Source organism: Pelophylax lessonae, assembly GCF_965119305.1.
Source record: "Pelophylax lessonae genome assembly, chromosome: 9".
Taxonomy (NCBI): domain Eukaryota; kingdom Metazoa; phylum Chordata; class Amphibia; order Anura; family Ranidae; genus Pelophylax; species Pelophylax lessonae.
In genome coordinates this window covers 144,047,149-144,191,327 of record NC_138776.1, presented here as the reverse complement: position 1 = coordinate 144,191,327, position 144,179 = coordinate 144,047,149, and the positions used below count along the sequence as shown (strand labels likewise).

The 144,179-nt window shown below is 40.6% G+C and overlaps 1 protein-coding gene across 1 annotated transcript; it reads right to left on the bottom strand.

Moving 5' to 3' along the window:
- Positions 1-45,764: 45,764 nt before the first annotated feature.
- SPOCK2 (SPARC (osteonectin), cwcv and kazal like domains proteoglycan 2) lies at positions 45,765-112,249 on the bottom strand (the record flags this gene model as incomplete). Its single annotated transcript, XM_082267720.1, has 10 exons — positions 45,765-47,216; positions 69,262-69,399; positions 75,483-75,545; positions 78,048-78,266; positions 81,829-81,951; positions 88,961-89,090; positions 91,451-91,565; positions 93,397-93,511; positions 101,336-101,381; positions 112,175-112,249. The coding sequence occupies 10 exons, from the start codon at positions 112,247-112,249 to the stop codon at positions 47,071-47,073; spliced, it is 1,170 nt and encodes a 389-aa protein (XP_082123846.1). The 3' UTR covers positions 45,765-47,070.
- Positions 112,250-144,179: the final 31,930 nt, after the last annotated feature.

The following is a 144,179-nucleotide window of genomic DNA, read 5'->3' as shown; positions in this document are numbered from 1 at the left end:
TTTTTATCCACCCTTACAGGATAGATGGTCCACCTGATCAGAGTTTTTTTCTAAATTGCAGTGCCTTGAAAAAGTATTCATACCCCTTGAAATTTTCCACATTTTGTCATGTTACAACCAAAAATGTAAATGTATTTTATGTGATAGACCAACACAAAATGGCACATAATTGTAAAGTGGGTGGGGGGGGGGGATGATAAAGGATTTTAGACCTTTTTCTTTTTACAAATAAATATCTGAAAAGTGTGATGTACATTTGTATTCAGCCCCCTAAGTCAATACTTTGTAGAACCACCTTTCACTGTAATTATAGCTGCAAGTATTTTTGAGTATGTCTCTACCAGCTTTACACATCTAGAGAGTGACATTTTTGACCATTCTTCTTTGCAAAATGCAGCTGTAATTGCAGTGAAAGGTGGTTCTACAAAGTATTGACTCAGGGGGGCTGAATTCAAATGCACACCACACTTTTCAGATATTTATTTGTGAAAAAAAAAAAAAAATTTGAAAGCGTATTTATCATCTTCCTTCCACTTCACAATTACAGTGCCTTGCGAAAGTATTCGGCCCCATTGAACTTTGCAAATTTTTGCCACATTTCAGGCTTCAAATATAAAGATATAAAACTGTAATTTTTTGTGAAGAATCAACAACAAGTGGGACACAATCATGAAGTGGAACGAAATTTATTGGATATTTCAAACTTTGTTAACAAGTTAATACTTTGTAGCTCCACCTTTTGCTGCGATTACAGCTGTAAGTCGCTTGGGGTATGTCTCTATCAGTTTTGCACATCGAGAGACTGAAATTTTTGCCCATTCCTCCTTGCAAAACAGCTCGAGCTCAGTGAGGTTGGATGGAGAGCGTTTGTGAACAGCAGTTTTCAGTTCTTTCCACAGATTCTCGATTGGATTCAGGTCTTTGACTTGGCCATTCTAACACCTGGATATGTTTATTTGTGAAACATTCCATTGTAGATTTTGCTTTATGTTTTGGATCATTGTCTTGTTGGAAGACAAATCTCCGTCCCAGTCTCAGGTCTTTTGCAGACTCCATCAGGTTTTCTTCCAGAATGGTCCTGTATTTGGCTCCATCCATCTTCCCATCAATTTTAACCATCTTCCCTGTCCCTGCTGAAGAAAAGCAGGCCCAAACCATGATGCTGCCACCACCATGTTTGACAGTGGGGATAGTGTGTTCAGGGTAATGAGCTGTGTTGCTTTTACGCCAAACATAACGTTTTGCATTGTTGCCAAAAAGTTTGATTTTGGTTTCATCTGACCAGAGCACCTTCTTCCACATGTTTGGTGTGTCTCCCAGGTGGCTTGTGGCAAACTTTAAACAACACTTTTTTTATGGATATCTTTAAGAAATGGCTTTCTTCTTGCCACTCTTCCATAAAGGCCAGATTTGTGCAGTATACGACTGATTGTTGTGCTATGGACAGAGTCTCCCATCTCAGCTGTAGATCTCTGCAGTTCATCCAGAGTGATCATGGGCCTCTTGGCTGCATTTCTGATCAGTCTTCTCCTTGTATGAGCTGAAAGTTTAGAGGGACGGCCAGGTCTTCGTAGATTTGCAGTGGTCTGATACTCCTTCCATTTCAATATTATCGCTTGCACAGTGCTCCTTGGGATGTTTAAAGCTTGGGAAATCTTTTTGTATCCAAATCCGGCTTTAAACTTCTCCACAACAGTATCTCGGACCTGCCTGGTGTGTTCCTTGTTCTTCATGATGCTCTCTGCGCTTTAAATGGACCTCTGAGACTATCACAGTGCAGGTGCATTTATACGGAGACTTGATTACACACAGGTGGATTCTATTTATCATCATTAATCATTTAGGTCAACATTGGATCATTCAGAGATCCTCACTGAACTTCTGGAGAGAGTTTGCTGCACTGAAAGTAAAGGGGCTGAATCATTTTTCAGTTTTTTATTTGTTAACAAAGTTTGAAATATCCAATAAATTTCGTTCCACTTCATGATTGTGTCCCACTTGTTGTTGATTCTTCACAAAAAATTACAGTTTTATATCTTTATGTTTGAAGCCTGAAATGTGGCAAAAGGTCACAAAGTTCAAGGGGGCCGAATACTTTCGCAAGGCACTGTATGTGCCACTTTGTGTTGGTCTATCACATAAAATCCTAATAAAATACATTTACGTTTTTGGTTGTAACATGACAAAATGTGGAAAATTTCAGGTTGAATAAAAACTTTCGAGGCACTCTATATTATTTCATCACGCTGTCAATTTCCCTTTTTTTTTAAAAGCAGTTTTCAGAACAGTGGGAGAGGTTCTTTGCACAGAGACCATCAATTGCCACTTTAATTTTAGCAAAAGTGTCACTTTAACTACCTTGAAAAAGAGTTCATGGAAAATGTTCTCATAACACAATCACCAGCAATAATGATCAGTTTTATGTACAGAAAACATTAGCCTGCCAAATATTACACAGGTTAGAAGATGGTTGTTGTTCTTAACCTTCCCAACTGTGAAGATCTTTGGCCTCTAGCCTCTCTGAGTCCTTTTTGGTGTCTTTCAAAGCACTAACAGAATAAACCTCAAATTTTTGCAATTCTTATATTTTTATATTTTATATTTTACAGCCCCCCCCTGCCCCCCAATTCAAAATGTTGTGGAACCGGTTATACCTCTTTTTAAATCTTGCTTGGGTAACTTAAGCTGTGAGGAAAAAAAAATTGCACAGCACACAAAGCCTTCTTTTTTAGTAAGGTATTCATGATGTATGTTTACTGTCCTTGGCAGCACGCTGACAATAAGGACCACTTTTTTATAGAATTGGTCACTTGTGGCATCACTGTGTTTATTTAGATAATTCTTGGATGTGTAACATAGAATGATGTCCTAATGTATATGACAATCCTTTTGATAGAATGGTGTTCAGTCCTTGAATATCGGTTGCCTGACCAATTTTTTATTTTTTTTGGGTGTCACTGTTTAGTCTTTTCATGGCAGGCACCAGGCAAACAGCAGTGAGCTTGAGCATTTGAGCTCATATCATGTGTGCAAAGATTTGACATCAGTGCTTCAGGGAGAAAGAAGCTGCAACCAACTGAGTTTTCCTGCTAAATTCCCACATTTCGATGAGCACATTTACCCCTCAGAGTATGCAGTTGAAGCTTGGCAGTGCTTACTGAGTTAGACATTTTTTTAATCAAATCATTTTTATTAGGAAAAAAGTTTTTTTTTTTTTGGTTATAATATACAAAACAAGTACAACAGCAACAAACTGTGGCCTTGGTACAGAAAACCAAAAATAGAACAAAACGTACAAAGAGAAAGAAAAAACATGCATGGTCTCCAGATAATACAATCGAGAGAGCATATTTTATTACGGTATGTGGGAATCATCAAAATATAAGTTGAGTATCATAAAACTGTCACGTGCAAGAGCAGATAACGGGTAGTGTGGTGTGTTTAGAACATTATATATATATATATATATATATATATATATATATATATATATTGCATTGAAAAAGCATTTTCACATTTTGTGATGTTACTACCAAAAACGTGATAGACCAACACAAATTGGCACATAATTGTGGAATGGAAGGAAAATTATAAATGGTTGTTAGAGAGCCTTAGTGAACAAACAGCATCATGAAGACCAAGGAACACACCAAACAGGTCAGGGATACATTTGTGGAGAAGTTTAAAGCAGGGTTACTGTATAATAAAAAAAAAAATACCAAGAACATCTCACGGAGCACTGTTCAATCCATCATCTGGAAATTGAAAGAGTATAGTACAACTGCAAACCTACGAAGACACGGCCGTCCACTTCAACTGACAGGCTGGACAAGAAGAGCATTCATCAGAGAAGCAGCCAAGAGGCCCATGGCAACTCTGGAGGAGCTGCAGAAATCCACAGCTGAGGTTGGAGAATCTGTCCACAGGACAACTATTAGTTGTGCACTCCACAAATCTGGCTTTTATGGAAGAGTTGCAAGACAAAAGCCATTGCTGAAAGAAAGCCATAAGAAGTCCTGTTTGCAGTTTGTGTGAAGCCATGTGGGGGGACACGGCAAACGTAGGGAAGAAGGTGCTCTAGTCAAATGAGACCAAAATTGAACTTTTTGGCCTAAAAGCAAAAAGATAACACTGCACATCACCCTGAACACACCATCCCCACCATGAAACATAGTGGTGGCAGCATCATATTGTGGGGATGCTTTTCATCAACATGGACAGGGAAGCTGGTCAGGGTTGATGGGAAGATAAATGGAGCTAAATACAGGGCAATCTCAGAAGAAAACCTGTTAGAGTCTGCAAAAGACTTGGACAGAGGTTCTCCTTCCAGAAGGAAATTACCCTAAATATACAGCCAGAGCTACAATGGAATGGTTTAGATCATAGCATAATTATGTGTTAGAATGATCCAGTCAAAGTCCAGACCTAAATTCAATTGAGAATCTGTGGCAAGACTTGAAAATTGCTGTTCACAGATGCTCTCCATCCAATCTGACAGGACAGAGCTTGAGCTATTTTGCAAAGAAGAGTGGGCAAAAATTTCACTCTAGATGTGCAAAGCTGGTAGAAACATACCCAAAAAGACTTGCAGCTGTAATTTCAGCAAAAGTTGGTTCTACAAAGTATTGACTTAGTTGGGGTAAAAAAATGCACTCCACACCTTTGAGATATTTATTTGTTAAAAAGTTTGAAAATCGATTATCATTTTCCCTCCACATAACAATTATGTGCCACTTTGTGTTGGTCTATCACATAAAATACTAATAAAATACATTTATGTTTTTGGTTGGAACATGACAAAATGTGGACAATTTCAAGGGGTATGGATATTTTTTCAAGGCACTGTATATACTGTATGCTGTCTATCTATCTATCTTCAGTATATAAAGTAATAACTCTACATTGTGTCTGAAACAGGATGTTCGTCCCTTAAGCATATTTACCAATGTAATGAAACTTGATCAATAGTCGTAATAAAGGATTGTCATAACAAAAAGCTCATGCTTGTGTGATTATTTACAATTAAGTGTGGAAGCGTCAAGCGAAAGGAAAGGCAGAGTCACACTAAACCAGAGGAATTTCCTCTGCTCAAAAGCCTGTCCCTGACAAATTAGAAAGGAGCTAAGCCAGGGGTGCCCAGCCAGTTATCCCAGATTTTAGTGAATATGACAGGGCAACAATTATGTTGCCCAATTGCACAAGACGTTCACAAATTAAAGTCGGCAGGGTCAGGGATATCCATCTCTGTGCAAAACGTTTCTGCGCAACAAACACCAAACTGATAATTGCATGTGTATGTGGGGTAAAAAGCTCATCATCCAACCAACCCAATAAACATATCTTAGGGTCCAAAGGGAGATAAACTCCATACACTTCCTTAATGGTGTCCAAGACCTTAGTCCAGTGCTGAACAAGCTTTGGACAGTTCCACAACATATAAATTAAAGTACCATTGTCAATTTCACATCTTGGACATAGTGGGATATCTCTCCTATGCCATGTGTATAATTTCTGAGGGGTGTGGTAAGATCAATGGACAATATAAAGCTGGGTGAGATCTTGAATCAAAGAGGAATGTCAGTAGAACATTAGTAAGGATGGTGGATCATTCTCAAGGATCAGAACATTCAGGGGTATGTGAGATGATTACAGCCACACACACCTACACAGGTTGAACTGGATGGACTATTGTCTTTATTCAACCTCACCTACTGTGTAACTATGTAATTCCTCATCGGAAATGTGGCCTACCTCAGTTTGCCAATTTGTCCTACATTTCAGTGACATGGACTTAGAGGATTGCTATAATAGGAAACTATATAAGGCTGAGATTTGTCCCCTTTTAGAGGAAAGACAAGGTCTGATTTTGTAGTCTTAGTATACAACCATAAGTACAGCTTGGCCTGTGCCTGAATAGCTCGGAGGAGTTGTAGGTATTAAAAAAAAAAAAAAGGAGGTATTGGGCAGGCCAAACTCCTACCTTAAGGTTTGAATATCCTTGAAGAGCTGGCCGTGATACAACTGTGGTATACAAGTTAGGCCTAGTAAAGACTGTCAGTATTCTGTATCACTCCGAGCCATCAAGTGCTAGAGTTGGGCAACTATAACATATATAAATGGGTTAGTAAATGCCAGCGCTCCAGCATCCTTAGCTTCCTGTCAAAATAAAATAAAAAAGCAAATAAAAAAAAATAAAAAAATTCAAGCATCCCTGTCGGTCCCCCCCGTGTTTGCGCGCAAAGGCGAACACAAGCTTCGGTCTGGGGTCATATGTAAACATATGTAAACAGCGTTAGCAGCATGCATGTGAGGTATCGCTGTGAACGTCGGATCGAGGGCAGTAATTCTTGCAGTAGACTCGCTCTGTAAATCTAAAGTGGTAACCTGTAAAGGCTTTTAAAAATGTACACCAGGAAGGGCCCAGAAGTTTTTCAGAAGTACAGTCTACCTTAAGGAATAGCTTGCCTTAGGACAGTATTACCTCAGGAAGCTTAAGGCCCCTTTCACACGGCTCCGTTCCATCGACGGAGCCGTTCTGCTCAGCGGGGGATCGATCCCCTGATCCTCGCTGTGCAGCAGATGACAGCTCTGTCTCCGCTCTGTGTGCAGAGAGGGAGCTGTCAGATCCCCGTTGTGCCCTATGGGGGAATCGGATGAACGGACCACCTGTCCGTTTTTATCCAATCCGCTGGACAGATGTAAAATAGAGTTTCCATCCGTCCAGATTTGACGGACAGGATCGGATGGCAGTGGGTGTCAGCGGACATGTCTCCGCTGATATCCGCTGCCCCATAGGGATGCATGGGGCATCCAATCAGGTCCGCCTGAAAAACCGACAGGTGGATCTGATCGGACCGTATGTGTGAAAGGGGCCTAAAGAGAACCTTTTACAGCCAAGGGCAATGTGAAGCAGTGGCCTAGCCGTGACTAGCTCAATTTCAGTGTATTCAGCGTTACTCAGCGTTACCCAGCATTTATTCAAGTTGTCTCTGCCTATTGTGCATAGTTTAATTCAGTTGGAGTATCCCACCCATCCCTTCTCCTATCCAAGTTCCTAATAAAACATAAAAAAAAAGAAACTGGACTGGTCCTTGTCTGGGGTAAAGACACTTGGAAACATGTCAGAATGTTCTGCTGTTGCTAATGGTAACCTGTCACCAGCAGCTCCCTTGGGAGTAGTGCTACAGGTAAAAAATGCTACAGATGAAAAAAAGCTGAAAAACCTCATTTTACAGCTACAGCTTTCTACTGAGGTTTTGATAACGTCCAGTGTGCATGAAGCCTTAAAGCCTCGTACACACGAGTCGAAATTCGGTCGGGAATTTTCGTCCGACGACCGATCTGCCGATTTTCAGCTTGTTAGTATGATGCTTCCGACAACCGACTCCGACTTTTCGGCCGAAAAAAGTCTGGTGTGCAGGCTATAAAATTTTTGTCCTCCGTCAAAACACGTCCGAATTTCGTGCAGTCAGTACCGATTTCGACAGGGAAAAATCTTATGAACAAGATTGGGCATGCTCAGAGAAGAAAGAACACAAAGAAAGCAAACCAACACATGACATCACTTCTGAAGTAGAATTTTGTCGTGTGGGAAAATTCGTGTGCAGTCTAGGCACATTCCAACCAACAAAACACCACTCTGGACAAAAGATGGATGACCGGTTGGCGGAAATTCATTGCGTGTGTACTAGGCTTTAATGAAAAGATTCAATGACAAATATACATGTTGCTTGGTCCATAGCTGCACCGGCTTTAGATATACATGTTCAGGGTTTGCTCCCCCAATTTTTTGCTTGTTTATTATGTATTCTGTCTGACCAGACTTCTGAGGTTGAGTATCCCCCCACACACACCTGTACTCTATCAGAGTCCACCATCAAGTAGATATAGGAGGAGTCCTTTGTAGTGCATTAGCACATCCATCCCAGCAAGGAGTGTTGTCTCCAAGGGTTGGAGAGGCTGGATTCACCCCTTTTTTATGGATAGTGTAGGACCCACTGATAATGGGGTACTTTGACGCAGTGGTGGGCTTGAGCACGATATGGCCATATGGTGGGACTAAATCCCCATTTTTATTTATGGATTGTCTCCATATTTAATAGTCATTTCTTTTGCATGGTTGCGCTATTCTTTTTTAATATTTAATGAAAAGATTGTCTGAGAAATCAGATACAAGTATTGTCCATGGGTAGTATAGTGCAGGAAATTAAAAATATGGTAGCTTAATTACAATCTTAAGGACTGCACGCAAACTGTTTGCAGCATATCAGCCACCAAAAACAGGTTTGATAAAGAAAATTATAGAGAAATATCAAGAGCCCAGAGCACTTACTACACTCTGCTTAGTAGATGGGCTTAGCAATGATTAAATTCCATTCAGCTGTAGTCCAAGGTTTTCACCTTACTTTGCATGATAGCGGGAATATCTTTTGATCAATCTTCTGCTCCTGGAAGAAGCCAGTTTCCTGTGGCTTAATGCTGACAGACAGTGTGAGAGCTTTACTCACACACAGTTCATCCAATTCATCTTATTCTTCACTGAGGTGTTCCTGTGGTTTTATTCAAGTTCTAAAACCTCCGCCCAGCTTAGCTAATGCACCTGAATCAAACTTGATTTACGAACCCCCTGTAGCGTTAGTGTCAGGACTGCTGTGTGTTGTGAATGGTATCAGCAGAAATCCTATCAGATAAATCCACTTTCACTTGTATGGCCAAAGCTTGATGAGAGATGCATCTTAATAAGGTACATATTTTCTTCCATTTCACCACATTTTCTGGATTGTCAATACTTGCAAGTAGTGTCAGAAGTTGATTACTGCAATAGATAGTGATTGTTCTTTGTATTTTATATAATGACATAAAGTTGTGTCAGCTGATGCTTACCTTGTGCTGCACATTTTACATTCACAACAAAATCTCTTAAAGGAGAAGTTTGTTGTTAACAACAAAAACACATTCTCACCTCTATGCTGCAGCATCGGTATAATGCTGCAGCTGAACCATGTTGGCTCTAAAACTGAGCGATCACATGACTGCTGATCACTCTGTTCTTCCTACACTCAGAGCAGAGAGTGGTGGCTGTCAGTCACCGCTCTGCACTCTGTCCCTCCAGTGGTCCCTGGAGTGCTAGGATAGGGATGGGGAGGGGGCGGGCGCAGCTGGCTTCAGTTTTCAGCCGGGCACTGAGAGCTGGAGCCAGCTGTCAATTAGGCAGCTAGGTGGTTCCCGACAATATGGCACAGATCCTTCCAGAGCCTGGGGTGGCTTTGCCACATCAATTGATAGCAGACAATAGCCTGTTATAAGCTGACTCTGGGTCACAGGAGAGCAAAAGTAAGTGCTTTGGCCCAAAAAGCTTTTAAAAGCTTGTCTTTACTAAGCTGATCTTGAATACACGTTTATGCATTAAAGACTAGAAAATCTTGAACCCCCTTCCCATATTTTTTAAATTGTTAAATTTCTTATGAAGCAAAGTTTTACCCATATAGGTCCTAAGCTGGCACTGATTATGGGGGTAGGGGACCAGTAATCAAGAGAAGTGCCCTGTCCGCCAGTCCTTTGTAGTGCCCATTTTTTTACATCAACATTACTAATGAGACTCCTATGTTGGATCCTGAGAGGACCCCTTCGCTGGACAGCCAGGGTGACCACAGGGCAACCCAAAGAATGACCTCCCCTCTTTCTCTCTTCCTGAAGCAACAGTAGATGATGGGGGAGAAGGAGTGTGTGGCAGGCTGGAGTAAGGCTTTAAAATAGATGTGAAACCAAGCTGAATGGCATTTAATTTTCTAAAGCACTTTGTATCATAAACAATTGCCTTAAAAATAAAATACTTATTTTCACCTTTTTCATCCTTTGTTGCATCTCAGTGCTTTCGATAATTTGCAGCCGCCTCCTGTCTACATGCACTGCAGCTGTTAGGAAGCTAAATTCTGAAGTCAGATATGAGCAGAGACATAAGAAATACATAAAAGTACATTGCCTTCAGATACTCATACTCATATATTCATAATATAACAGGTTAAAGGTGACATAAAAAGGGGAGAAAAGTATTGTGCCAGGTAATGTGAAGCAAGTGATGTAGCTTGGACAGTCTATGGAGTAAGTCCAAAAAATGTTCATGAAAGAAAAAGATAATCTACGTGGGCTGCAGGTCCAAGAGTAGAAGCAAGTTCTTAGTCACTAGAAACAAAAATAATGCAGTATCTTACAAGCAATTTACTAAAAAAAAAAAAAAAAAGCAATTCATTATCCGCTCACATGCAAATGAGATCAGGAATCGCTGGAGGCTAAGGGAGCATTCACGGTGCTGGTGTCTGTGTAGATGGTGCTCACGCTCTCTGCAAGTCATCCAATGGAGCTGGAGAAGGGCCACACACTCCGGCCTGGAGAACGAAGGAGGCTGATGGCTGTGCCAGGTAGTGGAGCGCAGTGTGACACACAGAGCCGGCTGAAAGGAGTCCCCGAAAGGAAATGATGCAACGCGTTTCAGAGCATGCACAAAAGAAAAGAGCGATTCGATACACCTCCTGGTGTACTGCGCATGCTTTTCAAATTAAGTTGCTTGAAAGATACTGCACTTAGAGACACCTGTCCCTTCTTGTTTTTATAGGTGACAAAAAACAAAGCCAACCATCAATCCAACACAGGATGAAACAGAGGAAAACGAATTTAATCTAAACAAACATTTGAAAAGGAGAGTAGGGTAAATGGACACCAGGGATAGCTGCATGGCATCTCTCAGGGTAGATTTCTTATTGGTGACAACAGTGGACCCTACTTGTATATTGTGTGTTAAAATAACTATTTGTAGTCCCCATAGGAAGCCTGTGTGATAATGTGGCAACATAATTGAACAGTAGAGAAAACAGGGACAGAGAGTTTCCACGTGAACCTTCATGGCAATAGACATGCTTTTTATAAAAGCTGCAGATTTCTAAAGATTGAAAATAACTTCAGAAAATTCATCAACATGTTAAAGCTTATATGAGATTTTGGTGATTGGGTTTACATCTGCTTTAAGAGAAATTGGGGTTATAAAACCAACACATCCACCAACACATCGAGGTTTGTAACTTTTTGCTAAATTTAATAAAAAGAATTTAAACATAAAAACCAGCACATCTTCTTCTTTACCTACTTTGTGTTCAGTGCAAAAATAAACCCTGTGACTCTTTCTCCTGCAAAAAATGAAGTTTTTGCCTTTGGATAAAAGAAGAAGCATATAAAACTGATCCCTTAAATGCCTGGGTTAGCCATGGCTGCGAGCAGGGCTGTTTTTTAGTAATGCAACTCTCAAGGCCATTTTTGCATAAAGCTCTTATTTGACATTGAAACTCTTATACAATATACAAAAAAGTGTAATACAAAAAAAAAAAGGGAGAAAAAAACATGTACACTGTACAAATTCATATATATATTTCAACACAGTTTTGTCTTTTAACACATTATTGTCAGTGGTGTCTTGTAAAAACCTTAACAGTAGGGACTTAAAGCTCCTTTTTTTCAAAGATAGTATTTTCCAAATAACTTAATTTAAAAATTACAAACCTTTAGCATAGGGAACAAAAAAAACACAAACAGCTTATAGTTTTTATGTTGCATTGAGGAATAGAGTCCAGGAATAGAGACCAGTGTTTATTACTCCACAATCCCAGGAGAATGGTAATGGCAAGAAAGGAGACCATTTGTTGCCTGGCCCCAGATGCTTTGATAAGAATCTTTAAAAGGTAAGCTTTAAGGTCATGAACGAATCCAATGCTGCAGGAAGACCAGATGGCAATCGTAATGGCTAGGCTGACGCGTTACCAGGACGAACCCTCTTCCTCCGAGCCCTGGAAACGTGTCAAGCTAGCCATTATGGATGCCATCTGGTCTTCCTGCAGCATTGGATTTGTTCATGTCCTGGAGGCTACCCGTCTATGCAGTATTTTGGCATGCGCTTTTTACTACATTTGTTTGTGAGTATGATGTATGTTACCTGTTATTCTTCAATAAATGTTTTAATAGTATTGCACTAGGTCAGTGTGCCCTTCTCTTGTTTTTGTCATATTTGTGGATACCCATGTTCCTGAGAGGGCAGCAAGACCCCAGGTGCCATCAATAAAGTCTAGGATATAAAAAATAAATAAATAAAGTCTAGGATACACTCCTTTTCCCTGAGCATAGTACCTGAGCGCAGGAGAGTTATGTTGTAGTTTGCTGATTGATATTATTGGAGGAGGGGGAACAACTTAATGGAGCAGCAGCCATGCTGATTGAGGAGGCTGACCGGACACAGGACACATTTGCTCAATCTCCCACTGAACAAGAACAACCTACACTCTGGGAGATATTGAAGGCAGTCAATAAATGTACAGCACCCGTTAATAAGCTTAAAACACATCTGGGGTGCTTATCAGAAGATGTTGCGTTAATTAGGCAAGATCTACAGAAAATTCGAGAACGCACAACTGCTACAGAAAGTCGTATTAGCGATCTAGAGGACAAATTACCATCACTTCTGCGTGACTCTCAGACCATGAAACAATTAGCCGACACAAATTCTATGCAGACATAGATCTGGAAAATCAAATCCGACGGAACAACGTCAGTATAGTGGGCCTCCCTAAGAAAATTGAAGGTCGTGACCCCACTGAATTTATTGTACACTGACTCCTTGACATCTTCGGTAAGGATGCCTACACGCTGCACTTTTCTGTGGAGCGGGCTCATCGCACGCCAACTAGACCCCTACCACCTGGAAACCCCCTAGACCAATCCTGGTTCGCATGCTTAACTACTGTGACAGGGAAAATATCCTGCGCTTGGCACGTGAATGGTGCAACATTTACTATAATGGAGTTAGAATCTCCTTTTACCCAGGTTTTCTCGGCTGAGGTCCAGAGAAGCAGAGCGAAATTCACAGAAGTTCGCAATCGCCTGCAACGCCTCCAGCCAGCCAGGCTCCACATCATATCTGTCAGACAGGCTCACTTCTTTGAGTTGGCAGCAGCGGCCTCCAACTGGATAGACACTCATGAAGCAGATTTGAGATGCAGGCCCACTGCAGGAGAAGTGGACTGACGGCTGATGCTTTTAACTTCCAGCTCTAGTTTCCTAGTGGGCTCGTACTAAAGGGCACCAGTGTCTTCTTTGTTCTGCTGCACCCTTTTCCCCCGCGCAGTGATACAAATGTGAAATAGCTACAAGCTGCTTTCAGAGCAATTGGAACACCTGTTTCAGTGCACATGACAGATACAAATGCGAAATAGCTACAAGCTGCTTTCATAGCAATTGGAACACCTGTTCCGGTGCATTGCACGGAAAATGCATACTATTTTGTATGCAAGTTGTTTGCTGACTGCTATGCTCGTTGCAACCTATGTTGTAATAGTTCACTACAGCTACCTGGAGCTTGCAACCGGGCTTTCCACAACTTTTGCTGGTGCAGTTGCACCTACTTTGTTATTGTTCCAAGACAGCCTTCTCCAGAGGATTGTACGGGTCCTGATCAAGAAGTGTCTGATTTACAGTGCCTACCACCAGACCAAGTTTACTCCACCTGTCTCTGGGCCTACATCTCCGCCTTTGCAAGGTGTCCACTACAGGTCCTAGTTTCTTGCACCATGGACAGATTCCCCATGATGGAAATACCTGTTTTCTCCTGGAATGTCAGAGGTCTACGGGATCCATTGAAAACATTCATGGTTACATCCACCATGAGTAAATATCATCCGGGTGTCTATTGCTTTCAAGAGACCCATCTTACTAAAGACGGTGTATCTTGTATAAAATATGCCTGGGTCAGATGGTCTTACCACTCCACTCACTCCTTTTACTCTTGTGGGGTGAGTGTACTGATACAACGTTCCGTGATGTTTCAAGAGCTAGATGTGTTGTTGGACTCTGAGGGACGATATGTATTTCTGCACTGTCAACTGTATACGTTACAATGTGTTATTGCCATGGTTTTGTTCCCCCTCCCTTTTCTAGGGAGGTTTTCCAACTTCTATTGGCGTACCTGCTAGAGAAACCCGATTTGCCCCTCCTCCTGATAGGAGACTTTAACTGCTACCTCCTCCCTCAGCTGAATAGACACCCATCCCCTAATATAGGAAATGTTGGTAGAGGCATTATACTGTATACATTTCTGCAGGAGGTGGGTTGGATTGATTTTTGGCACACCAAGCACCTGCAGGAGAAAACATTCTCCTGTTTTTCTAAATTGCATATGTCTCTCTCCCACATCGACTTGGGAGTCGGTACCCCTTCTTTTCTCCCTCACATTTCGAATGTCAGATATCTCCCTAGGGAGATATCAGATCACTCCTCACTAGTGCTTTACCTGGCAGTTAGACCTAAGACATCATTGTTCCCAGCCCCATGGAAACTCAATGCTTTTTGGCTTAACCTTTTTCCCTCACACGATAACGTACATTCCTCCATAACTGACTTTTTAAAAGGCCACCAAGACCACGCGGACCCACTACAAAGGTGGGATGCCTTTAAGGCATTTCTACGGGGAGTGCTCATAAGCCAAGTGAATGCAGTTAAGCAACACTCGAGTGGCTTGCGAGATGCCCTTGAAACAACAGGTAAGCCAATTGGAACAATCGTATGTTAACCCTACAGAGGTTACTGGTGGGTGTTGGATATCTGCACAGGATGCACTGAATCAGGTGGTGTCATCCTCGGCAGATGAAAAGCAATTTTTTTCTAAGCAGGCCTTTTACGAGGAGGGAGTACAGACAGGGAGGCTGTTGGCCAGAATTGCTAGGAAGCAGACTCCAAGTGGTTCCATTGGTGCCTTGCAGGCAGGGAATGGCAGACTGCTCTCTACACCAGACTCTATCTTGACTGAACTGGTCTCTTTTTGCTCTACATTATATCAATCGAAACAAACACAACGGATGAAATATGGGCATATCTGGATAGTATCCGCTTACCAGAACTGTCTATTCGAGATAGGAGAATGCTAGATTCCCCCATCACTTTAGATGAATTGCAAAAAGTGGTTGCTGCATTATCTAACTGCAAAGCACTGGGTGATAACAGCCTGCCGATTAAGGTTTACAAAGTATATGGGGAGAGAATATTGCCATATTTGCTGAAAGTGCTCATTGCTGCTAGGAAAGGGGGTACATTGCCATATTCCATGACTAAAGCTATTATAATTCTGTTGCTGAAGGGTAGGCGAGAGGTGGGAGAGAGACTTAGGTCCCTTTATAAATGACCAATGGGAAGAAGCACTACAGGCAGTGCCCCAATGTTCACTGAATGTGAAGCAGAGGCTTATGCAGCTGCACCTACTTCTAAGGGCGCATTTCACCCCAGTGAGACTATACGCCATGGGCATTCTAGACTCCCCCATCTGTGGCAAGTGTTCAAGGGACCATGGGGACCTGTTCCATTTAACCTGGAGATGCCCCAAACTACACCTCTATTGGGTGGCAGTGCTAAAGTATCTCACTTAGTACACCCCTCACATTTTTGTAAATATTTTATTATATCTTTTCATGTGACAACACTGAAGAAATGACACTTTGCTACAATGTAAAGTAGTGAGTGTACAGCTTGTATAACAGTGTAAATTTGCTGTCCCCTCAAAATAACTCAACGCACAGCCAATAATGTTTAAACCTCTGGAAACAAAAGTGAGTACACCCCTTAGTGACAATGTCCAAATTGGGCCCAAAGTGTAAATTTTTTGTGTTGCCACCATTATTTTCCGGCACTGCCTTAACCCTCTTGGGCATGGAGTTCACCAGAGCTTCACAGGTTGCCACTGAAGTACTCTTCCATTTCTCCATGATGACATCACAGAGCTGGTGGATGTTAGCGACCATTGGCTCCTCCACCTTCCATTTGAGGAGGCCCCACAGATGCTCAATAGGGTTTAGGTCTGGAGACATGCTTGGCCAGCCCATCACCTTTACCCCCAGCTTCTTTAGCAAGGCAGCGGTCGTCTCACAGGTGTGTTTGGGGTCGTTATCATGTTGGAATACTGCCCTGCGGCCCAGTCTCCGGAGGGAAGGGATCATGCTCTGCTTCAGTATGTCACAGTACATGTTGGCATTCATGGTTCCCTCAGTGAACTGTAGCTCCCAAGTGCCGCAGCACTCATGCAGCCCCAGACCATGACACTCCCACACCATGCTTGACTGTAGGCAAGACACACTTGTCTTTGTACTCTTCACCTGGTTGCTGCCACACACACTTGACACCATCTAAACCAAATAAGTTTATCTTGGTCTCATAATACCCCAGGACATGGTTCGAGTAATCCATGTCCTTAGCCTGCTTGTCTTCAGCAAACTGTTTGTGGGCTTTCTTGTGCATCATCTTTAGAAGAGGCTTCCTTCTGGGACAACAGCCATGCAGACCAATTTATTGTAGTGTGCGGCGTATAGTCTGAGCACTGACAGGCTGACCCCCCCCCCCCCTTCAACCTCTGCAGCTATGTTGGCAGCACTTATACATCTATTTCCCAAAGACAACCTCTGGATATGATGCTGAGCAATTGCACTCAACTTCTTTGGTCGACCATGGCGAGGCCTGTTCTGATTAGAACCTGTCCTGTTAAACCGCTGTATGGTCTTGGCTGCAGCTCAGTTTCAGGGTCTTCGCAATCTTCTTATAGCCTAGGCCATCTTTATGTAGAGTAACAATTCTTTTTTTTAGATCCGCAGAGTTTTTTTGCCATGAGGTGCCATGTTGAACTTTCAGTGACCAGTAAGAGAGAGTGAGAGCGATAACACAAAATTTAACACACCTGCTCCCCATTCATACCTGAGGCCTTGTAACACTAATTAGTCACATGACACGGGGAGGGAAAATGGCTAATTGGGCCCAATTTGGACATTTTCATATAGGGGTGTACTCACTTTTGTTGCCAGTGGCTTAGACATAAATGCCTGTGTGTTGAGTTATTTTTAGGGGACAGCAAATTTACACTGTTATACAAGCTGTACACTCACTACTTTACATTGTAGCAAAGTGTCATTTCTTCAGTGTTGTCACTTGAAAAGATATAATAAAATATTTACAAAAATGTGAGGGGTGTACTCACTTTTGTGAGATACTGTAAATATCATTAACAAGGTGTTTCAGACCTCCATTCCGCTGGAACCAAAACCCTGCTTCTTAGGCAAATTAGATGACCTACAATTGTTGGCTCCTACTCGAGAGGCGGTGGCTGGAGCCCTATTTCAAGCTCGGAGGGTGACACTTCTGTATTGGAAGTCTACCGAGCCTCCCTCTTACAAGGAATGGTTACAATGTATGGGAGAAACCCTCAGATTAGAAAAATATATCTACCAACACAGGGGTCGCCCTCATAAATGTGATGCCTTATGGGGTCCTTGGTTGGACACTCCTGGCTTGAGACACTGGAATTAACGATGGACAGATTGCTCATAGGTTGAGCCTGATTCCTTTAACCTGTGAACACAAGCATAAACTTCCCACTGGAAACTTAAGGTGGAGGATGTGTCTCGGTATAGTGAGATTAAGGTGGTAATGGTTAGATTATATAACTAATGGTAATGGTTAGATTATATATGCAGATATGGTAGACCACTTGTCTCAACACTGTGTTTTTTCATGGTTACGTTGTGAACTTTCTAAGACTGCCTATCATCTCTGTAGAACTGTCTTGGCATTACTCTATTTGTGTTGTTTCTTTGTAATGTGTTTTATTCTTTCAATAAAACTAATTTTGAAAAAAAAAAAAAAACAACTAGTAAGAATATTACTTTTTTTTTTCTAAATTATTTAGACTGCCAGGATAAGCTACTATTAAACTTCCCTATTAAATTACAAATGAGGAACTTGGAGGATAATTAGAATGGACATTCTATGAAATATAACCCAGCTTCAACAAAACTTCAGTAATAACTCTAAGGTCCTGTTCGCACATACTGCAGTGATCTGCATTTTACTACACTGGAAGAATGCAGGTCATCGCAAGGACACATAAAAGAAAAATTTTTTTCTATGTGTCCTGTTCACACCACAATGCTGGTAGCTGTAGCATTTAATGCAATGAAACGCACCACACGCGACTACAATGCTACATGTATTCCTTTCAACCTAACATAATGCACAATAACACAATGCAAATCTATTGAAAAGAAAAACAAAGCTTCTATTATTCTGTCCCTTACAAGGACACATAGGGGTTTATTGACCTACTACAGTTTCACCCAGCTTTGCTTTTAGAGCTGAGGAAAGATGTACACTCCCTACAGTCTTAAGCCTAAACTACAAGGGTGATTTATTTTTTAGTAGTTCAAAATTTCCATTAATGCTAAAAACCTGTTATGATTAACTGCAGTAGAGTAGTGAATGATCGATTGATTGAATAATGACTTCCTATGGTGTAAGCTGCACAGTGGCATGTAATGCTGATTAATCGCACTTGAATACATGGCATGCACCAATGTACTTTACACCTCAGAGAGCCATTTGTCCCTTTGGTTATCTGATTGCTGCTTTGCTTCAGTTCATTTTAGTCTGTTAAGAGCAACTAGCTACTAAAACCGTCAGTGTAGCTTAGCCCTTCTTTACCTTTCTGGTTGGGGAAACAAGACATGACTGTACTTTCTCCCCTCTACTCCTATTTCAGCCATTGTTTTTACATTTGTTTTCAAGTAGCATGATGTTTTTTTTAAAAAAAACTTTATTAAGGTATACAAGCAAAAACAGAACACAAAAACAGAGTCCAGAACATATGCATCACAGTCAGCAATCAACAAATGCACCAAAAGCATACAGCGATAGCATACCAATTTCCCAGCAAACATCCCCACAATCAGCAGGGAAAATATATAGAGATCCGCCCCATCCCCCCATCCCCGTCAAAAGAACCATGCATAGACAGAACCGGCGGTGACCGCCCATACAACAGTGATCAACAGACCTCATCCCACCCCCGCCAGTATATTATTGAGAACCAGGTCAACCGGGGCAAGACCCAGCACAGCCAGCCAGGGAGCCCACAAGCGTTCAAATTTACCAGCGCTGCCCCTATGTTGATATATGTACTTTTCCAATATGAGTGTGCCCCCCATAGCCGCGAAAATAATTGCCTGAAATAATACTCGACCAATAGCCTGCAGAGCCGGCTCAGGGGCCTGGACTCCACCAAGGATACCCAATAGGCAAACTTTAGGGTCCTCCGGCACCTGAACCCCGAAGGCCCCTGAAAGTGTTGTGAGCACACCCCTCCAATAGACATGAAGCTTGGGGCAGCGCCAGAGGAGATGCAGTAAGTCCCCATGGGATGATGTTTTTTAGCATTGTCCTCTAATCTCAACTTTGGAACACTGGGATAACATTAGAGCCAGGTCATCCACTCAAACTGGACACAGGAGAAATCCTTTGTATGTATCTCTTTAAATGTAAACTAAATCCTGTTTCTCGGTGGTTAACAAATACTTCTATATGTTTCATAACACTTCCTAGTGGAGAGGATTTTACAACAGTATTTTCAAACCAGGGTGCCCAGGATCAGCATCATGAGTTGCAATAATATGGGCAGACTGGCCACCAGCACCATAAAAACCAGTAATGCTCCAGAGGCCGGATGCACTATGTCATTCGTTGCTATGGTGAAGCAGCCCTCCTTCACCATGGCAACACATGACACTGATCCAGGGCAAGCAGCATACAAGGCCATCCCCAGCGTTTGGGAGAGGATGAAAGTCCACTTCCTCCAGACATTCTCCACTTCCCACCCTCTTCCATGCTGCTGGGGCCAAAAGGTAGAGTTCTGACATGAAGAGGAGACCGTGTGATTGGTAAGCTTTGTGATGGAGGGACTCTGATGTGATGATAGGACTATGTTATGATGGTGGGACTCCAATGCGATGGGCAGGATTGTGATGCAATCTTCCTGTACAGCGGAGGCCAGGTCTCTGATGTAATCAGGGCTTCTGATATGAAGGAGATGTTATCAAGACAGTTGTGTGCATTGTCCCAGGTTTAGGTTTCTCATTGATAAGTGGGCGGCACAGTGGTGTAGTGGTTAGCACTTTGACCTAGCAGCAAGAGGGTCGTTGGTTTGAATCCCACCCGCAACACTACCTGCCTGGAGTTTGCATGTTCTCCCTCTGCCTGCGTGGGTTTCCTCCCACACTCCAAAGACATGCTGGTAGGTTAATTGGATCTTGTATAAAAAAAATTGGCCCTACCATGTATGTATGTGAGTTAGGGACCTTAGATTGTACGCTCCTTGAGGGCAGGGACTGATGTGAATGTGCAATGTATATGTAAAGCACTGCGTAAATTGACAGCGCTATATAGGAACCTGAAATAAATAAATAAAAATAAATAAGTAGCATTTAGGTTTTTTACATTTTAGACTGGGGTGCATTGAACTTTTTCTTACTTTTAAAGAGTGTCGTGACTGAAAAAGGTTGGGAACACTGTTTTAGATGCATACATGTGCACCCATACTTTATACAAACTGTATTGAAAAGGGATATGGGTTCCCACCTATACATGTACAAAAACACAGTTTAATTATTTTTTAGCATTGGTCTTTGGATATTATGGGCACAGTCAACTGCAATACACGTAGATAATTTAATATGTAGTTATCTTATTAGATGTCGCTACATAGAATAACCTACCCTTTTAGAATGCTCTCTTCACTCCTGGTGATAACAGTTCTTCTTCAGCAGCTCTCATTATTCTTTATTCTTCCTTTGACCTTATTTGCAATTTCTTCATGTTCCTTTCTTGTTCCAATTTCCTTTCTTGAAGTTTTGCTTCTTGGGAGGTTAGTCATTCATCAAACACTCACTAACAATGTCCCTGTGGTGTTTGTAGAAAGATGCTTGAGGAACTGCAAACACTAGCTGGCCAGGTAAATGAGCCATTCCATCTCTATGCAGCCCAGAAAATGTCAGAGAACTTCTTTGTATGTAAATGCCTATGGCTAAGCCCAGATGAAAATATATTTGTATTGGTTTCCAAATTTAACTGTATTGAAGTACATCACATTGGTTAGTTTTTTCAGCTTAGTGTATAAGTATAGGAAACAGTTCACGAAACAGACATGTCATACAAACAATGTTTGCTGCGCATCCTTTTGAATAAATTATTTGTAAACCTCAGACAAAAAATTTGAACAAAGCATATCCCTCTATAGCAGGGCTCACACATTTCAAGTCCTGAGCTACTAACCTGGCCTTAAGGGTTACTCGCCACCAGTTGCCCCACCCAACTCCTACCCTGCCCCACCCCTAATTCGACCCCTAAACACGCTCTGTTAAATTATCTCATAACATGACACTGTTAAATGTTTTTCCGTGAATGCAGAAGTTACTAAAACAAATATTAATAACAATGTTATCAGTGCCCATCAGTGCAGCCTCATCAGTGTCCATCAATGCAGCCTATCAGTGCAGCATCATCAGTGAAGCTTATCATGGCCGCCTCATCAATGCCCATCAGTGAAACCTCCCCAGTGCCCATCAATACAGCCTCTCCAGTGCCCATCAGTGCAGCCTCATCAGTTAGATGGCTTTCGCATTTTGAGATACCCTAGCCTGGAACAGTTTTTTTACAGTTACAAAAAAAGTTACAAAAAAAAAAATTAAAACAATAAAAAAAAATAGCCAAAAATAGTTGTCATTTTATTGAGTTAATTTTCTGCTCATACTCTACTTTTCTACTCTTTCTACTTTTACTGTACTTTATAATATACTGTTATACTGTAATGTTTTATTGTTACAGTTTTTCATTCTTAACCATAGTTTTCTTTGCAGATACCACCATTCTACTGTACTTTATGCTATTATAATATAATGTTTTATTGTTGCTGTGTTTTTTATTGTTAACCATAGTTTTCTTTGCAGATACCACTATTCTACCATCTTACTGCACTGTATACTATTATATTGTAATGTTTTATTGTTACTGTGTTTTATTGTTAACCATTGTTTGCTTTGCAGGTATGCCCATCAGCTGCAGCACTGATTTGTTGATTCTGACAACAACAACAGCGTTTGCTCTCACCATATATGTAATCAATGATTGCAGCACTGTAGGAGCTGATTTCTCCACCACAGTTAAAAAAAAAAAAGAGCATATATGGCAAAGCATAGGGGATGGGGTGGACACAAAGGGCAGATCTCCCCTATGCTTTGCCATTTATCTTTTAACACTTTTCTTGTCAGAAATCTCTTTATCCACATAGATCGATGCAAATGGAGGAATCTGCTATGTTCTTTTTTTTTTTCGTTCAGCCCCAAAAAAAAGAGCATTGCATGTATCATTAGAAGTGGGTGGATGCTTTCATGTTTCCATGAAAAGATTTTATTTATATTGTAGTCCTCTAGATCACCCAGTCGCCAGCTACCTGGCTGCTAACCATAAAAAGGAAAACAAAAAGGAAAGAGAATCTCCTCATTAAGATGAAGCTAGGAAAGTTTTGCTTTGATCTAGAGGACTACAGTAAAAATAAAATATTTTCATGGAAATGCACCACACATAATCAAATACCATCGCTCATGGTTCCTGGTTTCTGCTCCTGCGGCACCCCTCTGCTGGTCGGATGGGATCTCCACATTTAAGCTGCACATTGGACCACCTGTCACTGGTTTCCTTGCCACATCCTATGATGAGCCTGGTTTATTTTAATGCTAGTAAGTGCATTTATATCCTTTGGCAATAAAAGTCTTTTGTTTTCTGCACTTAGAGGCACCTTCTGTTTTTTTTCTTGGTTAAAGATAAATATCTATTTCACTTATGTTTTTATGCTTTTTTGCATCTCAGCACTGCTGATCTTCATTGGCCTCTTTGCAACCACTTTTTATCTATGTGCACTCTAGCGATGACTGTACGGCATTTGCAAAGCTGTTTTTTTGTTGGAGACAACAGTGGAACAAGCCTGCATTTTAGGGGTTGATCACTTAAAAACATGGACAGAGAGCAATAACCCTGTAATAGAAAGTACCTGCTTAGAGACCTTCATGGCAGGATCGCCAGGTATTCTAAAGAGAGCTGCAGATTTAAAACTAACGGTCATTACTTTTGAAATTACCGGTACATTAAAATGTAAAAACGTATATGTGACTTTAACCACTTGCCCACCAGGCACTTTTACCCCCTTCCTGCCCAGGCTAATTTTCAGCTTTCAGCACTGTCACACTATGAATGACAATCGCACGGTTAAGCAGTACTGTACCCATACTAAATTTCTATCATATTTTTCACACAAAGAGAGCTTTCTTTTGGTGGTATTTAATCACTACTGGGTTTTTTTTTTTTTTTTTTGCTAAACAAATGAAAAAAATACCAAACATTTTATTTTTTACGTTTTTCTTAGTTTCTGTTATAAAATTTAGCAATCAGGTAATGTTTCTCCCTCACTTATGTGTGCCGATGAGGCTGCACTAATGGGCACTGATAGGTAGCACTAATGGGCACTGATGAGGCAGCACAGGTAGGCACTGATGAGGCTGCACTGATAGGCACTGATAGGTGGCACTGATGGGCACTAATAAGCGGCACTTATGATCATTGATAGGCAGCCCTGATGGGCACTGATAGGTGGCACTAATGAGGAGGCACGGATTGGCAGCACGGATACACACTGATTGGCAGCACTGATGGGCACTGATTGGCGGAACTGATTGACAGCACTGATGGGAACTGATTGACAGCACTAATGGACACTGATTGGCATTACTGATGGGCACTGATTGGCATTGATAGGCAGCACTGATGGCCGATGGATGATGATTATCTGTGATCAGCTGTGATTGGACACAGCTGATCACATGGTAAAGAGCCGCTGTGATTAGCTCTTTACCCCCATCTGTGATCAGCTATGTCTGAAGGACACAGCGATCACAGAGCGCACAAGGTGCACGACACAGCAAGCGTAAGGGGGGGCGCAGTTCTAGAAAGAGGTTATATGATGCACTCCCAGAACTGAGCGACTAGACCACAGTGTAGCCATTTGGTGGTAAAGTGGAAGTTTAGTCAAAACCTAAATAGCACTAAACCAGCTCAGACTGGGACCAGACCAGAGTGACCAGAGAACAGGTAAGTATTTGTTTAGAGAGTAGGTTTAGGCCTTTTTCACACCATGGTGCAGAGACGTCAGTTTCTCTGCATGCGTTCTGCAAGGGCACACTGGTTCTCTATGTGCCCTGTGCCCACCACACTGCGTGGATTTTTTCTGCGCAGGAGTCTGCAACGTGTATGCAGTTTTCTGCATGGGAAAAAAACTGATATGACATTAACAATAGTGTGAACAGGGCACATAACTGACGCACATAAAAACTGGTGTCCACGTGCATAAAAACTGAGGTAAACTGATGTGAAACTGATGTCTCTGCAATTGAAATCTGCACGGTTTTCCCAACAGTTTTCATGGTGTGAACAAGCCCTTAGAGTTAGTTAGGTTTTGACTCAACCTCCAGTTTAAAAACTTATTTATTTAAAAGAAGAAGCTCTGCGTATCATTAGAAGGTCTGGACATTTTCACAGCTCTGGAATACAGGATAGAGCAGCATTTGCAAACTGTGTCAGAATTGGGTTTCTTTTAAAAACTTTCATGATGTTATGTGGTGAAGCAGGAAGAAAGCTGTGTCATTTGGTATTGGTTTGATAGAGAATTTCTTTGTGACTTTTCCAGTATTTTCTAGATTACCACATTTCATTCTAAACCTAATATTTCTGTAATATCTACTGCTGCATATATAAACAGTCTTACTATAGCAGTCAGATATTAAGATTTGTTTTCTAATGTGTGCTAGAATAATGGATCCTAATGTAATTGATTGCTATGAGCAGTAAAAACACTTTTCTCTCTTATAGGAACCTACTGCACAGGCTGCATTTGCTAGAAGTGTTAATAAATTTATATTTAGAAGCCACTTTGTAAGAGTGATTAAATCATGTTTCTTCTCCTCTCTAGCTAATATGAACAGGCTTTATTTCACCGTAGCTTCTTAGAGAGATGTCAGTAGTACCCAGCAGGGCTGGCTGCTTTTCCATCTCTGAATGTAATTAAAGAAATGGCTCAGAAAATTACAGTGTATAAATATCTGGCAAAGGCAGCACTGAATTTCATATGACAGCATCTTGTATCTACTAACTTGATTGGTGTAAGGCACCAGAACTTGGGACAATTAGCAGACCAGGTCACGTTAGACTTATAGTAATGTTCTTTTACTTTGTGTTAGATACAGACTCAGGGCAAGGGAGTGAGGTATAGGCAATATATATTTATATCTCAGTACTGTCAACTCTCTCAGTACTAGAGCAATTGTAGTTATAAAAATAATATCATATTATCTATAGGTACTCAGCAAGGCCACATTGTGTGTATGTATACATGGAATAAAAACTTGTGATATGGCCTTGCCCCTATATTATATCTTTAATCCTTTCCCAGCATTCTGAATTTTTTAAGATGGCAAGTGAATCCACTGCGTCCTAATTTAGTGAGATGTGTTATTGCTATGGCCATATTTGTAATGGAGGCACCTGATGGGCAGAACTTTAGGTGGCAGCAGGTTCAAGAAGTCAGCCCCCTGAATGGAACACTTTATGTAATTTTTCTCCTTGCCTTCTACTTGTTGGTATCATAGGCTTGAAGACAACAATGGTGGCACTTCAAAGGTGAAGGGTGCAGCTTGAGACCAACTACATGGCTTGCTGTGGTTCCTATAATTACTCTTTACTTACTATAGCTTGCATCAGTTGTTAATTTCTGTGAACGTGGCCCTAGCAATGAGCATTGGGGAATTGTTTTTAATGTGCTTGTTAATATATATATATATATATATATATATATATATATATATATATATCTATATCTATAGATATATATATATATATATATGCAGTTTCTCACAAAAGTGAGTACACATCCTGACATTTTTGTAAATATTTTATTATATCTTTCACGTGACAACACTGAAGAAATTACATTTTGCTACAATGTAAAGTAGTGAGTGTACAGCTTGTATAACAGTGTAAATTTGCTGTCCCCCTCAAAATAACTCAACATACAGCCATTAATGTCTAAACTGCTGGCAACAAAAGTGAGTACACTTCTAAGTGAAAATGTCCAAACTGGGCCCAAAGTGTCAATATTTTGTGTGGCCACAATTATTTTCCAGCACTGCCTTAACCCTCTTGGGCATGGAGTTAACCAGAGCTTCACAGGTTGCCACTGGAGTCCTTTTCCACTCCTCCATGACGACATCACGGAGCTGGTGGATGTTAGAGACCTTGCATTTGAGGATGCCCCACAGTTGCTCACTAGAGTTTAGGTCTGGAGAAATGCTTGGCCAGTCCATCACCTTTTACCCTCAGCTTCTTTAGCAAGGCAGTGGTTGTCTTGTAGGTGTTTTTGGGGTCATTATCATGTTGTTATCATGTTGGAATACAGCCCTGTGGCCCAGTCTCCAAAGGGAGGGGTTAATGCTATGCTTCAGTATGTCACAGTAAATGTTGGCATTCACGGTTTGTAAATTTGCTGTCCCCTCAAAATAACTCAACACACAGCCATTAATGTCTAAACTGCTGGCAACAAAAGTGAGTACACCCCTAAGTGAAAATGTCCAAATTGGGCCCAATTAGCCATTTTCCCTCCCCGGTGTCATGTGACTCGTTAGTGTTACAAGGTCTCAGATGTGAATGGGGAGCAGATGTGCTAAATTTGGTTATCGCTCTCACTCTCTCAAACTGGTCACTGGAAGTTCAACATTGCACCTCATGGCAAAGAACTCTCTGAGGATCTGAAAAAAAGAATTTTTGCTCTACATAAAGATGGCCTAGGCTATAAGAAGATTGCCAATACCCTGAAACTGAGCTGCAGCATGGTAGCCAAGACCATACAGCAGTTTAACAGGACAGGTTCCATTCAGAACAGGCCTCGCCATGGTCGACCAAAGGAGTTGATTGCACATGCTCAGCATCAGATCCAGAGGTTATCTTTGGGAAATAGACATATGATTGCTGCCAACATAGCTGCAGAGGTTGAAGGGGTGGGGGGTCAGCCTGTCGGTGCTCAGACCTTACGCCACACACTACATCGAATTGGTCTGCATGGCTGTCGTCCCAGAAGGAAGCCTCTTCTTTTTTTTTTTTTTATATTTCTTTATTAATTTTTTCAGGTAAAAAAAGAATATTACAACACTCCAATCACTGGAGAAATTTTCCATACACTTTATAAACATACAATCCTCTAATCCCTTTGTTCCTCCTCCCTCCCTCCCTTATCCCTCCCTACCCCCTATTTCTTCTATCGATCCATCTCCTATTAGATCTTTATATTCCTTTGAGCCCTTAAAATTTAACCATTCATCCCAAATTTCCTCTCCATTCCCCTGTTCCTCCTCTTCCCAGCTTCTTAATTGTTCTAACTTTCTAGTTTTCTCTACTCTAATCAGCCAATCTTTACTGGATGGAGGTTCTTCTTTTTGCCATTTTTTGGGAATTAAACTTTTAGCTGAATTTAATAGATGAGGGAGTAGTGTTTTTTTGTATTGTTTCACTGACATATGCGTTCCGTGGAATAGGCCTTTCCAAGGATCCATGGGGATCTCTATTTTTGTAATTTTATTTATCAGGACTAGGACGTCTCTCCAGAATATTTTGATTTTGGGGCACTCCCACCATATATGGGCCATAGTCCCTATCATCAGGCAGCCCCTCCAGCAAACTCTTGAACTTTCTGCTTGGAATCTACCTACTTTGTCAGGTACCACCTTGTGAGCAATTTGTAGTTCATCTCCTCGGTGTTAGTATCTATCGCTGATCTATGTACTAGTTGCAAACTCATATCCCATAGTGTGTTGTTACTACAAGGACCGAAGTCCCTTTCCCATTTTTCTTTTAATGAAGGTCCTCTCTCTTTTGTTATTGTTAATAGGATTTTATATACATTGGATATATTATTAGCTATTTTATCTGAGAGACAAAGTTGCTCAAAAAGTCGAAGATCACTCATATCTCTCAATGGCTGAGGTAATGTCTGTGTAAAATGCTTCAGCTGAAGGTATCTCCACTCATTTATCTTCCATTCTCCCTTCCTTTGTTTTAACTCTGCCAAGGGTAAAATTTTTCCCTGCTCAATTATATCTCCTAATCGTGCTTCTCCTTCTTCTAACCATTTACCCAGTTCCTTCCCTTCCCCTGGAGCAAAAAATTTTGTGCCCTGTAAGGGGATCATTGGTGAATTGTGCTTCCAATTTTCTTGTTTGTGTACATTGTCCCATATTTTAATAGCATGTCTTGTGATTGTGTGAGTGTTAGTGTCTAAATTTCTGAACCTCGGAGGTATCCATATAGCTTTTGCTAGGTGTGTACCACTCATCTTGTTTTCTATTGTTACCCAATTTCTGTCACTTTTTTTTTTTGTCCATTCTATCACCCTTGTGAGTATTGATGCAAAATAATATTTTTTAAAATCCGCTAGTGCTAGACCTCCTTGTCCCTTTCCTTTACTAAGTGTAGTGTACTTTACCCTTGGCTTTTTGCATTTCCAAACGAAGCGAGATATTAGAGTTTTGAGTGTTTTAAAGAACGCTTGCGGTATTAGAATTGGAATCATCTGGAATTTATATAAAATTTTAGGCAATATTATCATTTTTATCCTGTTTATTCTCCCTATCCAGAAAAAAATTCTTGGAGATACTCTATTCAATTCTATTCTTATTTCATTTAAGAGTTGTATGAAATTAATTCTATAGAGTTTTTCTGGGGTTGGGGTTAATTTAATCCCTAGATATTTAATCTCATCTTTTCTCCAGTTGAACTGGAATGCATTTTTTAGCCTCTCTTCTTCTAGTTTGGGGATATTGATATTTAATATTTCTGATTTTTTTTATTGATTTTTAAATTGGTTAACTCTCCATACTGTTTCATTATTTTTATTATATTTGGTAATGTGGTCCTGGGATTACTTACATAAAGCAGAATATCATCTGCAAAGGCAGAGACCTTGTACTCCTCTTGTTCCATCCTTACTCCCCTAATGTCTGGACTATTCCTAATGGTTGCCAAAAGGGGTTCTAAGGATAGAACAAATAACATCGGTGACAGGGGACATCCTTGTCTTGTTCCATTATACATTTTGAAGGGATCTGACAAAACTCCATTAATCTTTACCTTTGCAGTTGGTTGGTTATACAATGTTTTAATCCAGGCCAACATTCTAGATTTTATTCCCAACTCCTCTAAGGTATTTATCATGAACTCCCAGTCTACTCTGTCAAATGCTTTTTCAGCATCTATTGACAGGAGTACACTGGGTGATCTACTTTTTGTCATTTGGCTAATCAGGAGTAAGGTCTTTATCCCATTATCCCGTCCCTGTCTCCCCGGGATGAATCCTACTTGATCATTATGTATCCATTCCCTCATTAGGTTCTTCATCCTGGTAGCCAATATTTTTGTAAATAATTTAGTATCAACGTTGAGGAGGGAGATGGGTCTAAAACTAGAACATAATAGCGGATCTTTCCCCTCCTTGCGTATTACTGTAATTGAAGCAGATAGTGCATCTTTACTCAGCTCATACTGGGTACCTATTCCGTTTATATATTCTTTAAATCTTGGAATTAGAATTTCCTTATATTTTTTATAATAATTTATAGTTAACCCATCAGGTCCTGGACTTTTACCTGAACTCGTTTCTTTAATAGCTCTCTCTATTTCTTGCTCTGAGATCGGTCTTTCTAAAAATGCTAATTTATCCTCGTCTATTTTTGTCAACCCAGCATCTATAAGATATTTTTTGATTTTCTCTCTCCTATCTGTTTCATTCTCCTGTTTATCCCCTTTTTTTACTGCATAGAGATTGGCATAATAATTTTGAAATTCCTTGGCTATTCCTGTCGTTGTTTGAATTATTTCCCCATTTTTATTCTTTATTTTCTCTATAAAATTTCTCCCTTTCTTCTTTTTTAAGATTCTTGCCAAATTTTTTCCCACCTTGTTGCTTTCAATATATTTTTCTTTTATACATCTTTTCATTTCCTGTCTGATTTCCTGTTCTAACAAATCTTTCAGTTCTTCCCGTTTTACCTCCAGTAGGTTATTTACTGATGTATCTTGGGTATTTTTGTGTTTTTGCTCTAGTTGGTGTAGTTCTGTCATTAACCTAACCTTGTCTTTAATTCTTTCTTTTTTCCTTTGGGCCCCTTTTGAGATGAGTATACCTCTTATATAAGCTTTATGAGCTTCCCATACCATATCTTTCGGTGCTTCATTCGTGTCATTTATTTGAAAGTAGAATTCTAACTCTTTCGCTATTTCTTGTTCCCATTTTTTATCTCTTAACAACTCTTCATTTATCTTCCACGCATCCATCCCAGGCCGCTCTTTCGCTATTTTCATCTTAACCGTAATGGGGGTGTGGTCGGACCAGGTCCTTATCCCAATCTCTGCCTCACTTACCCTTTCAATCCATCTATGTTCGATTAGAATGTAATCTAATCTCGAGTATGTTCCATGTACACTTGAATAGCACGTGAAATCTCTATCTTTTGGGTGGAGAATTCTCCAGATATCTGCCAATTGATTTGTAAACAATTTTTCTTTTATTTTCCCTGTCTGTATTCTATTATTTCGTAGGATTTTTGATGTAGTGTCTATTTTAGGGTCGAGGCATAGATTGAGATCACCTGCCAATATCACTCCCCCTTTTTTAAACTCCATTAATTTTCCCAGAACCCTTCCTAGAAAGTCTACTTGTCTCTCGTTAGGACTATATATATTTACTAGAGTCAGCTCTTCATCTCCAATTTTACCTCTTAAAAAGAGGTATCTTCCCTCTGGGTCTACTAGTCTCGACTCAAGAGTGAATCCAAGGTCCTTGGCGATGCCAATGGCAACTCCCTTGGACTTCCTCCCGGGCGAGTCCGCGTAGTACCAAGTAGGATGGTTCTTAGAGTAAAGCCTAATGTTGGATGCGTGGGATATATGAGTCTCTTGTAGGAATGTTAGGTCTGCTTTCAAATAACTGATTTCATTTAAAATTTTCTTCCTTTTATCTGGTGAATTTAAACCTCGTACATTGTAAGACAATATATTAACTACTACCATTTCTGATTATTAACCTTCATTCTTATAGCTCTTTTCTTTATCGCTCATCAGGACTTTAAAATGGCCAGAGAAATATACGGGTATATACTCCCTTAATTCTAGAACTTCCTCGTAGGAGATAATTGGACCCTATTGATTTCTTTTTCCCTCTTACCCTCCCTCTCCTCCTCCCGCCCCTACCCTCCTTTGTCGGGGCCTGGCTAACCCCCGTCCCTCCGCCAGATTTGTCAATTTTCCTCCCTCCCTTTCCAATCGACTTGTAGCCGAGGTCGAGCTCTGCCAATGGTCGCCTTCCCCGTCTATCTTTCCTATTACTAGGTCCGATAGTACACGCCTGCTGATTTCCATGGAGCCATCTATTTTACATTCTTATTTTACTCCTCCCCTTCTTCCCCGCCCCCACCGACCGTCTCCCCCCATCCGGCCCCCCCACCCCCCAGGTCCCTCAAGTCCCCCCAGAGTTCTTCCTCATCCTCTTGTTACTTGTTATTTCAGCTTATCCCATCCAGTCCTTGCCTCTGTTAGAAACATATACTTTTTCAACACACCTTCTTCTCAATTAATTTTTAAAAGTTTTACACCTAATGTTGATGATAGTATGGCGATACTTCATAGGTGAGCAGTTTTTCAGTTATACATACAGTAAACCAGCAGGCGATATATTTATTTAAGACCATATAGGCAGTCCAGACTTATAGCTTACTTCTGGGGGGGTTGTGTAAAATCTCCCTGCTGCATACCTTCCAATCTTATCCAGCCTTTCCCACCCATTAATATGTACTATGCAGTTAATGCTTCATTCATTATTCATTTTTGATGTCCAAGTACATATATCAATGCAAGTGTCCAAGTTCATATACATTGTCCAGGGTGTATAGCGAGGAGGGTGGTGTGGGGCAAGTATGGAATAGAGGAACAAAAAATAACACAAAAAAAAAAAAGGGGGGGCTTTCGCCCTCTCACCACTCCTTCGTCGGCGTGTACAGACTTTCTCTAGAGCTTCTAGGTGGCAGTCCCGCTCCGCTTCCCTCCAGGTAGACCAGGTTGGCTGCCAGCTCTCAAACAATGCGTCTTGCCTGTCCTCCGTGTCTCCGCTGAAGTCTTCTGTCGGAGTCAGCTTCCCTTTCTGGCAGCCACGCTGCTCACTCGCGCATTAGCACGTCCTGCCCGATCTCCGCCTCTGACCTCCGGCGGGATCCGGCCACACCAGTGGCAGCTCTCTCCTGGTCCGGAGCGGGTCGCTACGGTTCTCCACCGAGCTTCTTCTCATGCCGGCTGCTCGAGGGTGAAGAGGGGGGCGGCGTTCCTAGGGTGGGCCGCTCAATAGGCCATGGAGGCGGGGGAGCCAGGGACTTTCAAGTGCATCTCTCTGGACGGCTCTCCTCACGGCATCAGCCTGCGCATCGATTTGGCGCCATTGACAGGCTCCTCCCTCTCGTCTGCCCCAAGGAAGCCTCTTCTAAAGATGATGCACAAGAAAGCCTGCAAATAGTTTGCTGAGACAAGCAGACTAAGGACATGGATTACTGGAACCATGTCCTGTGGTACAATGAGACCAAGATAAACTTATTTGGTTCAGATGGTGTGGCTGCAACCAGGTGAGGAGTACAAAGACAAGTATGACTTGCTTACAGTCAAGCATGGTGGTGGGAGTGTCATGGTCTGGGGCTGCATGAGTGCTACCGGCACTGGGGAACTACAGTTCATTGTGGGAACCGTGAATGCCAACATGTACTGTGACATACTGAAGCATAGCATGATCCCCTCCCTTTGGAGACTGGGCCACAGGATGGTATTCCAACATGATAAAAACATGATAATGACCCCCAAACACACCTACAAAATGACCACTGCCTTACTAAAGAAGCTGAGGGTAAAAGGTGATGGACTGGCCAAGCATTTCTCCAGACTTAAACTCTATTGAGCATCTGTGGGGCATCCTCAAACGCAAGGTCCCTAACATCCACCAGCTCCGTGATGTCATCATGGAGGAGTGGAAAAGGACTCCAGTGGCAACCTGTGAAGCTCTGGTGCCAAAGAGGGTTAAGGCAGTGCTGGAAAATAATTGTGGCCACACAAAATATTGACACTTTGGGCCCAATTTGGACATTTTCACTAAGGGATGTACTCACTTTTGTTGCCAGAAGTTTAGACATTAATGGCTGTATGTTGAGTTATTTTGAGGGAACAGCAAATTTACACTGTTATACAAGCTGTACACTCACTACTTTACACATTGTAGCAAAGTGTAATTTCTTCGGTGTTGTCACATGAAAAGATATAATAAAATATTGAAAAAAATGTGAGGGGTGTACTCACGTTTGCGAGATGCTGTATATACACATATAAAGAGAGAGCATGAATAAAATATATATATTTTTCCATTTGTTGGCTTTGTTTAGTTCTTCAAGTCAGAGAGGTTTCTCTCAATAATTTTGTCACAGATTTGTGTGCTTTTGTGTTTCTTGGTCTTTTTTTTGTTGTGGTTCATGTTTTTTTGTTTTTCTGTTTGTGTTTAGTAGGAGAAATTGTCTTTCATTTTCTGTATCAGAACAGGAAGAAAGTCTCTGCAAAATTAGTGAAAATCTCAGATTGTCAGTGGAAAAGGTGCTCCTACTGAATGATTTCTACTCACCTCCTGTTCCAGTAACAGCCTTAAAATTTTGGATTTTTCATCACTTTTTGTGTTTATGATTATATTCTTCAAGACAAAAGGGGTAATCGCCGCAGTGGGGATACAAACAACAATACAAATCCGAGAGAGCCTAACGTTTTCTCTTTTCTATCTAAAATGTTAAAAAAAAAAGGTTTTGGGCTCAAAATGCATTTTGTTATGTAGCCATTACTTGTACTATAAATCATAATTTTCACATACCTATGTGGTTTTGATATTGCTGCCTCATAGTTTTCATTTTCTGAAATACTATGCCACCTAGCAATAATTTTGATATAAATCTCCTGTTGAAAAGCAGTAACTATTATAGGACATGTTTACCAGAGGTGGTGCTATGGAGAGGTGAGCTGGACAAACTTCTTTGCTAACCATTTCCCTTATCCAAGCCTTAAATCAGACCTTTACCTCCCCTGCACATTTTTTGGTTTCATTCCCTCTTATATGTCATGCTGGGTTGCCTTTAATGAATATACTCTCCCATCCTGCTAATCCAATGTTGTCCAGCTGTTACCCTCTGCTTGCCGACAAGTCCGGTCCTGTGCTGTCATCTTCCTTTGTGACATAATCGGTAAGCCATTTGTCTCTTATAAGTTCTTACAGCTTGCCCCTGATGATGCAGGCGGTGGGTCCATCCCCCCTCCCCCACTCTATGGATGGCGATCCTTCCTAGGATATCTGATGTAAATACTGCTGCTGTGGCAGTAGTACTCAGTATTCTTGCCTAAGTGACAATGGAGGGCAGGGGGTGGGCCAAAATGTGAATAAGTAATAAAAAAATATCATTAAAAAAATCGACAGCATACATTTTTGAAGAAAAGGTGCTTGAGTGTAAACTTTTGGGGTAAAGGTCCACTTATGAATTTGGGAATATATTTATATTCACGTAATAATTATATTCACATGTAATTATATTCACATGTGTTAATTTACAGTCTCTTATGTGCATTTGGTTAGATACATTTTCTTGAACACGTACATATATGCTTTCTCACGTTCATACATATACACATAATTACCATCATGTGCACTATTGGTACTAGAGACGGATGCCAAATAAGATTGCATTGTTTTGAGAGTCTTCTGATACAACTGTGGTGCCAGAGACTGTTTAAAAAAAAAAAATTATGTTTCTGGTCTGCTATGCCTTATTAGGAGTGCTTTTTTAACATGAAAGATGCAGGGAAATTGGCTTAAAGCCATGCTGTAAATACAACGGCTGTTTACAAGGCACCTACAGCTAAAAGATAGTATCCCTCCATCAGCTGCAAAACCATCCCAACGCACAAAACCATAAGCATTAACCATCAGACAAAACCAACATAAGACAACACAACACCAACACAAGACAAAACCATAAGCATTCATTAACCATGAGACAAAACCAACATAAGACAACACAACACCAATATAAGACAAAACCATAAGCATTAACCATCAGACAAAACCAACATAAGACAAAACCATAAGCATTAACCATCAGACAAAACCAACATAAGACAACACGACACCAATATAAGACAAAACCATAAGCATTTATCATCAGACAAAACCAACATAAGAAGACACAACACCAACATAAGACAAGTGAAGGGAAGAAGGTAAGTGATACATAGAATAGTTCTTCCACCTCCAACTTAGGTTCCAATGAGTACCCTAAGACAATCTGTCTGCCTACAGTATTGTCATGCTTACAAATCTTATTAATATTTTGTTTTCCCCTAAAGTTGAAAACACCTAATAGGATCTAGAATATAGCATACTGTGTTAATGAATTCCTCGACTGAAATGTACAATATGTGTTGAATTATTAAAATTGTATTTATAGTTATTAGGTATATTTTTCTTCCTTTATAGCCCAAATGCTTGACATTTTTTGGTGCAAGGAAAAGCCAAATGAATGCATGTAAAAAAAAACATAGCTAAAGTGAGATGTTGTAACTGAAACATGAATTTTGATAGTAGGGGTCTTTATTTTGCTGCAGTGTATGTGCTGTGACCTAAAGCTGGACTCCAGCCGCTAAGGCCTGTACACACTAAAAGTAAATCGGAAGTAAAATTTAGTGTGATGACCGATCAGGCAATTATCTAATCGTAAGTATAGTGCTTTCAACAGTCGATTCTGACTTTTCAGACAACAAAACCCAAAGGGGCAGGCTATATTTATATTTTATCATAAGTGAACACAACGTCCGATTTTCATTTATTTAGTGCAGTTTTCATCCGAAAAAAATCATAAGAGCAAGACTACACATGCTTGGAAACGAAAAAATACATTACAAAACAATTCGACACATTACATCACTTCCGAAGTTGTATTCTGTCATACGAGAAGTTTTGTAAGTTTCGATATGAGACTAGCATGCAACAAAAAACAGCCAATTATTCATCCGATAATCTGATTGTGTGTACCAGGCTTAACCTTTTGTGTTGCACAATTTCACAGGCTCCACTTCTATACTGAATTAGCTTTCTCTGGTTTCACTGCGCACTGTGAGCTTTTCACAGTGTGTATTAGAAACAAAAGCAGGTTAAATAGAGAACAACGTATTTGCTGGTAGGAGGAGGTCTAGCGTCATCTACCTCAACCCTCAAAATTTCCACCGCCTACTCCCATTTGGCAAATGGAAAAAGCTTGAGAGCGAAAGTGGGGCTGCCTTGGGGGGGGGGGGGCGAGCAGGGTTGAATGGGAGCTGTTTTGTCAGTGATCGGCCAGGGGAAGAGAGAGGAGAGGAAGAGGAGAGCCGGCTTGATCATCACACAGAGCGGGGATCGCCCTCTGTGACAGCTGTGAATCATGCAATGCTCACAATCACACAAAGTCCCATCTCCTGGACCAGCTCCTTTGATAGCACACTGGTCCAATGACATGTAACGTCTATCATAGGAGCCAGTGTGACTGCAAGCGCCGCATGATTCAAATCAAAGCTTTCACAGTGGACAATTCCCACTCTGTGTGATGATGTGGCCAGCTCTCCTCTTCCTCTCCTCTCCCTGATCCCCTGCACTGGTGAGGCTGCATAGATGGGCACTGGTGAGGCTGCATTGATGGGCACTGGTGAGGCTGCGATGATGGGCACTGATGAGGCTGTGCTGATGGCCACTGGTAAAGCTGCATTGATGGGCACTGATGAGGCAGCATTGATGGTCACTGATGAGGCTGCGCTGATGGGCACTGGTGAGGCTGCATTGATGGGCACTGGTCAGGATGCGCTGATGGACACTGGTGAGGCTGCATTGATGGGAACTGGTAAAGCTACATTGATGGGCATCGGTGAGGCTGCATTGATGGGCACTGATGAGCACTGATAGGCTGCATTGATGGGCACTGATAATGTTGTTGTTAATATTTATTTTTGTAACTTAATTCTGCAAAAAACATTTAACAGTGTAATTTCATGAGATTATTTATGAAGGTGTGTTTAGGGGTGGAATTAGGGGCAGGACAGGGTAGGGGTTGGTGGGGCAACTGCTGGCAAGTAACCCTTAAGGCCTGGCTAGTAGCTCAGGACTTGAAATTTTGAGCCCTGATCTAGATTATTCCTTCCCAGGATAATTGTTCCCGGTCTACCCCTTTCAATTATTGGATCTTAGTTATTTTAATCATGGAGGCTCAGCATCACAGACTGACATCTACCCATCAAACCATTTTGAGATTTCCATAACACCTCCCAGGGGCCAGCCCACTACTTGCATCAGGGCTGAGAGCTCTTGAGAGCAGTACCAAGACAACATGCTGTGATTATTTCAGGAAATTATGTACAGCTTGTCCCTCCCACTAGACATGGTCTGTCAGCATTCTATAGAGAAACATACTGTATAGACCCAGTGATGATGTTATTGCTGCTAAAATAAGGTATGTATTAAATACAGAAAGGTTTTACTTTAAAATTTCACTAACATGATGATGTGAAAAGGGAAGAACCAGGGAAGGTAAAATATGAGCATATTAAACGTCAGCTTTAAATATATACACCGATCAGCTACCACATTATGACCACACATCATAACCTGTCAAAGCATGGAGTCCACTAGACCTCTAAAGGTATGCTGTGGTATCCAAGCCATCAGTATGTGTATAATATACTTTTACGCTGCTATGTGTAAGTGATATAAAATATTACCTAAATTAGTGTAGAAATTAGAACAGCTGCAACCATTGGATAGTGATCTCACAGCAACAAATAATATATATAGCAAATAATGGTGGGCTATTTCAACCTGTGAATAAATGTTAAAACAAAAAGTAACATAAACTTGCCACACTGATATATAACATCCACCACTGCTGGTACCAAATGATAATCCATTCCTCTGCACAATATTATAGAGAAATGAAAACGTGTAATAAATGTGAATCACACAATAATGAAAAAATAATCAGTGATGAAAGAGTCCAGGTGATACAGTCCTAAATATCCCTTGCATCACTGATTAATTGCTGCGTGACACATATTGGAGCAAGTTTTCTTCATGGAAGGGATTCTTGCTTTTATTATTTGGGACTACTTTTTGTTTTAACATTTATTCACAGGTTGAATTAGCAAACCATCAGTAGGGGATCCTTAAAGTCCTGTAAGTTGCAAGGTGGGGCCTCCATGGATTGAACTTGTTTTTCGAGCACATCGCACAGATGCTTAATTGTTTTTGTATTCCTCAAACCATTCTTGAATTCAGCAGACCAGGCCACATTTTTCCACTGCTCACATGCCCATTTTAGGCCCTTTTGGCTGTGGAGACGGGTCAGCATGGCCACCCTGACTGGTCTGTGGCTATGCAGCCCCATACGCAACAAACTGTGATACACTGTGTGTTCTGACACCTTTCTATCAGAACCAGCATTAACTTTTTCAGCAATTTAAACTCCAATAACTCTTCTATTGGATCAGACTACTCAGGCCAGCCTTCACTCCCCACGTGTATCAGTGAGCCTTGGTCGCCCATGCCCCTGTCGCTGATTCACCAATTTTCCTTCCTTGGACCACTGCAGACCCGAACATTCCACAAGAGTTGCAGGTTTGAAGATGCCCTGACCCAGTTTCTAGCCATTACAACTTGGCTCTTGTCAAAGTTGCTCAAATCCTTAAGCTTGCCTATTTTGTCTGCTTTCAACATACCAATTTGCTGCCTAAAATATTCCACCGGCATTCATTGTAACCAGGCGGGGTACCCAAGAAGAGGAGGATCGGGGCTGCTCTGTGCAAAACCATTACACAGAGCAGCTAAGTATAACGTTTGCTTTTTTAAAAGCCAAACTTTTAATACCACTTTAAGTGAATAACATTGATTTTCCCCTTACAACGGCATTTGAAAGTCAGTTGGATATACAGTATGTACTGTATATGTACACACATATTATTTTTTTGATTGTTATTCTTAATCATTTAAACCAAACAGATACTCCTATTTCTTCTGCACTTGGATATAAAATGTGGGAGGTATGGACAAGGAAACCAGGTTTCATTTTTGCCATGTTTTCAAACAGGACCCAGTGTTATATCAGCTCAGTGTATTGTAGGGTAAAGTTACATAGCAGTGTACAATGCCTGAGGGATTTAGGATTGGCTCGACTGCATTCAAGCATTCTCTTTGTTACCTAAAATAAAATTCTCCTCAATTATGTACAGTTAATGAATCACCTGTTTCATCATAGTATATAATGCAGTATATGGTTCATTAAACACCATGTAAATATCCTAATTTGTTGTTTGTTGTTGAGCAGTACCTCCGCCCACAAATTATATCTGGCCATTGTGGGTATGGGCTCCAATTATTTAATTTATTCATTGCTTTATCAGCAGAATAACTGTTGTATTTTATACACAGATACTAAAGTTGCATTCTTTTTGTTTTGTAAATGTTCTTGTGCAAAGTTTTTTTTTTTTTTTTTTTATGGTGTGAGCAAATATTTCATAAATATGTGTTGATACTTCTAGTTTTTGCACTCTCTCTCTTGCTTTTTTAATTGGATAACCACCATCTCTCAAATCTAAAGGATGACGGTCTCTTTGTGTTTTCATCCAAACCCCCTTCTGGTAGACTGACTGCTGGTCAGATGATTTAGCAGCTAAAACAAATGTAACTTCTCTTTTTGATGAACAGCTTAGCCTTAGTCTGTTACAGTTAGTGGGAAAAAAAAACCTGAAATACTGGAAGGATCAATAGCTAAAATATCTATGTTACGGGGGCCTTACACAGAGCAAATTTCAGCCAGTTCATAGTGAAATTGACCATGTAGGTGGTCCTGAAGGCACCTTCCCAACATCCTTCCTTTGAAAAGTCAAAGGAGCTTGGTGGAAAATTGTTGACCGAACAGCACCTGATGCAGCCGCTGTTCGAAAATACAATAGTCACAGGGGGCAATTCGTCCTTTTACTGTGTTTACTGTGAATGGGATGGAGGACTGTTAGATTTTTCTTTATTCAGCTTGCAGGTTGAGCAAAAAATAAAAAAAAAATCTGTTTGTATGGCCATTTAAACACTACTGTCATATGGATAGGGACCGTCTGAATCATTTTTGTTTTGTATATAGTTACACTTTTAATGCTCAAAGTTTAAAAAAAAAAATAAAAAAATCAAATAACCAAAACACACTGAGCATTTTTAAAATTATTTTTTAATTCTTTTTTAAAAATATGTTTCAACCTTTTGCGTGTATATTTGTTTCACTTAATCATAAGTAATAGGCAATTATAGACACTGTGAGGGTCACCCAGACTGAGATGAAATATATTGGCGAGCACGAATCATTAAACATTTGAACTTGGCGCCCTATTAGTACATTTACATTCTAACACTGTTTTTTTTTGTTACATCTAAAGTTACCGAGAGATACAATGTCAGCACGTAATAAATATACAAACTGAAGTTCTAGCACTTGCACGTGGTTTGTCATCTAATTTCAAAAGGTATTGCACATGAGAAGACATTATGTTTTTTAAGACTAGCAGTTAGCAGTTTGTGTTTTTATTACCTTTCAAGACTTGATTTATAAGCACAGACTTTAAGAAAAAAAATGAACACCTTCAAGATACACATGTATATTAAAGGCTTATATGGATACATGCATGTGATTGTTCTGCAACCCTTATAGACATACCTTCTATGCCAACAGGTCAGTACATTGAAATATGGAGGATCAAGCACACATGACAACCGTATCGGACATTTGTTTTTGTAAAGCAAATCATTGATTCTTGCTTAATAGAATAGGGATTTATTTAATATTACTATGCCAGAGCAGTGCTGGGCAGAGGCCTTCTTCCAATAGTGTGATAACTGCTAACTGCACATTCCTGCTGTTTGCATGCCACTGACAGGTCCATATTACCTAGCAGAACTATGATGCACCATATTCAATGCAATTTAACTGCATTATTTGACAAATGGAATTCCTGATCTTTAAACGAAAAGGGAATGTTGATAAGCGTAATAACCAATCAGCTTAGTAGTTAAACATGTTTGAGGGCAAATCACCTTTTATATAATAGCCTGGCATGATTTACTGTAAATGTTCTTACTCACTGTCATTAAAGTTGAACTTAAGACAGAAAATTAAGTCCTGCAAGATCACTTCCGGCTGGCCCCTTTTGCAGATATAGCTATATAAAAGATTTAAAATAGATGCCTGTACTGTTTTAAATCCAGTAATACACTTGCTTTGCACATGCTCACTTGCTCACCATTTTTCGGCACTGTGTTGAAAATTTATAGGCCAATCTGCTGACAACCTAAAGATTTTCTCTGGGGCACTGTACTTCAACAAAATGGCCTCAGGCAAGAAGAAACATGAACAATGCTAGAGGCAGTATACAGCACACACTCATTTTGTCAGCATAATTGTTATTTGTGGAATGTATGTTTCTTGCTAAAGAGCATTATTTTGTATGGGTAAAGTTCCACTTTAAAGTGGTTGTAAACCTCAGTTATGAAATCTGAACAAAGCACATATATCTGTAGTGTTTACCTGTCTCTTTCTTATGTGTCATTTCTCTCTGGTGCTTTGTTCCTCTGTTACCAGCATGTGCCACTTCTGAGAAGTTTTCCAGATACATGACATAAATTAGTGACAGGGGAGGGAGCTCAGCACACAGCTTGTCTATTCATAACACAGCTCTGTATCCTTCCTTTGCTTTTGTTTGCTGTTTGGAGGCGGGTGTGTGCCTTTCCTCCAATCAGCTCTCACACTCTGTAACTGCAGCTCTCTGCTCCTCCTCTGTGATACTAACAGATGGAGAAGGAGTGTAGGAAAGAAAAGACTGCAGATAAACAAGTAAAACCTATGTAGGAGGATTTGTTTATTCTCTGTGTATCATCTGAGGCCAGTACTTCACTGGGTATATGAGATGGTTTACAACCATGTTAAGTACAATACAATTGATTAGAAGTTAAAGTGTAGGTTCAGCCAAAACGTTTTTCTTAGTATTTGGATGGAGTAGGGAAAGGCTTAGATGTCAGTTTTTAATGCTATCTGAAAGTGGGGGGTGTCATGGCGCTCTTCTAATATCCCAAGGTGGTACAAGGAATGTGGGTGGATGGGAGGGGGGGGGGTTATGGGGCTGCGTGGGGGGGAACAAAGTTTGGTACTGTAGGGAAGCTATAGTCCGCGGCAGCCGGCTGAAGCGTGGAGAAGCCCTGAGAGATGCAAGAAAGGAGAGAGCGGCGCCAGCTTAGTATAGTACAAGTTTATTTAACACTGTTAAAATTGGTGACTCACTGTCCGAGGTTGGGTGAGACCGGTACACAAAGACTGTTAGGGTCATCCATCTTCCTCTTCCAGGATAGTGGTCATAGGAGAAGGTGGTGAGGTTCCAGAGGTATAGCCGAGCCGCTGTGGGGCTGCTAGTTGTCACTGGCCGCGGCGGAGCATGCACAACAGGGCTCCGGCTGCCGACTTCTGATCCCTGATGACATCACTTCCTGGCAGGAGAAAAATAGGGGTTGCACGCGTTCAGAGCATCCGTGCTCCTTCGTCAGGCGATCATCGCCTGACGAAGGAGCACGGATGCTCTGAACGCGTGCAACCCCTATTTTTCTCCTGCCAGGAAGTGATGTCATCAGGGATCAGAAGTCGGCAGCCGGAGCCCTGTTGTGCATGCTCCGCCGCGGCCAGTGACAACTAGCAGCCCCACAGCGGCTCGGCTATACCTCTGGAACCTCACCACCTTCTCCTATGACCACTATCCTGGAAGAGGAAGATGGATGACCCTAACAGTCTTTGTGTACCGGTCTCACCCAACCTCGGACAGTGAGTCACCAATTTTAACAGTGTTAAATAAACTTGTACTATACTAAGCTGGCGCCGCTCTCTCCTTTCTTTAATGCTATCTGGGCCCCTGTTAGAAAGACTTTCCCTTACTTTCTGTCTTGCTGACAATGTCTTACCAGACCGGAAGTGTAGGGAAATCTCCAGCAGCAACATAAATAGAAATAAAAATGCCTCTTTAGTAGAGATGGGGAAGGCTGGAACCTCCGGGACATTTCTGTCTGTGTCCCTGTCGAGGAGATTCCTTCACTACCTGTCTGGTGAAACCATTGTCAGCAAGCAAGACAGGAATAGAGGGGAAATCTCTCTGACAGAGCTCAGGTAGTAAAAACCCAACAGAATTTATAATCCTTTCTCACTCTACCGAAAACTAGAAATCCATTTTGGCTGGACATACACTTTAAGAACAAATATCCTGCACCCCTGCCCTCTATACAAGCTGTCTTGTGTGATCAGAATGAACCAGATCTTTAACTTAGAGCAAACACATTGTACTGTTTGACCCCTAAGGACAAATAATAATTCTTAGGGATAGCTATGCCAACGTTCAGTTGGCTGGTTCTTGCTTTAGATAACATGTACTATGTCCTAATAAATAGGCATCAATTAATTTTTTGGTTAGTTCCCAGAATATTAGATCTTTTTGTGAGAGCAACCTACAGCATCCTAATTTTGGTGTAGAAAAGATATGCAATTTTTTTTTTTTTTCTGATTAAACATTTAAGAGTATCTATATTGCAGACCGTGCGAAAAGCTGCCCCCAGATTTTAATTTACATAAATATTTAAATTCTTTAAAGGAAAAGAGACATTTCAAGCATTTTGCAACAATGATAATTTAGGAAAATGCATGATGAATAGAGTTCATTCAGCCAGTGGATAAACAGACCAAAACATCATGGACTAACTTGCTCTTAAGGACCCAGTAACACCAGTGAGCACTTTATGATGCCCATAATACACATGTGCTGGTGCTTTATTACAACACACCAGAGTGTTAAAAAAATGTTTTTTTAAAAAGTAAAAAGATACTTTATTTAAAGTGGTTGTAAAAGTTTTTTTTTTTTATCTTAATGCATTCTATGCATTAAGATTAAAAAAAACCTTCTGTGTGCAGCAGCCCCCCTAATACTTACCTGAGCCCATCTCTATCCAGCGATGTTGCACGAGTGCCTCTACCTCCTGATTGGCTGAGACACGGCAGTGGCACTATTGGCTCCCGCTGCTGTCAATCAAAGTCAGTTAGCCAATCAGGAGAGAGAGAGGGGGGGCCAAAACAGGGCTCCGTGTTTGAATGGAGACAGGGAGCTGCAGGTCGGCTCAGGTGCCCCTATTGCAAGCTGCTTGCTGTGGGGTCACACAAGAGGAGGGAGGGCCAGGAGAGCCGAAAAGGGACCTGAGCAGAGAAGGATCCAGGCTGCTCTGTGCAAGACCATTTCACAGAGCATGTAAGTATAACATGTTTATTATTTTTAAAGCAAAACAAGACTTTAGTACCACTTTATCTTTATGCAAAACAGTGTGTTGAGATGCACTGATGCTGTAACATGTTTTTGTGTGTTGAGGTACATAAAAACACAGACATTCTTATTTTTTTTGCACCACAAACCAATGCATTTGTATGATGTGAAAAGGGCACATTAAGAAGAATTATTTTCTCAGTGTCCTTGTGCTGATCCTGCTTTGATTTGTGCAGCTCAATGCACTTAGTCTGAACAAACCATAACACTTTTGAAAAGCTTAGACCAAACCACCATGATAATTTTCCAAGATGTGTGTTTGTAGTGTACTGTATATACAGAGCTATATGCTCTGGTTATTGAGGATTCTTTAGTGGTTAATTTAATGAACCACTGTGCAACAGTGCGAGTCTGTTTGGGGCAAAGTCATTTTATCCACAAGGAATATGGATATGGAAAGCATCAATCCCATACCTTTTCAAAAGTCTTTCTTAGGGAAATATTTTTGGAGACTCCCTGCTAGGCGCTAACATCAATTAGATGACACAGTATAAAGTCACAAGTCTAAACAGATCCTTTTGTTAACATGCCTGAATGGTAATTATAGAAAAGAAGTCCCAAAGAAATCAATTAATTTATACACAGGTTAACAGATCCCCAGGGTTTGCTCCAGTTCAAAGACTATGATAAATAACGCTCTATTCTGATCAGAGTCTTTATACTCTGGCTGTCTTTTCATTGTAGGAATATATATTTAGAGTAAAACGCCATGTAACTGCATCCTTTAAAACAAAGATCATACAGTAGAAGCAACACTCTGTATTAGCTTGGATATAGAAGAGAACGTTGATGCAGTCAATGTAATTTTTTTCCATGTCTCCGAAACCAATGGTGTGATAAGTCTTGAGAGAGACAAGCCATTTTCCAGGCTATGTGTACTTTCGATATACAAATCATTAATGGCCAATGAAAATTGAATGCTGATATTTGTCAAGCAGTCTTTGCAATTTATAGTTTAGGGGGTTGCCATCCTTAAAAGCTCTTTACAGCAGCCCTCCCGCAATAGATATTCTACTCTCAATAATGTATCAGGGGAATGCCTTATAGATAGGTCCATTAGAGGAAACCTATTACAGGCAGGGCAAACAAGTGCATTGCCAGTGTGTAGAAGAAATGCACTTGTTTTACATTACAACCTTAAATGGTAGACCATAATGGCATGAATGTAAATAAGTATTTTCAAAAGAAATAGTAGCTTATATAATACATTCACATAGGAGGGGGTGGTTTATTAAAATGCATTAGATATACATTTTTCGATATAATTTATTAATATGTATTGTCCCAAACACATACAAGTAAATTATAGTACACAGACTAGACAGACCTGTGGCTTGCAACATGTAAACATAACTGACCTGTCCATATCCTGCACAAAGTCATATAACGTACATCTCTTGTTTAAGCTGTTTCTTATTTTAAAAAAATTTCACTTAAGAAGATACAAGTTTCAAATGTCTTTTGTTCTCAAAAACAAATAACACAATACTTCCCAGTTTATATACTTTAAAGGATGTAATTGGGGAAAAAAAAGCATATATTTATTATTTGCCATTTCAACCTAAACTAGAGAATGTCAGACTCTTACAATGTATCTAAATGAAGAACTCAATAACGCTGAGCACATGCTGCACATGGAGGTGTAAAGTGTTGTGTGGGAGCAGAATGTCATCTTATCTAACACTACACCAGCTAGCAGAGCATCAGCCATACAGTAAGGGAATGTTGCAGTCACTCAGCAATACTCAGAGAGGTGGAAAACCAGTTACAGTTTATTTACCAAATTCAGATCAAGATGGCCCATTTGCATGGGGGTAATGCACACCTCGCCATTTGTGAAAGATGTCTTCACTGCGGCAGTATTTAGACAGGATATAATGGCCGGATGATGTGACGAAATAATAATAATAGTTACACAAAAGTACATTTCAGCTGGCACACTGATCATGCACAGTTGTCACACAAAGACTAATATGTTTGATTTCCCTAATCATTATGCAAGGAGGCATGTACTCTAAGCCAGCCCAATATGTTAATGCCAAGGTAAAGGTTTGATATGTTTTTTTACAGCCAAACGTACCATTAATCATCTACATAACTCCACCCGTTCTGGATTGTAATATAAACAATGTTAACATATACACAGCGTGTTTTACTATTAATGTGTATAGATGGTGTTTTATTTTGTGGCTAGAAATAGCTCATCACCAGGAGAGATAAAGTGTGTCCCAGACATGTGTGCTTGATACAGGAATAAAGAATGGAATGGTCCAGTGCTAGAGTATATGCAAACATCCTCATGACTTTAAAGAAAATTAAGAAATGGGTTTCTTTTGTCTGCAGTAGAAAAGCTCCTCTAATATTATGGGGAGGAAATGAGCTGCAATCTCAAAGCAGTCAGTCGACAGGCACACTTGCATGCGCACACACACAATTTCTGTTGAATTATAATGTACATTCAGCTGTGTTTCCTGATCACTGTGGCATCTCTTTACTATTTACTGCAGTCTTCCAAACTTGGCTGCAAGGCCCAGACAGGACTGTGCTGCTGAGGTTCTACCATATGTATCCTCCGTCATCTGCCTCTCCTGTTTCACCTTCTTCTTCTTCAGCCTCTTCCCCAGCATCTTCAGTTTCTTTCTCTTCTTCATCTTCCCAACCAACACCACTGCCAAAATCCCCCGAGAATCCAACAGCATCATCTATTAGACAAAGTCAACAAGATTATGTTTTTTTAAAAAAAGTATTAGATGTGTAGGTTACAGATTATGGAAGCAACAGTAGTAGGCTTTTAACTCACAAGGAAACATTGAAAGAGTTAACCAATAATTTGGTTTAAAGTTGCCCTAGTTTACTGAGAATAATCATAACTGCCTTAATATTGGCAAATGATGCAAACTGACTATAAAAAAGGCTTAAGAGCATTTGTTATCGCTTGATATGTTGTGGCCAGTTGTATGAACCTTCTTTGGAGAAATAGGAATAACATTTTCACTAAATATATTCTGCATCTAGTCATTGGTTGAATCGAAGGCGTGATGGTAGCGAGTCCTGACAGCATAAGAGTCAAGTGAAGAAGGACAGAGAGTTTACCAGCCATCATTCTCACCGTGATTTATTAATTAATGTAACACTCAACTTCACTGCCTTACAGTGATTACCTGATCCACAGAGTATCAAGATTGTGAAAACCTCTTGTGACCATTCAGATCCAATGGCATAAATAAAGAGTTAAATCCTCTCACCACAAAATATGGCTTAGTGTAGCGAATAAATGTAAGTGTTAGGTTTAATGAGTTTCTGTAATGTAACAAAAAACTGAAATTGAAATGCCACACCACTGCTAAGAGGCCCAGATACAATTTTATTCCAATAAAAGTCAAGGGGACAATACAAAAAATATCCAATGTGTTTTGAGGTTTGGCAGCTACTAATAAGGTATGTGCTTGCAATCAAACTGAAAAAACATAAAAAGGTCCAGTTCACTTCTAGCCTGTTCATTTTGTTGTCAATCAACCCTAATGAAGGGGATGCTCTTGAAACCCAAAACGTACTGGACACTTTTTGGATTGTCCCCTTGACTATTATTGGAATAACGTTTTATCTGGACCTTTTAGCAAAGGAGTGATACTTCCATTTTAATTTTTGTTACAAAACACTACAAGCCAAGGTGACCGTGTAGATCCTCTGGGGTATAGAAGCTGCCTGCCTGTGAACCAGATCATTTGCATCAACATCAATACTTTACGATAGCAAAACCAGTGAGTTAACACTACAGGTCCAGTGTTCTTTTTCTACTTTCCTCAACTTTTGAGCTTCTGGAGGCATAGGATTTCAGAAATCTGGTTGCTTTGTTTAAATCCTTCCCTTTCTGTACACAACGTCCGTACACACAAGAAGTGGAAATATTTTACTTTTTTTGGGCTTGTAAAGGGAAAACTAGAATGTTCTATTTTGTATAAAAACACAATTCAATATATAGCTATACCAAATAAATGTGGAGCTAAATCTTCTTAAAGAAAAAGTCTCACCAGAAGACAAAAAGGCACGTTAAATACCCCATGGGACCCTGTGCATTCAGTACTTGCCTCTGTTTAGGTTTGTGCAGGGGGTTTCTAAGCGGAAACAGGACATCTGACTGACAGCAGAGAATGAAAAGGGACCTGACAGGTGGTGCACACAGAGCCTACATAACTCCCACCCCCTTCCTCCCAAGATTCCAGAAAAAAACATACAGCTCTACTGTGAAGCCCTCTGCCTCCCAGTCTCTTAATGCAGACTCAACCCAGTCCTGCCCACAGCTTATCAGAATATGGAGAGTGTGGATATGTCAGCCTGTGTTGTTGTGAATGATTGAGCTGGAGAAGACCACTTTTATTCACAAAAACAAAAGCTGACAGCACTAGAGTTTCTTGGACAAGTGTAGTACCTGGCTTGTGCTATTGTCAGCTTGTGTTTCTGTGAAGGAAGGCACTCTTCTCTTGCCGAAATCATTCACAACAACACAAGCTGACAGTTTCCAATCTCTCTGCCCTGTATAGCTGCTGGGTTTGGGCTGAGTCTACACTAAGATGCATCGAGAGAGGGGTTGGGCTAAGTTCTGACTGTACCTTAAGAACAACCATATTTTTGCCTTCAGGGACATGGAGCTAAAGCCAACACCAACGGAAATAAAATAATCATTTAAAATCCAAAGAATAGACTTGAATGGTGACCATTGCTGCACAGTGTCTCTTGAGGGATTTAAAAAGAATGTTTCTTTGCTGGTGATACTTCTTTAAATTAGGTCAGCTGATGGTACATTTTTATGAGAAATATATCACAGACCATTTATATGTAGTGAAAGCCCCTGAATGAACCCTTTTCTCTTCCTCCTTTCAGCAAGTATGCCATTATTAATGCATCTCTCTTTGTAACGTGCAGCAGACCTTGCTAAAAGTGTTCTGTCTAGCATGCTACAAGAATGAATATAACAATGAAATGTCCAAGAGCGATACATATATTGGTGTTCCAAAACAGGACATGATGTGCTCAAGGATTTTCTTTCTGTATATGTGAAGGTTAACTTGTAATGCTGAATTTAGGTACAAAGCAGGAGTAAGTTATAGTGAACAGACATTGTTGCTATCCAATTTGCAGGGCAGATAAAGTCTAAATGCTGCTTGGTTGGTGTGGGAGTTATTTCCCAGAATCTCCAATATCCAGAATGCGCAGTAAACATAGTGATAATAATTTCTACCAATATTATCATACACACAGGCAATGAGATAGATTTTGTAAGGGAATAGAGACTGTTCACTTGGGGGTTTCATTATAAGAATTTGCAAGGTTATTTGTCCAGCAAATTGCATGTACAATTATTCCATGTGAACTGGGCAAAAACAAATGTTGTTTAGGCTATTCTTTCTTCTGAAGAAATGTTCTTTTATTATGGGCAGTAATAAAAAATTGCAATATGGCCACTAGATGGAACAGAGGAGGATAGAAAACATATGTGTTTGTAACAACAGACAAAGTTCTAGAGAACGCTAAAGGGAATTCGCAAATAAATGTAACCATGTTATCCACCCCCCACCCCAAGGGTGTTCCACTTTCTCATGTTCTAAAGTTGGAAGGCATGTCACAGTAAGTTCTTGATCAATGATTTAGAAAGTATTTAAAGTGTATGTAAACCCTAAAAATTTACCTTTTCCATGTTGGCACTATATAAATCCTGAATAACAATAATAATAATATTATGCTATATCTGTTTGATAAGTGCAAAAAATCTAAGGACCATAAGCTGCAGTATATTACATTGTTATGTTTGGGTTTCAATAGGCTTTAAGTCAAAGCATCAGCATGATAAGTAGGCAACTAGCATTTTCAGAACCTATATATTTCTCCTAAAACAGGTATACTGAGCAATAGAAAAGTGCTAAAACTTCCTTCTTGTAATAACTGTAACAGAATATACAATACTTGTAAGGAGATATACAATGAACCACTGTAACGCTCTAGCGTTTGTTTAGAGAGTTGGATTTGCAGCTGCAGAATCTCCACTCAGTAGTCGTGCAGAGATGTGTTGAATCACCATGTCCAACTCTCCAGATTCATCATTGTGGCCAGCCTGCTTCAGCATACAATATACAAACACTCAATAAGATGTTCCTGGAGTGATAGGTTGTATATGATAGTATAGAGGTGATGTGCTGAAAGGACAGGCGTGAGTTGTGATAGCAATGATGAGTACTCAATAGTAATGTTCAGGAGAGTAGTAGATGATGGTAGATAGGTTAGCAATCATGTGCAATAACAGGTGGTAGGGGACAGCAGATGGAGTGTACAAGATTAGTGCAAGGATATAGATGGTAGTAGACTCAAGAGCTAGCAATCTATGTAACAGTGCAGATGATAGAAATAGTAATGCATAGATAGTAACAGTCCTTAGTATGCAGAAGTAGATAGTGTAAGTTTGATAGGAAAGAATCCCCTGTGGGGTACTTATCACTAGTTAGATTAGTAAGCTGAAGGGTCCGGTAATGAGTGAATGATCAGGTAGCGAGATACGGGATCAATAGCGAGGTTCCGGTCAATCCAGGTATGGCAATAGCTGGAGGCTCCGGCAGCGTAAGACAAGGCTGTATACCATGCGGTTTGAACTAACAATTTGTGAGAGAGAAGCCGGCGATTGAAATAGCCGCTCAGAGCGGCGCTTAGTGATGACGTCATGCGGCTTAAAGGTATATGCGTTCCACCTAGCTGAAAAGGTGGGACGCAATATGAAGAAGGAAATGACCTATAAGGGTACCGAAGGTACCAGAATCTTACAACCACATACCAGAGAGCCATTTATATTGCTGTACTTGAATCCGTCCACTTTGTCTATTAAACCTACCCATTTTAATGATATAAAAGCCACAAATGTAATCCTGCAGTACGGTCTTATTGCTTGTGGCTTACAGATGATTATCAGTGAGCCATTTCCCCTATTAAACTCTTACACTGAGGGCAAAAGTGTCTGTTCTGCTTCAGTTGTCCATCCAGTTTGATAGGTGGGGGGATAAGTTGCAATGTGCAATAACCATAAAAAGTTGCATGAAATGATAATGCATTTAGCTATGCAGTAACTGAGGGCCTGATTCATAGTACGGCGAATTGGCTAACGCCGGGATTTGTGCGAACCGGCGAATTTGTACGTCTGAAATTGGTATTCAAAGAACGGCAGGCGGCCAATAACATCTAGTGTGAGATTCATGAAGATGCTACAAGGTCAGAGCGTGACTTAAAAACACGCCAGCTAAAAGCTCGACTAATGTTTTGCCAAATTTTCCCCTGTACCCCCAAAAATCCCAAATCACTGTGGAAGGTGTGGAGAAGAATTTGGAGATGACTAGCTTTTAAAAAATGTCAAAAACTGACTTAGAAAGAGAGATATCTGCAAAAGTGTAGAAGGTAAAAAAGCTCCTCAAGCCCCGAGCTGCGAGCACGCGAATGTGCGCATGCGCAACCCCAACTGGGCCAAAAAAATTCCGCTTTCGCGAATTTGAGCAATCTCTTTTTTGAATACGAACTAAAAATCCGCTGTCTCGCCCATATAAAATGGAAAAAATTGGCGGATTAGAAAAACATGCACACTTCTAACAAGGGATCCCTTAGTAAACTCTCACGTTCCATACACCTTTCCTGCTAACTCTGAAATAATAACAGTGAAATCTACAGTGTTTATATAGAACCTCCACATTATCTAAATTATCCCACAAAATATTACATTGGGGAACGGGTAGTCAGATAGAACAAAAATAGATGTAAAACATATTTCAAATAAAGATTATTAGCATTTCACAAATATAAAGGAAATATCACAATTTTGCCAATATTCTATGTGTTTCAAAAGAATGTTTTTCTAAATATATTGCAAATACAACATTTTCTGCCATATGGGTATGGCCAAGTGTTAGCATTTGAGTACACATTTAACTGAAGGTATATATATATATATCCCCATACTTGGCTAATTAGCAAAGTATGCCCAACAAACAAATATAGCTTTAGCTCACAATATTGCTACATATTGACTTTATGTGGCACTTTTGTATGCATTTGTTAATGTCTTCAGATTAAAAAAGTTTGCTGATACACATGCCTTTTTCAAACATGAGCAAAATTATTGATGTTAACATTTGGAGGTTTGGAGACCTCCAAGTGTTGCCCATACAGAGGGCTCCTTCTGGATTCGAACTTACAAACCTACAGCAGGAAGGCAGACTCCCTAATTATTGTGCTATTTCTCAGTCCTTACTGGCATTAAAGAAGCTCATGTCCTCTTGTGAGCGTTGGGTGTTTTCCTCATGCCATCAAAATGCTCACATGGGAACAGGGGCCATTGAACAGAATAGGATTGGACTTTTTGGCTGTTTTGGGAGTTGATCCTCGAGCTGTACAAATCCCCCCCAAACGCCCCCAAACGGGCTATGTTCACATGTAGGTGTTGTGGTTTGTTTTTGGGGCTTTTTTAGGTTATTTCATATAAAAATGCCTGCCCAAAAAATGCATGTCAAAACGCCTGGGAAAACGCCAGCAAAAACGTCCATAAGAACACCTGATATAATTGCCACGCCAAGACTATGGATGTTCATGAGTGATGAGTCAGATTGTTGGCTTACATATCTGTTCAATCTTCACAATCTCAACTCCCAAATCCAAAAAGGTGTGTTTCAATTGTTTCCCTAAATATATATTTCGCTCTCTCTCGCTCTCTCATGTAATTGTATATATATGTATGTATTCCTGTATCTAAACATTCTAAATAATGACTAGCAAACTTGAAGAGAGGATTTTCTCAATTCACATATATACACACATACATACATACATGTATTTGGGTTGTTTAGGTCTCTCTCCTCATTTCTATTTCCCTTTTTTTGGCAACTGAGCATGCTCCAAAACACACAGGACACACACAGTTAAATTTATGCCTGGGAGTTACCATTACTGGGTGTGTGTTTCCCTTGATTATATATAGATCACTCAGACAGGAGCAAAGATTTGGCCTGGCAAGAGGTCCAATATATTGTGTGTCACATGCTTTATGGTTAACATTTGGGGGCCTTTGTTATTTATGGAGGTGGGATTTGGCTGTGTTGCCTGTTATGTCCAAAGACACATAGCCCACTTGACTCTCTGTAAGTATGTATTGGTGTTAACATAATTGTGTATTGTTCTGTCAATCTGCACATGTATCTGAAGATTATTGGCTCTTTGTCGATGTATATGGTATAAATGTTGTACAAAGGTTGTTTTTGTTAAAAAAATACAATTCTGTGGCTTCAATGGGATACTGTGGAGACTGTGCCAAAAATATGTCATGTGAAATGTTTGAGCTGTGTATCCTCTTTGTAATAAACAGCATGTTTCAAATGTTTTTTCAAAATGTCTTCATGTGTATAAATAAAGTTTTCTGGTGTCCACAAATGTATGTTTTTTATTTTTTTTGTTCGTTATGTTAGATATGCTTAATGGTTGTGAAAGGTGACTATTTCTAATAGGGTTATATCATTGCATGAGATTTCCCCTCACTTCCTGTCTTAGTGTCACCAGAACAGGAAGTGGGGGAATATCACTGTGGGGAAATAGCTTGCAATTGTTGCCTTATAATGTCCATAGTATATATAAAATGAAAGAATTGCTGGCTATATCCCCACCGGGAGATTCCCTCACTTCCTGTCCTGGTGACACCAAGACAGGAAGTGAGGGGAAATCTCATGCAATGATATAACCCTGTTACATGTTCTAGTTATGTAGCAAACTTAAGAATATACAAAGCAAACATCTTTTTTTTCCCATTTTGGCGAAATCATGCATTAATTAAAGAAACATTATTTGTTTGTTCCGTGGCTTGCAGGAAAAATATTTTGCCTTGATTCCACCATCAACACAGACAGGGAAACCCTCCTGCGGAGCCATTGTGTTCTCCCGGTGCTGCCCCTGCCAGGAAAACACAGTGATTATTGCTAGTGGCTACAAGAGCTGCTAGCGATAAGCGTGTGTAAAATCTGACAGACTGGTTGTACGTTGTCCTCAAGTTGATCGATCAATCAACTTGGGTACCTTCAGCCTGGCCATACATAGTTTAAATCTGCATCTCAAATGAATCAATCCCATTTACATATAACACTCCATAAAGGAGAATGGAGGGGCTTATCAGGTCTGCGTGAAAAATGAACAGCCACACCCAATCAGACAGCTCATGTTAAAAGGGACCTGAAAAGCAATCTGCATGGCTTGCTTTTCCAAGCATTGGCTAGTTTAGTGAGCCTGGACTAATAACAGTCACTGTAATGCTAACCATACTGCTGTCCTTTTAACATGGTGACAAAAGTTGATACCTATGCTACATGTGTGTAAAGTTACTTTCACCCTGCTAAATGGACAGCAATAAGGTTGTAAATACAGTGACTGTAATTAACATGCCAAGGGCTATGAACTGTACATGTATTCTAGCTAAATCTAGCAGCTTCAGTAGGAAACATTTATTTTTCATCTCTCTTATCTCCATCTCTGCAGCATGTTTTTTTGGCAGAGGAATTCTATCCCATCAGCAGAGGAAGCACAAGGCTGTGCAGTGATGGACAGTGCATCCTGTGTACCCATTGGCTAAGGAGGCAGCAGGAAGCGGATCAGCCTGCCTCCTGTTACCTCCTCAGCCAATGAGTAGCTGAAAGGCTCTTAAGTCCCTCCCTCATAACATCTCCTGAGTCCCAGCCCTGCCAGCTAGTTTACTGTGCTTACTATGCATTTATCCTTCGGCGCTTCTCCTGCCTTATGTGTCACCTGGCTACTGTCTCCTGCACACTTCAATGCAACAACACAAATACCAACAACCCCCCCCCCCCCTCCCCTCCCTCTCGCTCCTACCTTTCCTACCTCCATCAAGTGTCTCTTCACAACCTTTAATACTACTATGTACATTAGTCTTTTTTATGTTTCTTTTTTCTCTTCTGCTTCTAGCCAAAGCGGACGGCCGACACCCTCTTGTGCTTTTGGTGAAGAAGGGGAGGAGGAGGATGGCCACACTGCAATATGCGTTCAGAGAGAGCGAGCCATTCCAGCAGCTACAAATTGTGGATGGTAAGTTGAAACATTTAAATTGTAGAAATGTCAAATCTCTAATCACATTTCACAGAGCCCCCTTTACATCGGAGTCTCCAGACTTACTACTCTGTAAGAGGGAAGTCTGAAGACTCTGATGTAAGGAGAGTTCTGGGAACCATTATTTGAGGGGGGAAGCTGGGGACTCTGGTGTAAAAGGGAACTCTGTGGTCACCAAAGCTCCCCCATACATCTGAGCTTACAGAGACCCCCTTACACTTCCCTTCCTCAGTCCACCACAGTCAAGGGCACAACAAGTTCCACTGCAGAAGGCTACCTGCTTGGACTTGTACTGCTCTCTGTAGGGGACTGAGGAACTACTGCCTGCTATGCTAAGACTTGTAGTGCCCTCTGTTAGGGACTAAGGATTCCTCAGTCCTCCACATTCTAGGGCACTATAAGTCCCAGCATAGTGGGCTGTCATACCTCAGTCCCTCACAGCTCGGGGCAAAAACAACAGAGTTAAACATCTAAAGGACAACTCCAAACAAAACTACCAATAATGGACAGAGTCCATATGCTATATAATGTCAAAGACCCGCTACCCCTCACCTTCCACCTCGGGTGCTGTCATTGTGTAGGGCAAAGGGCTCCATCTCCACCATGTTTGGCTTTCATGTCAGATATGCAGGACTTGCTCAGCTCCACTCTCTTCCCTGGCAACTGACTCTGGCGTCATTGGGGGGTCTTTCCTCCTCTAGAAAACACCCAGGGGCCCTCTCCTTGTCCCCCAGCCACCCAGGGCCTTCTTCTCCTCCTCCTCCACCAACCATTTTCGGACTATTCCAACTTCCCTGGGGCTACTCACCCCCTTTGCATAGTAGACACCACAAATCTATGACCAGCCTGCAAAATATCAAGTCTGGGCCTGGTTACCTGTATGTTCCTGGTCCAGGGCAGAGCTCTCCTCCCAGAGCAACAACCGATGATAGCAGAGTGAGTTGACCGGGCAGTCACTTCCTACTGGTGCAGGTACACACCTACCGATTCCTCAACATCTTAGGATAACATGATCAGACGGCCAATCCCCAGTCAGAGAAGGAGGGGTAAGTGTCAGCGGACAACAGACACATGGCAGACGCAGTGAAGGGACTGCAGCACACTGCTGCAACTTTTAGATCCGAGGATTGAAAGCAATCTTTTACTTGGGAGATTTCCCTGACTGCGCCCTTCTAAATGTTGTTGCTCCGCCACTGGCCGCAAGGCCCCAGTAGGTGCGAGGCCTTAGGCGAACGCTTAATTTGCATGGTGCCCTCCTGTTTTAAAACATGGTCAATGCATCTCATTGGTGTAAGTGCACTTCTATGTTCTGAATTGTAGGGGCATTGAGTATGGTGCTAGCATGATGAGAGGTTACTGCCTATTTGTGTCCATAAATAATATATAATGTTTTTTTTTATTTTTTATTTTTTTTAGAAACCAGTGATGAGGATCTGGAGGCTCAGCCTTCTCAGGCCCACTGTAAGTAATGTGGATGTGCTGGTGTGTTGTGTATTAGGTCTAACTTGGAGGAATGATTGTTTGTTTTGTTTTCTTTTGTGGTTGATGTAGCTTCAGCAAGAGAGGAGCCTCAGGCAGGGCCAAGTCGCCTGGATCCGGGGCAGGAGGACGAAGGTGCCCAAGAAGAGGCCAATTTTTCGAGCAATGATGAGGACCTGGGCTCTCCTCAAATGGGAAGTAAGTATTCTACATGTGTTTCTGTGTTCAATGTGTCCTGGGAAATATAAGGGCTGTAATATATATATTTTGCCATTGGGGTTATGTAGCAGCTGACATTGAGGATGTTTGTTGTGGAGGACTGGGGAAGAGGGGCCGGTGCTTACCCAGTCCACTGTAACTACTACCATCAATGTTTAGGGACTACTTTCTGTGTGCCTTTATCAAATAGCATTTGTTCAAGGATTGTATTCGTGTCTTTGTGTTTCTAGGAGATACGACACCATCCCCCCATGCAGGGTCTCCCCCATCCTCCCCCACTCCAGGGGTGGAGGCGGATTACTCCACCAATGTTTGTGGCTCCCCTGAACTATTCTGTAAGTACATAAAATTAGATTATCACATGTATTGTGTGTGCTAGGATGATGTGTATCTGGGATAATCTAAGTTGGAGTCAAAGCAAGTGCAGTTTTGCTATATGTGACAGGAAGGTTGGTCATGAAACACTCTTGCTTAACCTTCATGTTTGGAAAGTGGTATTGGGGAGCATTACAGGACATGTTATTATTTTTAAGCTTTCTCAAGCCACCCTCTTCTAAATTGGTGTTAGTTTCTCTACATTGGAAATGGTGTGCTTTGTACTTCTAAATTATTTGGGGCCATGTTAATTTACTCATGTCCTGATTTAGTCAACACTGAAAATGCGTGTTTCTCAACCTTTCAGAAATACTCTTCCCCGGTAATGTACCACATTCCAGTTCACAATTTGTGTTATTTTTGTGCAGCTTCTCCTGAGCCAATACCATCCGGTTCTGGGGTCCCAGAAAACATTGTTGATGGTAAGTTGTGTGCTTTTGCAGTAATGTGTCTACTTAGTAAGTGGAGAAATGCTACCTGTGTATGTCCCCGATCAGGCTTCAAGTTGTTCTAAAGGCAGCAGGTTCTTTATGTGAATGCATTCTATGCATTAGTATTCCAAGTGATAGGTGTGCATATTCCCCCTAAGACTTACCGGGACCATTTTATTACTGTCCAAAATTTTGCACAAATACTTGTCTGGAACAGACTCCCCCTCCTCCTTAGCTGAGGTGACAGCATGCCAATATTGCCTCCTGATGCTGTCACTCCTAATCATTGAGACCATCGGAAGGGAGGGGGGCAAGGCTGGCTTCATCTCATGTGCCTCCATAGCAAGCTGTCTGCTGTGGGGTCAACCAACAGGAGGGAGGTGCCTAGAGGGGTGTACAGGGGCCATGTAAAGAGGAGGATCGTGATTTCTCTCGTCACCAAAAAGCTAGAGAGGGTAAGTCTAACCTGATTAGTTTTCCGCAGCCATCCAAAAATGAGATGTTCCCAACACTTAGAACAGGCAGGGCTGAGGCACAAAAAACATCAGAGAAACACAGCACAAAAGCAGGGAGTACGTATCCTTAACGCTACAAGCTTCACCCAGAAGAATGAAGCTTGCACTGTACAAATCTGCATCACCACCGTATCAATGTCTAAATAAAACTTTCAGGGAAGTGTGGAGGGGGAAGGAGTGGGTGTTAGAGCGTTTTCATGACTGCGTAACCTACAGTTAGCGTGAGTCCATTTGTTGAGAAACTTTTTATTCTCTCTTAACACAGCTGTGATGGAGCAAAGGAGATCTGGAGAGGAGAGGCATCTACTCCTGCCACAAATGGCCCTCAAAATTCCAAAGGGTGAGTCTCTACTATGTGTCAGGTTCAATCTATAGACAGTAAGAGGGAGAGAGAACGCTACACAAATTCCAATGGTGATAGAGATAAATGTGTGCACATGTATCGTGTTGACCAATTGAACACAACACCTTACATTCTTCAAAATGATTGGTTGTGTTGACATGAAGAAAAGCCTTTTACTTAGCTTTGGTGGAACTGCTACTAACATTCCAAGCCATCTTATGTAACCTTTTGAACAATTTGCTGTGAAAGTTTGAGTTCAAGGTTTACAACAGCAATTTAGCATATTTGCTTCAGAGTGATGATAAAAGCCAACCAATAGACTCCTAAGCATATTTTTTGAGGCACATTAATTACAATCCTTGTTTGGATCATTTTGCATAAAACTAATTTTCATGTCTTTTTCTACCCAGGGCACACCCACCTCACCAGCGAGGTAATGCTGGAATATTTACGGTGGTGTGGAGAACGAATAGTGTTCTTGGAGCAGCAGTTTGGGGTGGATCCGGACCCTTCGGAGCCATTTGTGCGGAACTGCACCCCAATGAAATGATGTTTTGTTATTTTATTTGTTATGTTGCACGTTGCAACACAAGTGTTAAAATTTTTACTTTTTTCCATAATATATTTAAAGAATATATTTTTTATGCAAAATTTATTATAGACCTACATGTGGTATTAAAAAAAAATTATCTTTTCTTACCAAAGTATTTTTTTTTTGGTGTACACATCGAATGTCTTTTGTGTTGTATTTGTTTAGTCGAGTGGTGTGGTCTGTAATTGTTAGCATGTTGGCTTTGGTTTATGTTATCCATGAGACTTGTTTTGAAGCTACACTTGAAGGGAGACCTTTTCTTGGGTTATGTGAATATTGAGTTTTGAAAATGTAAATGAAACCATATGTTTGGAGATAGAGAAGCACGTGTGTAGAAATGCCTACATTAACCAGGGCCCTTACTTGGCCACCAACACTCCCAAAAAAACAAAGATCAAACACAAACTAATCATTTTCCAGAAAATTTTATTGCATCACCAAAAAAATCACTATAAGAAATCATATCGTGCCACCCTCAAATTAAACCAAAAAATGGCCCCACAAATTGGCCAATGTATCAATCAGTAACAAATCAGTAACAAAAATATCACAAATAAATAAAACAAAGATCAAATTAAGGTGGTGGTGACTGATGCAGTGTGGTGAACACTGGAAATGTTCCGGACATCAAATGTTCGGCCAATAGTCCAATCTGCTCTGGGCCCAGCCTTAGAGTTTTGGTATAGTGTGCCATTATTATAAGATTTTGTCCATGAGGCTGCTGCTGATGCAGTGTGGTGAACCCTGGAAATGTTCCGGACATCAAATCTTGGGCCAACAGTCCAATCTGCTCTGGGCTCAGCCTCAGAATTTGGGGATAGTGTGCCATTACCATAAGATTTTGTAGCTGCTGCGGCTCTGGCTGTGGCTGCTGCTGTGGCTGCTGCCCCGAGGCTATTTGATGCTGCTGGTGGTGCAAGGGTTGTGAAGATGTGTGGGGAGTTGTGCTTGATTGTTTGATGTTGTGGGCCACGGTGCGGGGGGGTAACGACATGTCGGGCTGGTGACAATAAAGGGGGACGGCCTGGGGAGGAGTGAAGTGAGAAAGGTGTGGAGGGAATATAGTCAGGTGGAAGGGGTATTGTGGAACCAGTGCGCAATGAGGTTGTGCATGAGGATTGCTTATTGAGGGGTGTGGGAGTCCGAACGGAGTGTGAAGTGCTAGGAGTGGCTACAGGAGGAATTGTCCCATCCCCAGCTGCCTGCCAAGTGGCCAACACTGGCATTACCCTCCCACTACCACAACCTGCAGTGGCAGGTGATTGAGATGTTTGGGAGGGCTCTGCCAATGGGGCATCTTCAGCTCCAAACAGGCGTTGGCATGTGGCCAGCACCTGAGTGTCAACACTTTGCCGATCCCGTTGATGCTGGTCTGCTAAACTTACCAAGCTGTCACGCATATCCTGTTGAGCCCGTACCATCATTGCTACACATTCCTGTATGAGTCCTAGCAGCCGTACTACCTCACTAGATTGCTGAGTAGGCCTCCTTAACTAATTTTGGATCTGATACTCGGCAAGCAGCCTCTCGGCCACGTACAGCAGAGATGGACGAGGTGGGGTAGGTGACAATCCCGCTGCATCCAAGGCTGCCTGAAATCAGAAGAAATAGACCAAATCATTATAAAACATCATGACTAAATAGTTCTGATTAGTTTGACAACTTAACACCCCAAGCAGAACGTAGAAAAGTTTGATGTGCTTCTAATAAGTACTTGTTCATTGTAATATTATCCAAGCTAGCAACACTTCTGATAATGGGTACATATTATGTTGGTAGGACTAATATGACAAAGACAAAAAAGTTTCGACATGAAGCTGTTCCCAATTAACCCTGGTGTGGTAGGTTGTTTCTGCTTTTGGTAAATCTGTTACTACACCAATGACTTTCTACATCTACTATTTTGTCTAAAATCTCGCCATCAATCGGCTACAGGACAACCCAACAAAACGATACACATTAATTTGGACCTGGAAAATCAAAGACTGGCCGGACTTTAAAGGTCCTGGATGTTTTTGGCACATTAGTGGCACCCCAAATTATAACATAATTCCCTGATGTTCAAGATCTAACTCTTGTTGTGCTGGTGCATCGTCAGAATGTCATAGCACTAATTTAACACACACAATGTAAGCCACATCTAGCCCAAAAACATTACTACCATTGAAATGTTACATGTGCACCTTGTTCCCTTATATCACATACCACAGCATTGGATGCAGAATCGTCGCCAGCTCCTGATCCAACTCCAGCTGCTACGTCAAGAGGGGCCTGATGTTCTTTGAAAAAAAAAAGTACAAAACAGGTTTAGTACATAACCTTAGGCAGTAATGATTATGGCCAGATTTCCCTCCTAGCCTCAGGAATTAAGCATTGAGGCCAAACATTCAAAAGTGCTTTCCTTGGCTCATAGGACACTTGCTAAACCCCTCCCAAAGGTTAAGAAGGCTTGGTCTGAATACTAATGACGGCACCCATTAATGCTGTCAACGGTGTTTTGCAGGGTAAACATCTAAAAGGCAACACTCTTTCTAAAGAAAAAACATGTGTGTTAACTGGGTTAATAAGATTCCTAAAAAAATATAAATTTGCTATACATACCAACACCTTCCTCCAGGCCTTGCTGCACTGGGTGTGTTCCCTGCTGCGGATCTTCTGTAAAGAGGACATAGCAATATGAGCTATCTTGGAAAGAATAAAATATACATCTACATTGTTTGGCACAGTACGATATGGGACCTACCAGGAGGAGGGTCAGCACTGATGTCAACACCCATGAGTCCGTCTGGGTCGCCAAGCTGCATGGGCTGTGGAGGGGCTGAGATCCGTGCTACAGATGAACAAATTGTAGGTTGGGGAAAACAAAAAAAGGACAATTGGAAGGCCAAGTATCAAATTCTATTCATGTCACACATAGGATAGTAGTTCATCTTTTCAAAACAACTCACACAATTGACATAGAAACATAGAATGTGTCGGCAGATAAGAACCATTTGGCCCATCTAGTCTGCCCAATATATCTGAATCCTATGAATAGTCCCTGGCCCTATCTTATATGAAGGATAGCCTTATGCCTATCCCATGCATGCTTAAACTCCTTCACTGTATTTGCAGCTACCACTTCTGCAGGAAGGTTATTCCATGCATCCACTACTCTCTCAGTAAAGTAATACTTCCTCATATTACTTTTAAACCTTTGCCCCTCTAATTTAAAACTGTGTCCTCTTGTGGTAGTTTTTCTTCTTTTAAATATGCTCTCCTCCTTTACCGAGTTGATTCCCTTTATGTATTTAAAAGTTTCTATCATATCCCCTCTGTCTCTTCTTTCTTCCAAGCTATACATGTTAAGGTCCTTTAACCTTTCCTGGTAAGTTTTTTCCTGCAATCCATGTACTAGTTTAGTAGCTCTTCTCTGAACTCTCTCTAGAGTATCTATATCCTTCTGGAGATATGGCCTCCAGTACTGCGCACAATACTCCAAGTGAGGTCTCACCAGTGTTCTGTACAGCGGCATAAGCACTTCTCTCTTTCTACTGCTTATACCTCTCCCTATACATCCAAGCATTCTGCTGGCATTTCGTGCTGCTCTATTACATTGTCTTCCCACCTTTAAGTCTTCTGAAATAATTACTCCTAAATCCCTTTCCTCAGATACTGAGGCCAGGACTGTGTCAAATATTCTATATTCTGTCCTTGGGTTTTTACGTCCCAGGTGCATTATCTTGCACTTATCCACATTAAATTTCAGTTGCCAGAGTTCTGACCATTCTTCTAGTTTTCCTAAATCCTAGATAATATCCTACCTTGGTGCAAAGCATCCGAATCTACGTCCTCTCTGGAAAAGATGGTATCGGGCCCTATGATCTGCAAAAAAGGTACTTGATAAGTCCAGAGAGAACTTTGTGCACGTGGATCCAGCCGACCTTGTCGGTCATAAAGACCCTCCGCAGCCCATGCAATTAGCTTCTTCCGAACGGACCCACAGATGTCGTTGACCTTCTTCCGCACACTGTCACTATGGCGAGGTGGTTCACCCAGTGCATTTACAGCATCCCGGATTTCATCCCACAATCTGTGCTTCTCTGTTACAGAGTTAGCCGCGGCCCTGGTCCCATGTATCGCCTCATATCTGGCCATATAGGCCTGGACCAGGACACAGCACTGATTGCGGGTGAAACGGGGAAGCCGGGGTAATGTGGACAAGCTGACTCTGGTGGACGGACCCTGTCCAGGACTACTGTCAGAAGAGCCAGCTTGTCCATTTGGTGTGTTAACACCTCCCCGGCTTCCTCCTCTGGGCTGGGGACGGTGGACTCCCTCCTGGATACAGCTGGAGCCTCCCTCACACCAGAGCCAGACGATCTGCCCACCCTGCCCCCCCTGGCCACCCTGCCCCTTCTCCTCAGCCTTCCAGTGGGTGGGGCCATGGGAGCACGAGGTGGGCAGAGAATCTGGCTGTCCAGCAGCACCAAATAGACCCAAACGCCTAAATCTGAAATGACAAAAGAGAAAACAGAAAAAAACATGATTTGCAGATTGCTCTTCATATACAGTATAATTAGTGAACAGTTACAGAACACACTTACCAAAGCTAGCCACTGCTTGTTTTAAAAAAGACGCGTTGTTGGTGGTGGTCAAAGAGCACAAGAGGCTGCAAAGAAATTTAAAAAAACACATAAGAAAACGCATATGGTCAAACATCACACGAGGCCCTGCAAACACTTACCTAATGGCACAAACACGGTGGTGGTGGTGGTGTTGGTGTTGGTGGTGGTCAAAGAGCCCAAGAGGCTGCAAAGAAATTAAAAAAAACACATAAGAAAACGCATATGGTCAAACATCACACGAGGCCCTCCAAACACTTACCTAATGGCACAAACACGGTGGTGGTGGTGGTGGTCAAAGAGCCCAAGAGGCTGCAAAGAAATTTAAAAAAACAAATTAGAAAACGCATATGGTCAAACATCACACGAGGCCCTCCAAACACTTACCTAATGGCACAAACAGACTTGGTGGGGGTGGTGATGTAATCTTTTATAGGCAAAAGGAGGCTGCAAACATTAAACATACATGAGAAATCGCATGACCTACATACGTGCACATAATAAATTACAGTTATCAGGAAAGCAAAAATGGTGTCTTTGGAAGCTGGGAAGGTAAGGGGGCAGGTTTAGATGCCAAATCTAGACTGCACACCTTTAACAAACATGAGAAAACACATGTCAAAACCACATGCACATGGAGCCAACTGCCAATGATTAAAAGACACTTGAGGGGTTCACAAGCTATTGTGGGTTTGAGGGGATTCACCATAGACAACTAAAGCACACCCAAGATAAGTACAAATTATCTCCTTCAGTAAACAATAACAGTGAGCAAGAACACACAAACAAACATATCTCCACATATATATATATATATATATATATATATATATATATATATATATAGAGAGAGAGAGAATTATTTTATTTTTTTGGGAGAGAGAGATACAATTGTCTTACCTCAAGATAATGTACGTTGTGGGTCACAGGGTCTTGCTAGCACATAAGAAACATCCATCTATAACATCCAGCAGCCATATTGGCCATGTGCTCATTTTATAGCTGGCTCACAGGTGTGATAATTAGCGTCCGTTTCTATATATATCTGCGCATGCGCGAATTTGCGCGTTCAAAATGGAGAACGAAATCCCAGATGCTTTAGATGGTGCAATGTTGGCATTTATCGGTGCCCTGTTTGAGGAGGCCCTAGCACAGGAGGCAGCAGAAGGTGGGGAAGCAGGTGCTGGGGAAGCAGCTGCAGCAGCACCTCCAGCAGCACCTCCAGTCCGTGTGCCCTTACCTCGCCAGCCACACATTTTTGCTCCAAGGATCTATTTGGACAAGCTGCGGGATTCTGATGTCAGGAGGAAGTTCCGGCTCGAGCGAGGAACTATTCTACACCTCTACCAGCTCATAGCAGACAAAATTGAAGTGGACACACAGCGCAGCCATGCGGTGCCCGGCATGGCCAGATTGCTGGCCACTTTGTATATTTTAGGGCGTGGCAGCTTCCAAGCCACTTCTGGAAGTATAATGGGCATTAGCCAGCCCACAGTTTCAAGGGTGTTCATGTTGGTCATTAATGCCATAGTGGATCTAGTGCCCAATTTTATCCACTGGCCACAGAATGAAAATGAGTGGAATGAAGTGAAGTTGGGCTTCTACCTGCGGGCACACATGCTGCAAATCCTAGGGGCAATAGATGGCACCCACATAGCCATTAGGCCACCAAGGAGCCACGAAATTGACTATCGGAACCGCAAGCAGTACCACTCCCTGAACGTCCAATTGGTTTGTGACGCCAAACAGTGCATAATGAGTGCCAACACTGGTCACCCAGGGTCGTGCCATGATTCCAGGATGTTACAAACCAGTGCTCTGTACCAGGCATTTGAAAGTGGACAAATGCCCCAAGGGTGGCTTATTGGTAAAGTATTTTGTCTTAACAACATAAACTGTAAGATTACATAGACATAGGAATAAGCTACATCGGTGTACACCCTGATTTAAGCAAAGCCTACCTAAAATGGATGTAAAAGGAGTTGGCAGGCTGTTCGCACACAACCAGATCAGCAGCCTAGCAGCTCACAACAGAAAGATTTCCAAAGTTGTCTTTGAGTCAAATGAAGGTGGTTAACCAATGTGTAAATGGTGTCCTCTAGCCACCCAAAAAAAACCTACAAATGATTCCAATGGTATTGCCATATCCCAAAAGTACTTTGCATAAGTGAGTCAATATTGGTTTCCTCACTCTAGTTGCAGATATATTTCAGAAGTAATGCCTATGCTAATGTAATAGGAAAAAAAATACGGGCCAAACACACCACTTTGTGTGTCCTTTTTCCCATTTGTATTAGTGATTTAGGTAGTTAGACAGAGTTGAGATGTTTCATATGAGTTTTTGCAAACAGACGAGCAGGTTGTTTAGTAAAATGCATAATTGTCTCCCATTTTGAGGAGTCATCTAAAGTCACATGATATGAAGAACTAATGTATATTTTTTTTTTCAGGGGATGCTGGTTACCCGCAGCTGACGTGGCTGATGGCTCCAATCAGGTACCCCCAGGGCCGAGCAGAAATGAATTACAACAGGGCCTTGCGGAGAAGCCGGAGTATCATCGAGTTGACCATAGGTCTTCTCAAATCCCGGTTTCTCTGCCTTGCCCGGCCTGGGGGTGAACTCCTGTACTCTCCTGCAAAGGCTTCCAAGATCATCCTGGCGTGCTGCGTGTTGCACAACATGTGCGTTGCCCGGGTTGAATATTGGGAGCTGACGGAGGAGAGGGAGCCAGAGGTCCGTCAGCCGGCGGCCCCCAGGCAGCGGAGCATCGTTGCAGGTATGGCCACCCGGAATACCCTGGTTGCTAGCCACTTTACATGTAAGTACTGTAACCGGTCGAGATAGGGCATGTGTATTAATTTGCTAGTTAGCAGAGGTGCCACTCACAGGGAGACAGAGGGTAATTCTCATCTGCCAATGACACTTGCCATTGTAGATAAAGTGTAGTCAACATTGGTAAACTTGTGTTACTTGAGCAAGAACATGCACCTCTAACCATAAACATGTTGGTATTGTGAATAGTGGAAAGGGCTGAGAAGAGCTGGCAGGTGTTTAGTTGTGTCTATGCCACCTGTGTAGTTATTGATAACATGAACGGCTGCTTGGTATCTTATGGTGTTCTAATTTTTCAGATCTTGGAATCATGGCATGTACCATGAGAAGCCTGTGGTGATGGGCTGTCTGGCGTCACAGGTGTGTATTCAAATGTTTGCATTAATGATTTCTGGTTTGTGTAAGTTGTCAGAAAATGTGTTATTTCACTCGTGATGTAGAAAATAAATGAAGTTCAGAATGAAGCAAACGGGCATTAAGATGTGATTTTCATAATGAAATGTCTTATCCTTTGTTTTATTTTTCCAGGAGTGGTACTGCTTGCAGTTGTAGCTGGTAGAAACCCACCTTCATGGACTCCACTCGTCTTTTTTTGTGGTCAGTGGATATTTGGTGAGGCACATGGCCAGAACCGGCATCGATGACCAACACGAACACCCTGGAACTTCCAAAGTGGCTTGGAAGCTGAACAGAAACCTGGCCATGCCTGTCCCCTATGAGCTGGTAGAGGTGCAGAATTGATTCTAGACTCTGCATGAAGTTGGTGAAGAGATCAGAATCCCGTAGCCATGGAGCAAAGATCGTGGGCTGGCGCTGTAAAGGCACACGCACTGGAGATTGTCAATATTAGCTTGCTGCATCCCTCCTTATGCTGTAATTCCATAAACAATAAAGACTTTTAAACGGAACATGTGTTTTTTGTTTTGGGTGGGTGCCTACAGACAAAAGGGCCATACACACTCTAAGATTTTGAGAAGACTTTATCCTTCAGATTGACCTTTTCTATGTAGTGTAAGGGCCTGCCTGATTGCATACAAATTGAAAGTGTTGAGGTTTGACCTCATATTATATGGTTTGGTTAAGTCTACAGGAAAAAGTCTTGAGAAATTCTTAGTGTATGGCCCATTAAGCTGCCAAGGCCGGAGCTTTGCACTTTGCATGCTGCTTGTACTGGTGATGTGAGGGGTTGGAATGTAGGGTAGGGATGTGACAGTGTTGTGTTGAGGTGTGAGGCAAATGTAGTGTTGGACTATGAGGGTCTGTGTTGTTCAAATATGGAGAGAGTCCAATATCAGACACCTATGTTTATTGGTCCAGAAATTGTAAGAACCATGGTAAATATGTAAAGAATTTCATCTCAAGAAAACTAGGACCACACTCATAAAATCAAAATTGTGTTGGTTCCATTAATGTGCTTGAAATTTGGGTAGAACACACACCCCCCCCCCAAAATTCGATATTGTTTAAAAAATCTCTAAAATAAATGAGAGTGAAAAGAGATCCCAAGTGTAGTGATTGTTGGGATTTGAAACCATGACGTTGTTAATTGCAGTGAAGTTGCAAAGCACTTAGCTATTGTGCAGAATAGAGCTGTTTGGTGAAAATAAAGGAGTGTGTTAAGGCTAAAAAGCACATATAGCTAAAGTACTAAACATTGTATGGAATCTCGGAAGAAGACCATGGTAAAATTGTGAGGTTTCATCTTGACCTGAAGTGGTGTAGGGGTTTGGTGACTTGCCTTTGCTACTTGGAATCATACGATCGATTCGACACACAGACGAGATCATAAAATCACTTAAAATGTTGTAAGTTTGCAAGCGCTTCTGGGTGTAACATTATTTACCAATATATATGATGTAATCCGTTACATTTTTAAAATATAAACAAAAAAAGAAAAAAAAAAGTTAGGTGGAGATGGTAAGCCTCGAACCTACAGCAGAGGGAGATGAATTACAGATGAGATGTGTGCACTAATCCACTAGACCACATTGCTATGTGAAACTGCTGTAAGCACAAAGACATAAGTATGCTCATTTGCGAAGCCGCGATCGTAAGTGAATACCGCTGACGGCGGAATTCATTGTTGCTGTCCCGCTGTCCAAATCGCCAGTGCGCAAGTTAATTGATTTTAAAGCGGCGAAACTGAAACACGTCATAGATGTCTGAAGCTGCAGTTTCTTTAAATCCGGCCCTGAATGTCTAAGTATTCTTATTTACAAATCTTACCACAATCTGGATTTCCATCTATCCTTGTGCCAGTTAGCTCAGATCCATGCTGATCCACACACCAGCACTCCCCACTGGACTGATCGCACTGCATCTTCCTGTAGTATCCATCTTCATCACAGCTGGGAATGAAAACCCCTACAAGATATGCAGTTGTGTGATTAGCTTTTGTAGAGGAATGCCAAAGGTAAACATAATGCTTATATGTTTCAGGTCATCGTACAGGTCACTAGGTAGGGAAGTCAAAATTAGAATGACAAGCCCTGAGATCAAAAGCTATGTTTCTATCCTTGCATTGTACTTATAACCGGGCTAGGTTCAGAAAAAAAAAAATATATATATATATACAGTGCCTTGCGAAAGTATTCGGCCCCCTTGAACTTTGCGACCTTTTGCCACATTTCAGGCTTCAAACATGAAGATATAAAACTGTAATTTTTTGTGAAGAATCAACAAGTGGGACACAATCATGAAGTGGAACGAAATTTGTTGGATAATTCAAACTTTGTTAACAAATAAAAAACTGAAAAATTGGGCGTGCAAAATTATTCAGCCCCCTTAAGTTAATACTTTGTAGCGCCACCTTTTGCTGCGATTACAGCTGTAAGTCGCTTGGTGTATGTCTCTATCAGTTTTGCACATCGAGAGACTGAAATTTTTGCCCATACCTCCTTGCAAAACAGCTCAAGCTCAGTGAGGTTGGATGGAGAGTGTTTGTGAACAGCAGTTTTCAGTTCTTTCCACAGATTCTCGATTGGATTCAGGTCTGGACTTTGACTTGGCCATTCTAACACCTGGATATGTTTATTTGTGAACCATTCCATTGTAGATTTTGCATTATGTTTTGGATCATTGTCTTGTTGGAAGAGAAATCTCCGTCCCAGTCTCAGGTCTTTTGCAGACTCCATCAGGTTTTCTTCCAAAATGGTCCTGTATTTGGCTTCATCCATCTTCCCATCAATTTTAACCATCTCTCCTGTCCCTGCTGAAGAAAAGAAGGCCCAAACCCTGATACTGCCACCACCATGTTTGACAGTGGGGATGGTGTGTTCAGAGTGATGAGCTGTGTTGCTTTTACGCCAAACATAACGTTTTGCATTGTTGCCAAAAAGTTCAATTTTGGTTTCATCTGACCAGAGCCCAATTTTTCAGTTTTTTATTTGTTAACAAAGTTTGAATTATCCAATAAATTTCGTTCCACTTCATGATTGTGTCCCACTTGTTGTTGATTCTTCACAAAAAATTACAGTTTTATATCTTTATGTTTGAAGCCTGAAATGTGGCAAAAGGTCGCAAAGTTCAAGGGGGCCGCATACTTTTGCAAGGCACTGTGTATGTATATATATATATATATATATATATACACACAGTATCTCACAAAAGTGAGTACACCCCTCACATTTTTGTAAATATTTTATTATATCTTTTCATGTAACAACACTGAAAAAATGACACTTTGCCACAATGTAAAGTAGTTAGTGTACAGCTTTTATATAACAGTGTAAATTTGCTGTCCCCTCAAAATTACTCAACACACAGCCAAAAATGTCTAAACCGCTGGCAACAAAAGTGAATAAATTTCTAAGTTAAAATGTCCAAATTGGGCCCAAAATGTCAATATTTTGTGTGGCCACCTATATTTTCCAGCACTGCCTTAACCCTTTCGGGCATGGAGTTCACCAGAGCTTCCCAGGTTGCCACTGGAGTCCTCCTCCACTCCTCCATAATGACATCACCAAGCTGGTTAATGTTAGAGACCTTGCGCGCCTCCACCTTCTGTTTGAGGATGCCCCACAGATGCTCAATAGGGTTTAGGTCTGGAGACATGCTTTGCCAGTCCATCACCTTTACTCTCAGCTTCTTTAGCAAAGCAGTGGTCATCTTGGAGGTGTGTTTGGGGTCATTATCATGTTGGAATACTGCCCTGCGGCTCAGTCTCAGAAGGGAGGGGATCATGCTCTGCTTCAGCATGTCACAGTACATGTTGGAATTCATGGTCCCCTCAATGAACTGTGGCTCCCCAGTGCTGGCAGCACTCATGCAGCCCCAGACAATGACACTCCCACTACCATGTTTAACTGTAGGCAAGACACACTTTTCTTTGCACTCCTCACCTGGTTGCTGCCACACGTGCTTGACACCATCTGAACCAAATAAGTTTATCTTGGTCTCATCAGACCACAGGACATGGTTCCAGTAATCCATGTCCTTAGTCTGCTTGTCTTCAGCAAACTGTTTGGGGGCTTTCTTTGCATAATCTTTAGAAGAGGATTCCTTCTGGGCGACAGCCATGCAGACCAATGTGATCCAGTGTGCGGCATATGGTCTGAGCACTGACAGACTGACCTCCCACCCCTTCAACCTCTGCAGCAATGCTGGCAGCACTCATACCTCTATTTCCCAAAGACAACTTCTGGATATGACGCTGAGCACGTGCACTCAACTTCTTTGGTCGACCATTGCGAGGCCTGTTCTGAGTGGAAATCATCCTGTTAAACCGCTGTATGGTCTTGGTCACCATGCTGCAGCTCAGTTTCAGGGTCTTGGCAGTCTTTATATAGCCTAGGCCATCTTTATGTAGAACAAGAATTCTTTTTTTCAGATCCTCAAAACGTTTTTTGCCATGAGGTGCCGTGTTGAACTACCAGTGACCAGGATGAGAGAGTGAGAGCGATAACAACAAATTTAACACACCTGCTCCCCATTCACACCTGAGACCTTGTAACACTAACGAGTCACATGACACAACGGGGAGGGAAAATGGCTAATTGGGCCCAATCTGGACATTTTCAGTTAGGGGTGTACTCTCTTTTGTTGCTAGCGGTTTAGACATTAATGGCTGTGTGTTGAGTTCTTTTGAGGGAACAGCAAATTTACACTGTTATACAAGCTGTACACTCACTACTTTACATTGTACCAAAGTGTCACTTCTTCAGTGTTGTCACATGAAAAGATATAATGAAAATATTTTCAAAAATGTTATGTGTGTACTCACATTTGTCAGATACCGTGTGTATATATATATTTGTATTAGTACAAAAATGTTGGCTTACTGAAAAGTATGTCCATGTATAGTATAGAAATGCACTTAATACTTGGTTGGGGCTCCTTTTGCATAAATTGCTGCATCAATGTGGCGTGGCATGGAGGTGATAAGCCTGTGGCATTGCTGAGGTGTTATGGAAGCCCAGGTTTCTTTGATAGGGACTTTCAGATAATCTGCATTGTTGGACCTGGTGTCTCTCATCTTCCTCTTGACAATATCCCACAGATTAGGTTTAGGGTTAGGCGAGTTTGCTGGGCAATCAAGCACAGTGATACCATGATCATTAAACCAGGTATTGGTACTTTTGGCAGTGTGGGCAGGTGCCAAGTCCTGCTGGTAAATTAAACCAGCATCTCCATAAAGCTGGTCAGCAGAGGGAAGCATGAAGTGCTCTAGAATTTCCTGGTAGAGGGCTGCGCTGACAGTGGATCAACACCAGCAGTGGATATGGCTCCACAAATCATCACTGACTGTGGAAACTTCACACTGGACCTCATGCAACTTGGATTCTGTGCCTTTCCACTCTTCCTCCAGACTTCGGGAACTTGATTTCCAAATGAAATGCAAAATTCTCCACAGCCAGTAATGATTTGGGGAGCCATGTCATCTGCTGGTGTTGTTCTACTGTGTTTTATCAAGTCCAAAGTCAGCACACCCCTCTACTAGGAAATTCTAGAGAACTTCATGCTTCCCTCTGCTGACCAGCTTTATGGAAATGCTTATTTAATTTTCATGCAGGACTTGGCACCTGCCCGCACTGCCAAAAGTACCAATACCTGGTTTAATGATTATCATCATGGTATCACTGTGCTTGATTGCCCAGCAAACTCGCCTGACCTAAAACCCAGGATTGGGGGTTAAGGCTAAGAGGAAGATAAACGACACCAGACCCAACAATGCAGATGAGCTGAAAGCCACTATCAAAGAAACCTGGGCTTCCATAGGACTTCAGCAGTGCCACAGGCTGATCGCCTCCATTGATGCAGTAATTCATGCAAAAGGAGCCCTGACCAAGTATTGAGTGCATACTATACTGTACATGGACATACTTTTCAGTAAGCCAACATTTCTGTATTAAAAATACTTTTTTTATTGGTCTTATATGTCTTATATAAAATTCTAATTTTCTGAGATTCTGAATTTTAGGTTTTCACTAGCTGTAAGCCATAATCCTCAAAATTAAAATATAGAAATGCTTGAAATATATCACTCTGTGTGTGGCCATCTATATAAAATATATGAGTTTCACTTTTTGAATTGAGTTGCTGAAATAAATTACCTTTATGATAATATTCTAATTTTATAAGTTGTACCAGTATAATTCATTTTCTGGGTGCTTTAGAGCCGGTTCACACTTCTGCGTGTGCCGGGTTCGCATGTCATGTCGGAGCGCACTGCTCCGACATGACATGCGATCAGCTGTGCGGTGCGAGTTTAGCCATACAGTTTGTATGGCTAAATTCGCACCGCACCCGCAGCAAAGACGCACAGGAGGCATTTTTGCTGCCGCATCAGGATCGGATCGCACAGCGGTTCACACTTGTGCGATCCGATCCTGTGCGAACTGCACGATCGCACTGCGATATGCGATCAAACTGGGGGTGTCGTTAAGATTACATTGACACCCCCAGCGGATCGCATATGGCAGTGTGAACTGCCGGGGGTGCGTGTGCGATGCGGGAACAGGCTGCGAATTCGCAGCCTTCCCGCATCGCAATAGTGTGAACCGAGCCTCAAAGAGTAACTTAAAGTAAAAAGCTTGGCAAAGGTTCAACATCCCTCCCCAGGAACTCCACATCAAAAAATAAATAGTATTTCAGACACTACTACCCAGCTTGTTGAATGATTAGCAATCATGCAGGGGATCTCTGGTATAGTGCACATGGTACATAGACCCTCAGGTAGATAGTCTTTCCATTTTCTTTTTTTATTTCCACGCATGCTCAGTAACTCAACTTGATCTTGAACTAAAAACACTGTTGCTGCACAGATTAGACACTACCAGAAGACTTTTCCTTGATTCTTTTCTATAACCTGGGTATACAAAAATGAGCAAAGGGAACAATACAAATTTTTGTTCCAAAATTGCTGGACACCACTGAGCAGTAAAAGTGAGGGGGTGGGGCTTTGTCAATTGTATTACTATAAGCTAAGCCCATTCACGTTTTTTTGGGGTTTTGTGCACTTTGTTAACGCACATTGTGTCACTTCATTTGGAATGGCCTAACTATGTACAAGAATGGACATGCAGTCATTTTTCTGATGCAGGGTTAGTGCATTTTTGTCTATTGAGGTGTGCTGCAACGTGTGTTTCAGCCTTCAATATGTGATGCATGCTGACATAACTAATTGCATTTGTTTTGCTTACACCTAGGGTTACATGAGCAAATATTCTCTCTGCTACTGAGATATTTAACTACTTTTTGCCCTTTATCGCTAATTCAATGTGCTGCAAATGAGGTTACTGCTCACAAGCAGTTTAAAGCTGTTTAGTAGAATAGAGATTTTTTTTGTAATGGCAAATTTACACATCTGTGGAATAAAATGTTTTTGGTCTTTTTCATATTTACACAATTATTGATTTAAATGTGATTGAATATAATATAATGCATTTTCCTATTGTGCCAACCCAAGAAAAAACTTGCACTGAAAGGACTAAAAGCCTTAGGTCCTTAGCCTCCGGGTACGAGCCTATCTTGATCTTGCATTGTCGTAGTTATCTCCTGCACTGTCCAGGACCAGGCTGTCAAAGCTGACAACCCTGTTTACAGCTCAGCCCTGAAGATTACATTGTGAGAGTAGCTCAGCCAAGAAAATCAGCAGGGTCTGCTGTCAGCGTCACAGCTGGACCAACTCTGTGTTAGCGCTGACAATGCATTCTCATACCACAGAGAGCAAAAAATGGAAGTCAAAGTGACAGGAAAGATCCACTGATCACACAGAGATATCCATATTCCAATATAATTTGCTAGGCTGAGCTTTGAATTTCCTTTCCTTAGTCATTTGTTGCTTTGTGTTTTTTTTTAATCTTTTTATCTCTGTGCTCATCTCAGAGAGATGGGCTTTGGCATCTTTGCCTCGGGTGCCAGAGGACATTGTCCTTTCATTGCTTGCAAATGTACTACAGAATAGTAAAGCTAAATGGCAAGCCTGTTTAGGGTCTTTGTAGACTCACCAGGTTTTTTCTTAGCAGCCTCTTGGATCTGCACTTTCTCAAGTTCCACAAGACATGGAGGCTCTAAAAAGAGAGACATTGTCAGTGTCAAGAATCCATGTTCACAACCACTATGCTATTGTTCAGGCATGTATCCAACAAGATCTAACATCATAAAATGATCACATTATTTATATTAAATTGAGAACAACTTAGAAAAGAGAATTATGTGCAAGTCACTAATTTGCCTGAATTATGAATTGATTTCCTCAATACCTTAAGCTATCATTAAGGTTAAGTTCACATAAGTAGTGGGTTAAGGGGGGGGGGGGGGTAGTAAAAACAGGCAGTTGATATGCATTTTTATTGCACCCCAATAGTTCACTTACAAGCAGCCATGTTTGCTGCCAGGTCTTTTTACATTGCCACAGCTATGATGCTCCAGAGTGTAGCAATTTTTATCTCAGCATGTTGAGCTTGGCAGGCTGTCTGTCGAACTTGTTCACTGAAGTCAATGGGGCTTTGGTGGTGCTGGCAAAGTAGTTCAATTTAAAATCCTCATTGAAATTGAAAGAAAAACTGGCATTCAAGAGCTTCCTGAATGCCTGTAAACTGGTTCTAAACCTCTCCTGAAAAAGTGATCTACCATTGATAATTTTTCAGAGTGACTAGAAAGCCTGCCACCCATTTGAATGAGCCCTAACCTCTCAGTATAATTTTAATGGCTTCAGTTGCATTTATTTATTTGCGTTTACATATATATCTCAATTTCAGTTCAGTTCTTTTAAGCACTGGTGTATTTAAAATGTCATTAAACCCAGACAATAAAAAACTGTCATGACATTCTATATAACAGAGTGTGTATACTCAGAAAGCCACTAAAGCATTTGTTTTGTGTAGAGTAGAATATACCTGGTTGATCCGGCTTTCAGCTGTCCCTCCCATGTCCTGTATGTCCCCACTGCAGGTTGAGATTATGTGGACCATCTGGTGTCCTCTACAGAGCATGCTTACATTTCAGTTCCCTTCTAAATTCTTCATTTCCTCCTTTTTTTTTAACCCATGCAGCCCACATGACTATAGAGTCACACATGTAGGTGTAGTCACAGTGGTAAATGACACTCCCTTCCCTCCCTCCTCTTCCATGTTATTCTATTGCTAAACACTATGTGGGTGAGATATAGTATGCTGATTGATTACATTCACTAAGAAATTCACAAAAAACACGTTGTTGTAATATAAACCAGTATTAACTACTTATGGACCGGAAGGATTTAACCCCTTAATGACCAGGCCATTTTTTGCGATACGGCACTGCGTTACTTTATCTGACAATTGCGAGGTCATGCGACACTGTACCCAAATAAAAATGATGTCTTTTTTTCCCACAAATAGAGCTTTCTTTTGGTGGTATTTGATCACCCGTGCGATTTTTATTTTTTGCACTTTAAATAAAAAAAAAAAAGCGACAATTATGAACAATAAACAATATTTTTTACTTTCTGCTATATAACATTCCCTATAAAAAAAATTAAAAATCTAATTTTTCATAGTTTTAGACTAATATGTATTGTGCCCAAAAAATCCCAATTAGTGTATATTGATTGGTTTGCACAAAAGTTATCGTGTTTACAAACTAGGGGAAAGATTTCTGTAATTTTTATTAGTTATTTAGTTATTCTTTTACTAGTAGTGGTGGCGATCTGCAATTTTTAGCGGGACTTTGACATTGGGGTGGACAGATTGGACACCTAACTGACATTGTTTTACACTTTCGGGGGGAGCAGTGACATTACCACAGTAATCAGTGCTAAAAATATGCACTGTTACTGTACTAATGACACTGGCATGGAGGGGGTTAACACCAGGGGCAACCAAAGAGTTAAATGTGTCCCTAGGGGGTGCTTTCTAACTGTGGGGGATGGGCTTTCTGCATTAACACAGAGACCTGCGTTCCTAAAAAGGAGGAACACAGGAACCCTGTGTTCATAACTGACAGAACAGTGGTCTGTCATGTTTACAACTGCAGACCTTCGTTCTGTCTCCACGAGGAGCGATCGCGGGTGCCCCGTAGCAGTCACGGCCACCAGACCCGCTGATTGGCTTACCCTGTGGTGAATGGGCACAAGCGCCCCCACTGGCGGTCCCGCAAAACGATGTACAGTGCCGACAGAGCTGACCTGCTGCAGTAAAACTGTGGTGGGCGATCGTTAAGTGGTTAAATATATTAATTGTAAATGCTAGTAAGGTAAAAAAAATGTGCCTTGGATGCAGATGCCACTTTTTTATTTTAGTTATGTGACTGGCACAGCACCAATCAGGGCTGGCCAGACACCGACTCCCACTGTAGAGAGCATATAATAGAAAGCCCCTTCCAAAGATATTTCCCAGCAGATGCCGAAGAACAAGGAAAGATCATGTGACCAAACAACAGTCCTGCAGGAATAAGGTACTCAGAGAATTAAAAAGAAAAAAAAAATACAGTGTCATGATATATATGATTATGTGAATGAATTATGGCAATTAACACTTCTCTATTTAGTATTACTTTAGGAATTCAAGTGATGTAATAATCCATCTACTTACTTTCTCTCCAGAAACAGAAGCACCACTCAGCAGTGGACACCCGCCCGTCTTTGTAAGTGTCACAGGAGTTGAAGAAGGGCCGGATACAGATCTCATACTTGTCAAGGTTGATGGCTGCCAGCTCAGCTTGGTCCAAAAAGAGGTCATTGTTGGAGTCCAACTTGGAGAACATCCATCCTATTGAGTCTTTGCAGCTGGCCACTAAGGTCTTGTCTAACACTGTATAAATAACATCCGTAGTTACTAGCATTTCCGAAAACAACTATCACCTCCTTAATTATAACATAAATTGTAAGCCTTTAAAAAAGAGTTTTTGTACATAATTTTTTTTTTTAAGTGTATATTTTTGCCCATTTGGAAGCATGTGTACAGCTCTTATTTTCTTCTGCTCTGAAGTCATCTCCTTTGCTAGCAACTTGGAAGTGATTCTTGGCTATTCATTTTCCACCAGCTGCACTGCACTATCTTCACTATAGGGAAGTAGAAAAGTCAGAGCTTAAAACCTCTTGGGAGGACCAATATTTTGGTGACAAATGCATTTATATGTTTATTATTTTTATTGATTAAATGATCTAGCTTGTAGATGTTCAAGTTGGCCCTGTGCAGCCTATTGTAAGGTGGTGTTTTTTGTGGCCACCGCTACTGTGTATATGCACTTTAAAATTTCTAATAAAAAGAATTTGCAAAAAATAAAAATTAAGCTAGCTGGAGTTGTAGTGGAATATATGTCAAATTAAAGATATTATCAGTTATTTTTTTTTTTAAGTGTACACTAGTTTTACAGGTATCATCTTTAACATACACCTCCTATTAAGGAAATATGAGCATATCTTTCCTGACTTACTTCTGAAAATGCTAGGCGCTGTGTCTTTACCTTTCCTAACTTCCTTCTGAAAATGCTAGGCTGTGTCTTTACCTTTCCTGACTTCCTTCTGAAAATGCTAGGCTGTGTCTTTACCTTTCCTGACTTCTGAAAATGCTAGGCTGTGTCTTTATCTTTCCTGACTTACTTCTGAAAATGTTAGGCTGTGTCTTTACCTTTCCTGACTTACTTCTGAAAATGCTAGGCTGTGTCTTTACCTTTCCTGACTTACTTCTGAAAATGTTAGGCTGTGTCTTTACCTTTCCTGACTTACTTCTGAAAATGTTAGGCTGTGTCTTTACCTTTCCTGACTTACTTCTGAAAATGCTAGGCTGTGTCTTTACCTTTCCTGACTTACTTCTGAAAATGTTAGGCTGTGTCTTTACCTTTCCTGACTTGCTTCTGAAAATGTTAGGCTGTGTCTTTACCTTTCCTGACTTACTTCTTAAAATGTTAGGCTGTGTCTTTACCTTTCCTGACTTACTTCTGAAAATGTTAGGCTGTGTCTTTACCTTTCCTGACTTCCTTCTGAAAATGTTAGGCTGTGTCTTTACCTTTCCTGACTTACTTCTGAAAATGCTAGGCTGTGTCTTTACCTTTCCTGACTTACTTCTGAAAATGCTAGGCTGTGTCTTTACCTTTCCTAGGCTGCACCTGACTTCCAAACTTCAAAGTCAGTAAATACGTGCAGGAAATCAAAATCTAACAAAAGTCAAATTTCCTTATTCCTACACTTGTTTAAGGTCAGCAACTCTAGTAACAGCCTGACAGTCAGACAGCTAAGGCTTTATTTATAGGTTCTCTTTAAACCAACTTTGGATTTTTTCAATCCATTATATCATTTATATTTCTCAGAAAAATGGTTTGGAAATAAGACTGTGCCATGGTTAAAGGTTTGACAAGGAAGGATCAGACCAAAAACTGGCTGAGAAGGTATTTAACTGGTTGATTATGAATACAACAAAACAGTTGAACATGTACTGTGTACAATCTAATACACTTACAGGGAATCAGAATTTATTCTAGGTTTAGCTACTTGTGCCTAATGAGCATTCATTCTGATTAATCACTTCAGGCTAAATCCACTTATACTAAGATCTGATTGAAAAGAGGGCTATTTTATTTCCAGTAGAGTACATTACCTTGTGCTTAAGGTAAGAGGGGTCAAATGAGTATACGTATAACATAAAATGAACTGACAGAGTACTCATTGTACTGTTTACTGAATGGCCCCAATCTTCAAAAGATTATCATATTTCCTAAGCTTAGCAGTTCTGCCGACACTTGCCGATTCTCACAACATCTGTGGAATGCCACATTTTGATGGAGCAGACGTGTGCTTAATTTCTGGTCAGCCCTATGTCAAACTGTTTATCAACATCACTCGGTGGTACTATTGTCCCTATGTCATGCCAAGAGATTCTGATAATTAACTTCTAAAATGTTTTGCTTTGCTAACGAGATGCTAATTAAGCAATGAATCATTTCTCCAAAGTACCGATCAAGCTCTTTTGGAATGTGAAGTGCTCCAATAAATTATTGGCCCAAGTTTCTTTCAAACTGCTCCTAGATTCATGACCAGATGCTTCATCTGAATCTTTGGATTGCTAATACATGTGCCTGCTCCGCATTCATTAATGGAGAATGGAACACTGTATCATTGCCTCTATGAAGACATAAAGACTATATATCATATCATCCAAGAAACTGGTATAATCACTTGGCTGGCATTACATAGAATGCATTTGTGAGTGTAATTTCCATGCACTGCTCGACTCTAATAGAACTTTATGCCACTCGGTTAAAATAGCTTTGCTGTTCCATGGTGGAAGTACAAAGCATTCATCGGTATCAGCATTGGCACTGTAATATTATTTGTATATCTCTTAGTACTACTGCCATGGCATTTGTATATGTACACAATCCATAGAACATCAAACAATACTTTGGATCTTCCCAATCGTTATGCCTGAATCATAGTTTCTCGTTTTCTACAGTTTGCAGAAATTGGCTGCGCAGAGTCAAAAGAATTATGATTTACTCAATCTGCAATTTGTAAATTGCCAATACATTTCCTCACTACTTATTTTGATAATCTTCACAGATAACACTGAGACCAAATGACAAACCTTTTATAATGGAAAAACCTGTATTGCTGGCCAAATGCATTTTCTCAGTACTCTGAAATCTGTAAAAGATACATTTCTTGCAACTTTTATTTCCTATTTATTTTTAGAAATTGTTTTATATACATTTCAATGATTTAAAGAAATTTTGGATCTGAATTCCCCATTTGTAAATTGTCCCATCTTCCAAAGGATTTATAATTGCGTCCAGCCACTTTTCTGATAACTACTCCTGTGCTAGGAGTATGACACCAATTTCTCTTTTAGAGATAAGGAATGTGGTGTCACTTCCCTGCCCACTGCCTGCTCCTTGAGCAATAAAGAAGAACACACTTACATATCATCAAATCTGTTCTCTTCTACTGTCTGTGTTCCCTGTCAACAAATATGCAGTGTGGCACAGCCTGATTAGCGTCTGGTGCTGTCCCTCTTTACTCCACAGTAGGGGTAACATATGCTGATATGACACACTCAAATCTTGTATATAAAATGAATTTAATTATTTTTGAAAGGAACGATCAACTGCATTTAATTGTTTTTTTTAAATATATATACATCTTGCCTGGAGATCAGCTATAAACCTTTATTATCCATTTTATCAGATAGAATTAACCTTTGAACCTGTCAAAAACATCTATGTTTAAATACCACATTAAGTTTATATAGCTGAGCTACAATGACATATATATATGTAGGCTCATGAACCATGTTAAAATAGACTGATTTCAAACGTTCTCTATATTGAACTGTTTTTGAATTAAATAAAACAAGCTGTTCAGGATGAGTACATTACCATTCACTTGTTTAACTCCTGCACCTGCTGTACTGTTCTGCTTAGAGTTCTCATGAAGTAGCTGAAACCAATCCCGTAAACGGTCTCCAAGGTCTGCCAGGTCCTGACCAGTACATGTCTCTCCTATAATAGGAACAATATCAATATTTAAAAGGGAACCAAGTGGTCAATTAGAGCTATTATTCTATTAGGTCAATGCATCTATTTACATTTCTTACTTTCTACTATATTTTGTGCCAACTAGGCAGTCAGTCTAGTTTCTGCATTGTCTCTCAGAGAATTTAGGGTCCAAGCACTTAAAGTGATTGTAAAATTATTATTTTTTTAATAACAAACATGTTATACTTACCTGCTCTGTGCAATGGTTTTGAACAGAGGAGCCGCGATCCTCCTCTTATGGGGTCCCCCACATGCAATCCAAGCTCTCCCCCCTGACGAGTGCTCACCATAGCAAGCCTCATGCTATAGAGGCACTGGTACTGGCTTGCTGTCCATTGACACTCAGAGTATGGCTCGGCCCCACCCCAGCTTGCTCCTCACTGGCTGTGATTCACAGCAGTGGGAGCCAAAGACTCCTGCTGCTGTCTCTGAGCCAATAAGGAGTGAGAGAGCCGCTGCTCTCGTGCCCATCGCTGGATCGAGATGGGGTTCCGATAAGAATATGCGGCGAGCTGCACTCAGACAATTCTTTACCTTAATGTAGAAAATGCATTAAGGTTAAAAAAACCTTCAGCCTGTAGAACCACTTTAGTAACTCTTTTACAGTGTAATACTAATGCCCATCTCCCCCCAAAAACCCGGACACTGAAAATGTATTAGGTTAATAATAGAGGGTCCAAGTTTTACTTAATGGAGGATTAAAAGGACATGACAAAACTAGGTCATAAATAAAAGCAGCCACTTACCTGCCTCTTTATATTGCTTGTCAAAAAGCTAATGCCCCACATAAGATTTCAGCTTTCTATAACCTGCCTGCTTAGGCACAAGGGGTTCTGCCTATGAGTATACAAGTCTCTGACTGTTCTGCCTAAGCCAAAAAAAGTTCAGCCAAAAACAACTGCAGTATTTACTGTAATATGGCTACTGGGAAATACATTTGTTGGAAAATGTTAAAACAGTGCACAAAAACACTTCAAAACCACAACCCCACATTACCCAAACCCCCTCCCATATCCCCACTTATTCTCAAAATGTTTAAAAATAAACTTCAGGTTTGTGTTTGGTAGAAACTGGCTAAGGTCAAGGCAGTTGGGAAAAAACTTGAATATGGGATGAAAACAAAGAGCTCTGCAGTGTGCGCCTTTATTAATGTAACTGGGGCCAACACCATCGTTGTGGCCTGCAGCATATCAGGTGTGGTAAAAGTGGGAGAGCACTTTAAAAAGGCACACATTACTCTTACCTTTGCCCTTTATTTTAGAGTGCTGCTAATGCACCATTTCCTTTTTCCTCCTCTTCAAGGGCACATAGCTATTGGAGCAGGAGCAGGAGCAGCACTAGTAAGACAAGTGGCTGCTCTGCGTTGATGAGGAAGAGGAAAGGACACATAATCAGCACAGTAGAAAAAAAATGGCTGACCTGTGCTTTCGAGGAAGAGGAGGACAATGGCAAATTAAAATCCCCAAAAAAAAGACCCTTAAGGAGGAAGAAGAGAAAAAAGACCAGGAACTTTTCATTAGATTATGTTTGAATGGTTGCAGCAAAAAGAACTTTGTCAAATAAAGTAGGGGGATGAGGAAATTAGCAGGCAAATGCACAGGTCAGCCATTTTTTTTCTACTGTGCTGATTATGTGTCCTTTCCTCTTCCTCATCAACTCAGAGCAGCCACTTGTCTTTCTAGTGCTGCTCCTGCTCCATTTTCTTTCTCCTCTCCAGGGTCAGACTACAGACTGCTGCAGTACAGCTGCTTAAAAAAAAGTCCCCAAATCACTCCTATGCCCAATATCTTTATCCAACCTTTGCCTTACATCCCATGTATGCCCTCTTTGTGGCCTGTACTACACCCTAGTATCAGTCAGGTACTCAGCCACCATTATTTTACCCAGAAAGCCATATGCCACTCTCCATCACTTAGCACAGAAAGCCATCCTTTCCATCCACCAGCCTGTCAAATGCTATGACACAGCAGGTAACAGAGAAGGAATATGGGGAGAAGGAAAGGAAAGGCCTCAAGAGGGACTTTTCATCCCCCCCCCCCTTCCCATGTGGAAAATTTTGGGGAATATACTGTACCATTCAAGAGTGAGTCCAAAATAACCCTCTCTTAGGATTTTGTGCACAAAAAAACTCTTTGCCACATTTCCTTAAAGTGGCTGAAATAATAAAAAAAAAGATCAGTAAAACTCCATAGTGGGGTGATTTAATGGCAGTTATGAAGACAAATAAATCACTGAAAGGTTAACTGAGGGTGTTCGTCTGAGAATCACTTAACATTGAGCTTGACTGACAGACTGGGGGGGGGGGGGGCATATCCTGTAGATTCTATATAAACCAGGTAAATTCTGGCAAGACCTCCCAGTTGTGGAAGAAAACATTCTGTAGAGGGGATGGAGAGACCATATGTTAATAGAACCACAAGTAGCTGTACTGCTTTACTGCTGATCTGTTACAAAGATTAGGTCTTAGCGAGAGGCCAAATGTTTTTTAAAGCCCGACTCCAGGGAAAAATAAATCCTCTCTTGCAATAGGGCTGCCTCCACACTGCATGGGTTAAAATCTTGTTTAGGTCTAAGGGATGGGAAAAGCAGTTTTATTTACCCAATCCTCCATGCGCTAATGAAATTATTTGCAGGGATGTGGCTCCGCTCCTATCACACCTATAATTTCATTAGCGCATGGATGGGGTTCCGCTACTTTCACACCGATATGTGTGTATGTGTATATATACATATATATGTGTGTGTGTATATATACCCCTATACAGAAGTTCAGATGTTATGCCTGCCTCCAAAGATGCCCAAAAAATGCCCAATAAACGCCTGCAACAAAAACGCCCAGGTGTGTTGTTGCAGGCGTTTTTTTGGGCATTTTTTGGGCGTCTTTGGAGGCAGGCATAACATCTGAACTTCTGTATAGGGGTATATATACACACACACATATATGTATATATACACATACACACATATAGGTGTGATAGGAGCGGAGCCACATCCCTGCAAATAATTTCATTAGCGCATGGATGGGGTTCTGCTACTTTCACACCTATATGTGTGTATGTGTATATATATACATATATGTGTGTGTGTGTATATATATACCCCTACACAGAAGTTCAGATGTCATGCCTGCCACCAAAGACGTCCACAAAAAAAGCCCAATAAACGCCTGAAACAAAAACGCCTAGGTGTGACAGCAGCGGAGCCACATCCCTGCTCTACTAAAAATTCTAAGACAAACAATCTTTTTCTTATGGCGGTCACCCTGACATGGATGAATTCGGTCACCCTGGCATACAAGGAGAGGAGCCCCATCCCTGCTCTACTAAAAATTCCAAGAAAAATTATCTTTTTCTTATGGCGGTCACCCTGACATGGATGAGTTCTGTCACCCTGTCATAGCAGTCAGAGTCAGTTCTCCCTACACTACACTACGGTCACCCTGACACTTAACACTTTCCCTACAGAAACTAGATTATTGAATCTAACTATAGTGGTATATAGTACCCTAACTACACTAGATATCCCTTTCCTCACACTAATAATTGCTAAATGACACTTTTGCAGCAGGAGTAACAGAACTGCTTCCACTCTCTTCCACAGCCCCTGTATTACAGTGCTAGAGATTTGGCAGGGCTATGTTATATACTGGGGGGCGTATTCACTACTGATTGGCCTCTGGACCCCCTAGTCACTCCAATCACATTCCTAGCATCCTCCTGCCCCCTCAAATGGCTTTTACTGATGTTTCTGGTCCAATCACGGGCTTTTAAAGCCCAGTTCCTGTCCCATTGCATTTTGGTCGGTTCTGGTTGCCGAATTCCGAACTTTTTCCGCAAAAAGTTCGGAATTCGGCCGAATTTCGAACGGTCAATGTTCGGGTCGAACCGATGGTCGAAACGAACCATTCGATCATCCCTAGTCAGCACACAACCACCACACAAATCTATCTCTATGCAATTCACCAGCAGCACTCCTTATGTTTTCTCTTTCCCAGGTCTGCACATTTTCAATATGGCGGCTAGAAACCATGCCTTTTTATAGTGAAGGGCTGGCACATAGTATAGCCCCTGTTATTGACCATTCTGTGCCACCAGACCTAAGTTTTAAGGGCCAGAATGTATATTATTGGGAGTTGGTTGCTATGGCACAAATGACCACATTAGTTTGGTCCACAAACCCAGAACAATTAAGTTTAACTGCAAGCCATGCTTGGCCTGCACCCATAGCTCGCCCCTAATCTGAGCTTCTTTTTGTTATCCTAACTTTTTAAAAGCTGTAAATGTTTTAATCATTTATATCATTATCTAAAGCTGACCACCTCCGTTAAAACTGGACTGTATAATGTTCCAAATTTACACTGCCTAGCATAGAAATCTCACTGTAATTGGGATCACTTAGGGTTAGATAGAGCTAAAAAAAAAAAAAAAACTACAAGAGGTTGCATGAAAGTGAGTTGGGCATTTAAAAAGACTGTAAATCATGTAATTCTGATTGAGCAATTTTGCATAATTGGTTGTTTACTAAGCTTTAACACAAGCGGTAATTGCCATAACAATTTTTAGCGTTTAGTCAAATAACTATGATTTATTGCATTTAGTTTGTATTTTTATTTTCTGCCAGCAGCTGGAGCTTTTCCATGGTATCCCTATCTCTTTTGTTCAAACAAAAAAAAAAAAAAAAAGCCTTTTTACAGAGAGTAATCAATAGCTCGTGCTAAAATTTACCTATACAGCTAAATGAGTCAGATAAGTGACTCCTTCCCCTCAAACTCTATCCTAGTCGTGTATGGGGTGGTCCTTCTGAAGTTCTGGTCAGAGATGTGGAGTCTAAATGCAAACAGCTCCCGCTGTACTTTCTCTTTAGAAACCCTACAGTCTGCTCTGAATCCATCATTGGATGTTCCCAGGAATCATTGGTGCTCCAAGGATTAAATATTTATTTGTAAAACAAATTACTGACCCAAATAAACTGACCCAAAACCATTAACTTCTCCCTTTATGCTATTGCAATTGTTTTGCATGCTAAAGCACTACCCAACTGCAGTAATTACACAAACATGACTCTTGCAGTAGGGCCCCATGCACTGCAAGAGTTAAATGCTCATAGTGGATAAGGAATTAGGTTTCAAATTGACCCTTTTCCTCTCTCCAGCAGATTCCCTGTATCTATGTAAACAATACTCTGAACCCTCTTCTATAAGATGATCTGGGTGAAAATCACATAATGATGTAATCAAGTACAATGCAGAGCCAGTAACCCTGCACTGTACGTGAAGACAGTAGGTTACCTGAGTGGAGGAAAGCACCAGAACCTGCAGGACCAAGAAGTAAAGTAAGTATTACACTTCCACTTCCTCATCCCCTAGAGCAGGGGTCTCCAAACTTTTCAAACAAAGGGCCAGTTTACTGTCCTTCAGACTTTAGGGGGGAAGATTGTGTAAGGGTAGAAAATGCCCCGAGTCCAGTATCTGTGAAAATAAACATGGCCCCAGGGTTTGAGGTCCGTAGGAGGAGGAGTAGTGCCCCATCATTGGTATTAGTAGGAGTAATAGTACGCCATCACCGGTATCAGAGGAAGAAATAGTGTCCCATTGTTGGTGTCAGTGGGAGGAATAATGGCTCACATCATTGGCAGGAATAGTGCCCCAAGTGCCATATAAAGATTACAAAATGGCAGCATCTGGCCCTTGGGCCGCAGTTTGGAGACCCCTGCCCTAGAGCCTTGGTCCTCAACCCTGGCCTACAGGGCCCACTAACAGGCCAGATTTGCAAGATAACTGAAATACATCCCAAGTGATATCATTTGCTGCTGAGTGATTGCAGTATTCCAGTCTGCATCTCCCCAAGGTAATACTTAAAATCTGGCCTATTAGTGGGCCCTGAGGACCGGAGTTGAGGACCACTGCCCTAGAGCATTTAACCTATGCAGTGTGCAGGAGTCCCACTGCAAGGTTCGTTTTCTGTATTTCTTGGAGTTGGACTTTACCCATCTTGCCGACTGCCAGCAGTACATATACTGCGGAAAGTCAGTTCTATTGCGCGAAACTACGTACCTGTACATAATTTCGTGCAACAGCCAGCGGGGGCGCACGCCGATTGGCCAGAGTGGGAGCCAATTAGTGGGTCCGGCAGACGCGATGTCCCCTGGGAGACATAATGGTGGTCTGCGAATGTAAACAAGGCAGACCGCAGTTCTGTCAGAGATGAACACAGTGATCTTGTGTTACTGCTATTTAGGAACAGGGATCTCTGTGTTCATCTAGTGAGTCCATCCCCAAAACAGTTTTAAAGCATCCCCTAGGAACACATGTAACCCTTTGATTGCCCCTGGTGTTAACCCCTTCCCTGCCAGTGTAATTAGTACAGTAACAGTGCATAGTTTAAGCACTGATTTCTGTATTAGTGTCACTGGTCCCCTCGAAAGTGTCAGTTAGGTGTCTGATTTATCCGCCACAATGTTGCAGCCCTGCTAAAAATCGCTGATCGCCGCTATAGTAAGAAAAAATAAAATAAATAAAAATGCCATAAATCTATCCCCCTTTTTTTTAGATGTGATAACTTTTGCGCAAACCAATCAATATACGCTTATTGGGATTTTTTTCTTACCAAAAATATGTAGCAGAATACATATTGGCCTAAAATGATGGAGAAATTATTTTTTTACATTTTTTATTGGATATGTTTTATAGCAGAAAGTAAAAAAATTTAGCTTTTTTTTTTCAAAATCGTTGGTCTTTTTTTGTTTATAGCGCAAACAATACAAACCACAGAGGTGATCAAATACCACCAAAAGAAAGCTCTATTTGTGGGGGGAAAAAAAAGACATCATTTTTTTGGGGTACAGCGTTACATGACCACGCAATTGTCAGTTATAGTAACGCAGTGTCGTATCACAAAAAATGGCCTGGTCATTAAGGGGGTAAAACCTTCCAGGCCAGAAGTGGTTCATTAAATAAAACAGTTTGAAAGCTTACCCTGTTTGTTGGCGTCTGTAGTGGTGGTGGTGGTCGTGGTAGGAGAGTTCTCTGTTGGACATGGACAAGAACCTTGGCACTTCACAGTCAGCTCTTTGCTGCTCAGGCATGCCTGCTGCTCCAGTTTACACTAATAAATGAGAGAAGGAAGATCTGAGCATTGCTGTGCTAATTCCTGGCACACAGCTACGCGTACGTGACGGCAGTAACTCACACGTAAGCTAATGCCTGACAACCTCTGTTGTTTCAGAACTTGCAATTTCAAATACTTTTTGTTGTTCTCAAGCTGCTCAGACCTACAGAATAGTAGCACTTTCTATCACAGATGTTATCTAACACATTGCTAAGAGTAGATGTAGATGTAGAGGGAGGATTGTAGAAATGCCAGCATGACTTTGGCACTAAACTCAATGTAAGATGTTATTTAGCAGTTGGGTTGACAGATGTGATGTTTTCTTGTGTTCTGTGAAACACTGGGGATAAAAACTTTCACTTTTAGTATAAATGACTGCAATAATCAAAAAGACATTTAGGAAAGTAGGAAGGAGTGTGGTAATATGGCAACAGATAAATGGGTTTCTCAGGGAAAACCTCTGTGTACTATGTGTGAACTTTGCAGAAAGGCAGCAATCACTCGCTTCTCACTTCCATTATTCTGAACTATAGAAGCCCTCTCTTGCAGATCAAGATACACCTTACTGCATAGAAGTTAGTGTAGTGAGCTGCATTTCGAACTACAGTAACTAGGACGTCATCATAAGTGTGCACAGCCTACTGCATTAGAGTGTGCACCCCAAAGCACAAATGTACTGAAGCATAGTAAACTGTGTTTGCTATATTTCAGTTTGTGAATGAACACAGTGAGAGAGTGTGTTCATTTAGAAAAGGAAGGGGCTGGTAAATTACATATTGAGTAGCTCTTTTCCCCACTCTCCAACCGAAAAAATCCCCAGCAGCAGCCAAGGGGAGAGGAGAGAAGAGGAGGGTAGCCAGCAGCACTGGAGGAGGGGGGTGGGCATCACATTGGGAAGCCCGAGCAGTAGGGGGACCTGGCACACTCCCCGCGCACACCTATGGACTTCCTTATGTTTACGGCTCTTCCCCTATATTCAGGCATACCCCCCAACTTTTTGAGATGGGAACGATGGGAAATCTATTATCAAAAGACTGTAAGTGTAGGACACCCCTCTGCTATGCCCCCTTAAAGGAGATTTATCAAAAAAAAAAATGATTAGTTAAACTCACTACTATTTCTTTATATTGGCATCTGAAATTTACAAATGAAGCAATTTAAAATTTGGATGAAAGGTTTAGCGCTGGGAAACACTTTGGGAAAGGTAAATAGTGCATTTTATATACAACTATATAGATCAGACCAAAATGAGGGACAAATGAGGAGGAAAGAGGGACTTCATTCCAAATCAGAGACAGTCCCTTGAAATCAGGGACAGTTGAGAACTACAGTATCTCACAAGGAGAGGAGGAGAGGGGACGTGTGTCAGCTCTGCTCCCTCCCCTCTACCTGGCGGCACCCGCTATGTCAGCCCCGGACCCGCAGATGGGCAAGCAGTGCCCGAGATACATTGCAGGGGCAGGGGGCATTACCCCGTTACCGGGGGTGTGTGGAAGCAATCAGGCAGAGGGCAGCTGCTCAAATGCTTCCATGTGATAGATAGGAGTACAGGAATGTATGTAAAACCCTTCGCTGTCAGGTCCGTAGGATGTATGGACCTGGCAGCGAAAGGGTTGATGCATGAAAAACATTTGACCTGGAGAGAAAACAGCCTAATAACATCTATTTTTGCCCCAATTTGCAAAAAATGAATGTTCATGCAGTTTCACAGGATGAATACCTCTGCAAACTTTTTATAAACACACTGCTTAGTGATTCACTGTCCGTGATTAGTCCTGACACCTGATATGTGCATGCTTTTTTTTTTATATGTTTTTATTAAATTTTTTCAACAATACATGAAATGAAAAAAATCAAAAAAAGAAACAACAAATAACAAGTAAAATTAGGTTTATACCTCTATACATCTGTGTCAAATACCAGCTTTACTGCACCTTAATAATTCCTAAACCAAAGGGGAAGAAAAAAAAAAGGCCCAAGAGGGTCTCTCTTGTGATATTATTATCGAAACATTTTGTGAAAAATTTCCCAAGAAGTCAAAAAATGATCGTGAAGGAAAAACTTGTGAAAGAGAAAATGATATGTGCATGCTTGCTCCAGGTCAGTAACACACCAAGCAGTGCAAGAAAGAAAGCATGACAGCCCTAGACCAATCACCTTCAAAATCAGCAATAGCAACTCCCCAGACCGGTTTCTTTAAGACTTGAGGCAGTTCTGCACTCCAACAATGGTAATACACCAATATAACTGTGATCTGTAAAGCCAACACCTTATGGGGGTCACTCAGCACAAGTCCCACCCATTTTTAATATTTTACTGATTCTGTATTAGCCATTATAATAAAAATTGCTCCTTACCACAGAGGTGTACGTGTGGCCATCAGAACCACACACTGATGCAGGCTGAGTCACATGACAGGGTTTACAGAGGCTGTCTTTGCTCCCATGGAGTTTCAAGTTGGGTTGCTTAATTCTGCAAGGAAAAATACAAACATTAATAAAATGAATAACCTAGGAACAGTTTCAGATTACTAAACTCATTGGTTTACTTATTTACTAGCCAAGTGTGCCCTGTTCCTTGAACAGCTCATTTGGATTGGCATATTTTATTTATAAGGTTTGAGCACTTATCCCTTTTTCCCATTTACTCTCGCTTAAATGAATCCACCCATTCCCTCCACCAATGCATGTTTACCAATCCGAGTGCCGTGGCCTAAGGTATTTGTTTATATCCAGCACTGCAAGTCTCTCAGTCCTGGCCAAGCCTATGCATTACAGCCCTAAAGATTTCTAAAAGGCTGACTCCTGAGACTGCAGATGAAGGGAGAGGGACACATGGAAGTCTGGGGACTGTAATGTGCAGGCGCAGCCAGGATGTAAACAAACACCAAAGTCTGCAGCTGTCTGATTGAGCTAAATATTCAAACCAGAGTCTGAGCAATAATTCCAGGGCCATTATTCACTGTTAACTCTAAATCCATGGCCTGTAAAAGGTTTTAAAGTGTCACCTATGGAAAATGTTGGGTACCGTGGTTTGTCGCCATTTTAAGGCTTGACAAGTAGGGTATCTTTTTACTTGAAGGGAGAGAAAGAGAGGCACCAAGCAGACATAGTGTAGCACAATTAATTAAAAATAAAAATCAATATAGACAACAATAGCACTCACAAACAGGTGGGGGGTGAGGATCACAGTTTGTGGTGGATGGGGTTGTCAAAATATGAGCTGGGACCTGGGGTCTCTGTCTGGGGTGGGAAGAGAGCAAGCTGTATAGAGGGAGCATGATGAGCCTGGAACCCGTCCGAGGAGCCAATGTCGGGCAGCCCTGTGTTGCTGTGATAGTCCGTCCGGTGTTCGGATGTCCGCCCAGGGAGAGTGTCTCCAGCCATAATGTGGAAAGAAGCTGTCAGCCCGTCTGCTGTGAGAGCCAATGGGAATGCATTCTGGAAGCAAGCCACGCCTCCTTCATCAGCCTGTGCTACACTATGCCTGCTTGGTGCCCCCCTTTCCTCTCTTCTTGTATTCCAGATTGTGGATTCCCAGCCCACAGTAAAAGGCAGCCTCCCAATCACCAATAGCATTAGCCAGTCACATAACGATTGACATTTATTCCTATACCTCTGGGAAGAAGACTTTTTTGTTGCTTATCAACTAATTACTTGCTAAACAGCATCCTATGACCATGGGATTTGCACAGAGTTAGCGCTGTAGTGTATTTTGTTTTATCTTTTTACTTGGCATGACCTCGTTTTTTATATTTTACCAAAATATGGATAATATACTGCAATAAAATCAGGTTTAGTATATTTTTACACTTGCACCTGATTGAGCTGATATCATGAGAACTGTAACCATTTTATTCTTCAGGGTCTTCGCTTTAAAAAATATACTGTATACTGTTTGGGGGGGGGGGGTTAACTAATCTTCCGGATACATAATGATTGCTTTAATATGTGTGCAAAAATGCTCTGGCATCAAAGGGCTATGAGATGGAGATTGCTGACCTCAAGTGAAAAGAAGACCGCATCATCTGGACCGTCATACCACCTTGCCACTGTCTCAATACCAGGTTGCAAATAACAAAATTGATAGGTGGGGTGAGGCTCTTAACATCACTTTATTATACAGTTAGTGTTCTTAAAAACTTCATTTGCTTTGTTCCATGAGTGAGCACTGTTGGTTTGATTGTTAGAAATTTGGAAGGCCCATTTTAAAAACTTAAAGTTAATAAATTGGACATAAATTGATGAATATTTGGTAAGATTTATTAACTTAATTTAGTTAAAAATATATTTTTCTTAATCACCTGTGTTCCAACTTCTTGCGACTTATACACATAGCTTTCTGGTAGCCATGAGCTATGCAAACCTTATGTCGACTGCATTTCACTTTCTGGCAAGGGTCCTTTGTGGTATCCAGGGCTAGGATAAGGAAAATACAAGTTAAATAATATAAAAGCAATAACCATGTATATTACTAGGGCTTTATAAATATTAATATGGAACAGTGGGTTATTCTAAAAGGAAATCCAATAGTCTGCTCCAAAATGTGATATGACATCTTATAATATCTGTACTATATTATAAATCTAAATCCCACTTAAATAATACAGATTTCACAGGATTTATTCATGAATATGCATATTTATTGGATTTCACAACAGGCTACATAATTCTGTTTCGCCATGATGGTATTGACTGAAACCTATAGACTGCTACAAAAGACAATATATATGTAGATTTGTTAATTCCCTTGAGTTTATTGAGCTTTAGACCATACCAGGTATGCAACTTCTGTGGACCATATATCTATTGTATTACACATTTATTCTTGATTATACATGTTTGCAAAGTGTATTATTTGCAATTATTTTATCCTATAAAGCTTTACAACCAGCAAAATGACAACCTATGAAGGCGTATAACAGTATAACAGTTATGAAAATGGCAAAATATGTGTCAATGGTATCAATACACATTATACTTAAGGCTGGGTTCACACTGGTGCGAATTGGAGGTTGGTTTCCCTGCATCCATTACGCATGACAGGAGACTGTGCCCATCTCTCAATGGAGCCAATTCACACATCTCCAGGGCGGCTGTGGAGCAGATTGCACAGGGATCCTGTGCGTCTTTGGCTCTGTTTCAGGCCCGAATTCAGGCAAAAATTTGGGCCTGATTCGTCCCTGAAATGGAGAACAGGGATGCACTGGACCCCTGCTGTGCTGTATTAAGTGTGAACCCAGCATAGGTGTGCGCAGCCTATTGCATTAGGGTGTGCACCCCAAAGTTTAAATACACATGCATGTGTTTGCCTACATGTACATGGCCTCGATACATTACTCTCCCTGATGGCAAAGTGAAATAGAAGTGTGTGGCACTTCTCTTATGGCAGAGCAGGTCCGAGGGAGATCTTTCCCCATCTCCTCACTGGCAAACAGAGCGATAATGCTAATGTGCCCTAGGTGATTAGGGTGTGCCCAGGCACACCCGGCACACCCTGTGCGCACGCCTATGGAACCCAGCCTAAAATTAAAAAAAAGAAGAAATTCTAGAGTAACTCACACATTTCCTTTTCAGGGGGACAATAATGTAACTTTTATCCAACTCAAGTGTCATACCAGAACACAAAACCAACCCTGACTCATATAAATATATTCACAATGGTGAAATTACTGTTTTGGCAATTAGCTAGTCAATTTAGAAGCTCAGCTACAGGATAATCAAATCCTTGCTCAAAGTTGTGCATTTTCTTTTTTTTTTTTTATAGAAACAGATAAAATCTAATGAGACTTATGAGTTTATAGGCATCATATTCTTATCCTACCCACACTTGCCTTCCACCCCAGTCTACTGTGAAAGTACCCCCAGAAACTTTAAAAGAAGTTAAAACTTTCAGAGGACTATTACTGCCTCCTGCCTTCATATGACAGCACTTGAGGCCTGCTAAATGGCTGCTATAAATAAGCCTGTTACCTTGCTAATTTTTGTAACCCAACATAAAAAAATACAAGATTATATGTTAGCCCGTACTCTTACAATGAATGCACTGTGACTATTTTGAAGCTGCTTAAATTCCAGTTTGTCATGAAAGGGCTGGTTGAGCTACAGCATTATGCCTAAATAGTTTAGATTAATATCTGCTACCCTAAATCTGTCTGCAATTCCAGCATTGAGATTTCTAAGCCCTACTACCTAATTTGGCCATTCTTAGGGTTTGCTCAATTTATTTTACATTCAGAAAAATGCAAAAAGGAGCCACTTACTCTTATAAATTATCCAACAGTTAAAGTGTTCCTAAACCCACAACTGTAAAATCAGTCTGTATATGCAGGAATGCATGTTTGTTATACTCACTGTTATACTCACTGTGGAACCTAAGGGGTTAATCCTCTGCATTGTGTATAAAGGCTGTTTGATCTTGCCTTCTCTGACCCTCCCCTTCTTCCACAGTCCCCAACCCCTCTGCTGTTAGAGCAGAGCCTTGGGGGGCACTCTGCAGATGCTCAGTTTGGTGTAAATTGCTCAAGAGTTTTGAATTTGTTCTTGGGAGGGTGCATGTGATTAGCACAGGGCCAATCAGCACTGTCCAGACAGAGGGTCAGGGGTCCTCTTTCAAGCTTTAACCAGACACCGATAGAAGTCCCAAGACTGCTTTATACTGCTGATGAGATGTATTTAGCAGTTTATATTTACTAAAATAATTGCATTTCCATGTTTTGCGTAATGTGGGAGACCAGATATAGTGAATGCAGGGTTCTGGGTTTAGCAACACTTTAAATATGCGAAGTTAAGAAACAAAATCTTAAATGACAACACATGGCTAGAAAAGACATCAAATAACAAGAAGTACTAGTGAGTAAACGTTAAGAGAAGTTACTGATCACTAAAAATATGGAACAAATGACTTCCCATGGTGTAAGCTACATAAAGTAGCATTTGGTAGAAAGTTTTAGTGATCAATCAGACATAACTCAAGCATTATGCGATCATGAAAGATCTAGATCTACTACATTACACTTGTGTCAGTTACAACACAAGAAGACATTTATTCTATCTCCTTAACCACCAACTACTACCCTTAGTGATAAACAAAGCCAAGAACAAATATGTGTTATATTGCAGCTTGTAAAAAAAAAAGACCCACTGTGTCTCCAGCCCTTTGGACTGTTGATAAGATATCCAGTGAATGCCAATGTGGCTGCCTATAATTCTTGAGAGCAATTCGGATATAGCTGTATACTGATTGTTTCCATATGAGCCTGCAGTTTGATTTCCATTGGGATATTGTGTACCTTGACCGTCATAACCAAGTGGATCTCTGTAGTGGGGGATCTACATTTTCTGGTAAGGAGCTGTGTGATCGGGTGTTGGTGAAGGCTATCCTATTCAACCATTTTCGTGATTCATATGGATGGTTCATCAATTATGGACTTTACCTGTTTATTCTAGCTCTGCACCCCTTTTTTTTCTTTTTACATTCTGCGTCCTGTTGTTGATAGACAATACTGTGATAGCTGCTATTTTTTCCATTAATTTATTATTCAGTTCTTTGCAAAGAGCAGCAATTTCTACAATTATATTGCTGCTTGCCAGTTTATAGATTAGTAGACACAAAATAAACAGGGAACCTGTGTGAATTAGCCCTTTTAAATTGTTTTTTACATAAAAAATAAATAAATAAATAAATAAATAAATATATATATATATATATATATATATATATATATATATATATATATATATATATGTATATATATATATATATATTTTTTTTTTTAAATGTTTATCTAAAATGTTTAATTATTATTATTATTTTTTTACAATTTTTTAATTGGCAGGGAAGCCTGCAGATCTGTGGGGGCGGCACAGTGAAAGGGGGCACACGGGGTGAGGGGGTATCAGAAGCAGGTAGAACAGGGAGGGGGATCTGCGTCAGAAAAGCAACGATGCCCTGTTTCTGTATCTCTCCCTGCAGCAGCTGAAAGCTGGCAGGAGGGGGAAAAACTGTCTTTCAGCTGCTGCAGAGAGCCACACAGGGCTTCCTTCTGTTCTTGCCCCCCTGCCTGACCGCAACGACCCCCCCCCCCCGTGCTGTTGGAGCCCCCCTGTGTGCTCGGGGCCCCCTACAGGAGGACTGGTGGTTTCCCCCTATCAGCGGCCCTGATCCTGCCAGTAACACACTTCCTGTTTTAGTGTGGCAAACCTCACCCACTGTACACCTTTGTTCCTCCTTTTCTCCATAAAAGGGGGAGATTTGTTATGTTGTCCACAGACAGAACCAATGATTTCCATAACAAAATGACACTCTGTATTGTATTTACTTTAGAGTAATCTGCCAAATATTGTTACTGTATATATGAATAATAGTAATGGGAGTTGAAAGGATGGGCATCTGGGCTAAGTAGGGGCTTGTGGTACAAAGACCCCCTATGGGATGCTTATAACGTTTCAGGACCTTATCACAGTGGCTGAGCTCTTTAGTCGAAGAAGCATAATACTTATTCAGGGTTTACTAGATCTTGCTGTCTTTAATCATCTTTTGATAAAGCTCTGTCCAAAATCATTTTGAGTTTGGAGAGGCCTCCCAGAGCTGTGTTTGTTTAGCAAAGACTGGGCAATTGAACACAATTTATACAAAGCAGAGCTGTCTTTCTATGTTAGCAGTTCTTCACAAGGCCCTCATCCTCCTGCTGTGAATTACTAATTAGTCCTTTAGATAATGCCTGGCTTTTGTGTTCATACCCAAACGGTTAGACCTGCAACACTGTCCCTTCTCTGTCCTCTTCTGCTATTTAGAGATTACATTTATGAGGATGCTATTTACAGTATGCTAATAAAAAACAATTCCGAGCAGACATAATCAACATTAATTAGGGAAGCATAAAAGATCTTATATTTACTTGACAGATACCTGACGGTGTCTACCACAAAGCAATCTACAGTGAGCAAGCTATACTGTTAGGAAGCCTGCCAGTAAAACTCCATAGTTCTTGTATCACCAGGGAGACTAAGGTTTAAAATGTTTCCTTACTGATCTGCAGATTTTTTTTTTTTGTCCCATTTAAGTCGACTTTGGAACAAATGTAAGTTGTCCCTTGACAGCTATTTCCATGGAGCAAATATTAGTACTTCTTTGCTTCTCGCTCTGTGTGGTCAGGCAGCTAGGACAAACAAACATAAAACTCTATGGTTGGGAGCACATAGGAACAAATGAAATAGAGGAGGTCATGTTATTCTTTCCACAAGCAAATTACCTGAAAGCAAAAAAGCTACAACTGAATGTAGAAGAATTCAGCAATAGTTAAGCCCAATGCTTTATCCAAATCAGCTTTTAATACCATTAATTTAAGGAACTCATCAAGACCATACCTCCCAACCATCCCAATTTCTGTAGGACTGTTCCTGGATCTAAACAAAACCCCAGGATCCTGCAAACTCAGTTGGTATCAGACCTCAGACCAGCGCGACGTCTACACAGGAAAGTAGGGAAAATCTATCTCCACTACCTTTTTCTGGTAATGTGACAATGCCTCAAATAGGGAAGGCTGGAAATAGTCCCCCTCAGTGTTCTCTAAGCGGCCAAGCTGTTCTGAGGTCTGAAAGGGTTGTGGAGGGGGTAGGGAAGGGTGCTAATCTGGGGTCTGTACATATCATTAATCTTTAGTTTTGATTAAAAATGTCATCTTTTATTTCTGTATTGTATTTTATATTAAAGTAGAACTATAGGCAAAACTTTTTTCATTTTTGATAGAGTAAGGGACAGTTATAACCCCTGTCAAAATTTTTTTTTGCCATCTGTGTCCCATTGTGGAGATTTCTGTTCACGCCCTGTCCCATAGATAAACAGGAAGTGAGGCGAAATCTCTGCAAATTAAGAGAATTCCCTGGGGACCCCCAGGTCACCAGAACTATTGTGCCCATTAGAAGATTTCCTCTCTATTACTTTTCTGGGGACAACCCAAATTTTGGGATTTGCTTTCACTTTCAATGATAATGGTAAACAGGGCAAATAGAGAGGGTGAATCCTCCTAATGAGGGCACAGACAGCAGTAAAAACATTTCAGTATTCAGCCCTGCCAAAGACACCACTTTATTACAACAGCCCGTGCCTTACCTTTGAGCGTTCCTGACAGGATAAACCTCCCCAATGTTGCTTCGCAGGCCATTTCCTCCTTGCTTTTGTAGACCATATTGGTCCTCTCCTTTCTATACAAGTATGGCATGTATCTTTTTATTGTCATATGTGAATTTTGATTTTGCATGTTGCCCTGTATTGTACCTACTTTTTTTTCAATAAAACTCAATAAAACTCTTATGAAAAAAAAAATTATTAGCAGTGTCAGCAGTGTATGCATCTATTATATCTTATGTTTGACAAGCCTGGCACCATCATTCGTGAACACCAGAGATGTTACTGCTTTCATTAGTATCTAGCAAGATGACGTATGGATATTCTGCCCTCCTAACCCAACACCTCCAACACCAATGCTTTTTTGCCCGCATTAACCTCTGGTACTGGGGCACTTTTCTCTCCTACTGTCCACTAATACCAGGTTATTTCTTTCTCCCAATGACATTTAGCCATTGTGTTCACTCTACTAACCCCAGGACTTTTTTCTCCAGCTGACCAGCAATTTAAGGGTCACTACCACATATACTCCTGATTTCTGCACATATATATGTTTTATGTTACATTGTCCTGATTGCTGTTCTCTATGCTTGATGTTATTTATTACATAGTGTGTCCCCCGTGTATTCTGTAAGCTGTGTTATACCTTATATATCTCTGACCAATGTGTTTATTGCCTCAGTAATTGCTGGTTATTAAGTTCCATCTGTTTTAATGAAGTCATTCTTTATAAAAGGTTCAAAAAGTGTTAGCTCTCTGTCTTTATTGTTTTTTTTTTTTATTTTATGATGATAGTTTAGGTTTATGCGCATTGCTGAGGCTCTCACTCATAACACAGTAATTATTTTTTCAGGATACAAGGACTGTGGCAAATGTGTGTACTGTATACTATACGTAAACTCAGATTCCAATTAAACATGCCTCTTAAAGCCATGCCCAAAATTCTGCATGATGTAGCCGATCCCAATTTTTGCCATAGTACATTACACGTGTCCCACATGTATGCCCCCTTCAGGGTGTCCCTCTTTCTGAAATTCTTATGTTGGGGGAATATGCAAAGACAAATTGCAAGTTTAGCTACAGTCACATCTGCATACAACAAGCAGTCACACACAAGCTACTGGACAGATTGCAGCCCATTAGTGTGTGTAAAATTAAGCAAATTACTTAATAAGATCTGTCGCCTGAATTTCCAAAGCCATCCTCTACAGTCATTACTGCCTCATTCAGATTTGGAATGAAGCTTACTCCCAGAATCACCCCAGGAACAAGCTCTATATTTGTACGTTTTATTAGCTTTGATGAAAACGTATTCAGACATTCACTCACAGCCAAACTGACCACTGCTTGAAGCATGATAGAAAGAAAAAAATGGCAATGTTAGCTTAAAATGTGAACTCCAGGCAGATCTAAAACACCATTTAATCCAGTTATGTATTAAAAATAGAAAGTAATGAAATGTTCTTTGTTATTGGCTCAAAGTATTGAAGTAAAACCAGGCCAAGAGTTTTTTTGCAGAATGAGTTATCAAGGCAGTTTCCACATTCCTTTCACAAACAGTTAGTGCATTCAAACTGCGCACACACAGGGAGCTCTTTCCTTCTCTAGTGGCTTTGAATGGGTCGGAGCAGCCACTAGAGGATTCACACTTGTAGTGTTTAGTCTGCCTTGCAAATGGCAGGATGGAGGGGGATCGAGGGGCCAACATTTTTTTTCACAGAGGTCCCATTTACCAACAATTACATAGCTAATGGAAAGCAGGAGTGCTAAAATTTACTTTTCAAGGGATCTGGAATAGCATAAGGGGCTTTTTGTAAAAAGTTGCTAAAGATGAACTTACCTTTAACTGCAGTGTAGACAGCAGTGATCCAGGACCAAAGGAATAGCTGAATAAAATGACAAATCCTGGTGCAACAATTTACATATACTGTATTGTATGTATTTCAACCATGTATTTAGCTGCTTACTAGGAGTACAATTTCAGAGTTCAAGAAAATGGTGCGAAGGAACAGTTATCTGGCTGCTTTACAGTGTCGCCGTGACATCACAGAGATTTCCATATACTTGTTTATAGGAAGGAAAAGGTGTGTGATGTTTTGTGGCATTTATATTACCTTCATCTCCTCCTTGGTTGTCCTCCCAACTCTTGATGTAGTCATCCTAACAAAAAAAGGAAATAATGGATTGAAGTCAGTGGTAATAAAATTATGGTTACTTGTAATTTGAATTACAGATAGAAGATATTTTGTTCTGGTGAGTTATACTTTTATCCCTCCGAGCTGTATTTTTGTATTAATATCTGACCTGTTCTAAGCATGAAATCAGTCATTAAACATAAATATAACAAGCCTGAAAAAGTGAAAATTCAAATAAACCTAAGGTACCTGCTCTCCTAATTCAGCAGTTCTGATTGATCAGCGGGGTCATAACGGTGATGACCAGTCAAAACTGTTCTGCTCTGTTTTTGCATCCCAAGGAAAGAAGAGGAAGAACAGTGCAGTTTCAAACCCCACAGCAGGTGCATCAGGCTGTGTAGATGATGAATCTTTATCACCCACAGAGAAAAGTGCAGAAGGGACTTGAGGGGGGCGTGTTTGGGGATTGTGGAGAGCTGTTCATTTTTTTGAAAAAAGGGAACTTGCACTTTAACTATACATGTTTAAATATGTCCCAGAGCAGTTGGCTGCACCAAATGGGTTTTGTGTTTTTTCATGCCAATTCCCATGTGCAGGGCTGCTGCATATAAAGCCTAGTACGCACGGGCCAAATGTTGGGTGTCATTGGGCAGTTCAATAAAAACCAGCTGACATTTGGCCCTTGTGTTTTGCAGCCGGTCCAACAGAAAACCAGCAGCCAACTGGCTCCAGATCAGCGCTGACTGCAGTGTTCTGGTGGGGGGGGGGGGGGGAGGGTTGCTTTCCCAGGGGGGTTGCTGTCCCCCTGTCAGAACACAATAGCTCAGTGGGGGAGGTCGCTGTCAGGTTTTTTTCATTCAACCTAATGGGTTGAACGAAAAAAGAACGAACGGTGTGTACTAAGCTTGGGTGTTTATTGCCTCAATAGTTCATATTAATGATCTCCAGGCAAGAACTTGGATGTTCAGGATAAAACAATAACAAACACAGAAAAAAGTAATTGCATAGCAATCTGGCACATGTGTGTCAACAATGGATAAATTGAAGATTTTCTGCAGATCTTGCATGTTTCTATGAGAGTTGTATCTCCAAAAGGGCCAACCTGTCCCCTGACTAACGCTTCTATGGTTTATTTTTTATTTATTCCTTCTTTATCATTTTCCAATATATTATACACAGATGTTTTATAACATCACAGTCTTTCCTCCATAACATCCCAAGCTAAAAAATAATAATAAGTAAGCCCCCTTCACACTCCTAATAATAGGAGTTTATCAAATTGACATAGGTCTCAGACCTAATAAAATGCAACCATGCTCCTGGTGTTCCAAAAAAATACATTAGCAGAATCTTTGTGCAAGAGTAATAATTCTTCCAATAAACATAGTCTACTTTTGTGATCCATTCTTTCATAGTAGGAATAACAAATTTTTCAGATTTCTTTCGCTGCCTTAAGTAAATTAGGAATTAATAATCTCCCATACTGTGACACCAAAATATTTATGTAATGGAATAGGCATGTCCATGGTTCCAGGGGCATGCTCATTTGTGTTATTTTCTAAATATTTTTAATTATTTCTGTATTCTGGGACAGTTCCACCACATATGTACAAAGGTTCCCTGAGAATTACATCCCCTCCAACAGAGACCATTGAGTACTGTCCGTGATACTTTTTTCATTTGCATTAACATACAATTTTTCAGGACAAGCTTTCGGGGTATGTCCCCTTCATCAAGATCCAAGCAGTACTGATGAAGGGGACATACCCCGAAAGCTTGTCCTGAAAAATTGTATGTTAGTGCAAATAAAAAAAGTATCACGGACAGTACTCAATGGTCTCTGTCGGCTACAATTACCTCAAGCATCCCCTCCAAAACAAAGGTTATATTTCTGGATGGAGCCTATTGGCCCCTATTGCCGTTACATAGCTTCTTGCCAACAACTTTCCATGGTTTATAAGTGCATCATCAATTTAAGGTCATCCTAAATGCCGCCTAAGATCATGTTTTGTTTTATCAAATGTATGTTTAGGATTTTATAGAACTAATATTTTGCCTGTGCCCACTTGTACTGTTCATTTATTGAGCCCTTTTCTTATATTAAAGTCTAGAGACCTCTCGTCTCCTCATACACTTCTTCCTGGTGACCTAACTGCATCCCTCTTATCCACCATATATTGCAAAATAAGGGAAGGAATGTCTGGATCTTTACAAATGTTATGCAGAAGACAGTACTCAAACAGGAAGAAAAACAATATCAACTTGGTATGAAATGTTTGCCTTTATCCTGTTATTTAGCTTTTATTTTGCTGCTTCCTACGCCAACTTTGATTGGGCATCTTTTCAGACCTATGATCATTTGTGGTGTCCTCTGTAAGAGGTGACTTTTAATAAATGTCAGATGCTCAATAAAAAATTGTTAAGCTCTGTGAGGAATTATGATGAAAGGCTAGAACATTAGAAAATAGGATCTGTGATAGCAGCAAGAGGTGACAAAATGTCTACATATAAATACGCAAAAAATGTAATAGCACTATCACACCGAGATGCAGCAGATGGAAATGACATTGTCATTGTTCCTAAATAACAGTACGCTGCTCATTACATTTATGCAGCAGATCAGTGGTGACTTTACATCTGCTTCTATTTATTCCAAGTCTCACTTTGATTGGTTATGCTGTATGCAATTGAACTTTATTTCCTATGTATTTCTAAGAGGACAGGTAGAAAATGTCTGTGATAAAATGGAATATATGATCAGTAATCCACACAGTGGCACTAACATTCTGAATAGGCTGTGATAACCAACAGCTCGGTTCTATTTCATCTTCTCTTTACAAGTCAGTCCCAGGCCACCAAAGCTGTTAAAAATATTAAGGCATAAAGGTAAACTCTTGTCTTTTTACAGTTTTGCTACATATTTATAGAAGCAAAATTCTATTAAAGTATTTTGTGTTTGTTTTCTATTTGTAAATCCAAATCAGTTTTCCCAATGTCTACATGGCAGCATACCAGTGATAGAGCTCCACCTCTAATCCCACCCTCAGAACCAGAATAGCACAAATGAACAAGGACCTCCGGTATTTTCCTTTTTTTTTCTCATACCCCATGGTGCCACTAAAGTGAAGCACATCCCTACCTCTTCCTCAGTGCGGCATTTGCCTGGTTCTTAGGCCTCTTGAGCATGGGCTTAGAAAAATGCCAAGTTTTAATGATCTGAACACAGGTGCATTGTTGGAACAATGTGTAAGGATCAGTATTACAGTGATGAGTACAGAGCCGTAAAATTAGAACAGAACATTTTACATTTGAGTGCAGTAATACACATGTACATACATGTATACTTCAAAACACTGGCAACTAGAATAAGATAAAGAAGAATTTTACACATGTATACCCACGCGCAAGCCTATACAAATGTATGCACAAGGTCCTTACTTTGCATTTTACTAGGGATCTTTCTGTCAACAAGATCCAGAGTATCAACATCGGTATATTATGATGTCCATGTGCAAGAGGCCTTAGACTACTAAAGACTGGGAGCCCCTTCTTTGGCTCTTTTGGGCATGCAGTGTCTCCTATCTAGGGGCAAGATCAGTCTGGCTATGGAGATTGCTTTGGCTGGGCACAAGGTGAGCAGGGAGTTATATAGGTGTTATATAGTTATACAATATACATATAGTGCTATAGTTATATTGTTATACAAGGTGAGCAGGGAGTTGCCATATTTTTGTCCTGGCTGTATTTTATTTTTCCACTAAACCTGTTTAGTTATGTTTGTTCTTTCTCTTTTTCACAGTCCTTAAATGTACAGCACCATACCCTGCTAGGCCTTTTTTAGGGGACAGGCTTGGTTCTTCCACATGGAATAAAGTAGTCTGTATGCTGCAAGGTGTCTGCTTGCTTGTAGGTCCTTTTTTTTTCCTGTGGACCACTTTTACTTATGCATATCTCTGCTATGAGCCTATCACATGCCCTTAAGGTAAGGGAGCTATAGTCAGGTAAGTGCCCAAAGGTACAGAAAGAGTGCCCAACACTGGTTACATGTCTTTTCCAGCTCTACGTGGCCACGCTCTAAGAATTTCAAAGGACCTTCAAATCGTTATGAAGAGCCTGACAACAGCCCTCAGTCAAGAGCACACTTTTCTCACTCCAGGAATTGTTCACAAGCCAGAAAGATATCTACGAGGCATTATCACTCTTCATCGTCCCCAGAACACTCTCAATGCTGTGGTGGGAAAACGCGCTGGGACTGTGGGGCAACTCCCATGGTGAACAAACTGGTCTGTATGGACTGCCTAGGAGAGCCCTATATTGAACAAGATTGGGAAAGTCATCAGGTTTCATCTTTTCTTAAGCAACTGTGTTTGCAGCTAGTCTTCTGGTAGTAGCACCCTTTCAGTCTCCTCATCTCGGGTTCCACCAACTTGACCAGCCAGGCCCTTCTACGGACCTTCCTTTTCATCTCTTTTACACTGCACCACACCCATGGGAGCTGCCAATCCTAGCTCTTCATCATATGAGTTGTCAGAGACCCCAGGTTTCAGTTTCGCACTTGTACAGCCCTATATTCAGACAGTCAAGAAGACAATAAGCTGGGAGGAAGTCGGAAGAGCTCTCAAAGAAACAAGGACATTTTCCTCTTATCAAAAACACTTTTTTTTTATTCCATGGAAGACTGTAAGGATCTTTTGAAAGACAAGTGGCCAAAAGCAGAAATTAGGTTCTTGCTAAACTTTCCTCTCTTGGAAGCTGATGTTGCCTCTCTAGATACTGCACCTGTGGTCTATGTTGCAGTAGTGTGCCTGGCAAAAATTACAAGCTTCCAATGGAAGATGCAACCTGTTTTAAGGATGCACTTCATTGAAGATTGATTTGGACCTCAAAAGACTTTTCCAGGCAGTGGGTAAAGCATGCAAGCCAGCCATCGCCCTTACCTCTGAAGCCAAAGCTATCCGTGTTTGGGATCAAAATATTAAAATTTAAATTAATCAACACATACTCAAAGAAGACATTGTTCACACTCTTGATGAATTGAAAATTGAAGCAGGCTTTATTGATGAAGTGGGCGATTGACACCATCTGATGCACTGCATAAGTGATGCCCCACTCAGTCAATGCCAAAAGGGCACTGTGGCTAAAACAAAATCTTTATTTGGGAAGAAAGAAGAGACAGCCATCTCTAAAGTCACAGGTAGACAATGGCAAGACAAAAGATTGAAGCGCACAAAGTCCTTCTCAAGTAGATTTTTAACAATTCAGATCCAGATATTCCAAACAATATTGCCAGAGCAAAGATCTTAAAAGATGATGAAAAAGCACACAAGCATCCCAATGAAATCTCAGAACCAAATTTCCCTACTGTTCCCCAAGATCTTTCGAAGTTAGGACTATTCCGGGTTTTCCCTCTATTCCTGTTCTCATGGTAACTCCTAATTTTGGATTTTTCTTTGTTAGGAATGTACTGTGGTTTGCATGCTACAGTTACAACAATGTGAAGATGTGAATGGGTTTTTATTGTTTTACGCGTAAAATATGTAAATATATTTTTAAGCCATGTTTGCCTATTACATATGGAGGCACATCTCCTTTATCTATGCAAGTCAAAAGCAGTCACCTGAATTAAAAAAAACATCCTTTGTTTTTTAAACAGGTAAACAACATACCTTTTAAGGCTAAGCTCATCCAAACAGTTATTTAAATCCCCTGATACTATTTACATCCCCTGATATAAAGATGGCCACCAAATGAAGGATTTACAAATCTGTATTTATTAGACAATATAAAAATACAAGGTACCGTATATACTCGAGTATAAGCCGGCCTGAATATAAGCCGAGGCCCCTAATTTTACCACAAAAAAGTGGGAAAACATATTGACTCGAGTATAAGCCTAGGGTGGGAAATACAGCAGCTACTGGACCCAACTGGACCACCAAGAGACACAAAACAGGGGCTGCGGGCATGGTGCAGGAGATGGTTCAGGCATGGTACAGGAGATGGCACAGGTCATGGTACAGGCATGGCACAGGTGATGGTACAGGCATGGCACAGATGATGGTATAGGCATGGCACAGGTGATGGTACAGGCATGGCACAGGTGATGGTATAGGCATGGCACAGGTCATGGTACAGGCATGGCACAGGTCCTGGTACAGGTGATGGTATAGGCATGGCCCAGGTCATGGTATAGGCGAGGCACAGGTCATGGTACAGGCATGGCACAGGTGATGGTATAGGCATGGCTTAGGTGGTGGTACAGGCATGGCACAGGTGATGGTATAGGCATGGCACAGGTGATGGTGCAGGCATGGCACAGGTCATGGTACAGGTGATGGTATAGGCATGGCACAGGTGATGGTATAGGCATGGCACAGGTGATGGTATAGGCATGGCACAGTAGGTACAGGCATGGCACTGTAGGTACCAGCATGGCACAGTAGGTCTAGGCATGGCACAGTAGGTACAGGCATTGCATAGTAGGTACAGGCATGGCACAGGAGATGCAGTGCTGCGGGCATGGTACAGGAGAATGTCCTGTACCATGCCCGCAGCACTGCATGAGGAAATGCAGGGGCTGCGGAGGAGTCTCCCTTACCTGTCGGTGAGGCACCATCGATTTAAAAATGGCACCACCCGGCGCCAACACATCACCGCGCATGCACCGCCGATGCTCGGGAAAGCTCGTACACGTTTGGCTGTTCCCGGGCATGCGGCGCATGGGCAGTGACATGACGGTGCCAGGCGGCGCCATTTTTAAAAAGTAAGTGAGCCAGTGACTCGAGTATAAGCCGAGTTACTATAAAATTATTATATGCTTCCCCTGACGAATAACTAAACAACCTGCTTCCTATAATGCCTGACCCCTACCTGTAAATGCAATCCTTCTCACCAACCCTACCTATCCATTTGCTGCCCAGATTGAGGAGAAACCTCAGCTACTTCAGGATATGCTGCAGTGGGACAGCTTTAAATCCACTTACTTTTACTGCACATAATATCCTAAAATGTATACCAAGTGAAGACACTGACAAAGAGAGGTTGATTTACTAAAGGCAACTATGCTGTGCGCTTTTTTTCCTTAAATGTGATTGAGTATTCTTTGCAAAGTGAAGCTTTACCTCATTTACTAAGCTCTGGAATAAAGCCCAGTACACACGTACTGATCGTCGGCCGAACGATCGTTCGTCTTTTGTCCAGGGCTGTCGTGTCTGTTGAAAACTGCAAAAGACTGCACACAAATTTTGTCGGCCAACAACAGCCGACTGCAGAAGTGATGTCATGTGATGGTTAACTTTCCTTGTGTTTTTTCTTTTCTGAGCATGCCCAGTCTTGCTAATCTGCTGTCTGTCGGCCGAAATCTGTACTGACTGGCGAACAATCGGCCGTTCTGGTGTTGGCCAACAAAAATTTAAATGCCTGCACGACAGATTCTGTTCGGCCGAAAATGCGCTGTTGGAAGCATCATACTAACAAGCCTACAATCGGCCGATCGGTCGTCGGCCGAATATTTACGGCCGATAATCGTTACGTGTGTACGTGGCTTAAGTGCACTTGCAGTGCCCAGTATATTTGCCTTTAGTATATCAACTCCAATGTAATTTTAACTAAACAAATCAAACAACAATGTGTGGGCCATTACACTATTTAAACCAACCATATATTATCATATATTATTCTTATTATTATTATTCTTATTATTATAAGTCATTGGGCACTGGAAGGTACCTGGCATAAAGAAAGTAGTCATGACATGGAAAATATTTCCTATAAGCCACTTATTCATGTCTACAATTGGACCCCTGCCATGCCGGAAATACCCCTGGACAGATTTAATTTGTTTTTAAAGCTCAATGCTGATCAATAAATTTAGTTTACAGATGCATGTCTATTCAAGCAGAGATGGACACATACCAAAAAAAAAAAAGTTAATTAACGGACTTCATTTAGGACATGGATGCTCAACCTGTGACCCTCCAGCTGCTTTAGAACTAAAAGTCCCATGAGGCACTGCAAGCTACTGGCAGTTACAAGCATACCTCCCAAAGGCAGAGTCAGGATGGGACTTGTAGTTACGCAGCAGCTGGAAGGCCACAGGTTGAGCACCCATTATTTAGAACATGACTATATAAAGGGAAGTTAGCTATCAAGCATTGTTGACCATAATGCCCCGTACACACGTGCAGATTATCTGCAGACTTTTGTCTTCAGATTTACCTTTTCTATGTAGTGCAAGGGCCTGCCGGATTGCATACAAATTGAAAGTGTTTAGGTTTGACCTCATATTATATGGTTTTGGTAAGTCTGCAGACAAAAGTCTTCAGATAATCTGCACGTGTGTACGGGGCATTAGTCTCCTAGCTGTAACTAGTTGCAGTCCTTTTTGCTGTGCATGCAGAGTCCCATTCCCTAGGATATATGTATATTCTGATTTTCAGGAATCCTGAACTTTCAAATCAGTTTTCCAAAAGAATCCTGATATTTTTTTTCTTTTTTATCTGTGCTCATGGCCATTATCCCTATTAATGAAGAAATGTCAATGGGCTCTGGGTCAAAATGTAATAGTGGCAGAGCTTCTCTCAAACAAATTTGGAATTCCAGGACCCCATAGTATGAGCCCAGGCTTATAACAGAACATTTTTGTGGGAGTCTGATTTGAGCCCTAGAAAGAGCTTTTACCAGTCACCAATTAGTCTTTGTGAAACTTACTAATAAACTCACCCATCTATTTATACTTCATTGTACCTATTCAACACCAATTCGGTTAGCAAAATATAAACTTATAAACCATTATGTCTTAAGTGTCAAGTGGCCCATCCCTACTTTTTCCACCTACTCTAATCCTGCCTACAGGCTTACTGGAAGCTAATAATAACTTTTTTAGATAATATCATGTGTTCTCTAGTACAACTAGACCATCAGTGTCAGGGTGGATTTGATTTAAATCAAGTCAAATTAAATCACAATTTATATCATAATTTAAATCACTAGTAAAAAGGCTTGATTTAAATTGATTTGATCAATTTATTTGATTAATAATTATTATGGCCACTGAAATGAATGAATGCCCAAGCACTTGATGTGCCTAAATGCTTTACATGTCTTTACAAGTGTCAAGCGTTTTTTCTGCCAAAGCGCTTCTGCCAGGAGGAAAGGAGTCTAGAAGAGATGGCAAATCGTCCAATGTGCATGAGGCCTACGTCTGTTTGTCACTCTCCATAATGCTATTCTTTTAATAACAGTCAATGAAGCATTTTAACATGTGCCCAATCTTGTTACTGCACGAGCTACATAGTTAAACACCAGTAAGGTCATAGCTTTCTAGCAAGATAGACTATTGATTGGCCACAGAACAGCTGTTACAATGTCAGCTTATTCATCCATAAAATATTGCTTACTCTCTAGGGATCTATAAGTACACACTGAATTTTATTTAGCAAAGAAAACACAATATAGTGCATGTTTTATCTTTTATACCTTCTAGTCGGGTTATAACAACTGCACTGTGCATTTTCATTGGTTCCCGGTTTCCTTAAATGTGTTTTATGTTTAACCACTTCAATACAGTGCACTTTCACCCCCTTCCTGCCCAGGCCAATTTTCAGCTTTCAGTGCTATTACACTTTGAATGACAATTGCGCGATCATGCTACACTGTACCCATATAAAATTTTTATTATTTTTTTCACACAAATAGAGCTTTCTTCTGGTGGTACTTAATCACCGCTGGGTTTTTTAGTTCTTACAAAAAAAAAAAAAAGACAGAAAATTTTGAAAAAAAAAAGGCGTTTTTCTTATTTTCTGTGAGTACATTTTGAAAATAAAGAATTTTTCTCCTTCACTGATGTGCGCTAATGAGGCAGCACCGATGGGCACTGATAGGCTGCACTGATGGGCACTGATGAGGTGGCACGTATGGCCACTGATGAGGTGGCACTGATGAAGAGGTACCAATATGCCGCACTGATGGGCACTGATAGGTGGCTCTGATGAGCACTGATACACGGCACTGATGAGCACTGATAGGTAGCACTGATGGGCACTGGCAGATGACACTAATGGGCACTGATGGGCGGCACTGATGGGCACTGACGGGCAGCACTGATAGGCACTGATGGACAGCACAGATGAGCAGGCACTGACTGGCAGCACTATGGTCACTGATGGTGGGCACTGATAGTGGGCACTGTGGGCAATGTGGACACTGATTGGCACTGTTTTTCACTTTTCTGTAATCAGGGCACTGATGATTAGTGCCCTGATTACCTGTCCTAGTCTCCCCTTTAAGGAAGAGCCGCTGAATGGCTCTCCTCGCCACACACTCTGACAGTGGCACGGCACTGTCGGCAGTGTAAAGGGTACTTCCTCATTTACATGTGACCGGCTGTGATTGGACACAGCTGATCACATGGGTAAAGAGCCATGTCATTGGCTCTTTACCAAGATTACGGTCGCGCCATGTCCTAGCAACACCGCACGGCCATGATCACCACAATGTGCGCCCCTGCGTGCGCGCGAGAGAGGCTGTTCTTGTGCACGTCATATGATGGCATCCCAGAAAAACAGCTGCAACGCTCCACTGTCATTTGACGGTGGGCGGGCAGTAAGTAGTTAAAAGGCTCCTTTTTACAGGCATTTGTTACAGGCATAGACTGTTGTATAAAAAAAGAAATGTGTTTTTCATAGCTAAGCAGTGGTTGGAAACATCTGTCCCAATAAAACCAGCAGTGGCACTGAAGGGCGTGTAAATCTGTCCACATGCATGTGCACTGTAAAAAAAATGATTCACATTTATCTAAGGTCTCTATCATGTACTCACTGGTTTTTCTACATCTGCCTTGGGTTGTCCATGGTATTCATTCATATGAATACTTGCAGTGGTTTCACATACCATCTTCACAATATTCAAGTCTATTTTTTGTATCCTGCCCTCTCATAGGTCATTTTGAGCGATCCTGCTTGCAGTTATGTGACGTTTCTCAAAATCCCCTCAATGCTGGGAGCTAGTTGAATGTAATTTAGTACTGATGGCTGGGTTGTAGTCCTGGCAGCCAATATTTTTGTCAGACTCATGAGACTCTTGAAGTATTAACCAGCATGCCTACAGTCATCAATGGATGCAACTGGTCATTGGCTTTACATTTCATGACCCTGCAATTCTAGGCCAGGGCCAATGTGTCTGACCCACAGGTAATAATCTGACTATGTGATACAGGGAAATGCATACATGATGACAACATCATCATTAGCTACAGGGAAATGCATACATCATGACAACATCATCATTAGCTAAGAGGATCAGCTACGCACAGTAGACTACTTAGCAGTATACTACTTAGCAGGAAGCAAAAAATATTTCTGCAAAAGGTAATATACAGAGTGACTGACGGGAGTCAGACAGTTTTGAAAAGAACAGTACTCTGTAGATTTTCAACTTGAAATGGAACTATTTTTACAAAAACAGATAGACATGCCATTTGAGTTACTTATTCAGTTATGAAAAAAAATGTCATTTAGATGGCGACCATCCTCTTGAATGCAGCTTTCAATCCTTTGCTTGAAATTGTCCATCACTCGGGCCAAAAGCTGTTGATCATTTCTTGTCGAATGGCATCCTTCAATTCATTAAAATCACAGGGTTTGTGAGTGTACACATGGCTCTTCAGGTACCCCCATAGGAAGAAGTCACATTATGACAAATAAGGAGACCTTGGGGACCATGGAACATCGCCGAAATATGAAATGAGGCACCCAGGTTATATGTTTAGAAGAACTTCCATCGGTGCACTGGCAGTATGCGCTGGGGCACCATCCTGCTGAAATTAAATATTTCTCATGTTTATTCCTCATCTTGGCAGTTCTGGTCGTAAGAAGTTGTTCAGCATGTGAATTTAACTTTCTGAGTTAACAGTCACTGTTTTCTTGAAAAAATACAGGCTAATAACGCCAAAAGGGGCAATCGCACAACACACTGTAACACGTGGAGAGGTCTTTCTTGAGTGTTCCTAGGATTTTCAGGAGCCCAGTAACAAAGTTTCTGCATGATTATTACAACTGGGAACGGTCTCTTGTTGACCAACATTGGATTCTCTACTAAATAGCCGCTGCATTTCTGTGATAGACTCACCACTTCGAACAAAGCAGTTGTAAGCAAACAAACAATGTTGTAACGTCCACTACTTCATTTGCTTGATTGGAACTCCAGTGGGGGGGGGGAGACGCCTAGCCCATCCCCCTCCCATCACCACCTACCGTGTACTACCTGTTCTAAAAACCGTCAGACTCCCATCGGTCACCCTGTGTGTATGTATGTATATATAAATATATACTGTATATTTGTAAACGTTTAAAAAAATGTAATTATAACTCCAGCTAAAAACTTTTCCTTGAGTAAGGAAAGGTTAAAACCCCTGCCTGATTTTTTTTTCTACTGTCGGAGGCCTCCCTTTCTGGTCACTAAAATGTATCTGATATTATTTACCTATACCAAGGGTCTTCAAACTATGGCCCTCCAGCTGTTCAGGAACTACAATTCCCATCATGCCTAGTCATGTCTGTGAATGTCAGAGTTTTACAATGCCTCATGGGATGTGTAGTTCCGCAACAGCTGGAGGGCCGTAGTTTGAGAATCCCTGACCTATACAGTATGCGAATAATATTCCTAGATATAGAAATTATATTACAAAAAGATCTTTAGATATATTCTAAGATATCATTTTGTAGGTGCAACTCCATCCTTATCTCTGTTTCAGTACTTAATGAGTCACTGGCCCAAAACAAGTGCGTGAATACTAAGAGTCCTAATATTTGATAGGCACATGCTTATCACTGTTTAGCAAAGTGGTCTTTGGTTGAATGCGGTGGAGAGTCAGGGCAATGACGGTACAATCTCCCCTTTGCTCAATCAGCTTTGCATTCTCTGAAAATATTTAAGGCATTCTCTGAATGGCACCCTATGAAGCAAGCGACCCTCTGTGGTTACTACTATGCAGCGGGGCAGCCAGTACCCAGAAGACAGCAACAATCATTGTAATAGCGGTGACTACTTCAGTGAATCTCTGCTTCTACAGTGGTCCCACAGGTGTGACATATGCATACTTACCATTAGTCCAAGCTGTACCAATGTATCTATGCTATAGAACCCAAAAAGTCTGCGGCAGTTCTTTACTCACATAAGCCCACCATCCACATTCCTCGTTGTTACTGCTTTAGGCATGGTGTCTTTGCAATGTCTTTATATTGTGCACCCTTCTGAGACACCTCACCCTGGATAGTCAATAAGAAATGTCCACATCACCTTGGCAGTGATGCTAACACCTGAAGAGGGACCCTCCTTTGGAGTGAAGATCGGGGCCCCAGTGAGTCATGTGTCCAGGTTTAGTTAATAAAATTGGATTTTTTTAACCATTTCCCACCCAGCCTATATTACAATGATGGCTGAGCGGGAGTGCTGCCTTCCTAAGTGGATATCATATTACTTCCACCCAGGATTGCGCCTTGCACGCACCCCATGGGCTGCGCTGTGGTGCAATCTGTCACCTGCTGTGCTGTGTCCACTGGACACAGTGGATGACAAATCAGTGTATAAGGCTGCTGCCGGTACCATGTAATCGCTGTGAATGATCAAAGCAGATCACATAACAGTGCATGATGGGATATGACCTACAGGAAGTGATGAAAGCAGAACACATTTTTTTAAGTTTCAAGCAGAAAGGTGAAAATTCAAAGCTTCTGTGAACAAGTGTATTCATCCGCCACCCAGTGGAGCTGACTGGAGCTGCAGCGACTTAGTTATATTACAGACTGTGATTTTAGAAGGAGGAAACACTAGAAACCCTTGGACTGGAGCAGATATCCAATCTAAAGATATCAAGGAGAGGTTTGATCCACCCAGTTAAAGGGATCACAGGCGATGGGGGTCATTGCGACTCATTGGAAGCTGGTAAGAGGCCACGTGTGTCACACCCCACCACCTGAAGCACCTTAAGAATAAGAACATAGAAGCACAATCCTATTGCACGAATTGCTCAGTTTTTCCAGAGACACTTGCTATATATTCTTTGGAGCACTTTACTGGAGAGCACGACCATTTTTCAATTATTTGATGTGGTTTAATTTATGCACGCACTATTAAGCACTTTGTTTGCTTGTTGCACTGATTAATGTATTTATATATTTATTTATTTAACATATTTATTTATGAGATTTATGATAATTAATATTTGCAATTATAGATTGATGCACTTTTAAATAATTTTTTATAATCACGAACTGCACTATTATATTCAGTATTTTTAATAATATTAATATTTAATTTAATACACGTGATACCTTGAATAAGTTTATCCAGTAATATAAAAGATCACCAGCGGCTTTTTACCCACGTCTTAGATCACATAACAGTTGTATACAACGAATGGCTTTGGCAGTTGTACACAATAAATGACTGTGATTGGTCACAGTGGTCACATGGTATAGAAAGGGACAATCACAATGCATCTGTACCATATGATAGTTGTGGCCAATCACAGCTTCACAATAATACACACTGGAAGAATGGATGCCATTCATAAAAAAGAAATGCTTATAACAGTTATTATTACTGTGTGAAAGAAAAAAATCCTAATCACTTCCCCCTATGGTAACACTGTACTGCTCTGGTCACAGTATGTATAAAAAATTGTAAAAAAAATCTAAAAATATTTTAAAAAATTAAGAAAATTGTGTCCCTGATCACCGCCCCACCAGTTATATGATGGCACTGTACAATGTTTTTTAAATTCTTCATTTTCCAAAACATTTTGACAAAAAATTACAACTTCTAAAAACTCACCATGCCTCTTCCTAAATACCTTGGGTTGCCAAAAAGGGGTCATCTGTACTGTCCTGGCATTTTAGGGCTTTGAGAATGAGATAGGCCATGAGTACATCAGGATTGATTGATTTTCAAATATATATTCCATATTTTTTGGACTTTCCTAAAGACTAAATAGTATACACTGATTTGGGTTATTTTCCCCAAAGAAATGTAGCAGTATATATTTTGGCCTCAATTTATGAAGAAAGATTATTTATTTGCAAAATGTTATTACAGAAACAAAGAAAAACATTTTCTTTTCAAAATGTTCAGTCTTTTTTTCGTTTATTTAACAAGAAATAAAAAAACTATTTACTGCCGCAGTCAGCCCCATACAGGCAAACCGACGTAGGGCTACGTCGCTCGCCTACGAGCCTCTAGGGGGCGAGCGCGTGCCGCCGGAGGAGCGCTCCCGCCCCCGCTCATTCCCTGACATGTCCGTGCGAGTAACCGGCGGCTCCGATGTGCGCCGCTCACTCGCGATCTCCCGGTGGAGAGGGAGAAAGGCAGGCTAATGTAAACAAAGCCGCCTGTCATTCTCCCTGATCTAACTGCAGAGACTATACGATCCTGCTATGTAGGATCGCATGTCTCTGTGGTTACATCACTAGCCACACCCCTTTACAGTTAGAATCACGCCCCTAGGGAGACACTTAACCCCTTGATCACTAATAAAGTTAACCCATTCCCTGCCAGTGTCATTTTTACAGTAACAGTGCATATGTAACTGATTACTGTAGTAATGTCACTGGTACCCCCAAAAGTGTAAAAAGTGTTAGTCAGGAGTTCGATCTGTCCGCCGCAATGTCGCAGTCCCGCAAAAAAAATTGCAGATCGCCGCCATTACTAGTTTTAAAAAAAAAAACAATAAAAATGACATAAATCTTTCCCTTAGTTAGTAAACGCAATAACTTTTGCGCAAACAAATCAAAACATGCTTATTGCGATTTTTTTTACCAAACATATGTAGCAGAAAACAAATTGGCCTAAAATGTTAAAAAATTTAGATTTTTACATTTTTTTGGGGAATTGTCGCTCTTTTTTTGTTTATAGCGCAAAAAGTAGAAATCGCACAGGTGATCAAATACCACCAAAAGAAAGCTCTGTTTGTGGGGAAAAAAAGACGTCAATTTCATTTGGGTACAGTGCCGCACGACCGCGCAATTGTCCGTTAAAGTCATGCAATGCCGAATTGCAAAATAGGCCCTGGTCTTTGAGCAGGAAAATCCTCTGGGGCTTAAGTGGTTAAATATCACCTAAAGAAAGCTCTATCTGTCTCAAAAAAGCTAACATTTTATTTGGGTACAGTGTTGTCATTCAAAGTGTGCCAGCACTCAAAATTGGCCTGGACAGGAAGGAGGTAAAAGTGTCCAATATTGAGGTGGTTAAACTAACATAGCACATACAGTAGCTGGGGAGGGGGGGGGGGGGGTTAATGACTTGAGTGCTGAGGTTTAAATATCAGACACTTTCGCACACACCAATATGGCACCCTGATTCCCTCCACCAGATTATTTTTTTATTTATAGTCCACTCGTTTCACAAAAGGATTTCGATTAAGAATCAGAATTTATTGGGAACAAGAGAGATCTGGTACCCACTGAATATAAAGCAGACTATTGTGATAGATCAAGACAATAATCCAAAGTGATGATATAAGGCGATTACTGAAGGGCACTGGGTGAACACAAAAGATTTATACACAAATCTATGAATAGATGAATTAGGATTTTTTTTTAATAGTTAGCTATTTTTACTTTAAGGAGCACTGAGAGATAGGTTTATTCGTACATAATAATGATAAAGGTATCACACAACTGCAAAACTACGTCAGATGTTCCCGGACTTTTCAAACCTTTGCTGGAGGGGTTTTGGGGAGGTGGCCACACATGCCCAAATTTAGTGGTTCTGCCCACCCATGCGACCTTTCTGGGCCACAATCTTAAAAAAAATCGAGACTATTTAGGGTTATCCAATCCATAACGACCCCTGGGACAAAGCAGTTGTAAGCAAACAAACAATGTTGTAACGTCCACTACTTCATTTCATTTCATCATATCTACCATATGGAGGATATGACCCTAGAACAGCCTTTCTCAACCATTTGAACACAAAGGAACCCTTGAAATAAATTTCTGGTCTCGGGGAACCCCTGCTAAAAATGTAAAATCTACAACTCATGACACATTAGTGTGACAGTCAGTGGGAAGAATGCTCCTTGCTCTTGTCATCATTGGGAAGAATTACCCCCTTACAAATAGCTAAAAGGAACAATGGTGTAATTGGGAACTTATCTGAGAGGCAGAAATTGCCCATTGCCCAAAGAACCCCCAGCAACCTCAGGAGGAACCCTAGGGTTCCACAGAACCCTTGTTGAGAAACCCTGCCCTAGAATATAGAGATATGTCTTCTATGTTATGGGCCTGCTGGTTGTCCTTTACCTATTCCCCTTCTTATGCTGGAATAATGTCTCAAACCTGACAAAATTTTTACTTGTGTAAACCATAACTAATGTGCAGATATCCCAAATTCTCACTCTAATCCCCTTTTTCTCTTTCCCCCTCTTTTCTATATTTCCTCTTCCTGCCATTCTTTATCTACCGAACTCATATATTCATGTTTCAATACTATACAGTATTTATGCTAAAATAAGTGTATGTATCCATCTGTCTTGATTTGTTATGTGTATGGGGTCTACCTATTCCTTGTAATCCGTATATGCTCGGTAATTGTTCTGCGTTTTATTGCTGTTCGAACATTGTGAAATTTCTTTCAATAAACACTTATTGAACAAAAATAGTAACGATAAAGATCCAGCAAAATTGCTTTTACTTTATAAAAAGAAATTCTCACACAGACAGAAGGGGTATATGGTAATCTGCATGCGATAAAAACATTATTTTCTATAGATGTAGGCTGCCTTTTAAATAGCACAGAGCATTAACATAAAATGTAATCTGTGCAGCATGCTTTTCCAGCTGCACAGGAATTTAGAGCAGATTGTTATCTCCTTTCTATGTGAAATACTCAGGATCTGGGCTTAGAATAGTACATATATAGCTATGATAGTGTATTTCAAGTAGTTTTTATGAATTATGGACCCATACAAATACAAAGCACAGCAGTCCTCAAGCATTGTTTTAAAACAAGGTAGTTTAGGCCATAAGAAAAGTGTGGGAACCACACACTACACATTAATTAAATTGCACTCAGAGAACTAATTTTAAGTCCGCTCTATATTTTAATGTAATGTTATTGCTTAAATGGAATGCTAAAAGTGATTGTATATATCTATATTTTTTAAAAACAGAACTGATAAACACATTTTAATATTTTTCTATCAGCTATTAAGAAATATTTAAAATTTGTTTTTCATGGTTTTTTTTAACAGTTAATAGTCCATGTTTAAATGTTCAACCAGCACATGGAGCTCTAGGCTTCGTTACATATTTACCAGGCTGACCTTAGCTGCTTTGCTAAGAAAAGCCTGCTGTTCACTGAGTGCAATAGCTAAAGCTAAAATATATACTCGCAGCTGAAACCTACATTCAATATTTCTTTGTAAAACAAAAAAACACCATCTGATACTTTTATTCTGAGTACCTTCTGAGAGGGTGAAATAAGCACCACTCAAATACACACAACATTCAGTGTCATAGTAGATGTTTCCCTGTCCATGACTGCATGCCTGAAATAGTATCAGACAAGAGAGTATTCTTCCAGACAATACAGCTTATGTTATCTAAGATTCTTAGTTGCACAAAATCTACACTCACCAGGCACTTTATTAGGTCCACCTTGGTAACATAAATTGCTAATCAGCTAATCACATGGCAGCAACGCAATGCATTTTGGCATTTAGAAATGGTGAAGACGACTTGCTGAAGTTCAATCTGAGCATCAGAATGGGAAAGAAAGGGTATTTAAGTGACTTTGAACGTTGCATGGTTGTTGGGGCCAGATGGGCTGGTCTGAGTGTTTCAAAAACTGCCGATCTAGCGGGATTCTAACACACTACCATCTCTAGCGTTTACAGAGAATAGGCAAAAGGGAAAATATCCAGTGAGCAGCAATTGTGTGGACAAAAATGCCTTGTTGATGTCAGAGGTCAGAGGAGAATGGGCAGACTGGTTAGAGATGATAGAAAGGCATCAGTAACTCAAATAATCACTCGTTACAACCAAGGTATGCAGAATACCATCTCTGAACAAACACATCGAACCTTAAAGCAGATGGGCTCCAGCAGCAGAAGACCACACCAGGTGCCACTACTGTCTGCTAAGAACAGGAAACTGAAGCTATATTTCACACAGGCTCACCAAAATTGGATAATAGAAGATTGGAAAAACGTTGCCTGGTCTGATGAATCTCTGAGGAATGTTTCCACCATATTGAATCTATGCCACGAAGAATGAAGGCAGTTCTGAAGGTAAAAGGGGGTCCAACCCAGTACTAGCAAGGTGTATCTAATAAAGTGGCCGGTGAGTGTATTTTGTGGCTTTTTTTAATGTTATCCAAGGTCCCCATGTGAGTGAAGCCATTGGTTGGGGACCACTGTTATATATATTTCCTGGCAAATGATTACAGAATATTCTGATACACAACACTATGTATGGTGCTGAACGGACAGCTCCACACACTCTTTTACAGCTAGTATTCCAACAGTGCTTTCCAGGGGCTCTAATGATAAAACAGTCATACTAGCATGAATTATCATAAATGATGACCTGTCAGTATATCTTTTATCACAGAAGACAAGGAAATTCAGATCTGTATATATTGATCAATACAATATTTCCCATGCATGGTCACAAATGTCAAACTTAATTTTATAATAATTTTATAAATATGACTATCCTACAAATCGAATGTGGTTTTCCATCTTTTTGTGCTTTTTACACAGACAGCCCATGTTTCATTGAAACACAGATAGATTAATCAATGTGTCAGTCATGCGGATGCATCTGTCCATGGCCCTTAACCTATCTGGACATTAGACACAGGAACAGTGTTTAAAGATCAATACTTTTGCTGAAATTGATCCTATTAGTGTACACTTTCTGTAAACTAAAAATGTAAGGCTTGTTAGGTAAAGTAAAGCAGACCTATTGCCTTATTGGATTCACATTTAAATATTAACAACCCATGAAGTTAAAGTGTATTCGCAGAAAATATTTCTTAACCATATAAGGACTGGAAGATTTTACCCCCTTGATGACAAGGCCATTTTTTGTGATTGGGCACTGTGTTATTTTAACTGAGAAATGCACGGACGTGCGACGATGTACCCAAATAAATTGAATGTCCTTTTTTCCTCACAAATAGAGCTTTCTTTTGGTGGTATTTGATCACCTCTGTGATTTTTATTTTTTGCGCTATAAACAAAAAAAAGCGACAATTTTGAAAAAAATATATATTTTTTTTCTTTCTGCTATATAACATTCCCAATAAAAAATCTATTTTTTTCATAATTTAAGGCCAATATGTATTCTGCTACACATTTTTGGTAAAAAAAATCCCAAAAAGTGTATATTGATTGCTTTGCGCAAAAGTTATCGCATCTACAAACTAGGAGAAAGATTTATGTCATTGTTATAACATTTTTTTTTTACTAGTAATGGCAGCGATCAGCGATTTCTAGCATGACTGCAACATTGCGGCAGACAGATCGGACTCCTGGCAATCGCAGCCACCGGCCCCGCAGATCAGCTTCCCCTCTCGCGAGGAGTGATGTATGGGTACAGCGATTAATGCAGCCGAGCCACCTTGCCGCAGTATATCCACAAGAAGTTAAATAATGGATTGGATATGTTGTGCCTTCACGACCAGTGTGATTACACTTGAAATGTGTTGTCTGATTTTTACTTTTCCTACATTTCCCTTATATGAACAGATAAAAAGTGCTCAGAGAATATGTATTATGGCATATCTCTCTGGGACTTGAATGTAAATGAAGAACATAGACCTAAGCATATGGTAAAGCAGTCTTTTTGCAACACTGCTTTGTCAGGTCAGGGGACATCATGGAGTGGATATGCTTGGTTCCCCGCATCTGCACTGTGACCTTTAGCTTTGGTAACAACATAATCACATCAAATATACAGTACACATACAGTATGCACGCTTTACATTTACAAGACAAGCATTCATGAGAGAAACTTTGTGGATTTAAAGGATAAGTTCACCTTTTGGGAAAAACAATATTAAATGCACATATTTTTGATGGACAAAATAATCTTAATTCATTTTTTTTTTTTTTGCCCTAAAGAGCCTGGGAACTTTGCTACTGTGATCAGTGGACCAAGGGTGCAATGTAAGACTCCAATGCAAACAAGCCCTGCAACTTTCAGCCCGTACCTAGAAAGTTTTCCTGCAGATTATCCTGTGGTGTTGCCCATAACAAACTATTCATTCCACCATTCTTCTAGTATAGTGTAAAAAGTGTAAAAAGCGATGCCTATAAATTATAGGATAAATATAACACAGGAAATGTATAGAAAATTAGTACTAACCTCCACCTCCTTCAAGAAGACAGGATTGATAAGACATGGAAAGAGAAAAAACAAACAAAATCATGGTTAGTTTTAATGCTTTGTTACACTCTCTTTGTGCATTTTAACACATATATATGAACATTATAAAACATGTATGTATGTATGTATACATCTCAGCTGGCTGGCTCATCAATCTACATTGACATGGCTAACTATGGGAATAATTGTAGAAAAACAGGACTTTAATGGTTACTGTTAACCATAACATTACCATATAAACCAACCAGTATACATTTTCTAAACTTGCCTTTGCCAAAAATTGTGAGATGGGTCCCAACTAACACTGTTGTCAGCTCCATATCTTTTTTTTTAATTTAAATTGTATTTATTTTCTCAATACAAACATTTAACCACTTGCCGACCGCCGCACGACTATCTACGGCGGCGGTCAGCCCCTCACAGGCAAAGTGACGTAGGTCTACGTCGCTCGCCTGTGAGGGTTTAGGGAGCGAGCGCGCGCCGCCGGAGGCGCGCTCCCGCTCCCGCGTGGTCACGGACCCCCCCGCGCGTGTGACCGGCGGACCCGATCGCCGCCGGCCACTCTGCGATCAGCGGGGGAGAGGGAGAAAGTCAGGCAGCTTGTGTAAACAAGCTGCCTGTCATTCTCCTCTCTGTATGAGAGCTGATCACATGGATCTACTATGTAGATCCATTGATCACTCTGCATACAGTTGAAGCCACAGCCAATCACAGTTAGAATCACGCCCCTAGGGACACACACAGCCCCTCCCTCTCAAATAAAGTTAACCCCTTCACTACCAGTGTATTTTTACAGTAACAGTGCATATATATAGCACTGATTACTGTAGAAATGTCACTGGTAACCCCAAAAGTGTCAAAAATGTCAGTCAAGGGTCCGATCTTTCCGCCGCAATGTCGCAGTACCGCAAAAAAAATCGCAGATCGCCGCCATTACGCGTTAAAAAAAAAAACAACAAAAATGACAAAAATCTTTCCCTTTGTTAGTAAACGCAATAACTTTTGCGCAAACCAATCAAAATACGCTTTTTGCGATTTTTTTTACCAAACATAGGTAGCATAAAACAAATTGGCCGAAAATATTAAAAAATTTTGATTTTTACATTTTTTTTTGGGGGAATTTCATATAAAAAAAAGGGAAAAATATTGCTATTTTTGCAAAATTTACGCTTTTTTTTTGTTTATAGCGCGTGATCAAAAAATCGCACAGGTGATCAAATACCGCCAAAAGAAAGCTCTGTTTGTGGGAAAAAAAGGACGCCAGATTCGTTTAGGTACAGCGTCGCACGACCGCGCAATTGTCCGGTAAAGTCACGCAGTGCCGAATCGCAAAATACCCTCTGGTCGTTTAGCAGCCAAATCCTCCGGGGCTTAAGTGGTTAAAACATACAAACACATATTGTACAATTGCTATTATCTCCCATCCTCACCCATTCCCTCCCCACCCTACTCCTCCTCCACCCTCTCCTCTCAGTCCCAATTCTCTTCCCTATTCCTCTCTCCCTCTGCACATATTTCCACATATTTATTCAATTTTTAAAAGTCTATCCAATTTTCTCATATTCCGGAGAATCTCTCCATCCTTTCCTCCTCACTGCTGCAAATATACTCCATATTAAATATGTGTTCAAATATTTTAAACCATTCCTTTATTGAAGGTCTTTCTTGGTCTAACCATTATTTTGGAATTATACCTTTTGCAGCATTTAGCATTAGTACTCCCGTATTGTTTTATTGTTTTATTTATATTATGGAATAGACAGCCCCATGGTTCATCTGGAATCTCTATACCTGTAATTACTTTTATATATTGTTCCACTTCCTGCCAATGCTCTCGTATTTTTTTGGGCATTCCCACCATAAGTGGGTCATAGTGCCCATCATATTACATCCTCTCCAACAGAGTGGCAATTTCTCCAGCTGATATTTTTGTAATTTCTCAGGTGTTAAATACCATCTTGTCAAGCGTTTATAGTTCATTTCAATTGTCTTTATATCTACTGCAGAACTATAAACTGCTCTCATTATTTTACCTATTTGTTGCTCTTCTAACTGTGTTTCCAATTCTCATTTTCTAATGAATTAATGTATTTTCAGCTCTTTCAGCTCCTTGAGTATTTTATAAATTTGTGCTGTACTGTGTTTCACGGGCTCCTGTACATTACAAAGATGTTCAAGTGGATTTAAATCTTCCTCAGATCTAATTGGTTGTGGCAGTGTTGATACAAAATGCTTTAGCTGTAAATACCTCCATTCATTCAACTTCATCAAGTCACCCTTGTGTTTTAATCCTGATATGAACAAATTTTTCCTTTTTTTGTGATATCTTTCAACTGTGCATTTTTAATCCATTCACCAAATTGCGTCCCATTGCCCAGTAAAAAAAAAATGTGTGCAATTAGTGGTGAATTATATTCCCATTTTACTTGCTTGTGTATTTTATCCCATATCCTAAATACATTTTTGGTCAATTCATGTGTATTTACATCCAGTGTTCTATATCTATATGGAATCCATATATTCTTTTCAATAATGTCTTACCCAGTGTATTTTCAATTTCCACCCAGCTTTTACCACTTTCACCACTTTTTATCTTTAAACATATAATCATTCGTGTTACTATGACAGCATCATAATACATTTTAATGTCTGGTGCTGCTAGCCCCCCTTGTGTTTTACCTTTGGTTCGTACTTAACATTGTATTCTTGGTTTCGTATTCTGCCTTATGAACTTTAACATCATTGACTTTAATGTTCTAAAATATATATGAGGTATTAATATTGGCAACATTTGGAATTTATATAGAATTTTTAGTAATATCACCATCTTTATTATATTTATTTGTCCGATCCAGGAGAGCGGTCTATTCACTATTTTTTTTAAATTCTTCGGATATAATTTGCTTGATATATTCTCTCTAATGTTGGCGTTGATTTTATACCGAGGTATTTTATCCCACTTTTGCCCCATATAAACTGAAATTCCCACCGTAATGCTTGCTCTTCTTCTTTACTCAAATTTACGTTTAAGATTTCTGATTTTATTGGATTAATCTTAAAATTAGAGAGTTCTCTGTACTTCTTTAATTCTTTTATTACATTTGGTAATGTTATCCTGGGATTGATCAGATAGAACAAAATATCACCCGCATATGCCACTACTTTATGAACTTCATCTCCTATCTTTATCCCTCTTATGTCTACATTATTTCTTATTGTTGCAAGTAGTGGCTCCAATGAGAGTACAAACAGGAGAGGCAAAAGCGGGCAGCCCTGTCCCGTACCATTAGACATTTCAAAAGTTCGTCACAGGCTCCTATTTACTCTTACTGACGCTGTAGAAAGATTATATAAAGCCTTGATCTATCCAACCATCTTAGGGCCCAGTCCCAAGTTTTCTATTTTGTTCAACATAAAGCTCCAGTCCACCCTGTCAAATGCCTTTTCTGCATCTATCAGGAATATACCCAGGGCTTTTCCACTTCTCTGCTTATGCAGTAAGAGTAATGTTCTTATCCCATTATCTTAATCGTCCCTCCCTGGGATAAACCCTGTTTGGTCTGTATGGATCTATTAAGGCATCAATTCTTTCATTCTTTGACCAATACCATTGCATAGAGTTTAGTATCTGCATTAAGCAGGGCTATTGGTCTATAGCTGGAGCAGCTCTATATTTTATACCTTAGCTCTGCGGAGTATTTGTGGTACGCTATGTAAGGGCTTCCTTCAAGTGCTAGCTGAACTGAACTCCCATTGTAAAAATGAGGGAAACCAACTTTTTTATTATGTTAAACTATTACAGTAATCATCATATTGTAAGCACAAGAGAAACCAACTCCTTTATGTTAAACTGTCATGGTAAACATCCTTTAAAATAAGATCCAAGTTAAATAAAACATGTACTTAGTACACCATAAACAATTAAAGACTGCATGTACAAACAGTTCTTTAGGAGTTATATAGTAATGACCAACAAATGATATCTTCTGCTTCTTTAGCAAAGATATTCATAAAGTACATGTGTTCTCCCACCCTTCCTATCCATCATACCCATAAACCAAAACCTGCACCCACTTACATTGCCCAGCCCCTTTCTGCAGTGTTTTCATTCAACTTTATACCTGCCACCTGTGCTACAGTGCGCAGACTGAGCCACAAGCTCTAAAACGATATTATAAGAAGGCAATAATATATGCTAGAACATGCAAATAAATGCTAGAACATGCAAATATGGAAACGAATAACTACAACTACCGTCAAGTAACAAAAAGAGACCAGATGCCTGAGAAGACACAATTATTGTAGTGCTGCCTCTTTACAAAACCCATAGTGCTCTAATAATTCTTTATCATAGAATAAATGGACATTTTAATAACAAAATTTGTACACATACAGTCAAAAAAAATATAAAAAAATTAATGAATGAATAAACTTAAAAAATATCATTAGTATTTGGGACAGGTAAAACTGTCCCAAATACATTATAGTTCCTTCCAAAATATGTATAATAACGTTAACCATCATGATGCCCTGTGCTTGGGATACATATATAAATATCCCCCCTTTGATAGCCATCAGTCAACAATTTTAAAGGCTGGGGTCTGTACTGATGATTGGGAACCAACCACAGGGGTTTCCACTCAAGTGTCCACCATGGCATGAAACAAGAATTGTATTGCAATATATGTGAACTAAACATGCCTATATTTTTTTGCTAAGTGTGCTTAAAAGGGTATAGCAGTGTGCAAAGGGTTCTTCCAGTATTTTTAGTGTTAATATGTGTTCACACCCCTTTAGCACCTGGTAGATGATATACATGTACAAGCTATTGGGATCTTAGCACATATATGTCTTGTTTCTATTGTATTGTAGGACAGTAGCCAAACCAAAACCATTTAGCTCTCCCCCATTTTGTGTCAGTTTGCCCCAGGTTGGCATTGTGCCCACAGTAGCATTTTCAGTGGCAAAGCAGTGTAGGATTGGCTAAAGAGGGATTATGCTGATGCAGTTGGCCAGTTTAAACATGTATTGCAATAGGTGTGAACTAAATATCCCTGTTTTTCATTGCATAGTTTGCTCAAAAGGGCAGTGTGCAGAGGGTTCATCCAGTATTTTTAGCACCATGGCATGAAGTCTTGAGGCTTCAATGGAATAAAAAAAAAAAAAAAAACGTTCAGCCTGCAGATAACCATTGCTATCTTAGTCTCCATTCACATTGATCTGACTTGTCAGGCGACTTGTCAGCCTGACAAGTCGCGGTCCTCCCGCTCCCACTGTGTAGTACAGGAGCCGTTCTAATAGGAGCGACACAAGTCGCTCCGACTTAGAAAAAGGGTCCTGTACTACTTCGGGGCGACCTGGAGGCGACTTGCATTGGCTTCCATTATGTGAAGTCCGTGCAAGTCGTGCCAAAGTCACGGTGCACGGGACTTCACAGGTCGCCCCCGAAGTAGTGCACAAGTCGTGCCGCTTCAGTGTGAATGCGGTCTTAAGGTTGCAGTGGCATCTGACGTACAACCTGTTTAATACTTGCAACTGTCAGAAACAATTACAGTATTTAAAAATATAATAAAAATGTTAAAAAAAAGTGAACATGTCTTTTTACATTCTTGTGCATTTGTCAGTCTATTATAAAAATAATGTGCCAAAAAAAAAAAGATGGGGATTTCATTAAAATTATTTTACAAATAAAGGCCTTACATGTCCTTAAAAATGTTAACTAGTTAGGTATGCAACCAAAAATTTACCATGCTGACACTGTTATTTTGGCCTGGCTCAGGTAAGGGTTAAACCTTTTTAAAAGTGTATGACACACAGTTAAAATACTTGCCTAGAAAGCTTTCTACACAAAGGTTGGCAGAGGCATGTACAAACAGGATTGCCGTTACTAAGGAAAGAGACAAGCATCTGCCAAGTGTAAACATGAAATTTATTATGCATGCATCGCATTTCCATGGGGATTTGAGTATAATAATTGTACGGATATAAACAATTTTCTCTCATAATGTTTTGTAGTTTAGTGCATGCTTTTGGAATAAAAATAGTCTGTGAATGTTACTGCCTCTGTCATAAAACATGGTAGGATATGTTTTCAGCTATCCTACATAGGTAAAAACTAGGCTATGATTGTTTTTGTAAAAAAGGATCAGTGTAGAAGTATAAACTCAAAAACCTGGAAAATCTGAACTGCGCTGGGAAGAATTTAAAGTATATAGAGAAGCAGAAGTTCAAAACCATCAATAGATCAAGATAAACACAGCTGAAATGATATGCAAAATGATAACCTTTTCAATAAAATCTATTTGTACCCTGCCCCCTCCCAGTTCTCTATTGATCTAGTGATGGACGGCCTCAATAATCAATAGTGGGTCTTAGAAGGGGGGTGAAAGTTGACTTCAGGTTTGCATATAACCTCAGCAGCCTAAAGTATTTCTCTGCTTCTTCTCATTGTTTTGACATTCGATGTTTGCAGTTCTGTTTATGCATTTTTTAACATATGCTCAGGTTTGTAAAATCTCTACTTTAAAATAAACATGTACTTTGCCCATGCTGAGAAAAGCAATAAGTTCAGTTTAACGTAGCCCTGCCCAGCGGATAGTTTTACTTTACTTTGCTCCCCCACCGCTCCGTTCAGTTACTAGCAGCAGCAAAACACAGCAGCATCTGAATAGGCAAAGCACAGGCAGCCAGATTCTACTTTTATTATTCAGGTTGAAACCATTTTTTAAAATTAACTTCTAAAATCATTGTGGAGCCCATTGCCTCTCCAACATTAAAGCAGAACTAAATCTATTGATTTAAAGTGATTCTAAAAGCTGAAGGTTTTTGTACCCCTAATGCATTGTCTGCATTAAGGTAAAACACTTTATGAGCGCAGTTTTTACCCCTGCCCCCCTCCTTTTACTTACCTGAGTCCAATCTCGATCCAGCGCTGTGCCTGCGAACTGCAGTTTTCTTCGCTTTCTCCATCTTCAGAGGGTCAGACACAGCAGCAGGAGACACACAGAGCCGGCTCGGGAGCATGCCTGCACAAGTACCTCAATAGAAACAAGCTTGCACACAGCATCGGAGAGGAGCCAGAAGCGCAAGCAGGGGACCCCAGATGAGGAAGATTGGGGCTGCTCTGTGTAAAAGCATTGCACAGAGCAGGTAAAGATAAGTATAACTTGTTTGTTATTTAAAAAAATAAAAAATTTCAAAGTTTCAAAACAAAAATCACTTTAAGGCCTCTTTCACACGGGCGTTCCGTATCACCCCATCCGTTTGCGGGTGATATACGGACATAATGTATGTCAATGGGATTGCGGATGTCAAGGGATGACCATCCGCTGACATCCGATTTGCGTCCTTTCAGTTCTGTTCCGTTTTTTTGGAATGGAAGAGAACCCTATTTTTCTTCCGTTTAAAAAACGGAAAGGACGCAAAATCGGATGTCAGCGGTGTCGTCCGCTGACATCCGCAATCCCATTGACATACATTATGTCCGTATATCATCCGCAAACGGATGGGGTGATATGCGGACATACGGAGCGGATGACACAAGTGTCATCCGTGTCTGTAAAAAAAAAGAAAAAAAGAAAAAAAAGTGCCGGAGCGGATCGAAATACGGTCCGCTCCGTATGAAAGAGGCCTAAATGTTTCCCAAAACAGTTACATTCAAGGCATGTCTTAAATGATATAAAATAGTGCAGAGCTAATCTTAATCTAATCATAAATAAATATGCAATACCTCATATAAATCAGTGCACAGAAACATAAAAATATATGTACAGGTGGATCTCATAAAATGAGAATATCATCAAAAAGGGAATTTATTTCAGTAATTTAATTCAAAAAGTAAATATATTTTATATAGATGCGTTCCACACAGAGAGATATATTTCAAGCATTTCTTTCTTTTATTTTTGATGATTATGGCTTACAGCTATTGAAAACCCAAAATTCAGTATCTCAAACATTTTTAATATTACAGTGATACCATGATCAATAAATCAGGTATTGGTAGTTTGGCAGTGTGGGCAGGTGCCAAGTCCTGCTGGAAAATGAAAACCGCATCTCCATAAAGCTAGCCAGCAGAGGGAAGCATGAAGTGCTCTAGAATTTCCTGCTAGAGGGCTGTGCTGACTTTGTACTTGATAAAACACAGCGGACCAACGCCAGCAGATGACATGGCTCCCCAAATCATCACTGACTGTAATAATTCATGCAGTAATTCATGCAAAAGGAGCCACGACCAACTATTGAGTGCATACTATGCTGCATATGGACATACTTTTCAGTAAGCCAAAATTTCTGTATTAAAAATACTTTTTTTTTTTTATTGGTCTTATGTAATATTCTAATTTTCTGAGGTACTGAATTTTGGGTTTTCTCTAGCTGAAATCAATAATCATCAAAATTAAAAGAAACAAAATGCTTGCAATATATCACTCTGTGTAACGCCTCTATATAAAATATATGAGTTTCACTTTTTGAATAGAATTACTGAAATAAAATAACTTTTTGATGATATTCTAATTTAATGAGATGCACCTGTATACAGTGGGGATCGAAAGTTTGGGCACCCCAGGTAAACATTTGTATTAATGTGCTTAAAGAAGCCAAGGAAAGATGGAAAAATCTCCAAAAAGCATCAAATTACATACTGCGAGCTAGGGTAATGCAGGGGGTCATAACATTAAGGTGGTAAGCTAGAGTGTACTGGTGTTGAGTGGCGCTGTTATCTGTTGGAAGTTTCACGTGGTGGAAGAATATGCACTATTGTGTGAACTATTTATGAGAATAAACGACAAGAAGGCTGATCACATATGGACACACAGAGTGATATTTTTTTGGTAGATATACAGTGGGGATCGAAAGTTTGGGCACCCCAGTTAAAAATTTGTATTAATGTGCATAAAGAAGCCAAGGGAAGATGGAAAAATCTCCAAAAGGCATTAAATTACAGATTAGACATTCTTATAATATGTCAACAAAAGTTAGATTTTATTTCCATCATTTACACTTTCAAAATAACAGAAAACAAAAAAATGGCGTCTGCAAAAGTTTGGGCAGCCTGCAGAGTTAATATCTTGTACTGCCCCCTTCGGCAAGTATCACAGCTTGTAAACGCTTTTTGTTGGGGCAAGGTCAGATGAGTCTGGGCATTTAAAACCTTTGAGATTGACATCACCTGGTCTTCCCAGACAATGATTGAGAACAATCCATGACACTGGCAGGTCTCAGCCTTGCAAAGGGGGCAGTGCATGCTATAAATTCTGCAAGGTGCCCAAACTTTTGCAGACGCCATTTTTTTGTTTTCTCTCATTTTGAAAGTGTCAATGATGGAAATAAAATAGCCATACTCCCTGCAGTTACTATCACTTGTGGTAGAGAATTCCACAATCTTGTAGCCCTTACTGTAAAAAAACCTGTGCGTAGCCTAAGGTTAAATCTCTTCTCCTCTAATCGCATTGTATGGCATTGTGTCCTCATGCATTCATTGCGACTGAACAGTTTTTTTTCAATGCTGAGATCACCGTTGAGGTATTTGTAAATCGCTATCATGTCCCCTCTCAGGTGTCTCCTTTCCAGGGAGAATAAATCAAGCGCTTGTAAGCGCTCTTCATAATTAAGGTCCACCAATCCCCTAATCAGTTTAGTTGCTCTTCTCTGAACTGGACAGAATACTCCAAATGTGGTCGGACCAGAGTTTTATAAAGTGGTAGGATTATAGTTTTATCTCTGGAATACATCCCCTTCCTTATGTATTCTAATATTCTGCCGGCTTTGGCAGCTGCAGCTTGACATTGAATGCTATTGCCAAGTCTATCTTCCACAAAGACTCCCAGATCTTTCTCAATTTTTGATTCCCCCAGGGATCCCCCCCCAAAGTGTATTAGGCGTTTATGTTTTTAGTCCCCAAGTGCAATACCTTACACTTCTCCACATTAAACCTCATTTGCCATGTAGTTGCCCACTCTATTATTTTGTTCAGGTCATTCTGTAAGATTTCTGCCTCACAATCAGAAGTTATTGCCCTACTTAGTTATATCTGGCTATACAATTAATAGCAATAAAGAAAGCAAAGCCCTGCCTTACTTAGAATGTTCTATCATTACAAGCAAGTGTAGCGTATCCAGGTTTTTCTGAGTTTGCGCCTTCTTTCACCAAGTTTGTGTTTTTTCATGGTTAGGCATTTATTTCTTGTATCTTTAGTCAATAGAAATAATGAGAATTAATAAATGGCTTAGAGCATATTGCAACAAATCCGATGAAATCTACAAATTACATTTCATCCTGAAAGTCAAACGAGTGAAGCATGTGTCAGTGTACCTTTATTATTGTATTCCTAGATGTGATAATCACTAAGTTATTTAAGAACACTTGAACAGTAATCCTTTAGCCAGAACGCCCACACTCAGGGCAGCATGCACAATCCAATTTCAACAATTCCCTGCTGTTGTTTACATCGAATCGGCATTATGTTCTGCTCATGGTCTAGTGGTTAGGTGAGCAATGCCACCAACTCTGTGACCACCTGTCAGCTGGTGCTATGCTGTATGTTTGGCAAATACAACTTTCCAAAAGTTTAAAGTTTCAGCACTTTGGAAATTTGTATTTTACCGGCACAATAGTGGGCTAAGCAAGTGCGATTTAGCAGTAGTTAACAAACCCAAGGTCCTCAAAAGATAAAAGCTGTGTTCTGTACCACCTTTAATAATATTAGCATTAAGGTAAGTTAATATTCCTGGCTTCACGTGTAACTTTTCACCTTGTGAAATGGGAATCTGTTAATTTAATTCAGCTTTGACTTTTTTTTTAACTTTGGCAATCTGCAAATTGTGACCAGAGCTTCACATTCTGCTGCTCTGCATACAAAACGCCTGTGGTTATTCAAGTCGATGCATTAAGCCCTTATCGACATTTCCCACATTGTGTCCAGATGCTCTGCAGAAGCACAGATCACACCAATGGCTCTGCGTCAAATTTGATGCTGGCAAGAAAATGAAGGGGAACTTTTACACTTCAGTTAAAGAGTCTGCACTCCACAGGCAGAAGTAATTAAAAACTTCTGATGCACAAAAATTGTCCCGATTTATGAAATACATTGCACACAGGCTATTATAGTATAATCAGTAACACTGAGTTTGAGTCAAATAACTTGACAGTTTTCTGTTCTCCTTGCCACAACATAGTTTTACACTGTAAGCAAATCAGAATGTGAATGCTGTTAAGAATGAAATACATAATTAAGACAAAATGCATAATAAATTTAGAGGCACCTTATCAATCCACATGCATTTTTAGTTTTGAAGCAATGGGAAGAACACGGAAGGACACAGCAGTGCCACAGTCTGATCAGAGTGGTCATTGCTACCTGCACCTGGTTTATACAGTGCCTTGAAAAAGTATTCATACCCCTTGAAATTTTCACATTTTGTTATGTTACAACCAAAAACGTAAATGTATTTTATTGGGATTTTATGTGATAGACCAACACAAAGTGGCACATAATTGTGAAGTGGAAGGAAAATGATAATAGTTTTTCAACATTTTTAACAAATAAATATCTCAAAAAATGTGTGGCGTACATTTGTATTCAGTCCCCCTGAGTCAATACTCGTTAGAACCACCTTTCGCTGCAATTACAGCTGCAAGTCTTTTTGGGTATGTCTCTACCAGCTTGGCACATCTAGAGAGTGACATTTTTGCCCATTTTTCTTTGCAAAATAGTGCAAGCTCTGTCAGATTGGATGGAGCTTCTGTGAACAGCGATTTTCAAGTCTTGCCACAGATTCTCAAATGGATTTAGGTTTGGATTTTGACTGGGTCATTCTAACACATGGGTTTGTTTTGATCTAAATCATTCCATTGTAGCTCTGGCTGTATGTTTAGTGTTGTTGTCCTGCTGGAAGGTGAACCTCCATCCCAGTCTCAAGTCTTTTGCAGACTCTAACAGGTTTTATTCTAAGATTGCCCTGTATTTGGCTCTATCCATCTTCCCATCAACTCTGATCAGCTTCCCTGTCCCTGCTGAAGAAAAACATCCCCACATCATGATGCTGCCACTACTATGTTTCACAGTGGGGATGGTGTGTTCAGGGTGATGTGCAGTGTTCAATTTTGGTCTCATCTGACCAGAGCACCTTCTTCCACATGTTTGCTGTGTCCCCCCACATGGCTTCTTGCAAACTGCAAACAGGATTTCTTATGGCTTTCTTTCAACAATTACTTTCTTCTTGCCACTCTTCCATAAAGGCCAGATTTGTGGAGTGCAGGACAAATAGGTATCCTTTGGACAGATTCTCCCACCTGAGCTGTGGATCTCTGCAGCTCCTCCAGAGTTACCATGGGCCTCTTGGCTGCTTCTCTGATTAATGCTCTCCTTGCCTGGCCTGTCAGTTTAGGTGGATGGCCATGTCTTGGTAGGTTTGCAGTTGTGCCATACTCTTTCCATTTTCAGATGATAGATTAAACAGATTGAACAGTCCTCTGTGAGATGTTCAAAGCTTGGGATATTTTTTCTATGATCTAACCCTGCTTTAAACTGCTTCACAACTATATCCCTGACCTGTCTGGTGTGTTCCTTGGCCTTCATGATGCTGTTTGTTCACTAAGATTATTTAACAAACCTCTGATGGCTTCACAGAACAGCTGTATTTATGCTGAGATTAAAGTTAGTTAGGGGTTTTATAGTAAAGGGGGCTGAAAACAAATAGACAACACACTTTTCAGTTATTTATTTGTAAAACATTTTGAAACCATTTATCATTTTCCTTTTACTTCACAATTATGTGCCACTTTGTGTTGGTCTATCACATAAAATCCCAATAACATACATTTACGTTTTTGGTTGTAACATGACAAAATGTGGAACATTTCAAGAGGTGGGAAGACTTTTTCAAGGCACTGTAGGCCCCACGTTCCTTTTTGCCTGAATGTACCTCTAAATACAATAACATGCTAAAAGTAGGGATTTATTATAGGGGGTCATTAAAAGCCCTCATAGGATAAAACCATTTGCTTGGACAGTGATTATTATAAAATTCTTAGACATAATAAAAATTGGTTCTTAACCTCCCTGGCGGTATGATTCTTTCGGATTTTAGGTGCTGAAAGCAGTACCATTATTTTGCATGTAATTCTTAAGAATGAGCAGCCCAAACCAACTATTTACAGATGATTTTTTTTTTACTGTGCGTTCTTCTTTATAACATCTTGGGTATGATAAAGTTTGAAACACAAAATCATAAATTATAATATAATAAAAAACTATAAATAAGTTAAAGTATGTATGTATGTATACATATATATATATACTGTATATATATATATACACGTGTATATATATATATATATATATATATATATATACACATATATATATATATATATATACACACGTATATATATATATACACACGTATATATATACATATATATATATACACATAAAAAGTACAGTAAAACTGCAGGAAAGGGCACTGGGGGCAAATTAATGTGATTTTTTTTATTTTGCATTGTATCAGTGTGTTTGGTGTGTTTTACATTTGAATTTGCCGCCGGTTCCACCCCCCTGCGAACGTCACGTCGCAGGAGACGGAAGCCGGGGCACAGAGAGGATCGGGAGGAAGATCCGCCGCCAGACACCGCTGAGATACATCGCTGGATCCCGGTGACAAGGTAAGTAACCCCGCTTTCAGGATCCAGCGATCCTTCTGGCGGTACCCCGAGTGTGGCTCGGGGTTACTGCTTTTGGCTCTGAAATTTAACCCCGAGCCATGCTCAGGAATACCGCTAAGAAGGTTAAATGCCTAACTGTATTGTATGTTCAATCAGATATTTTCAACCAGATAACAATTCAGGTTCATCAGGACAAAAGGTGTACAAAGTCTTAGAGCCTATGTTCTTCAAAAAACATCCACAGCCTGAGTAGAAAAATCAGTCCCCTGCCACCCTTTTGCCAAGCAAACCCCTTTTTCTCTGTGAAGATTATCTCTACTGATGTTCAACATATCCCCTGCTAAGTTTGAGCTAGCACTCTCCAATCAGTAAAACTCTGGTCCCCATTAAAGTGATTGTAAATGATCACCTTGTAAAACAGCCCATTCAGTTTAAAATTGAAATGAAAGGAAAAACATTTGTGTATAGATAAAATATATATATATATATATTTGCACCTTTTGGAGGGAGGGGGGAGTGGGTACCTGGTTTTGACAGGTACCCACTCCCACTTCTGGCTGACTTCGCCACAGCAAACTCATCCGCAGGTTCGGCCCCCCTCCTCCTTCCCCTGCCACCGGGCCATTCACAAAAAGCAGCACACATGCACAGTAGGGAACTGGCTGTGAAGCCCCAAGTCTACACTGACGGTTTCCCTTACCCGAGATGGCGGTGGCAGCACCCAAGAGCTGATTTAAAAATTAGTGGATTCGTGGACAAGTAAGTGTCCTAATAGTCAGCTCTGTTTAATTTTTTTTTTTTTACACTGTCTCTTTAATTTTTTAACAACTTTATTTCTATCACAAGGGATGAACAACATTCCTTGTGATAGCATGGACTATGACAGGTCCTCTTAATGGAGAGATCTGGGGGCTATTGGACCCCATATCTCTCCTCTAGCCTCCAAAGCATCTGATCAAATCGAGATCGGTTTGATCAGATGCTATACAAGCCGGTAATGGTTTCTAAAAACACAAACCAAAAACAGAAGTGAAGAAATCTCCTCGCATTCGATTACTGATCTCACAGAGGGGGAGGAACAATGTCAGTTCCATTTCTCTTTTCAGTTTTGCCGATAATGCTGGTCGGATCAGTGCCCAGCTACCTGATGGGATGGGGAAGCCTGGGAAAGGTGGCTGTAGTGGGGGTGACCCGTTCTGCCACCTGTAAAAGTGTTCCTGCAGGTGTAAAGTGTCTTGGACCACTTTTACTAAAAAAAGAATCACCAGCAGAAAAAAAAAGTCCTGGGATCATGGTTGTAGCCTCAACCGTGATCCCAGTATAAGCACCTTAATACAAGGTTGTATATGTAAGTATGGTGGTGTTTAGGTGGTTAAAGTATACCTAAGGACAACAACATTATTTTGGATAGAGTAGGGAAGGGTTGAAACACCTGTCAGTTTTTTTGTTTGGATATTGTAAAAGAGATTTCCATAACTTCCTGCCCTGTAGACTGAACAGGAAGTGGGAAGATATATTTTTATTGTGAGAAAAATCTCTTCAAAGACAGTTGTCATGGGAACAAGGGCCTTCATTGAAAGAATTCCCTTATATTCCTGTTCTGGTGGCAACTCAAAATTTTGGATTTTTCTGGAGACATTGGTGATCAGGACAGTTGGAGAAAGTACATCTCCCTAATGAAGATACAGACAGCAATGAAACCCATAATAACACAGGACTGCTTATACAAGGAAAGGTATCACAAAAGTCCATGAAAAAAACAGTATTTCTTTATGATGCTATCCTTGAAATCACTTGTGAATAAAATTTGGTATAAAGAGAGAATATATCAAGCTAATTAAGTATTATCCAATACTGTGGATGTTCACCATCCATGGATTAAGGACACCAAGGTATTTTAGTGTTGCAATCAAATTATGTGTAGATTGTTGCTGGCTTCTGCAGATTCCCACCTCAGGTAAGTAGACCTTCACAAATATCAGCATAATAAGGCAATCATATGTTGTCTAAATTGTATCCAAGTTTTGCATATTCCTACTACAAGTGGGTAGATAATCACAGTGACAGCAGCATAATATTCAGTGACAAACGACAATTACCGTGTGAATCAATCATAGCTGATTATGGAAAGCTGGCAGAAAGGCGTTTATCCACCAGAATACTTGTGTAATACTCTATAGAGAAAGGAATATTCATAAAAATGAAATGGCTTGAAAACTGCTTAGCATTGCTGAAAACATAAATCATAAGGCTCAATCAAGAGTTTATATATAATAAACAAATTAATATTTGATTCAAGATCTGTATATGGTCTATGTCTAGGTTTTTTCATAACGAACATATGTCTTAAAAAATAAATTGGTGGATAGTCTTAACCAGCGTGGTGGTATAGATGATGTCTTTAGTCAATAATATATTATTAATGATTGGTTTATCCAATGCATGAAATTAATAATGTTGTATCCAAGGCACACTGGTCAAACAAGGAATTACAAGTAATTAGCACATCACCCAACTCATGCAAGTCCCAAAGTCAACTCACTCAATGCAAGCTTGAGTTGTGGTTCATTGGATAATAGAGTTGACCAAACCAGAGTCTTTGCTGCAAAAATAAAAATGGACCATCTGACACAGTGCTGATAATCACTGTCCAAATGTAGGATGGAGAGCTATAAAGTAACATTGTACTTTTGTATCTTCTCTGCATCAATAATCTGCAGATTAAAGGGATGAGTTTTCAATCTGCATATGATGTTTGTCAAAGCAACCAAACCATTCATTTAATTAAATTTGTTTTTAGTTAAACCCTTTATTACTTGCTAGTTTGTTTTTATCTGCCCTTCGCTCCTTCTTCCCCTTCTCCCCCTAACTATGTATAATTTTCCAGCTGATTTTTTCTCTATTTTTAATATTTCAATTTTTTTTTAAATTGTATTTATTTTGTTTGTTAATCTCTTTAATTGTTGCATTAAAGGTTACATTTACCTTTTTTAACTAAAAAAATAAATGCACATATTATTGCAGTAAACAAATGTGCATGTAATATATTTTTTTTTCTCAGGAGCCTGCGCAGCATATCACCTGTTATCAGTTGAACATGGTTGCAATGTCAGGCTCCTGCATAGTCCACCTCAAGCTTTCTAAGAAAGCTGGAGTAAGTGTCAAAGAAATACCCGGGTGCTCATCAATGCCCTTGTAGATCATAGAGAACTAAAAGCTGTCTGCTGTGGTGGCAGAAATGACATGCAGTTTCTTCATTCACGGATCTCTGAATGAATGATGTGGCTGTGTGGGTGGAGCCTATTTTAAAATGTGACAGCAACTGTGGGGGAAGGGGGGGGAGGGTGCTGCATAGTATAAAAATAAAAGTAAAGCATAAAATACATTTAAATAGCATAAATAATACAATAACATGAAAAATTGAAAGCCTCACCTCCCTTGTGCTCAGGGGAGGACTGAGAAGGGGAGCAGGGTAGCAATTGCCCCCTGGACCACTCTGATGTCGGGTAAAAAGGCCGCACTAATGTAGACACCTTTGGATTAATGTAGAGGCCAGACACTGTATGCAGCTGCCGGTCGGCGCTACACAATGTTATATTTACAGACCTGCAGCGGAGCGATGTGAGTGTGCACAGTACACTCCTGCACCTGGCTGGCACAATACTAACACAGTCATTTCCCTGTCAGGCAGAGTGATCTCCGCCCGACAGGAGCTTCCTAGGCCCCGTCTGGCGTGATGTCATGTATTTTTGTTAAACCTCCTTTATTGCTATGAACATACAGTTATGTTACCACATTATATCATGTTTGTCTTACTTCATAACTTCAATATCCGATAAATTTTCGTTAATAAAACCAGGTGGGCATGGATGGTGAGCTGATTCGATGGTTCAATGGGCCACTTGACTGGACTTGCCCCTTAGGCTTAAGGCTACCAGGCCTACCCTGCCTGTGCTCACATGCAAATGCCATTGTGCATGTAGGTCCTGCACACGGTGATTGCACCACATATGTGAGGCACTTTTGTAAATGAGTGAGTGCAATATTTCTAGTGCTGGAGCTCATGTTTAACTCTTAAATGGTAACCTGTAAAGACTTTTAAAGCATCGTCTATAGAGATATTTAGGTACCATAGATTGTCACTATTTCACGGGCTTGTTATATTGTGTATTTGTGTGAAATAAAATGCATTTAATTGTATTTTTTCCCCTGAAAATTAGCATTTGACAAACGGCTGTGCAAATCATGCAACATACAAAAAATTCCAACAACAACTATTTTATTCTCTGCTTTCAGAACATACAGTTATAATTTTTGGGGTACTAAGTATTTTTCTAACATGTATGTGAGAAATGTCAAAATTGACCTGAACAAGTTGCTAAAACAATGCACTTTGAAATGCTTTGTACCAGAATTATTGATTAGCGGTTTATTTTCTAAAGGCAAATACACTGTTTACTTTGCATGGAAAATTTTACTTTGCAAGATAATTTTTTCTTAGCCTAGTGAATGTGGTAAAAAATTCACTTTGCAAAGAATACTCAGTAAAGAAAAATAAAAAAGCTTTACTTTTTCTTGCATTGATAATGGAAGATATCAGAGCTGTGTCTAATTCAATGAGTTAAACATTTCCTTGCAAATCAGTGTTTTTTTATGTGGTTGGAGCTGAGTGCATGTTACGCTATGGGGATGCAGCAACTGTACGAACACAGCCATAGGTCCCAATTTGCATGTGTGTGGATGCAGGTGTATATTTGGGGCCCCTCACCCACACCAGCACACCCGTCAAATTTCTAACAGCTGCTGTGTCCTTATAGAGTAACAGGAGGCTCCAGTTGCACAAACAAACCACTCGTTCACAATGAATGCAAATATGACATATTTACCGGTCCCTTCCCCTGCTCTCCATCCTGAAGATCCAGCCTCCTTGTGAGTCAGTAGCAGCCAGTGGGAGAGGAGTGGAGGTAAGCCAGCAGTGCTGCAGGGAGAGCAGGGAGCACATTGGAGGGGGGGTTGGGCAGCAGCAGAGGGATCGCATCCTGGACAGGGAGGGTGATCGGTGCACAGGGGGGTGCTTGCAATTATAAGAATTAATTTAGTTTTGTGTCTCTCCCTGCAACAGCTTAAAGCTGGTAGAATGGCGATGAGTAGAAGCCATCTTTCAGCTGCTACAGAGAGAGACAAACAATGGGATCTGTTCTCATAAGTTCTCATAAGAGCACCCCCTCCCCTGCTCACATCTGATTCCCAGGCCCCCTAGATCAGTGGCGCATAGGGATATTAGGCTGTGCCCAGACGAACTCCCCGCAACCCCCCACCCGGGACTTGGCATCATTTTCTATCACGCACCCAGTCCCCAGTGCCAAAGGATAAGTTCACCTTTGGGAACATCTTACATTTTCCACCTGTTTTTAGGGAGGAACATGCAACATGTTTCTGATACTAAAGCTACTCCATGATCATCACACTCCCTGTGACAGCAGGCCAGGGATCTTCTCCCCATACCTGCGTCACTATTTAAAAAGAGCGCGGCCCCGCACCTCTCTGCCCACGCGGCCGCATCATTGATTCACAGTTCCCTGTGAATCAATGCACTACTAGCCTTTATGGCTGTCAGCTTGTAGTTCTCAATGGACTACCGGGGCGCTGCTGAGCGCTCGAGTAGTTCATTGAGTCTTCCTGTCAGTGTGAATCTAACTGTCTGTACACTGGCAGTCTATAGGAGTCCTGCATGGCACCCGTGATCTGCTTATCTCAGGTGCAATGCTTTCCAGGCTTCTACAAAAAAAATAAAAAATGCATATTTTTTTACCTGCAATAGAAATATGCATTTATTTAATTATATTTTTACGTTAACTTATTCTTTAAGCCTAATTTTTTTCTTGCTGTTTTTACTATTGTTTTGTCATACCAAAATACTTACAAGCACACAGCTTTGCAGTCTTGGGGAAAAAAGAAACATTTAATGTTATTTTATACTATCAGAGATCACAAGGGATCTAAAGCTCCATTTCTGTTATCACAGCAATAATCGAGTTTATAGGAAACATAATGCTTTTAGGAGTCAGATATGTACAACTAGAGTCCACAACAGGCATTCTGATAACAATTCCACCCTAAAATAGAATACATTATGTCCAGTAAACTTGTTAGGGCTAACCAAGGGACTTTAGAATATTATAGTGCAATCATGTTACTGACATAACTGTGAAATATTTTGTCCCCAGATATCTCATCTGTATGCTTTGTTAAAGTAATCTTCCCCATCTAAAAGTGGGCATATATACCAGTAGCTAAACGAATAGTAAAATACACTCATATTGATTTACTAAAGGCATATAGATTGTTCACTTTAAAAGGGAAACTTCTCTAGAGCTTTGTGAATGTGGCGAAATTTCACTTTGCAAAGCATACCCAACTATGTGCAAGGAAAATTAAATCAAACATTATTTACTTGCACATGATTGGATGATGGAAGTCAGCAGAGCTTCATCTCATTTAATAAGCTCGCGGGAAACTTCCCTTGCAAAGTGATCAGTCTATTTGCTTTTAGTAAATCAACCCCTTTTTGTGCAAGCTGTCCTATCTACCAAAAATTGCAGTTCTGTTCAGCCAGTTTCTTAATCTAGACATCCTTGTCAGCCAAATTGCAATCTGAATTTTCTCTACCAAAGTTAAAGCAATGCACCTTGGTCAAGGACCATCCAAGCCTGTGGTTAGATAGTGAAGGAACAGCAACATGCTAATGAAGTCAACCTCACACTTTTGCCTCCTGTCAATCACCTCCCTGGGCACTGTGCAATGTAGTTAAGCCTGAATGGCTTAGGGCTGCCCCTCCCTGGTGCCAATCTGAAAACGAATCTGTTGGAATTGTAGAGGGCTCATAAAGGCAGATTTTTATGCTACCCAAAATGCATTCACAGAAGTTTTATATTAATACCAGACATAGTTAAATTAGGGTATTTTTTTATCTGTCACCATCAAAATTTTTATTCCAATGGTCAGCTGCTTTGGTCAGTCTTGGAATGACTAAGTAAAACTGACAATTAAATGTATCAAACACATCATATTGGACAAAACTTTTCCCATGTATGGACAGTTCACAACCACATAATAACTCTTGGTTCTTGAAGGAGATCTTAAGATCTTTTTGCTAAAGGCGAAAAAGGAACTTAAAAAAGCTGGCTTGCAGTTCAAAAAAAAGTTTGTGTCAAAAAAGTCCAATCAACCCTCTGCAGATAGATGGCAAAGACAGGGACTTCTGTCTCTGTTAATGGTGACTACTACAGTGAAATGTAAAGGGCTTGCTTTTGATAAATCTGAATAAGACAGTAAAGATTAGAGCTATGCCAGCAAAGGTTTGGAAAGTCAGTTCTACAGTATGTTCTTCCCAGTAATAACATTTGGCAGGGAGAACAGCACTCAAGGCAATCAAGGCAATTGAACTGTGGTGTAGAAGAAAGTATTACTAAACCCACAATAGTAAAATCAGTCTGTATATGCAGTAAAGCATGCTTGTTATACTCACTATGGAACCTAAGGGGTTCATCCTCTGCATTGTGTAAAAAGGCTGTTTGATCCTGTCTTCTCTGATCCCCCACTCCTCCCCCTTCTTTTACTGTCCCCAATCTATCTCCTAATAAGACAGAGCCTTTGGAGTCACTTTGCACATGCTCAATTTGGTGTGTATTCTTTTTTCTTGGGACGGTGCATGTGATCAGCACAGGGCCAATCAGCACTGTCCAGACAGAGGGTCAGGGGTTATGCAG